Raw genomic sequence first — 111,259 nt, 5'->3', positions numbered from 1 at the left:
CAGCAAAGCCATACATAGTCATGTTCTCTACGGGGATTCTGACAGCCCAGTGGCCAGTGAGGGACCAGAGAGGAGACAGGAAACTCACTGACAAGACTGCTAGGAGTACGGAGTAGTCACGAAGTCTCTTACGATTATTAACTTTGTAAAACTTCCTTCTTCAAAATCCTTGGGAAAGTGCCTGGGGGTGGTAGGTCCTCAGTGACTGCTGATTGAACACGTTATTAGTGGAGCTGCGTCGTGTGGCCCTAAAGGTGCAAGGAGGACCTGGCTGTGGACACGGGGCAGGAGGTCAAAGGCCTCGATTCCAGCGCTGGCCCGGCCACCTGTGAGGCCCTGGCTCCGTCCGGTTCCACCGTTTAGTCTCCACAGGCTTCCGCTGTAGAAGGAAGGGGTCGGACTTCACGGGGGGCAAGCAGGTCTCCACCCGATGTAGCTGCAGTGGGCAGGGGTGCTGGACGTGGTGCCTCTGAGGGGTGGCCGGGCTCCGGGGAGGGTGCGCGGGGGTGGGGCACGCCATCTCCCGCGGACTGGCCACAGGGCACACGTCTGCCACCACCAGACTGACTCGTCTCAAGACCTGTAGTGCGAGGAACCCGTAACCAGCGAGGGGGCTTGGATTGAGCAGACGCTGAATTTCAGAATTAAGTCAGGCAGCGCTGTGTCATTTCTGTGTTTTATGTTGAAAAGCTTCTTTCCCCGTGGTTGTGAGAGGAAACAAAGACTCAGAGGACCGTGCCTCAGGGCAGAGCCAGGTTTGTGGGTTCAGACGGCTTCTGCGAGTTCTCTGACATCTCGGGGACGGAAGGGAGCACGTGTATTTGTTGTGTGTATAAGGAGAGGACTTGAGTCCCGGGGGCAGAATCGTCTGCCCCAGGGCATTTGCAGGTCTAGGCACATATATAGGTCACTTAACTCACTCATGCTCTCCTTCCCAGAAAAACGGGTTCTGGCTAATTCAGGGCACGCCCCGTCTCAGCACTGTGGGTCTGCTCACACCGCCTTCCCGGGGACCCTGCATCCCGGCTGCGGTGATGACCTGTGGCTGCTTCTGAGAAAAGCCTGGGTTCGTCCCTGCCACCACCCATGACTCCACCCCACCGCTCAGGGCTTTGGGGACAAACCCAACAACCTCCTAGCTCTCTCGGCTTTTCCTCCTTTTAGCCACAACCTAGGAAGGAACATTACTGAGTGTGTCATGAAAGCTAATTGGCCACTTTCAATTCTAGGGATGCTGGGTCCTCGGGGAGTGACTGTCGCTTGGACAGAACCACCGTCTAGAACGTGCAGAGACTAGGGTCACACTCCTGGAAGCAGCAGTGCCACCCAGAAGGGAAGTACGAGTGCGAGAGCTGCATTTCAACCTCGGCTTGCCTGTTCCTGGCTGTGTGACTGGGTTTCCTCGTGAGGAAAACGGGAATGAAAGGATGGTTCCTGTTACAGCATCTGAGCATCACAGGGCCGAGCAAGTCTGGGTCCTTCTCTGCTGCAACAGGACGATCGAGTTTCACAGCAACTTACACCAAAATGCCCCGAAGGGAAGAACGTTCGGTGGTTCCAGCAGGTTGGCAGTCAGCTGGCCAGGCGCCAGGCGAGGGCCAGGGGTGCTGGTGGAGGCGACCACTTAAGCAGCCCCCCGTCAGTGGGAACCAGTACCGTGAAGGGCAGGTGCGCCATGCAGGCGGGCGGGAGGGGAGCTGGGAGCTGTGTCACTTCAGCGGCCCGCTGAGGTGTCCTTGACGGAAGCTGAGAGCAGGACGCTCCGTTGGGGGAGCCCTCAGCAAGGGGACAGTTCTGAGGAGCCAGGCTGCCTTTCTGACGCAGGCCCGTCTGAGCTGGTCCAGGGACAGGCCCAGCTGTCCTGGGAGCAGGTCTGCTTGGCCTGAGAGGTCCGGCCGCCCAGGGCCTGGGGCTGAGGCCGAGCTCCCGCGAGGACAGGTGGGGAGAACGCTGGCCTCCGCCCAGGCTGCAGCCCGGCTCAGCCACCTTGCCCCTGTGCTGCTTCCTCCTCTGCAAAGGGACGGCTTGGTCTGGGTGACCTTGAAGACCTGTGTGAAGGCTCTGGCTCCCACCAGCCAACCAGCAGGCATTTAAGTTGTAGACGTGCCAGGGTGTGGCCATTGCTGGTGCAGGGTCGTGTGGGATTGTGTCATTTTCTTTATGCATCTTTATTTTTAAACATTTCTATCCTGCACTTATGTTGCTTTTATGACTCTGAGAAATTAAAATTTGCATTAGTCTTTCTCAACTACATATTGTTGACATCTTAAACCTGTATAAAATTTGTGTTTGAGAGAATGTATCTTTATTTTACTGAACTCTTTCCACAGGAAAGCTGACACAAGGTAAGACCTTTTACACGCCGGTGGTTTCTGCCCGACCCTGAACATAGATCACATTTTAGCGAGCACTGGGGCTACTGCGTGCAGAGTCGTCATTGCGTTATGTTAACTTTGTTAACTCAGATCATTAGTGATTGATTTCTTTGTTAACTCAGATCATTAGTGATTGATTTGTTCCAACAGCAACGCTTCCTCTGAAAAAGAAAACTGCCTCGGAGTCAGACACTTGAGTCTGAATCACAGCATTTTCACAAACAGCCATGAGACCGGATCCCTGTCACCTGACAATGTTTTATCAGTAAGCGTTAGACTGAGCGCTGGTGCCAGGATTTGTAAGGAAAAGTAAGTTGACATGAAATACTATGAAAATTATTTTTCTACACTGCCCACTTAAAATCTTTACTGAGTTCATTACACGCATGTTTCTAAATCTCTAAACTCCAGGAAAACAGGGGCACTGCGTGTTCAGGATGTAAATGTTGGCATCATAATTTGTACTGACTGAGTGAGCGTGGTCCTGGGTGCAGCCCCGGAGCCTTGCGGGCCCGGGGCACAGGTCTGCAGGGGGCACCACCCAGTGGCCGCGAAACTCAGAGGCAGCCCCGCCACCCTCCCGCCCCAAGCCTGCAGGTGACCTGTGCTCACCTGGGCACTGTGGCGGCAGGTGGTCTGGCCAGTCCCACCTGTGCTGGGAGGCAGCCACGGTGCAACTAGGAGGTTCGTGGTTTGGACTCCCTCTTCCTTTGGGAATCAGCGCATCCTGTGCAGCCAGAGAGGGTCTCTGCGCTCAGGGACTCAGAGCGTCAAGGTAGGAACAGAGTCTGGTAGCGCACCTGCGGGGACACGAGGATATGGAGGGCACCAGGGAGACATGATGGGGAGACAGGCGGGGTCCCCGAGACACGGCAGCCTGAGTGCAGGGGCGACAGGAGGACAGAGGGCAGCTGCGGCTCAGGCGTGTGGGCTCTGCCCCAGGACCCCTCCCCACAGACAGTCACAGGACACAGGCCCAGGGAGGAAGGAGAAAGCCACTCACTGCGCGGGTCCCCTGGGCACTCAGGGCGCAGAGTGGGAGGCTGGCCTTCAGCTTTCTCTCCTCCTCCTCCTTTTCAATGTGGTAAAACGCACCGTTTTAACCATCTTTTGATGGGCAATTAGGTTTGTTTGTGTTTATTTATTTGTTTCACCGGTACTGGGGTGGAACCCGGGACCTCGTGCATGCTAGGCTTGCCCTCTACCCCTCAGCTCTACCCGCCCCCTCGTTTTAACCATCTTCAGCGAACAGCGCAGGGGCACCGAGTACACACTCACTGTGGTGTAACTGTCCCCACCGGCCCCAGAATACTCACTGCTTCTATTTCTTCCTGTCCTGTCCTGCCTCCTTTCTAGGCACCCACGTGATCTTAGGGTTTGGGTAGACTGTATTGTGGGATGTCCTGCGTACGGTTCTTGGCAATCCTTCGTTTTGAAACCTTACCCCCAAAGCCCACGGTGAAGCCACTGTCCGTTGCTTTTCCCTTGCGTCTGGTCCTTGGTTGACTCTTTTTCTCCCCAGGGAGAAGGACCAGCCCCTCCCCAAATGTAAATTCAGCTGCTGGAAGCGGACCTGTGTCCGCTGTACCCCCTCCCTGTGCTCTCTCAGAAACACGCTCCCATGCAGATGGCACGTCCTCCTGGACCCGCGCAGGACCCTGCACGTGTTTACGGGCAGACAGGCGGTGGGCCGATACCCATGGGGCGGTTCCCTCCCTCCTACTCGCTGACGGCCCCAGCGAGGGAGACCAGCAAGGAGCTCCGGGACTGACTTGCAGACGCATCCCAGCGTGCGCTGAGAACCACTGGGCTTCACGCTGGCCAGGCCGCTGGGGGATTGTTTTCCAAATGACAAGTGAGTTGTTCTGACACCGCTTCCAGTGTAATCCATTGTAATAACTGAATGACCTGGTTTTGTTTGTAAATTTCCCCCTCAGGTCTGCTGATCCAGCTGTTTCCACATGAGCACCATCTAGTTTATTGTTACAGGTTTAATATATGATCAAAATGTGATTCTTCATTTAAGACTTCGATGGAATTCAAATCTAGATTCACAAGAGCATCCCATTGGGATTCTGAGTGGGATTACATGAAACATTTAGTTTAATTTGGAATGTTTCTGTTTTTGCAAGATTAAGTTTTTTTCATTTAGGACTGTGGAGTGTGTCTCTTCATTTATTCAAATCTTCTTAAGGCTTGAATTTGTTAAAGACTCTGCTCATTGATCAAATAGACGTGACTTTCTCCATCAGTGAGAAGACTGACAGTCTTAAGAATAACTTAGTAAGGTATGGTGAGCGTCCAAAGGGGAGTGTTCAGATGTCCACAGAACTGTGCAGGTGGGTGGCGGGTCCCTAGCGTGACCACAGACACATCACCGCACACGCGCTTACACCCCTCGCTGCTGTTCCCCGGCCTGTCCTGCTCCAGCACCTGGAGACGCCCTCACTCCCAGTCCTCTTCCCCGCTCCTGTGCAGCCCAGGGGGATTCTTGTCCTTTAAAGACCCCCACGTTCCCCCACGGTGCTCCCCCCACTTCCCTGCACCCAGTTCCCCTCCCTTGGGTCATTTCTGTGCTGGCTGCACCCCACCCCTGCACCGTGTGCTCCTGGGGTCCGGCTGTGCACGGGGGTCTTCCCTGGGCGGACCCCCTGCAGTCTGGGAACAGGGAGCTGCCTGACTCAGCACGGCCCTGCTGCCCACCCGAGCTTCCGCCCTGGGGGAGGCTTTGGAAGCACCGTGGAAGAGGCGACTGGACCAAGCGAGTTCTGCTCATTCCCCACCTTCTCCACCAGGGAGACGCCACGTGGTCCAGGCTCCGGGGGCAGCACGTGCTTCCTTTCCACCGGCCGGTGTTGTCCTTGGCCAGGCCCGGAGGAGTCAGCAGTTCTGGGGGCAAACGGGGGTGAGCGGAAGTGAAGGGCCGGTGACATGGGGTCTTGGGAGTGGACGGATGGCAGATACCCTGTGCTCTGCTTTACCTCCAGAACCACTCCCACGGGTTGGCCCTCCCCACCCCGAGCTGAGCTGCCCTCCCTACAGGGGCACAGCCAGGGCCCTTGGTCTCTGATGCTAGCGCCCAGGCCCCAGTGAGAGAGATGCCTGAGGGCCCATCCAAATATTAGCCGTGGATGCGTTCCTAGTTTGAAAGCACGAGTCGCTGTGCCTGGAGCCCTGCCTTCCAGAGAACACAACTGCTTCTGTTTTCCTTCCTCCAGGAAGCCGCCCGGCCACGACCTTCCCCTCCCTTCGCCCAGGGTTTGGAGGTCTGCGCTTCTCCCCGCCCGGGCCCAACGGCAGGAGTTCAGCTGAGAAACGAGGCCGCGCACAGTGTCCCTGGGGCTGACGAGGTCACCAGGTCCCTCGGAGACGTGCCCTCCCCGGGGCTGGTGGTCTTCCTGCGCGCACCTGGCGGGAAGATGGTCCAGGTGCAGCTGTCACCGGGAACCAAGCCAACACTCTCCATCTCACTCTCTGATCAGACTGTGAAGTGCGGTTTGTGAGGTCAGGGAAATGTTGCACTTGGGGTAATGCTGAGAAGGGCTTAAAAAGAAAAAAAAAGACCAGACCCGGTGGAAGCTCGACTGGCCATCGGGTCTGCTTTTCAGGGTGGATGTTAAAGCCAAGCCGACAAGTGTGTCAAGAAAGGCCGGGCCCGCACTCAGCCCAGGGTGCACCTCCTTGGACACGGTGCCCGATCGCGGCGGCAGGCCGAGGTCTCGGGGAGCCGGCGTGACGGCCCGACGTCATGCGCCGTGAGCTCAGCCTTGAACCCAGGTGAGGCTCGGGTGCCTTCTCCCGGGACGGCGGGTGGAGGAAATGCGTTTTGAGTGGTTTAAAACCTCTGTCATCTGAAAGTGAAAACAGCCCAAATGGCCATCAACTGACGAGCAAATACAGGCAACACGTCCAAACGGGACACTGACCGGGTGGGGGCTGCACGCTCCAGTGCGGGTGGACGCGGAAACCACGCTCGGGGCGAAGGAGGTCAGCGAAGGGGCCAGATGCTGTGCGATTCCGTCCGCGAAGCACCCAGGCCAGGCCGGTCCACAGAGACAGAAAGCAGACTAGGGTCCTGTGGGGGCGGGGGCGGGGGGGGGGGTTCCAGTGGCGGTGGGCTTTCCTCACGGGCCGAGAAGAATGTCTGAAAGGTATCGTGGCGATGGTCACCCAACTCTGCGCAGAGACTAAGAACCGCTGAACTTCACCCGTTAAATGCGCAAACTGTAAGGCGTGGGAACTGCATCTCGATAAAGCTACTTTTGAAAAACCTGTACAGCTTTTGCTGTTTATACAGAACTGTTTAAAACAACCCATTTGATGTGGCTGAGGGTAAATTTAAAAATAAGCTCTTCAAACAAACTCTTCTGTTTTCGGTTTGCGGGAAGGTAAGTGTCCAGCCTCGTGTCTCAGACGGACCACTTGGTCAGAGTGGAGGTGCTCGGCAGGGTCAGGGGCCTGGGGTCCCGGAATTCACACCGCTCCATCCCTTTCCTCGAGGCCAAAGGGACGTGAGAGAGGACGGCCGATGGCCTTTCCACCCGTGGGAAAGGTCCCCCTGAGTCCAGCCCACGCCCACTGGGGTCCCCGGGAGCAGGGGACGTTCTGGGCAGGCACGGGCTCTCGAGTGCCCTCAGCTCCTGCTCAGAGAAGCCAACATACCAAACACCATCCCTTCCCCAAGACCAGAGAATCTGGTGGGAGCAAAGAGCACCTCAATTTCATGATGAGAGCTCCTGAAAATCACCAACATTACCCACTGGCCGTCTCAGACCCACCTGTCCCTCTGCCCGGCCCTCCGACCCTGCCCCTGCTCCCGGCCACTGTCCGGAACTCCCTGTGTCTCCACCTTCAGTCTGTCGATCCCCCGAGTTTGCCCCACTTCACTCGTCCACTTACAGCGGGCTACGTCCCCACCCCAGTCCGAGAACCCCTCCCTCCCACTTGTCAAGCCCTGGCCCTGCCGGGCTGTCACTGGTGGGTTAGTCCTGACAACAGAGATGCGCTCTGGTGTGCAGCACTCCCCTGTCCTCGGCTGTATCTCCTGTGTCCCCGTCACAGAGTCCCTAGAGAGCTGTGTGCGGTCACTGTGTCCCCTCCCGTTCCTCACACCACCTCCTCGTCCCCACTTCACAGGACCTCCCCCAGTTGCCTCTGCCTCCAGCGGACACGCCCCTCCGTGTCCCTGTGACACGGCCCTCTCCCAGCTCTCCTCCTTCTTCCCCACTTCTGGCCTCCTCTGTCCTCTTCCCCTTCCCTCCTGACCTCTGCATGCTGGCACACCCCTGACTTTGGTCCCTAACCCCCCGTCCCCACCGGGCACCCCAGCTTCAGGACTCACATTCTCACTGCTGATGTGGTGGGGCTGGGAGGCGGGTGAAGTTTCTCGGTAATCTAGGGGCTCAAGTTTCAATATTCGTGTGGAGAAAGGCTAAGAGGCGGTGGCCCCATGAGACAGGATGCTAGATTCTTCTGTGGCCGCCGGCAGAGGAGTGGCTGGACTCACCGCAAGCAAGCTCTGAGAACCCACCGTGCCCGTGGGCCATGTTGGGGAGGCACCGGGAGACGCTGGGAGACAGCGCCCTGCTCCCCGCACTGCAGACAGTGTCTGAGGGCAAGTCCCTCGTCAGGCCCAATGCTCACACGTCCAGTAACTGGACGCGGGCGCACAGCCCACGGCAGGGCCGGGAAGACGCACTCCTGGCCCTCGGCTTCTCTGCTCTCCCCCTCGGGCTGGGGACGTCTGCTGGGCAACACGGAGGAAGGATGCCAGGCTCCCACGCTGTGTTCGGAGGTTGCCCCCCTGCTCAGTCCCGGGCGGATCAGCCCCCACTTTGGCAAGGAAGGGCGGGTGAACGTGCTCTCCTGGCAATTAAACTCCATTCAAAGATACGGTCAGTTACCAGCGGAGATCTGTTTCCCCTCTCTCCCAGGAAGCTGCCTTCTGGGAGGCACATGCTTGTCTTGGCACCAGACCAGCCTTGAGAAACCGCAAGTGGGAAGGCCACGGCGCCGACTCTCAGACGCTCCCAGGGACACGCAGGTGTCTGGGCTGCCGGGCTCTGCGCGCTGCCGGGCTCGGCTCCAGGGCGGATTCTGCTAGGAGCCATGTTCCTCAGACCCTCTCTTCTCCGAGGGGCACGGCGTCCTCCTGTGAGACCTCACGCACCCTCGACTGCTGTAAGTCCTCGTGGCCCACGGCGTGCGGGGTGGCTCCGTCCTGGGCAGTGGGGCCTCAGCCACCAGAGGCTGGTTTTAGCAGAAGAGTCACTGCAGGACAGTCAGCAGGTCACGGCAGGCGTAAGGCTGAGGAAGCAGACTCACGGGCAGCAACGATTCCCAAAGCCGCCCCTCAGAACAGGCCACTGCGGCCTGGACACAGGAGCTTCCAGCCCAGAAAGCCTCTCGGGCCCAGAAGCCACCACCTCCCTCCCAGCTCCAGCCCCGTCCTGCTGGTTGGGACCTGCAGCGGCACATGAGTGCCCCCAGCTGCTGGCTCGCCCCGGGCTCTTGCTGAGGGATCCCCCACAACCCAGCTGCTGGAATACAGATTTCCCCCCCAGCTCCAGTCCCCCCAAATCAGACCAGACCCCCAGCGGCAAATGGGCTGGAAAAGGAGACACTCGCGCTGGTTTTGTGCAGTGCAAGGACAGGAGGAAGAATGCCAGGAGCCTGGCCTTGTCTCCACCGAGGACCTGCCCCAACTCAGGAAGCAGGGGGACCACGATGCCTTCCTTGGTTTGGTCTGGGCAGGCTGGTGGTCCCTCTGTCCCCCACCCCAGGCTGTACGTGGGGCATCAGGACTCCCTCCCACTTCCCTCCACTTGTTGAAGTCCTGGCCATGCTTCAGATACCGCCCATGTCTTCCGCGTCTCTGTCCTCCCGAGGTCTCTCCCTGGGTCTGTGCCCCACCGTCTCCTCCAAGACACTTGGCAGCTGTGTCACCCGAGTGTCCGAGGACGTTGGGTGCCCTGTCCTTGCTCCCTGTGTCATGGTCTCAAGTCTCTGACTGGATCAAACTCCTTGAGGAGGACGGGGACCCAGTCGGTGCCCCTGTCTTCCTGACAGTCTGCAGCTCAGGGCTGAAGACCGAAAAGCTCCTCGAGTCCGAAGCTCAGGAGAGTCCGTGTCCTACCCCGTGTCGGGGTGACGACGCCAGCTTGCGTCTGTGCCAGTGCTCGGACCGCGACCGAGGCTGACTCACGGGAGAAGCCCCTGTGCCCTCCGCCCCTGCGCTGCCACGTGGGCCCGTGCCTCCCAGTCGCACTGCAGACAAGCCCGAGAACCTGGCCGTGGGTCTCCTCTCGGGCTCCCCGGCCACCTGGAGACACGGCCGGTCTGCCCATCTCGGGTGAAGTTGACGGGAGGCAGGTGAAGCAAAGCCTCAGACGGGAAACACCTGGCACATGGTTCGGGCTTTGCTGCAGGGATTAATTACAGTCGGTGCAAACGCCCACTTCTCCAAAACAAACCGTTGGGTAACAGGCCTCCCTCAAGGCTTGGAAGCCTAGCTCTCCCTTCTTGTCTCCTGGGAGGTCCCCCAGCAGCCTCAAGGTGGTCGTCTTGGCGGAAACCCCCTGCTCGCCCAGCAGAAGGGCCTGGTGGTCCCCTTCCAGGCACCTGCAGAGCCACGAGGGGGAGGCTGGGAGGGTTCATTCTGGGGAGGAGGGAGAACACAAGGAGGCTCCATGCTCCCCCGAGATCACTTTCCGCACCCTGGAGACAGGGCGGGGGGCAAGCTGAGTCCTGACGAGGTCTGCACATCCATCTCCAACACAAACCCAAGTTCATTCAAAACCCCCTAAATCTGCTTGACATTCTCAACATCAACTATTTTCCCAGAAGAGTGGACGTGGTGTTGCCTTAAAAAGTACGCCTGAAATAAGCAGAATGAAGTCACAGGTTCATCGGGAGCCTGTCCAAGATGGCGGAAGCCTGAGTTAACCGGCGTCTGCGTGGGGTTTGAGTGCAGACTCCGATGCGGACGAGGAACCAGAGCCCCGAGGCTATTCCCGTCCCTCCCACCCCAATTTGTACTTACTAGGACAAACCTGTGGTTCCTCGGGGATCAGAGCTCTGCGGCCAACTGTCCTGAAATCTGTCCCTTTCACTTGCTCATTCCTGCCTCTTCTGTGCGAGTTCTTATTTTCAGTAAACAGCACCTCCGTTTCCTGGCTCGTGTGCGATTGATGCAGCAAAAGGCCGTGTTAGTGGCTGTGAGCGAAAACCCAAAGGCAGGCAGAGACGGGGAGCAGCTGTCAACCATTTTCGGACAGCCATTCCCCAAAGCACCCCGGGCTCAGTAGACAACTGTTTTTAGAGAAACTCCTGTCCTCTCGGCGCTGGTGTCGGGTGTAAGTGATCCTCAAGGCTGCTGGCTTCCGGAAATGTTCAGCAGTGAACGCTGGCCTGTGGCTGCAGACAGAGCATCAGGACCCTCAGGGCCCAGCACAGGCAGCCCTCCCTGCTGGCTCGGGGCCTTGGGGTGGAGAAGGGACGGCCTCTGTCGCTGCGTGCTCATTTTCCGCCGGGGTCATTTCCTCTGCTGCCCCCGGTTAGCCACCTCCCCCCCAATAGTTTTCAGACTTTTGAAGGCTGGTAGTTGAAGGCAGTTGCAGTTAAGTCCAAGCCTTACCGCAAGGACTCGCTACGAATCTTCAGCTGCCTTCGCATGGGAAAGGCCTGGCCTGCACGTAATGAACCCTGTGTTGCCCTGATGACTTATTTAAAACATTAAAGAAAATTTTGGGGGGGATTTACAGTGTTGTGTTAGTTTCTGGTGTACAGCATAGTGATTCAGTTGTGTACATATATGTGTACACACACACACACACACACGTTTTCATAGCAGGTTACAAGAAGACATTGACCATAGTCCCCTGTGCTGTACGGTGGGACCCTTGCCCAGTGACTTCTTCTAAGTGACAAAGTGTGATGGAGGGAAGGCCGCAATCTCCTGAATCGTGTGTCTTCGTAGACAGAACAGCACCTCCTGGGAGCACCGCAGTTGCCACAGTCGACGAGCTTCAGCGAGTGCGTGTGCGGGGAGCCCTCCCGGGAGCATTAGGAGAGGAGGGAGCTCGCCGCAGGCGGGAGACAGTGTCTGCAGTACACGTGGTCGTCCAAAGGCTCCTGTCCGGACACGCAAGGACCCACCTACAGAGCAGAGACAGGCTCACAGACGTGGAAACACTCATGGTCACCAGGGGAAGGGGTGGGAAGGGACAACCTGGGAGTCGAGATCTGCAGACACACGCTGCTACATATAAAACAGGTAAGCAACAAGGTCCTTCCGCACAGCACAGGGAACTATATTCAATATCTTGTATTGAAAAAGAATATGAGAACGAATGTATGCATGTACGTGTATGACTGAAACATGCTGTACGCCAGAAACTGACACACTGTAACCAACTGTACTTCAGTTTTAAAAAATGAGTTTTGCTATTAAAAAAAAGTATGTAAGGAACTTGTACAAATGCATGATAACAAACCATCCATAAAAACAGGACGAATGACCGGAGCAGAACTTCACAGGAGATGCAGGTGTTGCCGAAGAGGACACGGACACATTGTCTGCACGCCACCAGAGAAGTTCAAGTGAAACCCGTCAAGGTGCCTTCACACCCGCTGGAACGGGCTGGGACATCAAGCACCGGCGGGGACGTGGAGCTGCTGGAAGGGACGTGAGCTGGAGCAGCCGCCCCGCGAAACACACCGGCCACTCCTTGTAAAGGTGAGCAGACTCACCACGTGATTCACCGATTCCACTTCTAGACAACAACACTGTCACAGAAGGACACACACAAACGTGCATGGGAACTTTATTCATCAAAGTCAAACCCTGGGGGGAGAAGAAGTCCTTTTTGTTGCTGTTGATGGACGAGCAGGTGCCCACCGACAGGGGAGTGGATGAGCAGTGGTGTGGCCAGAGGACGGAAGCCACGATGGAGAGAAGGAACGCTGGACACACACACCGCAGGACGACCCTCGAAGGCCTGTCCCGGGAGGAGGGAGCCGGACACACGAGGCCTCTGTCTGCCTGGCCTTCCCCGGAGCCCAGAGCCAGGAGCCAATCTCGAGGCAGAAGCCAGCGTGTGGTCGCCTGGGGCTGGGCTTGGGGGGGTTTAGAGGAGGACAGCAGGGCACGGGGACCTCTGTGTCACCGGAGGACGTTCTAAGTCTCAGCTGGGGCAGCAGGTACAAGGTGCACACACTCGTGAAGACCCACAGCTCCAGGCGCCAACATGTGCACTTTGCTGCTTCCGTGAAGCTGGGGAAACCACAGAGGTGCCTTCAGGCTCAGTCGTCTGGGGAGCCTCCGCCCCTTCCACGCTGGCAGGTTTCCACATAGACGTGACGGGAACTGGTTCTGAGTTTAGTGACCACTATGAAAGCACGCTGACCAGGACCCATTTTTACCCGGTTGCAGTGTCTGTTCCTCCTGGGAGTCAGGGAGATGCTCTGATTTTCCAGCAGAGTCCGGACATAACCTGAGAGGCACCTGGAGGCCTGGCTGTAACTCCTCCGCGCAGCACTGCTCTGCCTCGGAGGACCTGCTGAGTCTGGGTCCCAGCTCCAGAAGAGGGCACTTGGAGAAGGAAGACCAGGAGGAACGCTCAGGACGCTGCACTGCAGAGCTGTGTGTGGTGAAAGTTTCACCTCGATTTACATCATACTTTCTACTCAGCAGTGCTTTGAAAACATCTACAGACGCCGTGTTACTGCTCTGTCATCAACCTGCTTGTGACAGAGGAGGGACCGCGAGTACCAGTCGGCTCTGCCGATCACGCCTGGCCTCGTGGACCTGAGGGCACCTGCGCTGCTCTCCTGCCCTCTCCTTCTCTTTCACCACAAAACAAGGAGGGCGCAACATGGGGTTTTTTAATCTCATCACCCCATCAACCATCACAAATCACTCCAAGGATAAACATGGCCATGAATTCTGGAAAGGCGACTAAGGAAAGGTCACCGTGGCAGGGAAACTCGCAGGAGGCGTAAGGCGGCTGGCGGGGCCGCGCCCGCCTGACTGCAGGACAGGTGTGCTCGCCGTGGACGCGGGCACCCCCTCCACTGTCCTCGCGCCGTCGCTGTCCTTCCGGGGGGCCCACGCGTGTCCCGATGGACAGATGTGAGACTCGGTAGATGTAACGTCATCAAAAGAAGGACGTACTAGAAGTCAAATTTCCGAGCCCAGAAGGCTGGCTTAAAATAAAAACAGCCCCCTACTTATTTCCCAGTGAGAAATCTACCCACGGCTCTGGTGCCCCACATCCCGGACACTGAGGGGCATTGTCAGTGGGCACCAAGATTTTTCAACATTGCTGTCTTCTTACAACCTAGTTCCTCTTCTAACGACTTGCTCTCAGTCAACAACTCGAGCCTTACTTAGCATTAAGTACAGAATATTTTATGCAGTATAATTTATCATAGTTAAAAAGCTGACAACACCCTAACTATCCGACAATAGGGGAAATTCCAAAGTAAATTACGGCGACACGACAGAGCACTGTTCACTCAGAGTTAAACTTGCGGCGCCCCCTCCAAGCCGCCCTCCCCGAGCTCCGCAGGGAAGCGCGCTGCTGACCTGCAGGTCTGTGGTCAGACCGGCCCATCCTGGGCGAGCTGGCTTCGGCCCGTCCCGCGTGACCTTGGAACATTGGCTTACCTAACCCTTGGTTCCCCGTATGAAAATAACACGGCTGCCACAGAACCAAGAATAATTAATGAAAAGAGCTGATACAAGGTCTCAATAAACATTTCCAGTGACTGTGGCCACCCAGAAATCCCCGATGCTTGGGTTCCACACCCAGAAATTCCGATCTAGGTGGTCTGGGGTGTAGAGCCAACACCCTGATTTTTTCAAACCTCCCCTGGTGGGTTCTGATCCCAGTCGTGGGAGGGGAGCTCGTCCTGGACTAACCATCCTGATAACAAGACAAACGGGTCAGAGCAGCACCACCAGCAGTTTGCGGGCGCAGGACAGGGGCAGCCCCTCCCTCACCATCCCTTCCCTGGGGCCGCCGTCCAGGGCCAAATGCAGAGCAACAGAGGGGTCGGGCAGAACGAGGCCGTACTGGACTGAAGACGGAGGTGAAGGCTCGGAGCTGCCGCAGCCTCTGGAGGCGAAAGAGGGACGTCCCAGGAAGCAGGACGAGTAGAGGGAGAGCCACAGAAGCAGCGTGACCCCCCGCCGCTCATCCTCGGTGACGCGGACCCGGAGCACATGGCAGGGGTGGAGGGAGATGCCGGGAGCCCAGCGGGAAGCAGCGACGCGGAGGTCAGTCCGGGTCAAGTCCCAGCAGGCTGGCGAGTCAGGGCTCGGGGAACCCAACGGGCTTTTCCTGAAAGACCAGACAGACCGCAGCTCGGGAGGAAGACTGAAGTCTGTGGCTGGGACAGGGCCAACGACAAAACTCACAGGACGCAGGTGTCCGGTGGCTTAAGGGCCTTCCTGAACAAAACGCAACTCGTCTAGAGGATGATGACATGATTCAAAGCCGCTACAGCGTATCACTCGCAATTCTTAAAACAATAATAACTTCTGCAACTTGTTTCCTGCTGTTGCGTTAGTTTTTTATCCTGGGGTTTTTCTCTTGCTTTTTTTTTTTTTTTTAAATAGAGGCACTGGGGATTGAGCCCAGAACCTCACGGATGCTGAGCATTGCTTCACCACTGAGCTGTTTCCACCCACCCTCAACGAAAAGTAATTTTTAAAAAGGCACTAGACAAGCAAAATAAACCAGAAAATGTGGCCCATAATCAAGATAATAGAACTGCTCCTGTAGGTGACTTACATTTCGAATTCAGCAGATGAGTGGTTTGTTGACCAGCTATTATAAATACGTTCAAGGATTTGAAGAAAGATGGAAAGAAGCGGGCAGAGAGATAGATACAGCGTTGAGATTAACGACGCAGCAGCCGGGCTGCCGCAGGCGACAGAGCTGAGAAGGGGGGTCGCGAACTTGAAAACAAGGCAGCAGAAAGCATCCGCTTTCTGAACCACAAATGGGAGAGGCCCTGTGGAGGGACGGCAGACGGTCCGTCTCATGTACGCTCTGGAGCCCAGAAGGGACGGACAGACAGCACGGGGCTGAAGGGTATTTAAGGAGATAATGGCATTTCCCCCAAACTGACATAAGACAAGCCCACGGATCCAGGAAGTTAGCAACCCACACACGTGGCAAGTACGAAGCTTAGCCACACTTTTGAAGAATAAAGAGAAACATCTTTGAAAAAAAGACTAATAAGCAAAAAGGAGATACGCTACCTTCAGGAGAACAACAAGAGAAGGATGGCTGACATCTGAGCAGAAGGAGCAGAGGTGAAAAGACTATTGGAAGCATCTTCAAAGAGAAAAAGATGCCACCTAGAAGTCTGTGTGCAGCAACGTCTCCTTTGACAACGCAGGCAAGAGAAAGGCATTTTCAGACAAGCAAAAACTAAGAGTTAATTGCTAAAGGAGGTTCTTCATGTTGAAGGGCATAATCCCTGATCTAAACCAGAATCTGCAAGATAGAGTGAGAATCACCACAAATGGTAAATCTACGGGTACATAGAGAAAAAATATTTTTCTTCAGTTCTTTAAAAGCGTGTTGTCTGTCGTAAATGTCAGCAATGTGGAGAAAGGGGCCCTCCTACACTGCTGGTGGGAATGCAGTTTGGTGCAGCCACTGTGGAAACAGTACAGAGATTCCTTAAAAAACTAAAAATAGACTTACCGTACGATCCAGGAATCCCACCCCTGGGCATGTGTCCAGAGGAAACTCTAATTTGAGAAGATATGTGAGCCCCAAAGTTCACAGCAGCACGATTTACAACAGCCAAGACACGGAAGAGTCTAAATCTTAAAAAAGGACACAAATGAACTTATTTACAAACCAGAAACAGACTCACAGACATAGAACACAAACTTATGCCAAAGTTTTTAATAAATTAGTTCTTTGAGATTAACAGAGACACACTACTGTATATAAAATAGATAAACAACAAGGTCCTGCTGTGCAGCACAGGGAACTGTATTTAATACCTTGCAATAGCCTATAATGAAAAAGAACATATGTGTATATGCACAGAGTCACTATTCTTTATGCTGGAGACTAACAACACTGTAAACTGACTAGACTTCAGTAAACAAATAAATGAAATAAAAGAGGAACTGAGGTGCTATGTGGAAATAACGTAACAAGGACTACATAAAATTGCTAGATTAATGCACAGTTGGCTATTGACTTACAGGAGTATTAACTGTAACTTCTGGGTTATCTTTTCTACCAATTATCTTAAACTAAACCAGATGAAAATCTGTAACTTAACATGTAGAACCATCATGTTGGGGAACCTTAATAGTAAACAATGAGTCAAAATGTTCGCTCTCCTCAATAACCTTTAGGTGGAACTGTGACTCCTACGGTACTGAAAGGACATTAACCCTCCCCTCAACACACATCGAGGTTTTTCCTTTTTTCTTCTAATTTTGGAGAAATCACTCACACAAACACACACACACCAGATAAAATGTATGCCAAGTACCTTGCACAGCTTTAAAGCAGGAGTTGAAACAAGTATAAATGTGAAGTTATTTAATTTATATGAAAATGCAGTGTTTATAAATACAAAACAAATCTGTGGTAGGCAGAATTCTAGCATGGACTCTGAAATTCCCCCTCCCCTTGTACATGGTGGTACAGTCTCTCTATAACCCCTTCCACCGGAGTGTGTGTGCAGGCTCGGAAACACGATGAGAGTTCTCTCCTCGATCAGGTTACCTGGTATTACAAAGGTGCAGGGATTCTGCAGGTGTAATTAAGGCCCCTAACAAACTGTCTCTGAGTTAATCAAAAGTGAGATTACCCTGGCTGAGCTCGACTTCATCACAGAGCCCTTCAAAAGAGGATCAAGGTCCTTCCTGAAGAGAGGAATTCAGAGCCAGAGAGATTCAAAATGAGAGAGATTCTTCTACTGGTCTCCCCGCTTTCACGGGGTGGTTAATCAGGTTTGTTTATTTACTGACATTTTTAATGCAGGGACTGGGTTTTGAACTCAGGGCTTCGTGCATGCTGAGCACTGGGCTAGTCCTTCCCCTCCTGCTGGCTTAAATGAGCAAACACCATGTTGTGAGCAGACTGTGGTGATGGCCACATGGCCGCTCACTCTCCAGCGAGAAAACGGAGACTCTGTCCTCCAGCCACCTGGACCTGAGTTCTGCCGACAACCTGAGTGCGTTTGGAAGAGGATTCATCTTTAGTCACCTTTCCAGGTACTACTGCATTCCAGACCACACCTTCACTTCAGTCTTGTGAAACCCTGAGCGGTGCACCCAGTTACGATCTATCTAGACAAGTGACCTACATAAACTGTGAGATAATATAAGGATGCAGTTTTTTTTTAAAGTATGTTGCCTATAAGATGTAAAAATAATAAAAACGTGTTTATTGTATGATTTAATGTCAGTAGAAGTAAAATGTACGCCAATGTAGCATAAAGGACGGGAGCACAAAGGGAATTAAACTGTAATTAGGTTCTTGCATCGAGTGTAAAGTTCAAGTTTGCGGTAAATTGAGAAAGTTCCTGCAGCAACCACTAACACACGGCAAACTAAGAGAGTTAACTTCACAATCAGTTAAGGAGTTGGAACACTGAAGATTACTTTTCAAGGTAACCAAAAGGAGGCAGGAAAGGAAGAACAAACGGGGAACGAATGAAAGAAGGGAGACTCGACCCCACCGACTGAGGTGGGTGTGAACCCACTGGACCTGGTCCCAGCAGGACGGAGTGACTTCCAGCTCGTGTTCCGGTGCCGACAGTGAGCAAACTGGACAATCACACAACAACTGTTTTATACAGTGGGTGACAGACAGCACGTGACTGTCTCAGAAGAGAAGGGACCAGGATGCCGTAGCCTCCTGCCCGAAGCCTGTGTCAGAGTGTGGACCGGAGCGGCTGGGGCAGTGTGCTGGTTCTGCCGAGCTGGGAGGGAGGGGCCGGGCCCTCGGGGAAGGTCGGACATCCTCGGAGAGGAGGCCTCCCAAACACCAACTGGACACGCCCAGAGGAGACGCCACAGAGCCTTTGGGGGGAGTGAGGCCCCGTCGACGTCTTGCTCCTGGACTTCTGCCTCCAGATCTGCGAGAGAATAAATTTCTGAGCTTTAACGCTGCCTGGTTTGTAGTAACCTCTTCCAGCAGCCACCCTGGGAAACCAACACAGGTGGCAAAGCTCTGGGTTTAAACCCACCACCCTCTCCTCCTGACCCTGCATCCATCCAACCCGTCAGGGGTTCATTTGACACCCTGTGTCCTGAAACAAGTTATTCAGAACCAGAACACTCATGTTCTCATTCTACATAGCCACAGAACATCCGGCACCACACGTTCTCCCTGGAAGACCCAAATTTGGGGCGTGAACTGTCCGACTTAAGCCCAGCTCCTACCAAACTTCCACGTGGCTGAGCGCCAGTCACATGTAATTATGCCCAGGATCTGGTAAAGCACAGAATCGGCCAACTGAGGAACACGCTGCCGTTAGACAGTACCACCCACAAAGTCACACGTCCTTATAGTCACGATGCCCCACCCCTAAGGGGGCTCTGATCCGAGTTGTCTGAGGACGGACAGTGCCCCCCAGGCGGTAACCCACGACCTGATCCTTCCCACCTGTCACCCACATGGTGCTGAGCGTGGGCTTTTGAGTTACCTGTCGCTGCAGCTTCAGGTGCGGGGACCTACAGGGAGCAGCCTTCCTGGCGGGGACGTGGGCTCCACGGATGTTCATCCCTGATGTGGTTTTTCAGAAATTCTACAGCAAAGGCTCAAATCAATCAAAGAATCTCTGAAGTAGCCACTTTGGGACAAATCCTTTGCCACCTCCTTCAGCCTTTCTACCTCTTTCACTCAACGCGGCCTGATCTGGGCAACCTGGGCAAGCAAGTTGCACCTACAGCTAAAGAAGTGCCGAGTCCCTGAGAGCAATTCCTGGGAACTCAACTGGGAGGGCACCCGTCCCCGGAGAAGAATTCACTCACAAACGCACAGGCCTCGACTGACAGGAAGAGCAAACTGGACAATCACACAACAACTGTTTTATACAGTGGGTGACAGACAGCACGTGACTGTCTCAGAAGAGAAGGGACTGGGATGCTGTCCGCTGGCAGGTGGAAGGCAGCGAGGGAGCCGTGCGCACCCTCCGGGGCCACTCTCCCCAGGCTGCCTGGGTGTGCGTGATAGGGACATGTCTGCGCTTTTTCTGAAAGTAAAGAGCAGTGAAGGAGGGGAGAGAAGAGCCTTTGGAGCCAGGTAGACTTGGGTTCTGATCTCCTTTGCAAAATCAGCAATGAAGGTGCCTCTTTCCAGGGCTGCTGCGTTGGCCCAAGACGCTGTGTATGAAGTGCCCGTCACAGTGCTGGGAACGTCATCGGTGCTCAGCAAACTGGCAGATCCTGTCATTTGCGGCAGAGAAACCAGACACCAGACCCAACTCCACCACCTACTAGCTCTGTGATCCAGTATCTCAGTTCCATCTGCAAAACAGGAATAATAGCAGTGATGACAAATTAGGCCCCAGATGATAAAACAGTGAACACTGTACATCACAGGGTATTATCCTGACCTTTGAAGTTTCTTCTGACTCCAGCAGTCCATAATTTATGATCTGATAAAGGGGTGATCTTGGTGGCACCCTGGTTCCCAGTGAGATGAGAAGGTTTACCAACTAATGGAGCTCGGTTGCTATAGCAACTCAGGTATCATTTTCAAAGTAAGAACGTTAATGTTCAGATACACATCTTGTATGATGTCCCAGGGGGTTTTGAACTGTAGATAAAGACATAAAACAAAGCTGTATTTTAGGATCAAAGCCAGCACTGGAGGGGAACTGATACTCTGCTAAGCTGGGAAAACCAGTACTTGCCGTGGCTTTTGGTAACATGACGTAAAGACACTCATGTATTTTGAAAACCCCAAATTCTCTTGTAGAAAATGTCAAGCACTATCAAGCCATTGTGCTCTCGCCACCTGACAAACACCCTCTCATCACAAGCAAGCAACTTTTCCCCATTATGGATTAAAAATAAAGTAAATGGGATTAAAAATAAGGTGACGTGGTTCTATTGATCTAGTAACTTCTGAAGCTGTTGAGAAAGAGGATGTGATATGTTCACAGAGAGGAGAGAGGGAGAGAGAAAATGTGTTATATATAACGCCGTATATAGTGTGTAACGCCATATGTAGTGTGTAACTCCGTATATAGTGTGCAACGCCGTATATAGTGTGCAACGCCGTATATAGTGTGTAAAGCCGTATGTAGTGTGTAACGCATCATATAGCGTGTAACGCCATATATAGTGTATAATTTGGAGAGAAAATATGTTATGTATGTTATTTATAATGCCATATATAATATATAAGAAAAGCATTATATGTAGTCATATATGTAACATATGGGAGGGAGACAGCTGGATAGCGAACAGGTTACATACTGGCTGGAGATCTCCAGGTACCGGTAGAATGAATGCCACCACCCGCCTGGAAGAGTTAAGAAGCTCCCCGCGTGCTGAACAGGGCACAGTTCACTCAGCTGCGGAGGCGGTCTGAGTGGAATAAGCATTTTCTGAAGGATTTATTGCGTTAAGCACAGCGGGCTCCTACTGTTTGAAAGGGTGCCTGGTTCGGGTGGCTTGTGTTTTCCTACACTGTGTCAGGAACTGCTTTCCCAGGTCCTAGTCTCATAGAAGAATCACTGATTCACGTTTCCAGGGTGCTCTAAAACCAGAAGCTGCGCTTTTCTCGGGAAACGCGAACTTTCTCGCCCTGTTGAGAGCGTTTTCTTCGCGTGGCGTGGCGTGGGCACTGGTGTCCAGATCCGAGACCAGTGAAGACGAGCCTCTCTCACACGCTCTCCTTCCCAGGCCACGTCGCCAGGGGCAGCTCTCTGTGCCGGAAACGTCAGGCTTCGACCTGGATCCAGCCGGATACGGCGCCCAGGGCAAGCTGGGCTCAACAAAGAGCTCCCACATACTTACTAGCATCCCAGTAGTTTGGAGGACTCCCTTTTCTTCCTGACGGAAAGGACCATTTTCTGAAAATACAGCTGCCCTGCCAGTTGCTTAGGGAGAATCACGAGGTCGTGACAGAGGGCCCTCGAATCCGTTGTGGGGAGGGGTCCTGTCGGGGGCTGGGGCAGGGACGGAGGTGGCTCACCGACCGGGGACCAGCGGTAGAGGCCCCGGGAGGCAGCTCTGACTCAACGTAAGGAAGAACTTCTAAGTCAAGGTTCCCAAGGGTCCAACAGGCACCCTGGGAGGGGGCCTCTGCTGGGGTGTCACCTCCCCCCCAGCCTCCCTCCGTAGCTCCTCCGGAACCGCACGCTCCCTGGGGACAGCTTCCAGCCCAAGACTGCGTTCTGGCTCCGCGTGGGCAGGCGTGGCACTGGTTCTATGAGCCCCAGTGCCCGCCCACAGCAGACGATCAGTAATGTTTGAGAGATGACTCGACTAAGGGAGGAAAACGCATCTGGTTTAACCTCAGTCTTGCAAGACTGATCCATGAGAAAGGTGCCTGATAATCCCTCAGCTGCTCTCAGAAGCAGTTTCTGAACCTCCGGGCTGAGCGAGGATCAGAGGGACTGCAGGGACCCCTTCTCTAGCCCCCAGGGGCACCGTGTGTCACCTGTGTCTCACAGGAGAGGGGACCGCACAGGCACTGGGGACATGGGTGCAGCGCTGCCTGGGGAAGGAGCAGGCTGAGTCCGCCGCAGCTAAGACCCTCCAGTTGTCAGGAGGGACTTCTGACATCCTGAGCTGACCGGCCCCTCAGCCCCTCAGCCCGGTCAGGCCCCGTTTCTTCAGTGTGTTCTGACCACCGCTCGGCCCTGGGCCCCATCTGGATCCGGTCCCAGCTCCAGGCTCCCCAGAGGGCCCTCCTTCGGGCCCAGGGAACCACTCCCCCTGCCGGGAATGCTGCATCCGGCAAGGGCATCCCAGCCACCCCCGGGGGCGGCTGGTCGCACAGGATCCCAGGAGCAGCTCCCCCACTTTATTCTGACCCTGTGCTGTCCTTCCAGAGGGCTCCAAGGGCAGGGACCGGGTGCTTGATGCCAGGGCACCCCAGCTGTTCAGGTGGCTGGAGCGTAAATGAACCTGATGGAGGAACACGGCCAGAGCCATGACTCCTCCTCTGTTCCTAACGGGGTGCAGGTTCCCACACACCGCAGCCCTGGCCCGAGGAAAGGCGTCTCCCTCCCGCGTGAAGCCGGGGGCCGGTCACCTGAAGTGGAGCGGGCTACGGGGCATCAGTGATCAGCAGGACCGCGCGGTGCTGGCGTGCGGTGTGGGGGGCTGGGACGCTAGTTCCTGGAGCACATGCGGAACTGGCGCTGGACCAGACCCTGCGACGAGGGAAGTGCTGGGCTGAAGTCAGAAGGGTCTCTCCCCTGCAGAACCGTGCATGGGGCCTCGTGTTTCCCGCGTGAGCGCCAGGGTGGGGCTGAAACAGAGCCTCCCAGACACACCCGACCGCGGAGCCTGGGGCAGGTGGGAAACTGGCCCAAAGTGTGGGCTTTCGCTGGTGACAGACAAAGGCCGGGAGCAAAGGATCAGCCTAAGACTCAACCATTGCGGCCCCTGGAAACACACCTATCGTCAGGACCGCCGTCTTTCTCAGAAGGCACAGAAGACACAGGTGTCTCTATGGGATCAAAACCTTTTATTTGGAATAAACATCAACAAAATGAACGCGCTGGTCTCATAAATGCTGGGCCACAGGGACCAGCACGAGCTCAGGAGATGATTGCCAAGATCCGTCGCTTGATTGAGGTAACTTGAAACTATAATCACTGGCTTAAAATGTAGCCACATGTAATCACACTAAGAATAAATGGTCAGACCTTCAGCCACTTGTCCCCCTGGCTTGTCTGAGTGCAGGGAATCAAGCCCTCAGACCCGAGTGTCGCGGTGGCCCCGAGCCCGGGGCGTGCTGGGAAGTGACCGCGGCCCACCCTCCACCGCTGTGCCCGCCACCTGTGGGGAGCAAGTCGGACTCTGTCCACCAAGCACCCCGCGCCCTGCGCTCAGAGTGGTTGGACTAAATGCTCTTAATTCCAGCAAAAGGCCTCCAGTGAGGGGGTGGCGGGCGGCGGGCAGGCTTCACTGGGGCTGCACCTGGCTTTTCAGCTTGGCCAGTCTCATGAGGCACCCGTCCCTCCACTCCCTCCTGGCAGCTAAGTGCGCTGGGTCATCTGGGACTTTCACACACATGGCCTGGGAACAGGAAAAGAGAAAAAAAAGAGGAGAAAAGGAACGAGGCATGAAGAGGAACTGATTGAGCAGGAGGGTAACTGCTCCTATTTAGGAAAACTGAGAATCTGCTTTCAGAGACAAAAGAAGTAAGGCCAACATTCAATTAACTTTTGAAAAAACCTTCCAAATCCAGAGCCACTGTTCCTGGTCACACTGCTTGCAGGCCCCCCACGACCTGGACGGCTGTGGACGGGCAGGGACGCAGAACCTCAAAGTTGGGGCGAGGATCCTGGCTACAAAAAACAGCCCCCCACCCCGCCCCAGGCAGTGGGTCTGCACACCTGGTGCACTTTCTCAGCTGCGGCCCCGGAAAACTCTGGAATGGGTCCAAAAGTCTTCAGGACACGTCTCATGCCTTCGCTGTATCTGTCACAGTAGCTCAGCATTCCTGGGAGCACAAGAGAACAAGCCCACGCATCAGGGAACAGAGGCTGTGCGCCCAGCACCAGGGGAGTGTGCGGGTGTCCCCGGGCGGAGAGCAGGTGCCCCGGGCCGTGCACCTGGCCGCGGCTCCAGCCTCTCTGGGCAACTCAGTCCTGAAAGTCCTGAAAAGCGTCCGGGCCTGCCATCCCACCTCTCACGGCCTGTGTTCCTGCTTTGACTCGAGTGTCACATGAATCCTGTTTTAGCCCAAACGCCTCCTTCCACAAAGCACCTGCAAGGTGACTTCCGTACATGGCTTGAATGTATTTCCTAAGAACCAAAGGTGTCGAGCTCTTAAGTCCCACTTCACTCTCATCCATGAAGCCTAGTTACCGCTTTGCTGCGTGTCTACGGTTATTTATCCCAGAGGCAGGCAGTGGCCGGTGGGTTCGAGCCCCGCCAGCCCGCAGCCCCGGGCCCTGGGGAGCCCGGGGAAGGTGGAGCCCTGGGATTCTGGGGGAGGAGCACACGAAGGAGCGGCCTCTGCTGAAGGGGCTGGGGGAGCGCGGGGTGCGTGAGGCTGAGGCGGGTTCGGAGGGGACCGGCCGCTCTGCCCGCAGCCCCGTGCACCCCGCTCCCCGTTCCCGCCCCCCTGCCCCAGGCCCGCCCGCAGCCGAGGCGGGACCGGCTCCGGGCAGCCCCTTGGGAGCCGAGGACGGGCTGCCCGCCCTTTGCCCGCCTCTCTCAGCGCGGGGGCTCAGCAGCCGGCCAGCCAGGCTGAAAAGGGCACAAGGGACCGGGCAGGCCCCGCCGCGCCGCGCACGGCGGATGCGCGCGGTCACGGCGAAGCTGACCTGCGCCGGCCCCGCCGGGCGAGCCCGGGGCCGCCGAGCCCGGCGTGGTCCCGGCGTGCGCGCCCCGCGGCGCCGCCCGACCGCTTCCCTGCTCTAGCGCGGTGAGGTGACGCCCGCTGTGTCCGGGCAGAGAGGCCGTTCGGAGGGTGAAACATCCAAACACCAGCTCGTCTGACGTCACCGCTGCAGCTGAGCGGCGGCTGCTGCCTTCGGAGGCCGGGGCTTCCGCGTGGGTTCCGGGTGACACGGGGACGGGCCGGAGCGCGGGCCCCGGGATCGGACGGCTCAGCGCCGCTGGGCCGCAGAAGACACCCGGGTGCTCACCCACTCCTGGAAATGAACTGTTTTCTTCACTTTGCCTATTTATTTCTTCAAACTAAAGGTGATAAAATCTAGGCACAAATACACTTTATTCTTTTTTAAGGAGCAGAGATGCAGGATGGAACGTGTTGGAAATTTCTTAAATGAGAGGAGAGGGGGAGGGTTCCCTGCAGCCGTGAACTCACTCCCTTTTGGGGGAAACAGGCTGCGCTGCTCCCCCTCCCGTGAGCCCCAGGCGCCACTCAGGTACCGTATTTCACCTCGGGGTCACTTCACGTTTTGTGAACGAGTGTTCCTCTTTCACTGTCCCAGCGAAGTCATTTGAGGCTCCCAGGGGCTTTCTAGAACCTTTTATCCTCACTGCCTTTTAAAGAATTTGTAGTTTTAAAAGGGCATTTATTTCTTCAAAACAGAATAAAATATGGTGAAGCTTTACAATATAATTCATAATTTCCCCCCAACTTGTTCAGAAAACTAATTACAATTTCAGTCTTACTAACATAAAAACACTTTTTATAACACGCACTCAGCTCTCGGGAGAAACGCAGTTCCCGGAGGGGTTGGGAGCCTCCCTGCCAGACACAGGAGTCGGTGACTTACAGTCAGGATCCGCCTGATGCTCATTATTTACAACTTTCCAGGGAACGTATCGCTGTCACTGTTGCCAGCGACCTCTCCCCTTCCATTCAAGAGTGAAAAAGGAGGGTTTCAATTTGCTTTCAACAATAATTTTGGCTTCTCTACACCATGAAAGGAGAAATGAGTGGGAATTATTCTTTAATAACAATTTCTTTGGAAACAGAAAGAAAAAAAATCACTTTTCCTTTTATCCCACTGGTCTGTCCTCCCCCATGTCTTCTACATGTCCACGCCCTCTGCTCTTAATATCCACTCTGAAAACTTGTAGAGCTAAGCTTTTTAGAAGACTGAACTAACTTAAGAGATGCTTATATGGAATAAGAAAAGATGGCGGTAAAAACCAGATTCCCATGAGTTTAGATTTCTCTCCCCTCACTGGCTGCTACCTTGGTTCCTTATCCTGAGCCCTGTGGGAGGGGGAGGGGCAGGGGAAGCCCCGGGGTGGGGGGAGGCCTTCTGGACCCGCAGCACAGCCAGGGCAAGTGCATGCGTGGGGCCTCCCGGTCTGTGCACGTGCAGCGGCTGGGGCTCTCCGGCGCTCAGCTACTTGGGGAGCCCTCACTGTTGCTTACCCGGAGGGGCCTGGTTCTCACACAGCACAGGATCCCATCTACATAAACTCGCCCGCTTCTAAGAGACAGGAGTTCACACAACTTACCAAGGAAGGTCAAAAAGACCCCATAGCACAGAGCGACCCTATCCACTCCCACCTGAGCCAGGCCGCACCTGAGGTCAGGGCGGCAAGTGGAGACAGAAACCACCGGGGCCCCTCAAATCCCAGCCCCATCAGTTCACAGGCTCCACCGCAAATGCAAGCTCCACACACGTGAATAAAACCCAGGTAGGTGTCTCGATTCAGGAAAGAAAAAAAAAAAACAAGCAGAATCCACACACAGGAGGGAGCTTAGCGAGGTGGGTGGTAAACATTCACTTCATCCGGGGGCGACTTCCAGGGACTGTCAGGTCCTGAGACCCAGTCACCTCCCCGGTGGAGCCAGACTCGGAGCACCAGGCAGCCCTCTGCGACCTACAGTCTAAAAGCTTAGTGAAGAGACCAACCAGATGGTGGGACTCTGAGGACTTCACGATTCCACAGAAAAACATGTCCTCATCTGTCATTTATTCTCTCTCAAGCACTTGTGAATCCTTTTGGGAGAATAAAAAGAGTAGTGAACTCACAAACGAGACAAACTCTGTATTACTGTGACGTGAGCTACGGGCTTACACGTGTGGCCACCCAGCCAGCGTCTCCACCTGGTTTGCTCTCACACCGCCCTGGGGCGGGGTCACTGCTGCTACACCCACTTTACAGGCAGGGAAACCGAGGAGCAGTAAACGGATGGCACCAGACCACCAGCTGGCGAGTCAGCAGGGCCCCCGCGGCTGGTGCCTCCCGGCGCTGCCTCGACAAGCAGCTGAGGGCCGAGGGAGGGTGCCGGCCTCCTGCTCCTCAGGTGACATTTTATTAGACTAAAAACAAACCCTAAAATATCTTTACCACTTCTAGATAAACTGTAGCTTTTAAGAGTGATAACCAGCCTTAACCTGAGAGGCCGGCTTTATGAAAACTGTACCAGGAAGAAAAGAAGAATTCCGTATTGCAGTCCTGAGCTATTCGGGGTTACAGCGTCAGGGACGCCCACATCCCCGCTGGCCCCGAGCCAGACCTCCTAACTGTCCACCTCTGGGCTCTGGAATGCTCTGAAGTCGAAATCTACATCCGTCCTCCAGTATCACATGAAGCCAATTAGGTTTCCTTATCACATCTGCTTTGTTTAAAAAATTGTTGTGGGCCTCCTTCCTGTCGGCACACTATTTGATTCCTGAGTTTCTGGTTTCCTTGGCTTCTGTGTCTATTTGTTTGGGAGTTAGAGCTGTTCTCAGCCTCTCCCCATCAGTTTCTCGATACCTGAATTATCTTATTTTTCTCAAGGAAAAAAAAAAGGAACAGAGAAACATGGTGGTTACCAGGCAGTGTCTACATACATTTCAAATGCTTAAATATGTTCATCACTTTTAAGATGCTGGTTGAAAAGACATTTGAAATTACCCAGGGGCTCGTTTTCACGGACTTGGGAACTTCCGCTTCACTCCTACGAGGCCTGTTCCTTGCACACCCCCTGCTCAGGGCTGCCCCACCACAAAAGCCTGGCGCCCACGGGGAGAGCCGCGTCCTGGAGGGAGAACCAGCGGCGACGGGGCCGCTTCCGCAGACACACTGTAGCCCACTCGGAACCACACGAGTGCCCCCAGGGCGAGAGTGTGTCTAATAGCACTGCTTGACTTACTCACTGAAATTACCTCATTAATGACTGTGGTGAAAACTGACTGAACTGTGGAACCACACCAACTAAGCCCAGTGGCTCCCGGGGTCCCCCACTCCGACCCCAACCTCGCTGCAGGAGCCTCCCCGGACCTGAGCACCCTGCTCACCCCACGCAGCAGGGCCCCCTGCACAGCAGCACCAGGCTCTAGAAAGTTTCCCCTGCGGGGTCCAGTCTTCCAGCCTGGTTCTGCCCCACAAGGGACAGGGACAGACAGACATATACTACTTTGGTCACCTTCGGGAGAAGTTCCAGTTTCTTAACGTTTTTGTCAAATGTAGGCCATGGAGCTGAATATAAGATTTATTCTCCTTCTGCATGTTTTACACTTAATAATGTAATAGTTGAAACAATACATAATAATTGTAGAAATTTATGACAACACAAGAGCAAAAGGATGTTACTTATAATTTCAACACCAGGAGACAGCAACAGTAATAACATCTTGTGACATTGTCCCAGAGCTTTATGCATAGCTTTTTTGAATTATTTTGTTTTAATTTGTTGTAGGTTTTACTGCTTGTTTTTCAAATGATGTCTCCTTTTTGAATCGAGTAAAGTCTGGCTGAAGGCTTCATTCCTGGGAGATGCTAGCCCTTCTCAAGTTCTCTTTCTCTTAGAGTCTCAGGCTCACCTCTTTCCCGGGCCATGGAGGCCGGGCCGCCCTGCGCCCCTGCAGAAGCCCCTCCCCCAGCACCCCACCTCCGCGCCCCGCCCCCCGCAGAAGCCCCTCCCCAGCACCCCCTCCCACGGAAGGAGCCCCGCGACGCACCCAGGAGCCGCTCCTGCTCGGCAGATGCTCCAGCAGAGGTGCATGCGGTCCCTCCTCCAGCCCTGTCTGCTTCTCCTGCCTCTGCACAATCTCACCAGCTTCCTCAGGACACGCAGCTGTCTCCCCTGAGGCTGGGGCTCCGCGGCCACGTCTCCGCGTCACCCGCTCCACTCTCACGGGGGTGCTCTCCGCCGCCCGGAGGCGCGTGGTCTAGTGGCCCGGCATCTCAGCCGGCCGTCCCAGCCCCTCCCTGTGAATTACCAGGCTGGCCTGTCTCCTGCACGATACTGTTTCTATTCCGTTGTAAGAAAAGACCCAGATTGATGTTGGCAAAACCCACGAAAACACTAACCAGCACGGAACTCCCGCCGCAGCCCGAGGGAACCCCAGCATACCTTCCGCGTTGAGGTGCATGGTCTCCAGGGGCCCGATGAAGGCGTACCGCATGCCCAGGCCCTCTGACATGACGAGGTCGAGGTCACCCGGAGACACGACGCCCTCCTAGGCGAAGACAGGGCAGCGCGGGTGAGTTCGCTGGGAAGACCACTGCTTTACCACCCTTTCACCCTCACTTCTCTAGGGCGGGATCCCCATACACCCTCCAAAGCGCCATAACGGATAGTCATCAAAGTTTGTCCTCCGAGGGCTGCCCCGCGGGCCACAGGGAGGAGCCCCTGATCTGGGGTCTGGGCCAGGCCCTCCCGCTCCAGAGCTGGAGGACATCCCCCTTCCCCGGGGCCACAGGGACCCCCTCCAGACTCCGGGTCACCCTTGAGGTCTGCGCATCCCACGCCACCTGTCACCCAGCTGCCAAGGGGGAAGACGTGCCCTCAGGCCTCCATGGGTGTCTGGGCCACAGACATGATGGGGGGAGGGAGATGGGGGGGTCGGCGCCACCACACAGGGCAGGGCAACTCATGTGCGACTCAGAAACGTGGGATGAGAGGCCCCTCCCGCGTGGCTGTGTGCGCGTGTGTGACGTTTGGGTGCACACAGCCACGGAGGCTGGAGGACTCAACGGGCGGCCTGCAGCCACACCTGAGCCCGGCTTCCTGACTCATAAGTCTCCCTCCTCCAGGGAGGCTAACAACCTGGCTTTTGTAACAACCATTTCTCCACATTCCTGAGTAACAGAGTTTGCATTTAGCCTGTTTTCACCTTCCTGGAAATGGACTCAAGGCTTCTGTGCTTTTCAGATTCCCCACAACCTGGGCTGCTGCAGGGCCCCTCCTGGTTGGTGTGTAAAACTCAGTTCACGCATCCAGCCTACTGTCCACGACCGCCAGGAGCCTCACCGGGGCGATGGCAGGGCTGGTCCCAGGTCCCGAGGGGCTGAGTGTGGGAGCTGCGTTGGGGGACTGGGGAATCACGCACAGAAGGGCCGCGTGCTGCCCAGAACCACCACGAAACGCAGCAGGAAACGTGGCTTCTGGTCCTGGCCCCTGCGGCGGCGTCCCCACTCCCTGAGGCTTGGAATGTGGGGAAGGGCAGCCCCGCGGGGGCCTGCAGACCCTCCCTCAGCCCCGGTCCCGGGTCAACATTCCAGCGGCCTGAAGTTCTCGCTCCAGCTGAGAAGGGCGCAGGCCTGGAGGCCGCCTTCCGCCTGCAGTGCTGTTTGTCTTGGCTCTTTCCTTCCACAGCTGAGTTCAGTACTTTCAGAGCTGACTTCAAAAGGACTTCAAAATACCAAAAAGGGAGCCACCCAAGAGTAGTTAATTTTTGATCTGTAAGCATCACACGAGCTAACGGCGACCTGATGAGACAAAGCCTCAGAGGGGCCTCAGCACCCAACGCGGCCCCAGGTGGGCGGAGCCGCACTTCATCGGGCCCCAGGCGTCCCAGGTGTCCTGGCTTCACCTACTATGGCCGCCAGCTGTCATCAGGTGCTATTCAGCCATCGACAAGTTAGAAAAGGGGAAAGTTTTCAGATTTTCTCTTCCTCACTGCTCCCCCCGCTCTGGATTTTCTGAGGCAGGCTTCTCTAAGCTTGCGCTTTTAACCTAGAAGCTAAATCCAGGGAAGAGAAATGGTCATAATTCAGCCCAGATGCTCACTGAACAGGACCCCACACCCCTAGGGCAAACAGCCAGTTCACCCCGCAGCACTCAGCACTGAACTGAAGCTTCACTCACGTTCAGGGTATTCTGATGCTCGAGCTGCCTGGCTGTGCGGTGAGCTCCGCTCCAAAAGCCTGGTGGCACCTGCGGCCTCCGTGTGAGGATTACCAGTAACCGAATAAATCACCGCAGCGGCACCAAGGGCCAAGAGCCGGAGCTGAACGAATCTGGTGACACCTCTCAGAGTCAGGATGCCGTCCAGCAGTCTGAGGGCTGAGGCCCCACCTCACTGCTGTGTCTGTGGTCCAGTTAACATGTCAGTATGGCCATCGGTACTTCCGCCCTTTCATGGTAAAATTCTCAAGCCACACGTTCAAGGAAAAGCCCCAGGTGGTTAAAAGTTTCCCAAGTCCCAGAGCAACGAACACTGTGATCAGCGCTAGTCAGAAACTGGGCGAGGAGAGCCCAGCCAGAGTGGAAAGGAGCCCCCTTTACTCAACACCTTCCTGCTTCCACTTCTGTTAGCAACACACACTCAGGGCCTGGACACACACCCCACACCCGGCCTGCTCGGGCTGCCCCACGAGCAAGGTGCAGAGCTGACATGCTATGTGTCACAGCCCCCGCCAGGGAGACAGAACCAGTCAGTCACATACGTGCAGCAAGATTTCCGTCAAGGACTCGGCTTGTACAACTGCGGGCAGCGGGACCCTGAAATCTGGGGCAGGAGCTGCTGGTGGAAACCTCACTTCTGCTCTTAAGGCTGTTCAACTGACTGAAGTTCGCCCAGATTACTGGGAATAATCTCCTTAAAGTCAAGTGACAGTAGACACTACCACATCTATAAAATACCTTCTCAGAAACAGTAGTGACAGCAGCCTGTTTGACTGAGTGACGGGCACTCAGCCGATCTGTACAGGGGACTGGAGTTCAAAGCTTGGCGTCGAGGGTCTGGCACTTTGTGGGTGAGGACAGGAGGGGGAGACACATCCTAAGTAACAACCTTGGTGCTTGGCCTGGCCCTCTTAGGGGACGTGGGAGGAAGGGGTGGGGGTGGAGGTCTCGCACAGTTCAGGAAGGCAAAACCTGCTGAATGAAACCTGTAACTATTTCCTCTACTGATTATCAGCTACACAGAAATATTTTTCCTTTTCATCATCCCAGCCTCACATGGAAGCTCTTTATTCAGCGCACGGGTTTGCATGCCCTCGGTTCATCTGCCTTTCTCACGTTCTTCATGCCAACTTCCTTGGCTAATTTTTTAAACTGATTCCCAGCTTTTAATCTTCTGTTTTGCTCGCTTTTCACCACACCTGGTCCTGAGTTTTCAAGTTTTTCCTGTGCAACACTTCTTTTCTTCAGCCAGCACCAGCACCACCAGGAACACAGACAAACCTGCCCCCAGGAATCTGCAAGGGTACACACAAGTTCCCCACAACAGGAGCTGTCGAGGCTTCAATCCATTGTCTTAACTGAGAAACAGGAGCCAGAAAAGGTTCTGCTTGGTTACATATCAGGAGATGAAATGCAACATCCAAGGGCAGGGAGGAAGCCACACTGGTTCAGCATCACCCTGTCAGAGGCCAGGAGAAGGGGCTACAGAAAGGCCGCCTCAGTCTCCTTAGTAGGAGGTGGGAACGGGCTGGAACCCTGATCCCCAGAGACATTCAGTGGGGAGCCAGATGAGGACCACCCCCAAGCAGGAGTCAGTCAAGCATGGGTGAGGGTACCGGACCCTCCCTAGAAGGTCCACCCCTGCAGCCCTTACGAACAAATGGTACAGAGAGCAACGTAGTGACTGGTGGTGAAGCTGAAGCTAAGAACCACCATGATGAGTCACCGTCTTTCACGAGAAAGTAACTAAAGCAGGAGTCGGTCCCTCACACACTGACATGGCCTAGTTTTCTACGCTCCTCACTTCTGAAAGAAATGATCAAACAACTGCGTCTCCCACACACAACAGGAAACCAGTTCCCAAGCAAGAGTGAAAAAGACCCGATGTGCCCATCCACATGCACACCTCCTTCCGGGAAAAAGGTGAGGCAGACACAGCATTGTAACAGGTGAAAAAGACAAGACGGCCAGGTGCTGCCCGCTGTCACTCAGAGGCTGTGCCAGGTCTATGAGCTGCCGGGCACCACGTGCTTTCTTGGAAGTGGGGCACCAACATTCCTGCAGAATGACCCGGGCAGACATGTACGCTCGGGGAAGAGCTGACTGCACACGCTGAGCTGATGCAACAAGAGGCTGAATCACACCCATCACGCACGGTCCAGAGCCTCGGAGCGGACGCCGGGGGAGGAGATGAGGCTTGAGGTGGCGAGTCCCGGCCAGGCTGCTGGGAGGCAAGCCCAGCACCACCCAGGGCAGGGGACATGGCCAAGCCCTGGGACAGCAGCCAGCCTCCTGCTGCTCCTCCGACAGATGGCTCACAGGATCAGACCACGAGAGCCACCAGGGAGCAGATGTTCTGGAACTTTTGCTTGAGCCTCAGCTTCTCCTACTGGCCACCCTCCAGGTGAGCCACAGCCCGAGGCGGCCCTGCCGTTTTCAGCATCTTCCCTCTGAAGACAGACTTCTGAAACAGCCCCACCTTCCCCACCTGGAAGCACCACTTTGAACAAGCTTTCTCTTGTTGGGGCCTCAAGCACCAGGCTCCGCACCCCACCTGATCCCAAAGCCTGTGAAGCACGTCACTGGGCCTGACCCCACTCTCCTTCTCCCCCCTCACTGCCCGTCTGCACAGTCTGCCTTCTGGAGAGCACCTGGCAGGCACTCAGTCGCAGGGTCCCAATCAGGGAGACACTCCTGGAAAAGCCCCTCCCAGACCTGGGAGAGGATGGCCATGGAGGCAGCTCACCTTCTGACCCAGCTTCCTCCCCAGAACCTGCGTGTGTGAGAGGGAAACGTCCCAGGACTAACTCGGACTCTGAGTCCAGGGCCCACGCGTCCACCCGCTTCTGAAACAATCAAACAACTGCCTCCCTCCACGTGTGCACAGCCCACGGGAGAGACCTGAGGGGTCCCCAGAGCACCCAGTCGACATTAGGTCACCTCCCCCAACCCTGTCTGGACTCATCGGTCCCCTGTGTCACCTGCTGGGGTCGACGTGGGGCCCGCTCACCTGCCAGCAGTACCGGCCCGAGAGCCATCTGACTCCCAGCGGCCATAGGGGCCGGCCCTCAGGCAAAAGGAGGCCACCTGCTCGATCTGGCTGTTCTCTGGGAGGGACCCTGTGTTCACACAGGCCCACGACCAAGACGAGCAGAACCAGACTACAGTTTGCATCCCTGCTCCAGAAATCAAAGGTAGATGCGGAGGCCTGATGCCACGTGTGGCAGCACGACGAGGAAGCTGCCGGCTGGGCCCAGGGAGGCCAGCTTCGCTCTGCAGGAGCAGTGAAAACCTAGCATTCGTTCATTCTGATGTGTTCCTGTTTTAATTAAAAGTGAATGAAATCTTTTTTAAAAATTAATCTTCACATCTTTTTGGGGATAACCAGAGGTATTCAGTGTCATAAACCTAGGACTAGAAGTCACGTCTACCAAGGGACCACGTACGAGTCTTTCCACTAAGCAGAGCTGGTTGGAGCTGCATGTTTATCTGTTACGAGCCTTTGTCAGAGATAAAGAGGGTCAGAAACAAGAGACACAGAAAAACACAGGAGAAAAGACAAATAAAAAAGATGGTAGAATACACTATCTCACGGAAGTTAAGACTCCATCAACTGGAAGCTAAATTCGTATTTATTGTTCCATTTTGGAAGAAAAATGCTGCCAATAAAACTAAAATGTTAAAAATTTAAAAATGAAAGTGTATTTTAGAACAGCTGTAATTCGATCCATCAAGACTGAGGCCAAGGTCTCAGGGAGCAAGCCAGGACTTCTCTGCCTTTACTGCACAAGTGAATCCCCTGGGGGGCATGATAAAATGCAGAGTCCAATCCTGCAGGTGGTGCATTTCAAACAAGCTCCCAGCGAAGCCCAAGCTGCCATCCTGGGCCCAGGGCCTCACCTGTACAGCCAGAATGTGAGCATTTCAGCTCAGAGCACGTCCCCGGGTTCAGGGACTCCACAAACGTCACTGCCCCTGTCATCACTATAACCTGTAGCATTGACTAAACCATTACTGTATGCCAGCACTTAACATTCACAACCCCATCCAATCCTCATCAGACCCCAAAAAGGAACAGTCCATTGTCTTCTCCACTTACAAATGCAGACACTGCAGCACAGAGGGGGCACAGGTCTGAATCCCCACCAGACCATGCAATATGATCAAAGCATTAATTTGTAAAGGCAAAAATAACAGTAAGTCTCTTATTCGTGGTTTTAAGTTCAGATGATCTGAAAAAAATCTGAAAATCATGAAAAATGTAAAGGAAAGTACTTTGTAAACTTTAAAATACTGTCCAAGCTGAAGTTACTGGTGAGTAGACGAAGCTCAGAGGCTCGCTGGGCTGACTGTTAATTCCTGTGTCACACAGCTGGCCCTCAAACTCAGCCCATCGTGTATCGAACATATTCAGTTAAAAAAAATCCATAAAGTTCCAAACAGCACAACATGAATTTGCTATGAAAGCCAACTATTTACATAGTATTTTATATTGTATCTACAACTATCTACGCAGCACTGTCATGGTACTAGGACGGAAGCCCCTGAATGACTTTACCACAAAACGCCTTATCTGTGAATTTCACCACGTGATCTTTGAGATGCATTTTATTAGCTGAAACAAGTCCTTAAACAGCTGCATCCATGTCAGAATAAACCTCAAGGACAAAGGTCTGGAATCTCTCAGAGGGTCCTGTGCAGACCACGGACCATCCCTGACAAGACACCAGAGGGAATTTCTGCAGATCACGGCCCGAGGAGCAAAATCCAGCTTGGAGCTCACATTTCTCAGGAGGAACAAAACCCCAGGTAAGCAGTTTCCAAGCTCATCATCACCAGCACATTCCCAGCAGCTGAGAGTCTGCCGCCGGCGGCTCCGTGATTCACCGCTGCCGCCTCCGCCCACCTTCCCCCGACGGGGCAAGAATTTACCGGCAGCACAAGCTCGCTATTGTTCGGGAGGAAGTTACCATCACAGCACCGCCTCCCCTACTGTGCTCATTAATTCAAGAACATGGATTGCAGATCACCTTCCCGGCCAACAGGATCTCGTCACCCGGGTACCGGATCTCGGGCTCCGGGGCAACAGCCAGACTCATCGACCCGGCATTTCCAAGCCGACAAGCACTGGACTGACCCGATGCTGTGGCCAGACGGGCGTCCGGGAGCCCCGCGTCCCTCGGAGCGGGCAGAGCACATGGCTGGGGCAGCAACAAGACCGCGTGTGTCGTGCTGGGTGCAGGACAGACAAGGGGCTCCCCGCTTCCCCCCGCGCTCGGTTGCTCCCCAAACCACAGCCCCGCGTGGGGCCTCCCCATGCCCCCGCCTGTCCCCTCAGGCATCCCTCCCGCGCTCGGCTGCAGGTGATAAGGACCACCCTCCAAAGTTAGTGAGGCAAACTGAAACCAGGAAAACCAGAGAGAAAAGTCAACGAAACGAGAATCCTTTTGTTCAAGAAAGCGGTGAAACTGAGACACGTCCAGCAAGGCCGACAAGACAGAGGTCCCCCCTCGGGGATGAGCCCAGGGAGGTCGCTGTGGGCCCTGCAGCCCCTGCAAGGGTGAGAGCAGACGGCCGACAGCTTTATGCCCATACACTCAGCGACTCGTGGGAACCGGGCCCTTTTCTCAAAAACTGCAAACCACCCAAAGTCAGTCAAGACAAAACAGACAATCGGAATGGTTCTAGAACCATTGAAGCAGTTGGATTCGCAGTTATAACCTCCTAAGAAAGAGGTTCTGCAGGCTGAGGTGGTTTCCCTGGAGAATTCTACCCAACAGTTAAGGAAGTTAACAAGACTTGTCCAGCCTCTTCCAGAAAACAGAAGAGGAGGGGAAACTCCCCTACCCATTTTATGCGTTATTTCCATGACACCAAAGTCAAGAAAACATAGTTCAAATAGAGATCAACATGTCTTCCCAACTTAGACGCAAAACGGCCTAACAAAACTGGAGACATCGGATCCAGCAATGTCCAGGAGCCGTCACACCAAGTCCAAGTGGGGCTCACTCGGGTCCGCGAGGCTGGTCTGCATGGAAACCTCTGCCACCCGCCACCTCTGGGCACAGGGTCCCGCGTCCCCCGGCCCAGGCCGCCCCACAGGCCCCGCCGACCAGCCTGACCCGGCAGAGGGTGCGGGCCTCCCGCGGGCCTCCCGCGCTGGGACCCGGCCGGGCCGCGGAGCGGGAGGTCCAGGCCGCCCCAGGGGCTCCTGGAAAAGAGACTCGTAGGATGTGGCGGTCTCCGCTCCCCACGCGGCTGCTTTTACCCTAAGTGGCCCTTACACGTGCTGAGCTGAACTCGGGCCCCGACCCTGGATTGCGGGTCCTGGCTCGGGGCCCGAGTGTCGCGGCGCGCGCACGCACATGGTACACACACGCACACGCCCCACGTAGGCACGTGGGTGCACGCACGCACGCACAGACGCTGGTGCACGCAGATGCACACAGTACACATACGTAAGCACGCACGCACACGCCCCACGTAGGCACTCGGACGCGCACGACGAGGTGGGCTGTGCGCGGCGCAGGCCTCCCTGACCTCCGTACCTGAGGTGGGGGCGGAGCACCAGCGGCGCGGTTTTCTTCCAGGAGCCTGGCAGCGGGCGCCGGAGCGGTGAGTAGGGAGGCCGCCCTCAACGAGCGAGCCCGAGGGAAGCGGCCGGCGTCTGGGCCACCGCACCCTCTGCCCTCGCCCCGCCTGCGGGCCCAGCGTCCGCAGCTGAAGCGCCGTGCGGGCCGGGTCTGCGCGCATGGCGGGGTCGGGGACGCGGGGGCTCTGGTCCCCGCCACCCCCGCCCAGCCTGGGGACGGGGACCTGCCGCAACCCTGTCTGTACATAGTCTTTGTTTCTTAAGTGAATTATGTTCTCGACTTCCTCCAAAAGCGGCTTGGGGGTTCGGGGTTCTGGTCCCACTGTCTTAATCTCATTTCTGTAGCCTGTTCTGACTTTGTCACGTGCACACTGCACCTGGTGGACTTTAGGTCTGGGCTCCTGGTGGGGACTCCGCCAGGCGTGGGTCCCACAGTGGCCAGCGTCCTTGTTTTGTCTCGGGCTGGGATCGCTGGGCATGCTTGGGAGCCAAGACGGGAGCTGTGGGTCCATCCAGGCAAAGATGGTTTACCCTGGGCCCCCTTTTCCTCGCTCACTCTGGCCCGGTGGCGGCAGGATAGGTGCCGGCCGAACACCCTGCTCACCCGGGCAGAAGCCGGGAAGCATCAGAAAGTGGGTGGTGGAGACCTGGCCGGCTGAGCCTGGACCCTGGGCTCCACTCCCAGGCCTGGAGCTGCTCTGACGCCTACCTGCCAGGGACCAGGCCCCTCAACTGAACAATGCAGATGGCAGTGCACGCAGCCAGGCAATTGAAAATCGCGTGTAACATCTTTTAATTAAAAGTTGAGGATGTAAATAATCTTCTATTTATATGTAAGAGCATGTTACTAACAAGTTTAAGGTCATTCACTGTTTCTTTCTCAAGATCGTGAAATAAATTGGGTTCTTTAGAGGATACAAGGTTACTCAAAATATAATTTTTCTCCTGAAAAAGTATAACACTGTGGGGAAGAATCTGAGACTGGGAAAACGCAGCAAGTCACGGAGATAACTACTTGGTAATGACGAGAAAGGGCGAGAAGGAAGTCTGCCATCACACCTGAATAGCAGGTGACTTGCCGTGCAGAGGATTCTCTGAAGTGCTGAATTTGCTACCTGACATTTGACTGCTATTGCCTTTTGACTGAACCTGAGAGAGAAGTTTGCCTGTGGTCTCCAGAATAGAGCCAGTGGGATGGAGCCTGTATGCCTTTCCCACCCCAGCGGGGACCCCCAAGACGCCCGCCCCTTCTGCTCAGCTGCGGGGACAGAGGGCAGCCCACGCACCTCCACAAGCCTCCAGGCCTCGCTGATAATTGCGTATTGGAGGCGGTTCAGAGCGAAGCCGTCAATCTCCTTCATGATTCTGACCGGGGACTGTCCAATCTTCCGCATCAGGGCGTGAGTTCTGTCCACGGTCGCGGGGGCGGTCTCTGGGTGTGGGACCAGCTCAACCAATGGGACGTAATAGGGTGGGTTTACCTTAGGAGAGAGACAGAGGGGAGAGAATCAAGAGGATGGCTCTGGAGTTTGGGGTGTCATTCTGGCAGACCTGGCCCACCTTCCTGAATGGTCAGTGGGGGCGGGTTCAACTTTGGAATGAAGGCCCCTCGAGACTCAGCATCCAATGACAAGAAGCTTGAGAAATAAAGTAATTCACAAATGGGAGAAAAAAAAACGTGAGTACAGAACAGCATGGTTTTGTTAAAGAAAAATGACCAACATCGAGCTTGAAATTTGAAGGTGCAAATGACCGTCCTGTACAATTACAGTTGATCTCCAAACCCTTGACCTTCCATGGGGTTTCTATATCTACCAGATGTCCAGACCTCCTGGGCTACTGCCTGCCCTGCCCCCACGCCCCAGCCATCCTCTCCCAGCTAGTCATTGCCATTCTACTGTGTCAGTGTTAAAAATGATCCTTAATTTGTCCGTGTTGCGCCTCAAACATTTGCTTCCCCAATCACATCCTACCTAGAAATCACAAAATATCAGAAGCCCTCTATAGCCCTGATGTGACGGTGCAGTCTAAGACAGGAAGAGACTGTCCTCATTGGAAGGAAGCATTTGCCTGCCCAGCACTGAACCTTTGGCTCTGGTTTTCTTGGTTTACTTTGGGAAGCCGTTCTTGATTCTCAAAGAGAGTTCTACATGTGAAGAGGCTGCTGGTTAGCCGCACCAGTGAGCAGATGCACACTAGACTTCCCCAGATCATGCTTTTCTTTTTCTTCCACACGACTGAAAATTGGTAGATTCTCACATTTACCAAATACGACAAGAACCATCCACTTTAAAATGACTTCTACAGAACAGAGAAGAATTTCTCTGTCCTAGGGCTGCCTGGAACAGGCAGCTGGTCCACACACTTCAGACAAGCCTACTCTCAGCCCTCTCAGAAAGCAGGAGAGGATGGCTCCTGTTTCAGGTAAATTATAAATCAGTGCCTTAGTTGAATCACTTGTTGAATCCTGCCTGTAATCACTGAATTCTTACAGTAATGTTTGTTTAACTTCTGGCATTTTTAAAGATCAGAATTCTAAGAACTGGAAGCACGTGTGCCCTAGATGAACTTCTCTTTACTGTAAAGCAGGGATATTGGGCTTAGGGTCTCTTCGGTACTGAGCCTGGTGAGGAGCAAAAACAGATTAGGACAAACAGTTAAAGGGCATTTTTATGTACAGCTTGCTCACACATCCTTCCCGCACTGTCTGGTGCCCCCAGGCCGCCGCCGCTGGCCTCCCTCTGTGCCGCTCTCAGACTCGCCTGGGAGACTTCATCAGCACCGAGGGCGCTACTGCTAGCAGGATGCTGAGGTCTCACCGCCCGCTGCAGGCCCGTGTTTATAACTCTGCACTGGACGCTCTCCCCTGGGCACCCCACAGGCACACACTCCACCTGTCATGGGTTAAACTCAGGTCGGAGGGAGTCAGAGCACCTCAGTCCTGTGACAGAGAATCAGTCCCTGTTTCAGGCTCAGAGAGGGGTCCTGGAGATTACGGCAGGTGCTCCTAAGACGTGAGAGGAGGGAAGGGAGAGAAGACGAGGAAACCGAAGAGGCTCTATGGAAAAGGAGGGGAAAGGCCGTCTACTGACACGCTGTTCTCTCCGACGGGGCTGGTAGGTCGGGGCCTTCGCTGTGAGAAGCATGCTCTCAAGAACTGGGGGAAAACACGGAGAAGAGGAGACGGTTTCTGGACGGCTAGGGAGGTGGTCCCGGGGCTAGCGGAGAGCGGGACCGAGCGTTGCTGGAGGCACGGGGGTGGTGGCCTGTGAGGCTCAGCGCTCAGACAGCCGGGCAGCGGGAGGAGGGATTTTCCACTGACCAGGGTCTGGAGCGGAGCCTGCGGCACGTGATCAGGGTAGCCCCGCTGCCCAACAGAAGCTCCGCGTTCTGTGCAGCAGGTTAGCCAAGCAGGCTCTCAGGGAAGGAAGCCCGTCCCTTCTCCCAGGAAAAGGCGGCACCGGTTTGCGGTTCGTTCGCACATACGCGCGGCGGGCCTCCCCCTCGGGGGGCTCCTCTTCCTCACTCCCTCGGTGTTGTGACCATTCTCAGAGCACAGCCCTTTCATCAGCGACACCCCGCCTTCCTGACAGAGAAGCGGCGGGAGCTGGCAGCGCGCGGGGGACGCAAACACGGAACATTCGCGTCGCCACCAACACGAGCGCCCGTCGGAGGCGGCGTCGCGGGGCGAGGCCGGGCCGGCACTTGTGGGCGGGGCCCCGTTTCCCTCCGGGCGCGCGTCCGCTCTGCGGCTGCCGAGCAGGCAGCCACGCTGGAGCTGCGCGCCCCGGAGGTGCTGCCGCTCAGGGCCGTGGTCCCGGCCGCCTCGCCGCGGAGCACGCGTCGGAGGAGGGGCGGCGCAGAGAGCGCGTGGTGCGCTAGGGCCGCCCGCGCCGCCGGCTGAAGATGGAAGGAACGAGCGGGGCCTTTGTGAAGCGCGGCCAGAACTGCCCGTGGGGACCTGCGGCTCTGGCTGATGCCGCCATGGAGCCCGAGTGCCAGGAGCGACTGCGGCCAAACTCGGCTTTCAGTCGTCAGCAAAAACCTCCAGCCACCCGTGGCCACCCTGAGCCCCTCGCCCCTCACAGGCAGCCCAGAGGCGCTGGAGGGGAGGGCTGTCGGGGCATCACCCCTCTTCCTGAGCCCGGCCCTTCCTGGAACCGGTCTGTGAAACACCTGGGCGCCGGGAGGACCCGAGAGTCCCCACCCCACCCCACCCCCACCCGGAAAGGCACCGAGGGCGCGTGGGTGTGGCCGGTGGAGACGGCAGCCTTCGCCCAGCACCCACTGCCAGGTCCTTCAGAGGCGTGAGCAGGCTTCCTCCTCCTTTGTTTTGTTTCCTGTCGGGCAGAGAACCCCAGTGGCTGCGCACCAAGCAGAAGGCAGAGCGCCAGCCTCTCCCGCCTGTCTGGCCTGGAGGGGGACGGAAAACTCTGTGGCTCCTAAAAATCATAGATGGTTCTAGATTATCGAGGCACTTTTCCCCCAGAGGTCAGGAGATCCAGAAGTAGGCAGCGTGAGCCAGAAGGGGTAAAATTCCAAGGACAGTCAGTTTGAGTGATGTGATTTGCTTTGGTTAATGTCAGTTTTGGTTTAAAATTATTTATAAAAGTAATGAGAGATTAATTTTTAAATTAAGGCCTCACTCTGTGCTGTCTGTGTTTGATTAAGTAAACGCGAGCGAGGCCGGAAAGGTGTGAGGGAGACGAGCGCCACGCCGCACAGTTAGCGCGGGCGGCCGCCCCGCAGGGCTCGGGCTGCCTCGTGCAGCAGAGAAGGGCAGGTGGGGCCTGGCCCGGCCCAGCGGGGGATGAAATGAAGGGATGTGGAGAGAGTCTGGGCAGAGGACTTAGGAGGTGTTTTGGGGACAATCTGATTCAGTTGTTTTTTAAACTGACTTAGAAGTAAAAGCACTGGTTATAGATGGAAGCTCTTGGCCAAGAAGCTCACTTTTCACTGAAGCAACCAAGTGACAATCTAGTAAGTGGCTCATGCTTCCTGAGAGCCCTTTGGATGGACACAGACACGTCACAGAAGCGAAGACGTGACACGCCTCGTGGGATCTGGGGTTTGGAGGCTCCAGTTAAGGTCCCCTTGGTGCTGCTTTCCCCTGGACTGAGTGGTTAGGAAATGCTTGGTTTTCATCCCTGTTCTCTTTTTTTAAAATAATTGTTCTTTAGATTTTCTGTTAGACTTCAGCACAGGACGTCCAGAAGCAGTCAGGCATGTCAGTGGTGATCCAGGCTGTCCCTCTACTCAGCACAGAAGACCCGGCAGGAATCTGTGACTCCCCTTTGTTTTCACGCATGCTTGGAACACTGCCCTCAGGTTCTGTGAAGGAGCTGCCCGCCTCTCGGAGCCATCTTCACTGCAGAAAGGACCTTCGGCTTATCCTCCAAGGGCCCGTTTCCACCACACCACAGCGCTGCTCTGTGCCTGAGCAGTTCTGATTGTTCAGAGCAGCTCTCATGGTTCCCCAGCCCCAGTATCACCAAGCCTCCTGTCACCATCCTCCTGCTTCCCAAGTACGAGTGCCCTGCCAGTCACGCTGCTCTCCTGGCAACTCTGCATGCCCCATCCTGTGCTTGGCCAGCTCTCTGCTTATGCTCCTTCCAGCCTCTCACAGCAGCCCAACCAGGTCCGCCCCCATCGGGCAGCTCTCGGTGTTCTCAACCTTTAACCTCGGTGGCCGGTGGTGCAGAGGGTGTGGCATTGTCATACGCATCCTGTTGATTGTGGCTGGAGCCGTGTTCACTTTTCTGTCCTAGCAGGCTGTCCCGGCTCTCCACTCAGTCCTCAGATGCCCACCAAATGATCCCCCAACCCCCACTCTTAATTCCCCTTTCTTGACTTTTAACAGGTTAACCTCAAAAAGATTGAGTGCCTGCGTGCCAACACACCTCCTCCCAAGGCACTCCTAGTGAGTAAGCCGGCCAGTCAGTGACGAGGCCTGGTGGGAGGGACCACAGGAAGGAAGGTTTAAGTCAGAGCTGCTCCCCAGAGCCCCGGGTGGGGCCCATCAGCACAGATGACCCCACTCTGACCTGAGCTCAGGGAAGCACACAGTGCAGGTGGCCCGCCTGCAGAATCCCGCTTGGCCTGGACTGTGTGCTAGTGTAGCGCCCTTTCCTTGGCCGTGCAGTTACTTGTTTAGCAGCCTCTCTCCTCAGCTGGACCAGGAGTTACTTGAGTCTGCTCGTTCCACCCCGTGATGCACGAGATACAAGATAACAGCTCAAGGAATTTTTGGATAAAATTCCTTTAAAAAATGCTGATACTGTACACCTCTCTAAGTACACTAAAAACCACTGAATTGTACAAGTTGATTTATGTGATCTCCATAAAGTGGTTAAAACAAAGTCCTACTGTATATATAACACAGGGGGCTGTATTCAATATCCTGTAATTACCTATAATGAAAAAGAATATATATGTATAACTGAATCACTTTGCTGTACACCATAAACTCACACAACACTGTAAATTAACTATACTTCAATTTAAAAAAAAAACAGTTAAAAGTACTAGCAGATAGTCAAAATGTGTTGCTCCCCAAAACCCAAATGAGAGTCACTCAATCTCAGGTGAGCTCAATATACTCACGGGGTGCGCCACGAGGCACTGCTTCCTGTGCGCCAGGCCAGCGAACAGCTTGGAGGGCAGGAGGCAGGAGCTGGAGCTGCTCAAGACCACATCATCGTCCATGATTCCATCCAGCTGAGCAAACAGCTGCTGCTTCAGTTCTAGGTCTTCTGGAACACACTCCTGAAAAGGACACCTTCAGGTTACCCCTCAGGGTCACCACACTCAGACCCAAGCAAAGCGCCTCACATTTGACTCCTTCCTAAATGAACCAATTAGAAAACCATCAGCAACATTTAAGAACAGAACAAAAGCTGCCCGAAAATGACAGACCTTGGTACCTGGAAACTGGATGATGCATACGTAGGAATTGTACTTTCTGGTTTCGTGTCAGTTGTCAGTCTGAAAGTTCTCATAATAAAAAAATGCGTGGGGGTGGGGTCACAAAGAGAGCACACAACAGTGCTCCAGGCACCTCGCCGTAAGCCTCAGCAGTAGCCACGCCGCCTGCCTTCCCCGTCTTGCTCATCAGATCAGCTTATCTTCAAGGAAGAATCGTATCTTCATGAAATGAGCAAACGTTACATCCACAATTCCCAGAAGACTTTTTAAGAATTCATTTCTAATTGGAAATCATTTGAAAAAGCCCTCTATTTCTAAAATTAATAGGAGTAGGAGAGGAGGGTTGAGAAGCAAATTGGGATTAAAGACATAACAGCTGCTCTGAAGTTCTGATTATGTGTGGAGCTGGGGTGAGTGAGACGCCGTCCTCAGACACCCGCGTGCAGGCGCACAGGTGAGGCGTGTCCTGGGGACTGCGATACTCAGGGCGGGTGCTGCCCTGCTGCGGATGGGAGCGGAACAGAGCAGGACGTCACTGGACGTTCTGGGCGCCCTTCCCTCCTGCCACCACCCGGGAAATCACACCGGGGGTCACTCCTACCCAAGAGGGTCTGTGAACTCCCCTGTTCCCTGGTGAATTGGAAACAATGGTTCTCAGTAAGGTCTGACAACAGAATCACTTGTTAAAGATGCAGATTCCCAGACCTGCTGAATCAGACTCTGGGTGTGGGTCCGAGTATCTGCATTTTTAATCAGATGTTCTGATGATTTTTGCTCACTGAAGTTTGAGACCCAGTATTCTGAGTTGTGATCCAAAGTGTTGGCCCCACTCCCAGTGGTCTGAGACCAAATACATCCTCAGGGGCCTCCCACTCGCTTCCCCGCCGGACCCTGGCGGAGTGCGGCCTGGGTTGTTACCAGCTCTTGTAGTAGAAGTGGCACAAGCACCAGCAGGTAACCAGAAGGGCGCCAAGTCGGGGTGCAGTGCAGAAGCACTGCCACCAGCAGGGCCACCAGGGTTACCCTCAAAAGTAGTGTCTGCAAGTTTAACACCTAAGTTAGTATCTAATGTGGTGAAATCAGCTGTGTAAACATTGTGACATGAGTTCCATTTCTATACCATCTACGAGATTTTAAGTTTTCCTCTGAGGGTGAGGAGTCAATATTGAGTTTGTACTTTTAAAAAATGTAATCAAACCATGTGAAATTTTACTCAGAACAAAAGGTCACATAAGCACCACCTCTCAAAGACGGGGAAAAAATGGAGTCATTTAAGAACTGTGAAGCTCATTGTGTTAAACCCCTTATCAAAGGGGAAAAGCTACAGTAGCTGGCTGGTTGTATTGAGTGGTTCCTGGATCAGTTAAGTCTGCAAGATGGGTTAAGTTTAAATGGAGCCTTGTAGCAAAGCCAGAGACTACGCACGGTGCAGATACTGTGGAAGCCAATAAAGGAGCCCTGTGAATAGCCTCATTGTGAGCCTGTCCCGCAGATTCTCCCCTGAAATTCTACGCCTTTCTTCAGATTGTTTGATTATCAAAGAGGCAAGAACACTCGAACCTGAGGAAACCCAAACCTGCTACAATTATGTAAGGGTTTTAATGGTGAATTTGCTTAAAGTTCTACTGTTGTTAATAGTGACCCGGTTGTGTTCTGTGTGCTGGGCCAGGGTTGCAACGCCTCTGTCCATGTCAGGCCTTGAGTCCATCTCCCCGCTGTTCATGCTTGTCTGAGAAAGGGGGTCCACAGACTGTTACTTGGGACGGACACCCGTGCATGGATCACGGAGGTGGGAGAGGCTGCGGCCACCCTGCCTGTGGAGGCAGCGAGGAGACACGCAGGGAGACAGACACCTTGCTCTGTCTGGGCTGCAGTGGTACCCCCAGGTGAGAACCCCCGGGCTCATCCTGTCATTCCACGGCCTGGCTCAGGAAGGCCACCAGCTGTGAAGGGTTAGCGAAAACGCTCTCACGGCTGAAGGTAATTAGCTTGACTTTGCTTAATTAAACTCTGGCAGCATTTTCAAAGCAACGGCTGTTTGTCTGGAGGTGGAAGAGGTGCAGCCCATAAGAAGTGGTAAGCTCGTGCGCAACCACTGGCTCGGATTCTGAGCAGCAGAACAGAGCTCTGGGGACAAGGAAAGCACCGAGTACTTCCCAAATGTCACAGCTCCTGACGGCACGTCAAAGGAGGCGCTCAGTCATCAGAGCAGCGTCACACAAAGCAGGGGTTACATCTGACACCTCTTTCCCCTTCCACTCTTGAGACGGAGAAACTGAATGACGGTATTAGAGGCCTAATTTTTCACTCTCATTTACTTATATTTTAAAAAGTAAATCACGTATATCCTTTAGTGTTTATCATCAGTGAAAGTTACCAGCGACAGCACTCGGCCCAGCGGGACTGCTCTGGAAAAGCCGTATGAGCGCGAGTCAGTGTGCAGGGTGACTCGCCGCCAGAGGAAGCCCCGGCCGGGGGTGCCTTCTGAAGTTTACCCACTTGCTGGGCAACAGCGCGCATTTTCCAAGACAAATATTTTCATGGGGAAAATGAAATTTCGTTGATTTTTGAAAATCAGTTCAGGCATTTTAAGTAGGTGTCCTGTTGCTAGAAAATCTGTATTTGCTAATGCCAAATATCTGGATGTGATCTTCAGTGTGTTTTCCAGAAAGAAAGAAAAACTAAATTAGAAGATTTAGGTACTTAAGTAAGCCAGAAAGAGAAAAAAAAATACCATATGATATCACTCATATGTGGAATCTAAAAAAAAAAAAAAGACAAATGAACTTATTTACAAAACAGAAACAGACTCATAGACATAAAAAACAAACTTGTGGTTGTGGGGGGATAAATTGGGAGTTCTAGATCTGCAGATACTAACTCCTATATATAAAATAGATAAACAACAAGGTTCTACTGCATAGCACAGGGAACTGTATTCAATCTCTTGTAGTGACCTATTATGAAAAAGAATATGAAAAGGAATATATGTGTGTATATGTACGATCTATTGTGCTGTACACCAGAAATGGACACAACATTGTAAACTGACTACACCTCAGTGAAAAAAAAAAAAGATGACGCCTTTGGTACTTAAGGTATTTTACGTGCAGAGAAGTTCAGTTAGCCAGTTTTAGCAGGAAGACATGACAAGAAAAGAAATTTGAGCTAAAATCCTATTGCAGTCACGGCAGAAAGGAATTCATTCTCAGCTTGAAGATGAACGTGACCTACATTGTAAGTTCTGTCTCAGCACTAATTAAGTCTCTTGTCTCAACCTGTTTGATCATCACCACCAACTTCTTTTCACTGTTTCTTCCGAGAACATAATCTTTAAAATCTATGACATCAACAGACTGCTATGACTAAACTTCAAAAGATGGACATCATAATTACAAAAAAAAGACAAACCTTGCTTTAGAAGAAATAGGGCACGTGTTAATAAGAAACGAATATCGCAGACAATAAGTACAGTACACTATGCCCTAACCAGAGGCCCATATTTTTCCTTAAAAATCAAAAAGATTTTTTTAAGCATATTATAAATCCTAAGCAGAGTTCTGCAGTAATCTAGAACCTATTATACGCAATCAAGAGAGACCTTCCCAAGTAAAAGCCAGTGCAGACCGCACTGTGGAATGTGACTCCCTGGGGTGCAGACGTCAGAGTTGCCAGGGTTACTGCTGTTTGCTTGAATAGCAGCCCTTCCTCAGGTGACCATAGGGGTGAGAAGCAGGGGCACAGGCGTCAGCTGCTGTCCTGAGGATGTGTCGTTCCCACCCTCATTCCAGCAATTTTTTTGTATCTTTTATGAAATTATTTAGAATTGACTTAAAATGCTTGACACGAAAAAGCAATAAAATTTAAAGTACTCCACTTAAGCCTACAGTTAGCATATAGTTTTACAGCATTTCTAAATGATATGAGGATACGCTCCTGGGGTCATACCTGAATCACCGGGGTAGTGACGGTTGCCCTTCCTGTCCTACTAAACATTCAAAGCCACCAGCTGGTCTGCTTCTTGCCAAACACTGTACTAGAGCCACATCCTGTCACCCTGGTCCTTAAATGTGCGTCTTCCCCTCCCACACCGGAAGCGCTGGGGAGGGGATGGTGGGCTCACTTGCTCCCATAACCTGCAGTCCCAGGCCACATGGGACTCAGGCGCTTGGCTTGGCTCTGCTCCGCAGCAGCCCTTGTGTTTACCTCCCATTCAGAAAGGCCAGCAGATGCGTTTAGAAAGATAGTTCGTATAAATGTATATCTGCTTTTGTTTGTTTATTGGTTTGTCTGTGTGTTTGTTTCCTGAAAACTGACCTGTGGCTGACAATAGAATTTAATTAAAATAGGCCCTCATCAGATTTCTCCAGTTGGTACCACAAGAACTGTTAAAAACAGAAAATGTTTATAACCCTGAAGACAAAGGTGGATAGGCAAATTTATGCTAAATTTTTTGAAAGTTAAAGAGAGTATGTATGCTATTAAAAATTCTGCCCATAAACTGATGAAGATGCCTGGTTCCAGTCATGTGATGTGAGACCTGAAGTCCCCCCTCTGCAGCTGCGTTACTCCCTGCAGACAAGCCGGCCTCTCAGTGGGCAGCTGAGCTCTCGGGAGTGTGCGGTAAAGCACAGGCAGAGTGAATGAGGGAGCCGCAGACCGAGCAGCCAGCCCTGGAGTGACCTGTTCCTGTCGGGGCGGGGAAGGCACGCGGGCGAACTCAGGAGGGGCTGAGCCAGAGGCTGTGGGATCCAGGGCCCATCAGAAAGCTATATTTTCAGTGAACCGGTAGACTGGTTTACGCCAAAAAACAGCCCGTGTGCTGAGGGACAAGACAGGGAGGCCTGTCTGATCTGGGCTCCAGTGGGGAAGGTTACCCGGTGGAGGAAGAAATAAACTAATGCACTGAATTCATATTCATGGGCCTGGCTTTCACCAGGTCTGGGGTTCAAAATTACACTACACATGTGGTCCGGACATTCACAGACTGAGAAAGTTACATTAAAAATAGCTCCCACGGTGGTGATAACACCAGGAGACACACACTCGAGAAAACTCCGGAAGGATACCTGCTGAAGAGGCCTCACCTCTCCTTGGATTCACAAGTGAAGAGCCCCACTGAAGAGAACTCACCACCCAAATCACAAACATCTGAGACCCGTCTGGACAGACAAAGACCAGAGCCGCACATGCCTGCAAAATAGCAGAATCTAGTAAAGTAATCATGTTTCAACTGATTAACAGGATAAGGAATCAGACCCAGAAAGACCAGGACAACTTGGAAAAACATAGACTAGAATATCTAGAAACTGGAATTAAAGTTACCCAGTCAGTTAAGCAGTAGGATAAATGCAGCTGAAGAGAAAATTAATGAACTGCATGCAAGACAGAGCCAAGGGAAGGACCCAGAATGCCGTATGGAAAGGCAAGAACTGACAGGTCATCAAGGAGAGTCAGACAGACCTGCTGGGCCGTTTCCACACCCCTCTCTCAATTACTGTGAAAAAACGTTCAGAACTTCAGGAAGCATGGAAGCACCACAAGGAACAAGCTTGATCTGCTGGAGCCGACTGAGAGAGAGCCTGGCCTCCACTGCTGGAAACACACCCTTTCCAAACACAGAACACTCCCCAGCCCTGCCGATGCATCAGCTGCAGCGCAGGGTTTACTGGCCCAGAAGACTCGTTTTACATAAGCACTCTGCCTAGCAACAGCGCATTCAGGACAGAAATCACAAACCCAGAATTACCCAGTACACTTGAAAGATTGAAAATTAACTTCCAAATAGTTCATGGGTCAAAGTGAAATCCTAATGGAAGTGAAAAGATCCGGAAGACTGAGCAGTGCTGAAATGCTGCACCTCAGTATGAGTGCAACTATGACAGGTCTTAGAAATTTACTCTTGAAAGGTTTTTTAAGAAAACCCTAAAATATTAACAAGCCAAACATCCTGATTAAGAAATCAGACCTAGAAGGGAATAAATCTAAAGAAAATAGAAAAACTCTAATAGAGATAAGACCAGAAATCAATATTCAAATCAGTCCCGGAAAGTCCGGTGACAGTGACAAACCTCTGGAGAGGCCTCTCCTGCCCAGTCACGGAGCAGCAGCCCTCTCTTCACCCAGGAAATCCTGACCAGGCCCGTGGCTTAAAACACCTGCTGTGAACTCGACCCACATTTGTGTCTCCTCTGACCGTCTTCATTTGGAGGCTTCAGATTGACCTCGCCTGGCCCCTCGTCTAGTGCTAGCTGGTGAAGAAACAGCCTTGACTGCGCTGCCAGTCAAATGACCTCCAGAAAAGCAACATCATAATTACAGTCCCCTGCCTGCAAAATCTCTAGGTTTTCCCTACCATCTCACCGTTTTGCAGAATGTTTCTAAAACTTCAGGTTTATGTGATAAAACAGACTTATCATCAGCAATGTCGTCTAACAACAGTTTTTTACTAAATACCTGCCACATGTTTAGAGATGTCATAAAGCCATTTCCCCCAGAAGCCATCTGACCACATCTGGGCACAAGTAAACATGGTGCAAACTCCAGGACTGGGGACATTTTATAGTCCTATGCTCAGAAAGGTCGTCTTAGGAAATGCAGGAGAGAATAAAAGTATTAAGAGAACACTGTCCGTCTTTTGAATTGACATTTAAAAAATGGTTGTATTTAAACAAACATCAGTACTTGGAAACAGGCCTACGAGAGGAGTGCATGGGAGCAGGAATGGCTGTTTTTGTTACTGCCCCCCGCCCGGCTCGAGAACAGTACCTGACCCAGAGGAGGCCCTCGGTGCCCCTTTGTTGAGTGAATGGATGACACGTTCTGTGACGTAGCAGTCAACTTACAACACCCGCAGTGGCAGGTACTCACTCTCGTCTGTCCTCATGTTGCTCTAGAGTGACGTCTAAAGCTGGCTGAAGAACTGATACAGGACATCTGCTGCCCTCAGGCAGCCCAGGGACGATCCTAGCCATTCCTGGACCTAAATGTTCAGACTCCCGCCTACGGACCGGAAGTCTCTCCTCTCCCTAAGCATTTTCCCGACTTGAACTGACGCTGCGTTGAAGTCCAGGTGTTTGTCTGCAGGGCCTGAGGCTTGGGGCAGGCTGACTTCCCTGCTCCGGCTGCTGTGGCCGCCTCGAGAGCAGGACCCCTGCAGCTGCCGACGCCTCCCGTGCGCCCAGCTGCTAGGCACGCTGCTGCTCCCGCAGGAGGATCTCCACTGTGAGCACCGCCTCTGGGGTTTTCTAATAGAAGAAAATCTGCACCTGCATCCGGTGCAGATTCACGGTGTAAAGCAAAACACTGTGCCCTGTCCCAGCGCAGCCTCTCTGGGTACCTGTGTTTGTGTTCTGGTCTAGAGGATTTTGGAATCTTGAGGAAGCAGATCCGCTGAGGGAACTCTGGGAAGACGGGAGTCTGAAATGGACTGACAAGGCAGAAGACACGAGCGTTAACCTGTGCATTCGGACCCAAGTCTGCAGAGGAACCAGTCTACGCACGGAACTTCGCCAGGATGCAGAACAAGACACAGTCCTACTTTCCAAGAAGCACGAGTGCTGGGGGACCAACGCAGATGTGTGTGGCCATGACAGAGCAGGCAACGTAACAAAAGCAGGCAGAGTGACAGGACAGCCCTGCTCCAGCAGGCACGCCGTCCACTTAGCTTAGGACAGACACACTCACAGTGGGCTCTGGTCAAAGTCACAATACTAATGTAGCAGCACGAGCTGCTCTTAAGTGGAATTACTGGGAGAAAACACAAAACAGAAGGAACAGTAAAATGTCCCTGTTTGGTCTCCAGAAGGTCTCACTCACCACCACGCCCCAGGGCCCAGCACTGCACAGGAGGGGACAGACAAACACCCACTTGTACACAGCGTTCCGTTTGGCCACGGTAAACTAGATTGTTTGGACAAGCCCTCCTGCTGAGAACACCTGAAAAAGCTGAAAATACATTATTTTAAAAATCAGTTTGAAGTTACGAGAAGGCAACCAAAGCAGTGAGGAGTAGCAGGTCGAAGGGCAGCCAGAGATACAGGCCTAATGTTTGACTCCACTCTCATCCTCAGGACAACACCTTTTTCAGAATCACAGACGAAATGCCTGAAATGATGAGCGAGCTTCTGGCAGACTCAGAGCCACCAGGGAAGGTCGGCACTCAAGGCCAGTAACTGCCAGGGCTTGCAGTTCGGACCCTCAGGGGCTGTCCCCTAGGAGTGACGGTGACCAGTCTTCGCAAGCCTCAGCTCACCTCCATCCACAGTTGGTCAGGGGCACATGCCCCAGCCTGGCTTCCTCCCCGGGGAGCTTCTCTGGAGGAAGAGAGCGTCAACCAGAGCCTTAGCTTTTCCTAACAGTGTCTCACACTCAGACGAAACAGAGTAGGTAGAGGAGCCTGGAATAGAAGCCAGGAGAGAGAAAGAGTTGAGAAACAGACCCACAGGACAGCCAGATTGTGGTGTTAGCAAACATGAAGTTGGAAACAGCTAAAATTAATGTTTGAGGAACTAAAAGATATTAAATAATTTTAGCATGTAACTAGAAATATAAAAATAATCAAATGGAAATTCAACAACTGAACAATATAGTTAAAAACTTTAAAAGATTTAAAAGCAGATGAGACTTAGGCAAGTAAATAAAAATTTGGAAGATACATTAGGATCAAATATCCAGACTAACGCACTGAGAGACAAAGGAATGGAAAAGACAGAAAATAACATAAGAAAACCACATCTGCCCATTGTTTAATCCAACAACAGTGTCAGGAAAATTCCATGGTACTCCTGTGTTACTATTAAATATTAAAATAGTGCTTACTAAGAACTAAAAAGAAGGAAGTCCTCCTCTTCTGGCAAAACTATTTTACAATTTAGTTTTTAAATTTTTAGCAATCGTTTTTTTTACGTCTACATTTATGCCAAAACGATTTAACCTGCAACTGAATTTTTCTGTTCATGTTACAATAGCTTTTGGTGCTGAGAACAGATTGGCAGTATTACTCCCAGCGCACAAGGGCTTACACAGTCCCACAGGGACATGGTGAGGCCCACTAATTTTCCAGAATTTAGGGCTACTCTCAGACATCAAGTTCTCAAGGTTCAGATGTCAACAAGAAAAACCTAAGGAACAATTGTGGTTCAACATCTGACTCATTCAATATGTGATTGGAGGCAAAAGCACAAAAACCTTCCATTACCGAAAACCCATTGTAGGCAGGGGAAGGGAACTGGGGGAGGAACAGGAATGGATGCTAGCCCCACTGTACACCCAACACCCCCACCGGGAGAGCCGGGAGCACTGGGGAGGCCACATCCCGAGGCCCAGGGACACAGTACCTGCCTGAGACTAAAGCTTAGTCAGAACCCCAAGGAAAGACCCTTCACCAGGCCAGCAAGTATTAAGTAACCAGTAACAGAAGAACACTTCTGGGAAGGGACAGAGCCAGGAACGTGAGGGCAGTGCAAAGGGAGACTGAAGGCTGAGGGTGGAGAAGATATCGGGGGAAACCCTCTGGCCAGCCAGTCCGCATCTTACACACAAGGTATTGCTAAAGGAATCTGAAACCTGTATGCACCGAGGGTGACCCTAGCAATGTGCAAACCTTAAAGCTTGCCCAACTCCTAACTAGATTAACTCAAATCCCCACAATAAAAGCCTCTCAGAAGGAAAGGCGTGCCAAATCCCAGGCATAAATCTGCTGTCCTACTCAAGACGTCTGGCTTTCAGAAACAAAGAATTGAGGCATACGAAAAAGTACACACCCAGGAGACAGAGTGATCGTCAGGACCACGCTCAGGTGGTAGCACGACCTGACACTGAGTTTACAGTAACTGTGACTAATACATAAAGGGCTCTAATGAAGAATGTGGACATCATATGTGTAATTTCAGCAGAGAAATAGGAGCTATAAGAGAGTATCAAAGGGATTGCTAAAAATAAAAAATGAAGGAACAAAAGTGAAGAATGCCCTTGGCATCAGAAGACTCAACACAGTTGGGAAAGAATCAGTTAACTTAAGGATTAGTCGGTGGAAATTATCCAGAATGAAGAACAGAGAGCAGAAAAGACTAAGCAGAGCATATAGAGCATCCAGGACCTGTAGGAAAAATGCCAGATGACCTCACAGGTGTGTAATTGAGATCCCCAAACTGCTAGAGACGGGGAATGGAGCAGAAGAAAAACTTAAAGAAATAATGGCTGGGAATATTCCAGAGCAAATGAAAGTCATTAAATCACATAGGCGAGAAGCTCAGAGAATATAATGCAAGATAAATACCCCTCTTTACCCCTAAATCCACACACATCTAGATATATTATATTCAAATTGCTGAATATGGAGGACAGAGAAACACTGAAGGCAGTCAGAGAAGAGTCACATCGTATATACAAGAGCAAAAGTGAGAACTGCAGGACTTCTTGTCAGAGGTCGCAGAAGATGAAAAGTGATGGAGTGACATTTTAAACGCCGAAGGAGAAGAGCCTGTCAACTCAGAATTCCATAGCCAATAAAAAGATCTCTCAAGAATAAAGAAAAACTTCTGAGAAAAATAGCAACTTAGAGAGTCATTCCCAACCAACCTCATTAATCTATGAACAGGAACAAATTTTAAAGGAAAGTCTGTAAACAGAAGGAAAAAAGTAACCAGACAGCAAACTGTATCTGCACCAAGAAATGAAGAGCACTGGGCATGGGACAAACGGGCATAAAACAAATGAGCTGTTTTCAGTTGCCCAAAATGTAAGCAAATGTCCAAAGCAAAGACAGCAGCAGTGCACTGTAACAGGTGACCCCAGTTTATTTTCAGGTATTGAAACAGCCTTGCATACCTGGGTAAGTCCCACTTGGTCATGGTGTATAATTTTTTCTATATTTTTTGGATTTGATTTGCTGATATTCTGTTAAGGATTTTTACATCTATGTTAAGGAGAAAAAAGTCTTTCTTAGACCTCCTCCTCCTACCTAAAATGCGTTTTTGTCGGGGACGGTATAGCTCAGTGGTGGAGTGCATACCTGGCATGCATGAGGTCCTGGGTTCAAGCCCCAGCACTTCCAAAACAGATGAATAAACCTAATAACCTCCCCTCCAAAAAAGATTAATTTAAAAATTTTAAAAAATGTGTTTTTGTAATAAAGACCAGATATAAAACACTAACACTTTGTATAAGTCAGTGTGAAAACAGCAGCGTTGCATACACGTCCCCCAGCCCCGGAGAAACGTCTCTGAAGGAAGTAGAAGAGAAGTGGGCAACAAGAACGTACCCATGAGGTTCTCAAAGGGAACTGTGACGTCAGTCAGAGTTACTGTTTAACCAGATTGTAACCAGAGATCACACACGATCACAACGTGATTAAGAAAATTTGAGCCAAGATTTAAAAATCAGAAATAAAAACTCCAGTTTCTCACTTGCTTGGTTAATGTGAAAAATCAGAAGGTTCTGCCAATCCTAGGTGTCTTTCCTGGGCCTGAATGCCACCTGTCCCTGTTGGAAGGGATGTCAGTTCACTGCTGCCCACCTAACCGAGTCACTCTTCCTGTCACCAGCTGGACCCCTGCAGGATTTGAGTTTCGATTCTTGCTCTGAACAAACAGCCAATTAGCCGGCATCATCATGGAATCAGTTGCCAATTCTGAAGAGATTCCAAATTAATCTGTGATGTCACACGGCACATTCATGGACAGTTCACTCAAATATATCCCCAGAGGTTTGAAAACCAGGGTGCCGGCAGGACCACAGGGCACTGCCCTGGGCAGAGGGGGCAGCTGGGACCACAGCCGACTGGCCCAGCTCAGGAGGCCAGGAGGCCTCCTCACCCCCCAGCCCACGCGTCCAGAAACGCGTGAGTTACGTACACAGTTCTCAGGCTCCTAGTAGCCACATTAAGGAAGTACAAGCAACGGGTGAACTTAGTCTTACCGGTGTACTTTGTGTAACTCGCCATACCCGAATGTCAGCGTGTAACTGGCGCTGAAAACTGAGATATTTTACATTTCTTTCTTTTTTCCATAGTCTTTGAAATCCAGTGGGAGCTGTACACTATTTCAGTGCCAGCCAGCATGTCTCAGCGCCCCGGGGCCACAGGGGCGGGCAGCTCGGGGCCCAGTGGACACCTGGTGCCCAAGTGGCCGCCAGCATCCATCTGCCAGCAGCTACAGCGAGAAACCGCAGTGCACGTCTCTCCAAAACCAGTTTAAAAATGTGTTCGGTCTCTCCATTTTAAAAAATACATTAAAGAAACAGACACTGCAACCAAATCAGAAGTAGGAAGTAGAGGTCCACCTGCCTTTCCCCTCCTAATACAAGCTTCACTGTGAAAGCAGTTTAGTTAGGTTTTTTCCCCTAGTTTCTACGAACGTGCACACACGTGATTCTTCTCAGTATCTCACAAGCACCTTGAAGAACCCTTCCCACTCTGTCCGCAGACGCTGGGCAGCTTCCTCCTCTGTCCTCACTGGCCAGGCTGCGGCAAAGCTCCCTCAGGGCAGATTTAGGGGCTCAGGCTTCCCTAGGTGGTGCCCAGGGGCTGGTGGGCAGTGGCCCTGGTGCCACCTCTTCGTCTTGGCAGAGGTGACAGGCTGTGCTGTTTCTTTCCTCAGAGTCAGTAGTTAAATAGCCTGTTGAAGAGTAACTTACGGGTGTGTGTGTGTACACATCAGTGTGCAGCGAGTGACTTCATGGCATGAACACGCATGTGCCGGGTGTGCGAGTCCTCACAGCCCCCGGGCCCCCCCGGCCCGGCTGCAGGGTCCCCCGCGGGCAGCCACCAGCCACCATTCAAGTTGCGCCTGCCTGAACGGAACACGGTGCGCCGTCGTCCACCTGCTGCTGGTGGCCCGGTGGCCTCTGTGCGCTGCCCGTCTCCCTGCTGGGCTGCCTGCCTTCTCCGGGCGGGCTACGGACTTTCCGTGACCTGGGCGCCACGGGCGTGGCTCCGGCTGATGCCCGCCTCTGCGTTTCCTGCACAGCCCGTCTCGCCCCACAGGGACTTGGCTCCCCGGGTGCCCCGCGTGCGCCTCCCACTCTGTAAGGCCACCCGCTAGGTCAGCATCAGGACCCTCCTGCCTTCTAGAACATGACGTATATGCCCCAGCTCGTGTTTAATGGGGGCCTATTTCTAGTCCTTACTAATAACGTGGTGTCGCGGGTACCATCTTCCTTTAGATGTCCGGCCGGAGCGCCAGGCGGACACGGTCCTGCCCTCAAGCAGCTCATTTTCGGGTAGAGAAAACCAGATAAACCGACTCCCACAGTGCAGCCTGGTCCACCCAAGGCAGGACCCCGTGAGTGTGGCGGCAGCGGGGCGAAGCCTCGCTGGAGCAGGCGGGGAGCCTCAGGGAGGCCCCCCCGAAGCACAGGAGTGTTCACAGACCTTCCATGAGCTCGGGGGGCGGCGGGGAGAGCAGGGAGCAGAGACCACAGCCTGTGCCCAAGGACGTGACTGCGGGTCTGGATCGGGGTGGGGGGCAGTGCTGATAGCGTGGCCACTCAGAGAGTCTGAAGCAGCAGCAAACAGAACTGGCCTGAGAAGCAGGGCCACCACGGAACGCGGGGGCCTAGGTGGGAGGTCAGGTGAAGACACGTCTGGAGTCGGGATGTGGATGGCGCTCCCTGAGTAGGTGAGCCCCTCGGCTCTCCCACGGTGGGAGCCTGGAAGCAGCAACTAAGCAAACCGTGGTGGGTCTGGGCACCGCCTGAGGAGGGTTCTGGAGCCCCGCCAGCCCCCTCGGGGGCGGTGATGCGTCCGTCGACTTGCCAGTGGGAGCGTTTCCTTGGCAGCTCCGCGGGCTGGGAGGCCATTATGCGCACGGAAGCTGTCCTGCAGCCTGCATGTGAAGTCATCGCTGAGTGCTTGTTTCACTCTTGGCCGCGTTTGCGGGGCGAGAGCATGGTTTCACCCGCCCAGCTCTGTGCAGAGGAGGCTGGACGGAGCCTCGGGCTGGCCAGCTCACACAAGTCTGGACCACTTCCCGGAGGAGGCTACCGAATCCATTCCTTGCTGAAGCCAGAGACGTGGGGTGGTTTTTCTATACTTGTAGGAACCGCACATTCAGACAAACTTTGTAACCAGAAATACAGCCAAAGTTGCCTAACTTGAGCTGAAATATAAAAAAGCTTAAGAAAAACAGTTGGCAGCTGCTTTGCTGCAAACGTAATCGAGTTAAGACGAGGCCACGCTGGAGTGGAGTGGGCCCCAGCCCAGGGCCTGGGGTCTCCATGAAGGGCAGGAGAGCGGGGTGTGGGCACAGGGACACGGGAGGCACAGGGGAGAAGCCACATGGTGACAGAGGGACAGCCGCCACCAGGAGACGGACCTGGGGGAGGACACTCCCCGACGCCCTCCAAGGGAGCACGTCCCCGTGACACCGTGACCTCCGGCCTCTGGCCCCCAGTTACGGGAAGGTCACCAAGTGTGTGGTGTGTGTTACAGCGGCTGCAGGGCCTCCCCACTCGCCCCCCAGACCACCCAGAGTGGGCGCCCCTCACTGCACTGCTCTGTCAGCCTCCGACTTCCCAGCTTGGTGGGAAAAAAGACAGGTCTTCATACATTTTTTGCTTTTGTACGTACTTGTGAGTGACTCGGCAGTTCACAGCGTGGGACCACTTAACGCAGGCTTTCTTCTCGTCTCTCTGATTGGCTGCAGTTCTTTACACATCAGCCTTTTGAAAACATGTCCTTCCTTCCGTGACTGTCCCCCGCCCCCCCGCCTGCCACCTTCCATTCGCTGTGTTGCGAGTTTTAATCGAGCGTAGATGCCTTAGATTCCCGCTCTTGCTCAGGGAAGACGTCACAGCTTTCAAGGACATAAAAACCCTTCTTTGGGACAGAAACGTCCTGCACGGCCACCTTCACCGCAGCCCTGACAGAAAGTCTCTCATTGTCAGAGCAGCTCACACAGTGCTTCTGACTGTCCATCCCTCAACGGGGGCCCTTCAGTCAGCGGAGAAGGTTTCCGTGCTTGCTTCACAGTCAGTTTGCTCTCATTTTTAGGTGGTTTATGCGGAGGAGCAGTTTATTCAGCGTGTCCTTGATGAGCATTTTAAGGCTGGACATTATCTACAGCTTAAGGGACATCAGACTTCTAAACACTACAGCTATTCTCTAAACACACCAGGAAGGTCCTAGAGGCCAGATAAACACAGTTTCATGGCAGGAAACAGCTTGCAGTTAAGCCGAAAGCTAACCTGGGCGTCACAGAAACCCGCACGCACTGCCCCCAACCTGCCGCGTGGTCCCGGGCCCGTCACCTGAGCTCCCTCCACGCACCTCTGAACATTCGAGAAGCCAACAGTCACTTAAGCAACGAACCAGAGCACGGGATGTCAGAGGTTCCTCGGGCTGGACGTGGATGAAGGCTCCCAGGGCTCCTCAGGAGGGATGTGGAGGTCAGGCCCGCACGCTCCCCGTGAGGGGGGAGCCACAAGCCAACGGCTGGATGCACCACCGCGTCTCTCATCTCCAGTCCGGTCTCTGTTCTCCCAAGATACAAGAGGTAGTCCACTTCCCTCTCCGTTTTAAGAAAAACAGTGTAAAAACCATGGTATCAGGCAACGGCCCCCTGGCCTCAGTATTAGGGAAGCACAGGGAGTGACAGGAACAAAGTCTCACGGTTGCCAGGAGGCTGGATAATCGATTCTAAAGAAATGTGCACTGAGACTGGAAGTATCCTGGCTTTTAAACACCAGTCATTCAAAAAAAAAAACTTTTGTTTTTAAACTATATGTGGCCAGATTCAGCCTTTGGCACCCACCGGGGGCCTCTGTGCTGACCGCCCCTGTGACCCCGCAGGACTGGCCACACAGCCAGGGAACCATGCCCAGTCCCCAGGGCCCTGCCCGGGGCCCACACAGCCCGCCTCCCCAGCCACCACAGTGACACGGTCTCTTACAGAAGCAGGGATGTGACGGAGAACAAGACCCTCGGTTACCGTGGGGGTGTGGAAACATGTAAAATTTCACATAAAATTCCGTAAGGATCAAAAGAAAACAGGTTATCTGTGAGGGCAGCAGCACTCAAGACAACTCACTTTTCATTCTCATTTTTAGAACAGTGACTCTCACCTATGGTTACGCTGCGGGAATGCCGTCCTGGGAAGCACCAGAACACATCAAGGAAACTGAGAGTGAGCAGCAGGGAGAGCCGGTGGTCCGCACGACGCTGTGAGGAACGGGCCTCACTTCCCACCTCTTCATCTCTGAGGAAGGGGGTCCCCTGCTGGGTGTTGACCGCAGACTCGGGGTGCGCGTGGAGAAGCTCAGAAGGTGGACTTGAGCTCTGCCCAGAGCAGCACTTGGGCCTCCGCCGCAGCTACTGAGAGCTGCTCCACCTACGGGCGTCAGTCAGGGTTGTAAGATAGCTTCCACGTCTTTCTACACTTGCAGCCCTCGCAGCGGCTCTAGTGCATAATGACCGCATGGAGTGCCTCTCCTGTAGGTGACTGTCACTGCGACATTTTTCCACAGCCGAGCCACGTATTCCAAGGGTCAGCTTAGGAAGGACAGAGGAAGATTCAGGGGTAAGCACAGCCTCCTCCCCCCTCCGCCCCGCCCAGTGCTGGGCCCCACGTTGCTCAGGTCAGCTGTGCCCAGAGGGGGCTCTGAGGCTCTGCCTTCCCCCCCAGCCGAAACCCCAGCCCAGGAGGACGTCTGGAGGAGCCCCCCCCACCCCGGCCTCTCACCGCACACACCCCCCGCCTGGGCTGCCCCCAGCTCCTGGGAAGCAGGCAGCTAGGCGACCCCTTGCCCTTGGGCTTCTCTTATCTGATCCCAAAGGCGCGGGGAGGGGCCCACCCAGCCTCACGGTCAGGCCCACTCAGACCCCTGCTCTGCTGTCTTCTCCAGCTGCGGACAGCCCAGGTCCGGCCCCCTGCGCACACTGAGGCCCTGGGCACGCGGGGCTCGCTCGGTGTGAGGGGCCTCCTCTGGCAATGCTCGGAGTCGGGGGGCCCTTGGGGGGCGTCCCACCACCACCACCACACGTGGTAAGACAGGCAGTAGCTTGTTCAACTTGCAAACAAAGCGGGAAAGTGGAGAAGGCCCTGGACACACTGATTGGGAGCAGGAAGAGACGCTAAACAGGAGAGGCTGGTGTGGCCGTCCTCAGCCAGCGTGACAGGTGCGCCATCCAGGAAGGCCACCCACCCAGCCTGGCTGGGTCCCCGCCTGCACCCGCGCCCTGCGCTCCGCACACGCTACTGGTACCAAGACAGCAGGGACAGCCACTCAGGCCCCCATGACATGTCCCTGGTACAAACCTGCGATCAGAGTGCTCATGACCAGTGCCCTGAAGGACAGACCACAGCTCTGCCTGGGCCCCAGGCCCCACCCAGCACAGCCCAGCCTTGAAAGGTGACAGTCACTGATGTGAAAGAAACCTTTGGATTTTTTCCCCAGTTGTCCAAACAGATCTTTGACTATTGACTTTCAAATGAGAGTAACAGCTCGGCCTTCAGAGTAAGCAGATCTGAGCCCCAGGGCGCCCGGGCCAGGAGGGAGCAGCGGGAGCCGGAGGGCAGGAGGGACAGCAGACACCAGGCGCGGCTGTGCCCCCAGCGCTCGCCGCGGGACGCTGGGTGCCTTGGACGGACGGGCGCTCACCACCTGGGCTTCCGCCCCAGGTGTCTCTGCTTTCTCATTAATATTAAATGCCCTGACAGATTCCCTCCTGTGCCTCACAGAACACCTCTTAGAAAGGCAGGACCATACCATGTGCTGTGTGGTGGCGAAGGTTCTCGGTAAATAATGACCACCCACCACCAGTGGCAAAGAGGGAAAACAACCAGAGGCTGATGTAATTGTGAAAGTATTCACTGGTTCCCCGGCGTCAGCCATGCAGGCCCGCGCTGCTCTCCAGTGGGCTCGCCGTGATTCTAACTGAGCGATAAGATCAAAGAGTACTTCCCTCGGTGTTTACAGACTCATTTAACAGATTTCATAAAACAAAAATGCTTATGTTAGACACTTGCTTATTTTGTCTTTGGGCATTAATTTAACAACACGCAACGTCTAAGGCAGAGAGACAATTAAGTTTCTATCTATAGAGAGATATGTATAAAGATTTCGATCTACATTTATATTGTATACAATCAGTATTATGTCAGGTCTCCAGCTTTTGTTATAATGTTGTCATCCCATCTTTCTAAAAGGGCCTGCAGAGCCGAGCTTCTATTTTTTTTTTTCAAGTTTAGGAGGAAACATTCAGTTTCACCAGTTTCACAGTAATTTTAGAACCAAGTTGAGAACGTCAGTGTTGAAACAGTGACATGTTTGTTGTTACAGACTTGGACAAATTTGGGTAACAGAATGTCTGTTTTCATTCGCCAATTCAGTAAGCATCTGAAAGGGCAACACCGGCAGTTTAAAGCCCAGCCATCTTGGTGGGCTGTGCTCACTAAGGTGCCGGCCATTCGCAAGGCCGCTCAGCACAAGCACCAGGAGCCAGAAAGGGGCCCAGCCCTCGTGATTCCATTTTTGATGAACGTGCCCTTAAAAACGTAACTCAAAATACGGAAGAATGATACACAGATAATCACCCAAGTTTCATTTGTAAAACCAAAGTACTATAACAGCAGTAAGATCTTCATTTTCTAAATGGCATTTGATTTAGAGTCACTGAGTCCCACCAGGTCAGGAGCCTCGCAGAGAGTACGAGGGACAGACATGGACAGACGGGTGGGTCCCCTTAGAGCCCTGGCTCGGGGCGTCCTGACATCCAGACCTGGGCTCGGGACGCCCCGCTGTCTGGGTCTGTGCTCTTCTGCTATGAAACTCTTAGAGTGACATAATCAAGACGGTGGACGAGGCATTCCCAGACATTGTTTCTACAGACACAAAAATGGAGCAAGAACCTACGGCCCAGAAATCCTTTGTGAGAGCTCCAGGAGCCGGTCAGGAAGTGGCAGGACCAGGCGGGCACACAGCTGAGCACAGGCACGTTGAAGTGGGTCAGAACCGTGGCGTCCTTCCCCAAAGCTGGCGCAGCTCAGTGCCACCAGGAGAGAAGGCCAGCTCACAGCTCCTCCTCGGGCAGGACATCGGACATCCACGTCCCTGCTCCCGGGGGGCTGCCGAAGATGGGACCCGCGTACCTTGGATGCTTGGGGGCCACTGAGAACAAAGGGGCTCAAGCCAGCCTTTTGACGGGCCAGAGATCCTGCAGTGCCGCACACAGACACCAGAGGGGGCAAGAGGCAAGGTCCTGACAGACGCGGCAAACCTAACCGGGAAGGTAAGGGGGCACGTCCCCGGGAAAGGACTGAAAGCCCCCAGCCCCCAGCCAGGCTGACCGCTGAGCCTTGCCCTGGGGGGCCGGTCCACACTGGCGGGGGAGAGAGGCGGCCCGACCAGCACTCCGGGGCAGGGGCGGCAGACCACGACCCAGGTCCAGTTCAGCCCACGGCCTGCAGCTAAGAGTGACTTTCCCATTTCTGAAGGGCTGTAAATATGCAAGAGAGACTGGACGCAGCTCTCAAGGCCTGAAATGTTTAGTCTCTGGCCTTCCATCGAAAAAATGTGCTGACCCTGTAATAGAGTAAGCTTTACTAGCACACACGCCTTCAGAGGCCAATAAAATGCGATGGATACTGCCTGTATGTTCATTCTCAATCTTTAGACCATAAAGACTGTTTCAATGTGTTAAATAAAAGTTTTATTTCTAAACATTAATGTTCAACTGTGAAAACACATTATTTAGCTAATCCTTGAACAGTGCACAGGTAAATGGTTTCCCAGCCTACAGAAAATAGGTGGGTCTGTACGTGAGAACACAGAGAAAGCGGTCATAACGTGTCGTAAAGCATCAAGTCATGACAGGACGCCTCGTATTAAACGTGCGGTCTGTAGTGCACGACGACAAGGGTTCCAGAAGGATCAGCACACCCCAGACTCCGCACAGCGCTCCTCCCCAGGGGCTGGGGGCCGCGGGGATAAGGGAGTTCACTTTCTGCTTTATTTAATCTTTATGCTTCTTTTTCCCCAGCAAATGTGAACCACTTTTGAAATTTCTAGACAACAATAAAATGTTTGAATAAATGCTTTTCCTATTTTAAATATTAACATTATGTTCCAGTTTATAAAAATAAGGATAATGAAGAAACTATAGGGACGCAAAAGCAGAGAGCTTTGCTCCCACCCTAAAAACAAGAAAAAGCCAGATAAGTTACAAAATCGTAACTTTTCTTGAAGCTAGCTGGGATTACGGAACAACCAAATAGCCTGAAGCCCAAGGAAGGACCACCCCGCCCCTCGGAGGGGAGGCTAGAGGCAAGGTGCCTGGGGCAGAGCCCAGGAGCGAGACTCAGCAGGTGCCTCGAAAGCAGGTAGGAAGGCGGCTCCAACGGCCAGCCAACAGCTGAAGGCGGAGCGTGAGCTGGTGTGAGGGTGTAAACCGCCAGGAGGCGCCGACGCAGCGCGGTTCACACCCACCGGCAGGCTCTTCACTGCGCCCCGCGCCATGGGCCCCCGAGAGGGGCTGACGTGCACCCGTGAGGGAAGGGCACAAAGCTCAGCAGCCCCGATTCCCTCAGAGAACAAAAGTCAAGCCACCGTGCGAGGGGTAGCAAACCAAAGACCCACTGCCGCTGGGGTGGGGGCGGGGTGCAGGGAAAGCCCGGACGGCTGGCGGCGGGGACAGCAGCAGCTCGTTCCTGACCGCCCGACCCACTTCCGCAGACCTGCAGTTTAGCAGGAAGGGGCATGTCCACTTGCAGGCACGACACTGCTCACCCTCAGTCTCTCCTACATGATGTCAGCATCCAGGGAAGACTTCCGAGAAGCAGAAGAGCAAGGCAAACCACCTCTTGTCAAGAGACAAAGCAGGCAACAGAATGAGGCTCGCAGATAACTCACACACTAGAACCATCAGGGAGAGAATTTAAAATAACTGATTCAACAGGTTACACCCTCTAATGGCACAGAAAACAGATGCAGACTCTCGGCAGAGATGGAAACTACAAGACGGGGCCAAATGAAAACGACAGCGACACAGACAAAACCGCCTTCAGCAGTGTGGTAGCTAGCCTCAGGACAGCCCCCCGGTCGGGAGTCCCTGCCTCCTAGTGTGCCTGCCCTCGTGTGGGCCCCCCGCCAGGCTGCACAGGCCGTACAGGCCTGGCCTGGAAAATGACAGAATGTGGCTTCTGGGCCAGGTCACAGAAGATACTGCAGCTTTCAGCATGTGCTCTGTGACATCGCTTATCTGGGGGAAGCCAACTCCCGTGTCAGGACACTCTGGCAGATCTGGGGAGAGGTCTACATGGGGAGGGACCAGAGTTTCCTGCCAGTTAACTTGGCAGCCATGAGGATGAGCGATCCGTCTTCAGAATGAACCTCCAGCCCCATCAAGTCTCAGATGAGGACTGCCCTGGCCAACGTTGGAACTGAAACATCGAGAGACCCACGGCCAGAACCACAGAGCCAGGCACTCCCAAGGCAAAACATGCGTGTTGTTTTAAGCGACTCGGTTCTGGCGTAATTTGTTACACAGCAGCAGGTTACTAGCACAGTTTCGTTAGTAGACTCTACAGAGATGAAAAGTAAGGCAGGATCAGTAGACGTACCCCAACAGGAGCACAGAGAAAAAGACTCGGGGGAAAAAAAAACAACAGAGCCTCCAAGCGCTGTGGAACACGCTGGAACACTCTAACGCACAAGTGACGAGATCCCAGAAGAGAGGACGGGCCCAGAACAACTTGAAAAGACGACGGCCAAGGCATTTCCAATGTGAACTTGAAACTACACTTCCAAGAAGCTCAAAACCCAGGAGAAATTTGGGTTTACGAAAAAAAGCGGAGGAGGCTGGAGTGGCGGGAAAACACGAAGTTTAATTTTAATTGCTCCAAATGTCGGTTGAGCTCATGAAGGAAAAGCAGCGGCACCACATGCGGTGCTGCAGGGCGGGTGAAGTGAGCCACCACCACAGCGCAGGAGGTGAGACCCTGCAGCCTGAGGGCCGACCGCGCCTCGCTGAAGAAGGGCTCGCAAACCCTATGGTTATCACCAAAAAACATTTCAAGAGGTATAAATAATAAACAATCACGGAAGTAAAACGAAATGGAAAAATATTCTAAATTCAAAAGCCAGGCCAAAAGGAGGGTGGGGGAGAAGAAAAAACAAATGGAACAAATGGAAAACAATAAGCAAGACGGTGGATTAATCCAGCCATACTAACAGTTACGTTAAATTTAATGGACTAAACACGCAAATTAAAAGACAGAGTCTGTCAGGTGGGATAAAAGCGTCGACTCAGCTGTATGCCTGGTCTGCATTCACTGAGAAATGAGTCCACAGTTACAGCCGTCGACTCCAGTGCTTTCCCTCAACGATGGCAGAATAAGAAGACAGAACACCCCTGGGACAGAGAGACCTGAATACAACCGTCAAGCAGCCGGACTCGGTGGTGGTTACAGTCCACTCCCTCAGCAGCAGCAGGACAGAACGTTTTTCAACTGCACGTGAGTATCTACCAAAATAGACTATATCCCAGGCTTTAAAACATGCCTCAGCAAATTACAACTGAAATCATATAAAGTGCGTTTCTGGACTATAATGGAATTAAACTAGGAATCACTATCAGAAAGAGATATGGAAAATCCCCCCCAGTTTATAAATTAAACAACCCACTTCTAACTATAACTGTTATCGCTGTGTTCTAGCAGTGGACAACCTGAAGTTGAAAACTTTTGAAAACACCATTTGCAATAGCACTAAATCATGATATAGTTATGTATAAACCTAACGAAACGTGTGACCTCTGTTGAAAACTACAAAACATATGAGAGAAGAATTTTAAAGGCTAAATAAATGGAGAGATGCACAGTGTTCGTGGACTGGAAAACTCGGTTTTGTCAAGGCATCTGTTCTCCTCCACATTGATCTGCAAACTCACAAGTCTCAGCAGGACTTTTTTTTTTTTTTTAAGGAGTTGACAGGCTACTTCTAAAAAATAAAACCAAGGAATTAGACTAGCCAAAACAAGTTTGAAAAGAACTTGAGAAATCACACTGCCTGGTTTCAAGATTTCCTATAAACAAAGTGTCACAGACCCGTAGACCAGCAGAATCAAACAGAGTCCGTGGATACTCCCCCAAGTACACAGTCAGCTGATTTTTGACCAAAGTTCAGAAGCAACTCCGTGGAGAAATGGTAGTTTCTCAAAATGATATGAAAACAACTGAACGGTCTTTTAGCTTGTAGACTTAAAATACAAAACTGTGAAGCCTCTGGAAGGAAATAGGGGAGAAAAATCTTTGTGGCCTTGGCTTAAGCAAAGATGCCAAAGACAGAACAGAAAAAGTGTACTCCACAAAGGAGACGTTTGGAATTGAACTCCATCAAAATTGAAAACTGCTTCTCAAAAGTCACTGTCAATAAGATAAATACATCAGGAGAAAATTTGCAGAACACATCTGATAAATGATTTTTTCCCAAAATATATTCATAAAGAAATCTCAAAACTCAGTAATATGAAACAGAACAACCCTACCCCAGCTCCCTCCCACCAGCAGGATTATTCTGAGCCTCAGCGGACCAAGGCCAAGGTCCAGCAAGCTTCCATCCTTTAAGAAAACATACAGATTTTAAAATGGCACCCGTATGTACGAGCACTGCCTCCTGTAGCTACTGAGTCTGAAAGTCCTTATCGAAATGACTCACACTTGCTAAATTTTAAAGGTAACGTTCAGATGCAAATTCTCACCATCTACATGGATAAGCAGATTTTTACTTCTGGATTGCAGCTGTTGCCCTGGTTGGGTAAGGAAAGTCCATTTAAAGCATATAATCCTATGACTGGTCCCAAGGCTTGAATTCCAGAGATTAGATGAAGCCTCTGTGTCACAGATAATGGGCCTTGATGCTCCTCCAGTCAATACTTGAGACAGGCTTTTCAGAGTAAACTTACTTTTCCGGCTCAGTAGATTTTCTTGCCAGGCAAGGTTTGATTTCAAAATTGCACTAAGTTCTAGAACTTCAGGTTCCGTTTTTACACGCGCCCACAGTTCAGCAGCGCATTAGGAGACCTTCCGAGCCCTGCTCCACCCGCCGGGGCTTGGGCAGAAGGCAGTTCCCACACAGAGTCTCACACTCAGGTTTCTGCGCTGTGACCCTCGGGACTCGGCAAGTCCCGCCGCAGGTGGTGTGTGGTTGAAGGACTATTTGTGGTCAGTTCACAGGCTCTGCCCCCTGCTTTGAAGAATTCCCTGAAGTAACGGTGACCTTCTTTCAGTAAAAAGAAGTCCCCAAGTATCCTAGATTAATTTGTCTACGATGAGAATTTGCCCCTTATACACAGGAAAAGGGGCCACGGAGTGTTGTGAGAGACACAGGTCACGTGGATTAAGAAGAGCACCCGGCACACAGCCCGGAGGACAGCAGGGACAGAGACCTGCTCAGAAAAGGGACTCAGAGCGTCCCCCTGGTGAAGCAGCCCCTGGAGCCAGGCACCTGCCGGGAGCCTGAACAAGTGTGTTGAGCCGTGCAGTGGCACGTCCCAAGTCCACACATCAGGTCACACGATACGTGTCATTGCCAACTTTCATTTCCATCATGTAAATATTATGTGTGAAACTGAACCCGGAAAGAAAGCTCCCAGTCTTGTCCTTGGAGACAAGGGGACCTGGCCTTATGTCCCTGTCCCGTGATGTGACTGCCATCCAGTCACGGGTCACGCCTATAGCCAGACCAGGACTGGGACTCAGAGGCCAAGAGGCTGGAGAAAGCCCCTCAGCGGCTCAGTTCAGAGTCTGCACGGACCAGCCCCCGTCCCTCGCGCCCTTGTCCTTGGCCCCCGGCCCAGCCGGGAGTCCCTGCTAGTGCCCGGAGCAGCACAAGCCACGCTTCCTTCCTCCCCCAGCAGGATCGCAGACGAGCACACGCTTTCCTGAGGAGCCAACTGAACACGCGTGAAGAGCCTCCCCCGGGGCCGCGCCCTCCGCCGCGGGCGGGGAAGCAGGACCCAGGCGCCCTCCACCACGGCAGGAAAGAGAGCCAGATGCGCTCCACACGCCCCGCGTTCCCCAGCCCTCAGCGCACGAGAGGTGGAGACACTAGAGAGACAGAGAGCGGAAAACGGTCCGCTGCCTCCGTGCTGCCCGACGCACAGCTGCTGCACGAGCAGGACAGACATCAGGGCCTGGGCTTCCCGACCGCAGGGCGCTCTCAGTCCCCTCGGTTTGCCCCGCAGCCCCAGCTCCACCGTCGTCACAGGAACAAGAGAGCGTTAACACGGGCTGTACGGGCCGGGCGGCTCGGGGCCCCAGGCGGCAGGGGCGGGGGTCCAGAAATGGTGCCGCCTCCGTCCCGGGCAGAAGCGCTTAAGCCCTCGGCCGTGAGTGCGCCTTCAGGAGCCAGGGCTGCGCGGGGCCTTGAGTAGCGCGGGCGCTGTGCGTGGGCTCCAGGAGGCGTGGGTCCCGGGGGCGCTGCCCTCGCAGCCGCTCGGTTGTGGGAACAGCCCCCCCGAAGAGCCCTCTTTGTACGTGAATTTGTTGGAAAACCTGGATGCAGACACTGTGAGAAGTGAAACGGTTTCCTTTCAGTGGTTTCCTTAAGCTTTTACACAACCACATGCGAGAACAAGGATGTGATCTCTCGTCCAGCAGGAAGATAAAGTACGTGGTGGCTGTCGAGAATTTCTTCTTGCTCAGAACTCTCACCGCTCAGAGAGGACATCCCCAGGGGTGCAATGGGCTCGTCTAGGAGGCCCCCTAGGACGAGGATGCGGACGAGGTTTCCCGTCATGGAAGCTGATTTCTGACCTTCAGGTTCGCGACGTCCACACCTTCCAACTGCCTCTGACCCTCCCGTGTTCCTGAAGGACCTGGAGGACAAGCTCTCCAGGCCCTTGGCCGGCAGGTGTCCCCGACTCACCTGAATGTGCACGGCGCCCTCTACCGCCTCCCGGATGTCGGAACAACCCCCGATGAGAGACAGCTGCTCCTCCGCGCTCAGCGCGCCCTTCAGGGAGCCCGACTGTGCCAGCAACGTCATCTCTTTCCTAGGAAGAGGTGGGGAGCGATCGCTGTGAGTGTTCAGAAGCAATTCAGAATCAACAAAGGTCTGACGAGCAGGGAGATACAAATCAAACCCACTCCACATCCGTTAGGATGGCCATGACCCAAGGAAGAGGGACGAAACCACGGTGGGCGAGGGCGTGGAGCGGCCGGGGCGGGAGAGCAGCAGACGGCTGGGAGGCTCCTTGAAAAGTTACAAATGGGTCTGACCGCCCTGAGCCAGCAGTTCCTCCTCTGGGTATACACCCCAGAAATTAACAGCTGGGACTCAGGTATCTGTACCCCCATGTTCATAGCAGCATTGTTCACAGTGGCGGAAAGACGGAAGCCACCCAATGTCCACAGACAGGTGATGGAGACACCAAATGCGGTCCATCCCCACGACGGAAGTTACTCAGCCTGGAAGAGGAAGGGGGTCCTGACAGGCTCCTCCGTGGATGTGCCTGCAGGACCCCGTGCTGAGTGAGGTGCGTCAGTCACCGAAGGACAGGCACTGTGATTCCTCGTGAATGAGGGACTCGGACAATCACATGCACAGAGACAGACGGGGCAGTGCCGGGGGCGGGGGTGGGTTGTGAACTGGGACAGAGTGTGGTTCTGAGAGAGGAAGAGAGTTAAGGAGATGGACGTTTGTAGGACAGTATCACTGAAGTGGACGCTGAAAAATGACTAAGATAATGAACTTCGTGTTATGTGTAATTTACCACAAGCAAATCAAAAAAGTTTTAAAGGTGAAAGAAGCCCGTGGGAGGCCAAACCAGGAAGCAGTATTTCTTCGCCTTCGGGCTCAGCCCGTCCCAGGAAGAGGCTGAAGGGAGGCACCTCGTACCAGGACCTGGGCCCAGTGTCGTGGCCGTGCTGCTCAGCGCTCCAGACGCGTCTTAAACCCTGATGAGCCCCGAGCAGCGGCCACGCTTCCCTTCGTCTCAGCCCCGCAGACTGGGCGGTGGGTCCTGCTTGAAATCCACTTTGAGACCTCAAGCACCCACGGTGAGCATGCGTGCAAACGGTGCTTCCCAGCCTCCTCCGAACTGTCTCGCCAGTGAGCCGGTGACTGTCACATGGTTCCATGTCACAGCTTTATCTTCAGGCCGTCAGACGGAACCACAGCCAGGAGAACGCACCCCAGGCACGGGGTGGTGGGCAGGGTGGCGGGGAGACCCCGGGGGGCCAGGCTCAAGCGAGGCCACCCACCTGGAGGAAAGGGAGGCCCCAGGCAGACTGGCATCGCAGTGCCCGCGAGTGTGGACAGAGGGGAGGAAGGGCGGCGGGGGGAGCAGCAGCTTAGTCCGGGTGGGGGCAGGTGTCTGCAGGCTGCCAGGACCTGCTCCCTGCGAGCCCGTCCCGCCTGGTCCCGGAGCGGCCGTGCCTGTGACCCCAGGGCCGCGCGGAGCTCAGCTGCTCTCTCGTTCTGCTGCTTCTCTTCCTTCAAGCTGAGCATTTCTTATTTCATTTGAGCTGCAAATTGAGGAAGAGAAACTCTTTTGCTATTGCTGCCGTGAAAAAAATAGAAAGATATGCTGAAATGCAGATTTCTTCATCATCTTGAACAAAAAGCAGCTTCCTGGCAAGAACGAGTCCACGAGTTGCCAGAGGACGTGGCCTCTCCTGCTCTGACAGCTGGGTGCGGCGTGGGACTTGGCCGTAAGCTTTTTTTAAGGGAGACAGAATCTATGAGATTTCTGTCCTATAAATGATTTGGAAGATCCATAGTCTTATCAGCTAAAAAACAAAAAATCCACTTAAAGCAGGGCAGAGAATGGCTGCTATTTTGGAGAACATTAGGACAAACACACAGAACTGCCTCTCGATCTCACTGCACGAAACAGCTCAAGACACCCCCACCACCAGCCCCAGGAGCAGGCGTTTTACAGAGGTGCTTATTACACAGAGCAGGTTCTCGAACAGAGGCTTACAAAGTCAGCTCCTGGGAGTGTGCAAAACACAGTCTGTCTCTTAGCCAGTTCACCGAGGAGTTTATCCGAGCTGTGCCGACCACTGCTGGCGTCCTAGCAGCAGGTCAGAAAGTTAAGACACATAAGTGACAGCTAAGATCAAGAACTGACTTAGGTTAAGTGCCAGCAAATAGATATTTATACACCCTTGAAGGAAATAGAGCAAAAGAGTCACAGGAACAGCTTGACTTACTGAGATAGAAAGGAAAGGCAGGCGTTCGCTAGCCCGGGTCCCGTGGGCGGCGTCAGTGATGTCCAGCGACCCCGGACACAGCGTGCCTTCTTTATCTGAATTACCGCCGAATTATCCAGAGATCGTTTGTTTTTCATTTCACAACACGTTTCTGATCCATCTTTCAAAAATCATTAAGAGTCACACCACTCTGTAAATACACTAAAACCACTGACTTGCACACGTCACATGAGTCAAGCACGTGGCCCGTGAGTCTGTCTCGGCAAAGCGGTTGTGCTGGGCTCCTGCTGGCTCTGTAGGACGTCACCACTAACTGGGCGGCTTAAACAACAGAAACACATTGCCTTACCTGCCGGAGGCCAGAGGTCCCGGCCAGACTAACGGCAAAGCCTCGCGAGGCTGCCCTCCTGGGAGCTCTAGACCCAGGTCCCCGTCTGGCCTCTCCTGCCTTCCAGGGACCACAGCCGCCCTGGCTACATGGCCTCCCCTGTCCTCTCAGCCAGCACCCTGGTCACTCCGACCTCTGCTCCTGTCACCACACCTCCTGGGACTCGCCTGCCTCTGTTTCCCTTATAAGGACCCCCGTGATTACATCGGGCAAATTCGATAACCTCCCCGCTCTGATATCCTTAGCTTAGTCACATCTGCGGAGTCTCTTTGCCACGAAGGTAACAAGTCACAGGGTCCAGGGGTCAGGACTTGATGTCCTTGGGGAGCCATTAGCCTGCCTACCTCCCCTGTTAAAAGACTTCAGGAACAAACAGAACGTGTGATGTACACAGAACTCCTACAAAATTACTGTCCAGCCTTGCCGCTATCCCCAGGTCCCCTGCTGAGCTTGACCCTGGACCACGGCCCCGTGTGCCCAGCAAATCCACGGGCTCCTCTCAGGGTTTCCCTACCAACAGGCGCACAGGCTGGGCCATGGGAGCCCAATACTGTGACTCCCAGGGACCGACCTGGGGTGGGAACTGGACCCAGAGACGTGCAGGGGTGACCCTCAGCCCGGCCCAGCAGGAGCCGAGCTAAGTGTCCGCCCTGTGCGGCCTGAAACGCGGGCTGGAGGAGTAACAGGTGCACAGCCAGGGACAAGGCCGCCACCACGGCGAGACCAGACCCCGGGTCAGAGCAGCCAGGGCTGACGTCTGACCATCAGACTCGGGGAGCCCGCACAGTGTCCCCCGTGTCCCGGTTCTGCAGAGGCGGCTGCCTGCACCCCCTCCCCACAGACTCACAGCAAATCCCCAGCGGATATAACCCACTGTCCTTATGACCTGAAAGGCCCGTCCGCTGGGGGCAGAGGGAAATCACAGCACAGCTAAGCTGCTCGGTTGGAACCAGAGGACTTGTATGTTAGACCTGCAGCCGCGGCTGAGGCTGGGAGGCGGGGATACCAGTGATGGTGACCACGCTGCCCATAAATGCGACCGGGACAAAAGGGATCGTTTCTCCGAAGAGCTGCGTGTAGCCACCAGAGAGTCACTCCCGTTCTTCCAGAGTATCTGCTGTCACAGGAGTGGGGAAGGATTTAATATACTGCCCGTCCCTTTTCGAGAACTACTTTCTTCTCACAACTTATTTTGAGAAGGAAAAAAGGTAAAATGATAAACATCCTGACGTTTCTGCCATGAGAACAGCAACCGGTCCTAAAACATTTGCTGCTTGTCATTTTTCAATTGAAAAAGACACTGAGGTTCATGTTCCTTCCGCCACCGACCTCACACGACCACGGTCTGCCGAGCTCAGGCGGGTTCTCAGACGTCAGAGCCGGTAACACAAGGGAACTGTCTGTCCCGTTAGGGAGTCGGGTCGGCGCAGGGAGCTGGCACTGGCTCCAGCTGAAGCTCGGGGCCAAGGCTCACTCTGGACTTGCTCCCACACTTGCTGAGTCAGGAGATCAGATAAATGGGGGACAGAGGCCTCCTGTTCCTCAGAGGAGCTTCTGGTCCTGGCCTTCCGGGGACACCCCAACTCAGCAGGGAAGGAGGGACCCGTGGAGACACCACACCACGGCTCCAGCAGATCAGACTCAGGACCAGAATCCACGAGTCCCGGGCGGACACAGGCAGAAGGGACAGATGTGCACACGGTCACCTGCTGCGCAGAGACCCCGGGGGCTTTCAGATCCCTCACGTCCTCTGCAAGTCAGCAAGTCTCTGCCACAAGCCAAACCCAGCCATTGGGCACTTCTGTCCCAGTTACGGTAGATCCAACAGTTTCCGCTGAGTATTTTGGAAGAACTTCGGCCTCCCTTTGCAGAGGACATACATGAATACCTGGAAAAGACAAGCCTCTCCCAACCACTTCTCAGCAGCAGCACTGACGCTGCCCAGCCAAGAACCGGCCTCCAGGCGCCCTGGCAGGTGGCTGCAGTACACCAGCTTCACCTCTAGAGGTCAGCCTTGCACCGGGACTCGGAGTATTTGCATTCCAACCTCAGCAAAGTTAAATTTTTATTTTAAATTGAGAAAAGGAAAAGTTAACAATTACCATTACGGGGTACAATGTGGGGCTTTTTATATTTCTATTTTTGAGGCTTCATTCTAAAGGAGTATTTGTTAAGGAGATAAAAGACAACAGAGTAAGTGAAACCCTTGTGCACTGTTGAGGGGGCTGTAAATGGCACAGCTGCTGTGGAGCGTGTTGTGGAGGTTCCCAAAGAACTAGAAATGAAGCTCCCATAGGATCTAGCAATACATGCTTCCAGGTATACACCCAGAAGAGATAAAAGCAGGGGCTCGAAGAGATATGTGTACACCCACGTTAATAGCAGCATTATTCACAATAGCCAAAAGGTAGACGCAAGTCAAATGTCCATCACCGGGTGAGTGGATAAACATGTGGTGTAAACGTCAACACAATGTTACGCGGCCTTAAAAAGGAAGGAAATCCTGACGCACTACATGGATGAACCCTGAGCACATCAGGCTCAGTGAAATAAGCCAGCCACAAAAAGGCAAACACCATGTGACCCCACTTACGCGTGGCTCTTACAGCAGTCCAGCTCACAGAGACAGAAGGTAGGTGGTGGGGGCCGGGGGTGGGGGGCTGGGAGTCAGTACTCGGTGGGGACAGAGGTTCATTCTGGGAAGATGAAACAGTTCTGGAGACGATGTTGGGGACAGTGTGAATGTTCTTAACACCCCTGACCTGAACAGTTAAAAATGCTAAGGAAGTAAATTTTATGTCACGTGTTGTTCTTAACCACAATTAAAAATAGAAAAGATAAAGACAATATATTTTCTTTTTTAAAGGAGAAGCTGCTTCAACTGACATGTGAATTTTGTTTAAACTTAAATCTTCTTGAAGGTAAAAGAGGACAGAAGTCAAGCAAGAACAAAGCTCCATATGAATTGGAATTCAGAAATAAACTGATCTAGGGACCAGCTTTTAGATTTCATAGAACAACTTAGAGAATCATTTTACCTCCAAAGTATATTTTCAGTTAATTGATGTCATAATCTAGGCTTTGAACTTCCGATTACACATGGTGGATAAAACATATATTTATCTCTGTTCCATCCAAAACCTGACTAATGGGACCCTCTTAACCAGACTTACTGTGGTGATCACGTCAAGATATATACACAATTGGATCATCATATTGTAATGTGATGTGTCAGTTACACCTCAGTAAAGAAAATTTAAATGTAAATGTCTAGGCCCACAAAGTGAAAGGCACCTGGAGAAGATACAGTGGAAAGAGATCTGAGTTTTTGGAGACGGAGAGTGATGGAAAAGTGGCGAGTTGGTGAGGTCCGTGACTCCGGAGAGGAGAAAGCTGAGATTCAGCGTGGGGAAGGAAGACAGCTGTGCGAGTGTGAGCGCCCGGGGGGCCCGGCGAAGGTCAGAACCTGCGGACGGCAGACACAGCAGACGGACGGCAGGGCGAGGTGTGTGGGGAGGCAGTGAGGCTGTAGCTGAGGAATCCCGGGCCCCCCTCCTCCTCAGTCATCAGCCCCAGTCAGTCCCACCGTCTCCGCTGGACTGTCGGGCGTCAGTCCGGTTAGCAGGTGTCCTCTGACTTCCTGCCTGTCGTTGGGGGAAAGCCCACGGGGGATGTGACCAGACTCACAGGTCCCTGAGCCCACACCCTGAGCTGCCTCCGCGTGGGCCCTCACAGCCCCTCACTGCAGACCCGTGGTGCACGTGCGGGAAGCCAGCGGGATAGCGGTGTAGGACCCCCAGACCCGACGGCAGCCGCTCGGTCCTCGCGCCCAGAGGCAGTCAGAGTCTCCTGATTTCTCCCCAAGGGTTTAAACTTGCAGCTGGCAGGTGTAACTTTCATAAATCAGAGAGAGCAAAGCTGCTCCTGCTTGTGAAGAAGAGTAAATACCTGAGGTGAAGCAATCACCTGAACCGTCCCAGTGACAGCCAAGGGACAGACGGCCTGTGAACACACGGACACGCCAGGGTCAGCGACCGCTGAGCCACGGCCCCTCGGCGTCAGCTTCTGGCCTTCAGCCCTCGGGTCACTCCAGCTTCTCGGTCCAGGCAGGTTTTGTCACCCTGTCCTGCACCCTCCTTCCGGGGAAGCGGCCGCCAACACGGGGGACTGGCTCCTCCCGGGAACAGGGTACCCGTCCCCCCATTTAGTTAAGTCTTCTTTATTGGCCTTCAATACAACTGAAAAAACATTTCTCCATGAACGTCTTACTCATTTTTCTTGTATTTACACCTAGACTGCATACATTTTTCGGTAACTGTGGCTGACCCGGAGGGCCATGATCTGTGGCCGTTCTGTGATCTACCATCCTCCGTTATTCCAGCCAAACTGTGTGGTTTCGAACCAGGACAGACCAATGCAGGGGAATCCTGATCAAAACCGGGTTCGAGATTTTGAAGCAAGTGCAGAGATCTGGGTGGCAAGTTAAAGACCAGTCAGGGGCCCAGTCCTGGGGCAGGAAGTGCAGTCACTCAGAGAGCTGCTGTGTCTTCAGTCCACGTGGACGTAGAAAGCAGGTTCATTCGAGAGGACTCGAGTCCTGAAGGAGCATCGCACGTGGTGCAGAGGTGGTGGAGGGGAACTGAATGGAAGGGGCTTACCCAGAGACAGCAGGGTCACCCTGGGACTTCAGCCAGACCGTGGGGGGGGGGGTCGCTCAGATGTCACTGTGGCCCAGGCCAGGGTCCTGGTCCCCTGGGGCTAGAATGGCCCCGTCACCACGTGGAAATGAGACTGCATCCATCGTGAGATGGAAACACTCCTGTCCGTGGTCCACATTCCAACTCTGTTTACTTGATTTTTGTCTTTCTTCTTAAAATACATATATTCTCTTAGATTCCCACCTGAGGCCTGATACGTGCAGAGCATTGAGCCCGTGATGGAGAACAAACACCTGGCGTGACACACCTGCCGAGAGGGCTTTCCAAGCTGAGCTGCCTGTCTGTTAAGAGATCTGAATATGTGAAGTTGTAGGTTGCTCATTTTGCTGCCCTGTTAGAAGGAGGCTAGTCTTAGGTGACAGCTTTTCGATTTTTTTAATTCATCAAGATCTCTTGGCAGGATGAGTTGTGATAATAATTTCTTTAATCTTCTGATGTTTAAATATCTCAAAAATCATCTTTACCCAGTTTAAGTTCATTTTTACAAGTTCAGAATCAAAAGGTACTGTTTCAGCTCATTTGAGATCTGTGTTTAATAGGTCGCACACACAGAATTTTCATGCAGAAGTAGTGAGTTTCAACATTTTACTTCTTCTAGCGCAGAATGCTCAGAAGACTGAACACAGGGAGTCAGCCTGCAGGGGTGGGAGGGCTGGCAGAACGGTCCATACAGAACACGGCCAGAGACTCTAGAGAAGGTTCCCAGGACTCAGGTAACACGATTACTGAGCTGGTGCCCGTTACGTTCCAGGCCCTGGGGACAGGAATGGTGCCTGACGCTTCCTTCTGAGCCCGTCCTGGCCACCACATAACGTCTGAACGCCAAGGGAGGGAAGGGTACTGCGGAACCACGGCTCAGACCACATGGGGGCCACAGAGCGGGGGCCCCAGAAGGGCGCTCTGTGGGCACAGCTGTGACCCACCGGTCATTCCAGCCACATCAGGAAGATACTCTGTTTATGCTTCTTGACAGAAGGATGAAGTTGGTCCTTGCACCTCGAGCACAATCTGGGACATTTTATCTTGGGTCCTGAACGTCTCGGGAACACAGCCAGCACCCAGTGTTGCTGTTGCCATGAGAACCACCTGGCTGTTTGAGGGTTTCCTTACTGAATGAAGCAGTGGTAATTCTTCCCCGGCTGAAAACACTGTGAAACTCAGAACTCAGCTTACTGCCCCAAACTTTCACAGAAGTAAGGTTTGGATTCAGTCCTCTGAAGTTGGGCTCTCTGTACAGGACAGCACATCTGAAAACCTTGTGATTTAAGAGAGGGAAGCAGGCAGCTTTACATGAGCCACAAGACAAAAAATCCAGGGCATGCCCCCGAGGGCAGCGATGAGACAGGACTCAACCCAATTCTCCTGATACACCCCCAAATTTGAGACAAGGCGGGTCACGTTACACCCTGAAATCCCCACTTCCTGCCAAAGAGGGACAACCAGTTCTGCATATTTAAGTTAACTCAGCTTACACGTCTGTGGTTATAAAAATAAAGCCACTGTACGGAGGAAAGATCGGTGTGTATGCCTCAGTCTAAGATATGTAAGAATTCAGAACATTTGCTTTTTCTATAATAAGGCTGATAATAGCAATCAATGATTTGGATGGGTGTTTTTTTTTTCCTTTGGTTCAGAAATCTTACAGACCGATATCTAAAAATTCAGTCTAATTGGGCACCAGTAATATTAAGAAATATTAGCTCTCAATTAAGCAAAGTGGTGGAAAAATAGAAAAGACTTTAATCTGGCAAAAAAAAAAAAAAAAAAACACCTTATTTACAGTTTCTCCATGTTCTCCCTGAGGCCTGAAAAGACTTTAATGCCACACCCTAAAAATAAGGCTGATTAATACAAATACCCCAAGAAATAGAACAAAGAACTTTTCAATTAGGAATCTTAAAGAGTTTTCACCTGGTTACAGCTGAGTTGGATTTGGGTCTACAAAATACAAAATGAAAAGATTAAATAGTAATAGAATTGAAAAGCGCAGGACAGAGGTCAGCAAGCCATAGTCCACTGGTTCCACACAGCCTGAGATGCGGGTGAGTTTCACATTTTTAAAGGTTTGTGCTGCAGGGAAATTGCATGGCTCCAAAGCTAGCGTGATTCACTCAGTGTGCTGGGTCCCGGCGCCCCCGTCTCTGCAGCTTTCCCCCCCAAGGAGGAGCGGCTGCAGAAAGAGGACAAAAACCTCGACCGTCCAGCCCTGGTCTGGCGTCCACGCTGGGCTGGCTTGCGGCCTCCCCTCCAGGCTGCGCTCCCCTCCAACCCGAAATCTCAGCTCCAGCCCCTTGCCAACAGTCTCGCCAGAAAACCCATTAACAGCCCAGGGCTGGAAAGGTGGGCCTGGCCCCCAGCAGCTGAGGCCCAGCATCGCTGTCAACCGTCTGCAGGAGGGGCCCTTGTGCCCCACTGGGACTAGCCACTGTGGGGCGGGGGGAGCTTAACACAGCCGGTGTGCTTTCCCCTGCTTAGGGGTACTGCGCATGCCCGCGGGCTCCTGACAGCTGTGGCCTTAATGGTTCTTACTGTCAGCAGAGTACTTCCCGTTGCTCCCCACAGCCCCTTGAAGTAACTTCAGTTTATGTCAGCAATGCAGAGCAGGACCCTGCGGGGTCCTCCCTGTGCAAATTGTTCCGTGTCCCCCATTTCTTGTTGGTAGGAAACAGGCTTCATTCAGCCTCCTTGACCTGCCCTGAACTCCAAAGGGCAGATTTAACAGCTGCTCATCAGGGAAGGGAGGGGGTTCAGAAACGAGGGGAGCCAAGGAACAACAGGCAGCCTTGCTGCAGGTCCTGGTTCCTCCTCAGGGGACAGACAGAACAGTGTCTCTGAGCTCTTCTGGAGGAATATGGCCCCCTCGGGTGGAGGATGGCAGATGGCACGTCCAGGCTGAGCACAGGTTCCTGGAGCCCCGCCCTGCTCCCTCCCCACCAACCAGTGGGAAGAAAGTCACACACCCTGCAGCCCCCACCCCAAATTTTGCCTATAAAAACTTCTCCCCCAAACCGTCAGGGAGTTCGGGGTTTGGGGGGCACGAGCCACCCGTTCTCCTTGCTCGGCCCTGCAGTGAACCGCTCTCTGCTCCGAACTCCCACGTTCCCGTTTGTTTGCCTCCACGGTGCACCCGGCACACGGACTTGCCTTCGGTGATAGGGGGTTTTTAGGGCAGTAACTTTTCTGTGTGATGTTACAGTGGTGGATGCGCATCATTGCTCATTTGTCTGAACCCACAGAATGTGCAGCCCTCTTTAAGAGTGAGCTGTGGCATGAACCATGGGCTTCGGAGGATCACGACTGTTAATTGTGACAAACGTGCCGTCTGGGGGGGGTTGTTGATAATGGGGGCCGGGGGCTATCGTGTGGGCACGGGGGGTCCCTGGGAAATCCCTGTACCTCGCCCCCATTTTGCTGTGAACCTCAAACTGCTCTAAAAGATAAAATCTCTTTTAAAAAGAGGAACAGCAAGGCCCTGCTGTGCAGCCCGGAACGGAAGGAGCAGAAGGCGAACCTGGCGGCTCCTGAGTTGCTCAGGCCCGTTCTTCCAGCTGAACTGACCTTGTGACTGGCCCCTCCCCGCCCTGTGCTCTCTTTTCTTACAATAACTTATCCTTTTACCCAGAGGTCTTGAAAGAAGGTCGTGGGCTGAACCTCAAGAAAACGGGCGGCCCCTCCTCAGTTCCCCCACAACAACAGCGAGCTCCTGTCAAGGTGAGAGGAATGTCACACCCTGCGAAACGCCCTGACTGCTATCACCTGCTCTGTTCCGTGCAGTTTGTCTGTAAAACCCCAGGACCCCGACACCAGGACGGGCTCACAGGCTCTGAGGCCCAAGCCCGCTGTGACCCCCGCTGCCTGCAGAGCAGTAAAGCTGCTGCGTTCCATCCTCCCAGGCTCTGCCTGACTCTGGCTTCAGCTGTCGGGGACAGAGCTGTATCCAGTGTCTTGTGATAATGAAAATGAATATATGCATATGTGCATAACTGAATCACTGTGCTGTACATTTGAAACTAACACAACATTGTAATTGATACCACAATTTAAAAAGAGAGAACTTAGGAGTTAAAAAAAAGCTGTTTCATTAAACAATGTTTATCAGCTAAAAATGAAAGAACTGAGGGCGTCGGTAGAGCTCAGTGGTAAAGTGTGTGCTCAGCATGCACGAGGTCCTGGGTTCCATCCCCCGTGCTCCGACAACACAGAAAAAGAAAGAAGCCTAATCACCTGCCCCCTCCCCAAAAAGTACTGCTTTAAAAATAATCATAAATAAAGATAAAAGGACTGAAACGCACGAAAGGCAGGTTGACCTGCGGTAAGTGCCTGAGACTCCAGTCAGGATGCAGGGGACACATCAGGCCCCAGTCAGTCCCCAGACCCGGGAGGTGGCAGAGAAAACTCAGGGGGGAAAACCAGGTCCAGCGCAGGCCCAGAACTTCCACAGCTCGGGGCCGACCACGTTCCAGCTCAGGGGGTCACCAAACACACAAGGCAGGAAGGTTCCTTCACCCCAGAAGATCCACCTGGGCATCAGGGTGGTTCTGAGCTGAAGGCAGTCAGCGCCAGCAGGCTCAGGAAGGGGGCCTGGCCCAAGAAGGGACACACCCTCACAGCAGGGCGAGCGGGTCACTCCTCTCCTTCTGGGGAGGGGCCTGCCTTCCTCACGACCTGACCCCTGTCCCCGGGCGCGGCATTGCAGCAGCTGCCGCCTCCCAAGTCCTCAGGGCTCTGGGGGCTCGTGCACGTAGGTGATTACTTCCGTTTTCCTCCTGTTGACCTGCCTTACAGCAATTCAGTTCTGAGACCAGCTAAGGAGCCTAGAAGGGAAGAAGCGGACACTTTCCAGCCCCCGCGGCGATGCACCACCGCACAGTTCATCTCCTCTCGGCACCCATACTCCCGCGAGGGTGTGACTTGTGGATAAGAAATCCGGGCCTGGTCTTCACAGAGCTGCTGAAGCCACTGGAACTTCTGTGAGGAGGGCACTCAGGTGCCTTTTGTCATGTTAGGGGGACTGGTTCTTTTTTTGTTCTGTTACTTTTTTTAAAGTTTTTTTCTATGTTTGTCATACATACATGTACATTTATTCCTTTTCGTATTCTTTTTCATTACAGCTTACTACAAGACACTGAATATGGTTCCCTGTGCTATGCAGTAAATCCTTGTTGTTCATCTGTGTTATACGTAGTAGATCGCATCTGCAAATCTCGAACTCCCAGTTTATCCCTCCCCCCTCCTTTCCTCACTAGTAACCGTAAGTTTGTTTTCTATGTCTGAGTGTGTTTCTGTTCTGTAAATAAGTTCATTTGTGTCTTCTTTTAAGATTCCACATATCAGTGATTTCATGAGGTATTTTTCTTTCTCTTCCTGGCTTACTTTACTTAGAAAGACGATCTCCAGGTCCATCCATGTTGCTGCAAATGGTATTATTTCCTTCTTTTCTATGGCTGAGTTGTGTTCCATTGTATTAACGTAGCACAACTTCTTTATCCAGTCATCTGTGGATGGACATTCAGGTGCTTCCGTGTCTTGGCTGTTGTAAATAGTGCTGCTGTGAACATTGGGGTGCACAAATCTTTTTGAATTAGAGTTCCCTCCAGATATGTGCTCGGGGTGGAATTTCTGGATCATAGGGTAAGTCTATTTTCAGATTTTGAGGAATCTCCATTCTGCTTTCCATAATGACTGCACCAAACTACATTCTCACCAACAGTGTAGGAGGTTCCCGTTTCTCCACACCCTCTCCAGCATTTATTGTTCGTGGACTTTTTAATCATGGCCATTCTGACTGGTGTGAGGTGATACCTCATTGTAATTTTGATTTGCATTTCTCTGATAATTAGCAATATTGAGCATTTTTCATGTGCACATTGGCCATTTGCATGCTTCACTGGAGAACTGCCTGTTTAGGCTGTTCTGTGACTTCTGAAAGCACCTGAGGACAGGGGCTGGTTGCCTTTGAAGTCAACCAAGTAATGACAGGGTCGGACCTCTCAGTTCCCCCCTGATCCTGGGGAGGGAGAGAAGTCAAGGGCTGAGTTCAGTTGCCGCCCGCCGGCGACTTAATCCATCGCGCCTGAGTAACGAGGTGCCTTAAGACCCAAAGGATGGGCTCAGAGAGCCTCTGGGTTGAACAGGTGGAGACTCGGGGAGAGGGGTGCACCCAGAAGGTGCGAGAGCCCCAGGGCCCTCCCCGCACACCCCGCCCTGAGCGTCTCCAGCACCGTTTGCACTAAGCCAGTGATTAGTGAGCAAGCTGGCTTCCTGGGCCCTGTGAGCCCGAGGCGGGGTCTGGGAGCCTCTGATCTGCAGCCAGTGGGTCGGAAGCACGGGGGAAGATGGACTTGGAGCTGGGGCCTGAAGTGGAGGGTCGGTCTTGCGGTCTGAGCCCGTCCACTGCAGGACAGGACGCTGTCTCAGAGTGAGCCGAACGAAGGGTGCGGCTGCTGTCGGAGAGCTGCCTGGCCTGGGGAGACCTGAGCGTCAGAGCGGAGGTCGGAATCTCAACTGATCAGCGTGAGAGCCTAGAAACTTCTCCAGAGGGCCGCACAGGAGGTTTGTGGCCCCATGAGGTCTGTTCCACATCTGTCTTGTTTTAATGGGAGACCCTCAAGGTCGGGGAGCTCAGTCCGTTGTGTGTGCTGTTTAATCTCCAGCTAAAATGCGCCCAGCACGTAGGAGGCGCTCAGTCAGTATTTGCGAATGAATGAAAGTAGGAATAAGTCGTCAGGAAACAAATGCTTTTGCTTTGAGCTCCCCAGTGGTTTCTGAGGTGGAGGCATTGCTGCCCCGCCCCCAGCTGTGAATTCTCCGTTGCCCCCTCCCGGGGTGGGGGGGGCGCTGCCTGGATCCAGAGGCCTGGGAGTCGCCCCCAGTTAGGAGTGTGAAAGGCCAGCCCCTGTCCCAGGGGGTGAAAACTCTGCTGCAGGACCAGCTCAGTCCCGCTGAGCCCGGAGCGCCTCCCGAAGTCACACCTCCGTCTTCCCACCCTGACCCCAGCCCCTTGCCAGTTCCTCCTGGAAGCACCTTCTTAATAAACCACTGGAATCTTTATCTCAGGATCCGATTCTAAGGAACCTCAGCTAAGACGACGTCAGGGGTTGGAATTATCAGCTCTGTACCAGTATAAAGCAATTGTGTAACAAATGCTCAAAGATTTAACAAATGGAAGCACAAACAATGAGCAGGCAATGAGAAACTGCTAAAAATGAGCAGGCATATTTGGAAAAGAAGCAAATAGAACTTTTCAGATGAAATTTAATTACTGAAATAAACTCAGTCGATGGTTTAACTAACAGCTTAGAGTAGACACAGCTAAAACTAGAATTAATAAACTGGAAGAAAGACCCAAAGAACATATCCAGAGGGAAGGATACAAAGTATGAAAGAGGTTAAAAGATCTGAAGGCTCGGACGGGCTGGTTCAACGCACATACAGTCAGCCTCCGGGAGGAGACAGACCCAGCAGCCTCAGCCCTGGGCGTGTTCCCTGCAGACACTGTTCCAGGGACATGGGCGAGGGATTAACGGCAGCACTGTTCACAACTGCCCCCAACTGGAAACGGCTCCAGTGTTTGCCAGAACGGTAAAACACACATACATAACAGCACAGTCACACAGCAGGAATGACCTAGAGATGACCATACCAAGTGAAGCAAGTCAGACAGAAAAACACCATGTGATGTCACTGCTATGCAGAATCTTAAAAAAAAGAGACAAATGAACTTACTTACCAAACAGAAACAGACTCACAGACACAGAGAACAAACTCATGGTTACCAGGGGGAAAGGGGGGTGATAGAGGGATAAATTGGGAGTTTGGGATTAGCAGATACAAACTGCTGTAAACAAAATAGATAAACAAGGTCCTACTGTACAGCACAGGGATGCTCAATATCTTATAATGACCTATAATGAAAAAATATGAAAAAGGTGTGTGTGTATATATAAATAAAACTGAACCACTGCACTGTACACCAGAAACTAACACGTCATCGTAAATCAACTAAACTTCAATTAAAAAGAAAAGTCACACAGTAGGACCTTATGTAGCAGTGAACGCAGTTGCCCTACAGCTGTGAGCCGCAACGTGGATGAATCTCAAAAATGGTTTCATAAAGCACAAAAACAAGCAAAACTAAACCACGTATTGTTTAGGGAAACACTTACAAAACTTTTTTCGGCAAGGTAACAGTAAATGCAAAATACAGGATTCAGGCTGGTTCTACTGGGGAGTCGGCGCAGTCAGAGCCAAAAGGCGGACACCGGGCACTGACAAGACCGGAGCGAAGCTGGGCAGAAGGTTCACGGATGTTCGTTCTGTCATGTCCTTCACAAGCGACCATAAATGACCTGTTCTTCCATATATACTTACTTTTATATGAAAAGTCATCCTCGTGGCATCTTTACAGAACAGACAGTATGGACGCGCTGAAGATGCCTGGCTTGGCACATCCGATAAACCGGGGCTGGACTCTGCGCCCTGCTGTGTGTGTGAGCGGCCTCCTGACCACTCACAGACCGAAGTTCTCCTGAAACAGCAGCAGTGAGTCTGCCCCCGGGGCTCGCGGAGGGCAGCAGCACAGCGAGGCTTCCAGGCTACACGCTCCAGGCCGGAAGGAGCAGTCGTGTCTTGTTCGTCCGCGCACCCCCACCCCAGTGAGCAGTGCGCGCCTGGACACCACGTGTTCACGCCAGTTCCTCTTCCTTCCGTAACAGCACAGGGCAAAGCCGGCGGTGGGGGGGGACGCTGGTTTATGTGGCGGTTTTGTTTGGGGGGGCTTGTTTATGTTTTTCAGACGGTGTTTTCCCTCATCACTGGCTACCTGCCACTTGGGACCTCTCTGCGTTTTGGGTGCTTAGCGGTTAAACAACAAAACTGGGCAAAGCTGTAATTTCCTGATGCCTAGAGCCTGACATAATAATCTTTTCAACAAGTAAACAATAAAGCACACTTTGTTACACAGAAAGGCAAATCCAAGTTATGCCCCGAAGATGGAGACTGACCGCCTAAACGTGCCCCCGGAGGCGGTCAGAACTGCGGTCGGGATGGCATCTCGGGCCGAGTCATGAACTAGTCTGATTCTTGTGTCTCTGGCCTCCGTGTTTTGGCCTTTTTCCTTTGGTTCCTACTCTTCTCCTTCCTCTGATGGTTCCCAAAACTCAGCCCTCCGCGTGCTGAGCGCTGGGCGTTTGGTGAGTCCATCTACTCTCACGCCTTAGACCCTGCTATCACAGTCCATTCTGGTCCTGCCACCGTCGGGTCAAGGGTCAAGACAAACCTCAGGACGTCTGTTTCTAAAACGCACAGCCGGCACAGCTCCGGCCATGTGACACCGGAGAGCCGCTCACTGCCTCACTCAGCGGGACGCCAGGGACTTAACGCTCAGTTCTGCCACTGCCATCACCTCCCAAGTCCCCTTTCACAGTCTGAGTCCCTCCCTCGGTGTCAGTCCAGTCCCCGGCCACCCAGCCCTGGCCTTTACAGCCTCAGGGAGACTGAGATGCAGATTCGCAGCCTGGAGAACTCGGGAAAGGACCCCGCGGGCCCCGGGAGGGGCCACCTGACTCACCGGATGTTGTCCAGGGCGCCTGTCACCTGCCGCGGATCCACGTCATAGAGCCTCACGGGGATGCCCCCGGCCGCGAACAGCATGGCCCAGCTGCGCCCAATGAGTCCGCTGGGGAGAGAGCAGAGGGCCGTCAGCCTGGAGACCGGCCGCTCCCACGCCTGGCCACAGGAAGGTTGTCACAGCGTCCTGCTCTTAGAGCATCTGATCTGGTGAAATGACACACTTGGAGAGCTGTCTCTATTTAAAATGTTCCCATGCAGAGCTCCTGAGTCTCACTCCAGTGCCCGTGTGGCGCTCTGGCCACCGCGCGGGGCCCACGCAGGGCTAAGACAAACGCCACATGGGGGGGAGGGGGTGGCAGGGTGTCCAGGCAAAAGGGCCTCCAGGGACTTCCAGCTGGCACTGTCCTGGGCAAATCACTGAACCTGACCAACAGAGAACACCTGCCCTCTCCTCCAGTAAACCAGCTCGCTTCCACCACCAGCACTGGAGGATGGACTGGGTACCCGGCAACATTCCCACAGCGCACGCCTTACCCCGGCCGACCTCACAGCAGCCCTCTGAGGGAGGCGCTGTTACGAGATCCACTTTACACGTGGGAAAACAGGCATGAGGGGCCAGGAGGACGCAGGCTCTGGGCTTTGCAGGCACTAACTACTGTATGTGAAATAGACAACCCCGTCCCACTGCACAGCACAGGGACCTGTGTTCAGTACCCGGTGGTCGCCTATAGTGGAAAGAAGTATGGACAGGAATCGGTGTATGTACATGACTGAGTCACTGTGCTGGACACCAGAGACTAACAGCGTTGTAAACCGACTATACTTAAATTAAAATTAAAATAAATAAGATTTTTAAAAAGCCTACACAGGCTCCAAGCGCCATGAGATGGACGGAGCGGCCTGACGGCTGAATCGCACCTGGTGGCCCCCGCCCGCCACGTCAGACCTACCAGGAAAGGCAAAGATGAAAGAGATGCGGAGAATTCACACGCGGCTGCCGCAAGGTTAGACTTGCGGCGTGGGGAGCCCCTAGGGCCCCGAGCACACAAGACAAACCCAGAGCAATCTGCAGATCCAGGAAGTAAAGAAGTGCTGAAAACAACCGCCGGGACAACCCCCCCGCCTCCCTGGCTGCGTCCTCAGAGGATGCACGAATGCTCCCGAGGCCCAGGAGTAAAGCCTCCCTGGGCCGCAAACCAGCGTGAAGTGAACACCCACGAGCCCATCCATCAGAAATAAACGTTTGCAAAGTAAAGTGAAAAGAGAGAAGCCCACCTCCCTGCAGAATTGTCCCCGGACAATCTGTGTTTGCTCTGCCCGCGGGGACATGTGGCCCCCGACACGTGGGCCGGGTGGAGACTTCCTCCCAAAGAGGGCAGCACAGAAAAGAGACAGAGTGACTGCAGAGGAGACGCCGGACAGACATAGCCCCAGGCCGAGGGTGGAGGTCAGCAGCAACCTTAACAAATCAAGTCCTCCGTGTGTCCCCTGATCTGAGATGAGGAGGACTCGTGCCTCCTAGAGTCTTCCTCCCCACGCCGGCCACGCAGACTGATCGGGGCAGGAGCGTCACACAAGCCCCAACAGAGGAACGTCCCACAGACCGCAGACCAGCGCTCCCAAAGTGCCCAGACCACTGAAAACAAAGGGAGTCTGAGAAACCGTCAGAGTCGAGAGGAGCCCAGGAGGGTAAGAGGGCGAATAAACGTGCTTGGGGCCCTGAACACCGGAGGAAAGCTGAGTAAAGTGTGGATGTCCCCGAGCAGTAACACGTCGAGGTGGATTTGGATTCGTGACTTGTACTAGGCGTGCCCTGCTGGCCTGGATGCTAGTACTGGGTGAGCAGGTGTGGGAGCTTGTGTACTCTCTTCACAATTTTCCTGTAAATCTTAAAAAATAAAGTCTATTAAAAAAAAATGAATGTTTCTAGCAGCAGTTCCACTCCCAGGTTCTGCACCCAGCAGAAATAAAAATGCATGTCCCAGAGCCCCCCCCAGACAGTGCGTTTGTGTTGGCGTTACTCAGAGCAGCTCGGTGGAAACAACGCAGAAGTCCACCAACTAATGAGCAAATAACGTGTGGTTCACCAGCCACAGAGCTCCCCAGCCACACCAAGGGTGCAGGGCTGCCACGTGGCTGGCCTGGGAAAAGACGCTCAGGTAAAGAAGCCACCCAGGAGGGGCTACACGGCAGATGAATCCATGTACACGAAATGTCCGTACGGACAGAAAGTAGACCTGTGGCTGCCGGGCCCGGGGAGGAGGGAATGGGACTGTAAATATGCTATAAACCACCAAATTGTACATTTTAAATGGGTGGATGGAACGGCCTAGGAAATACATCTCAATAGAATCTGTTGTTAAAAAATGAATGTACGTGAAATGCTTTGAAAGCCAACTCCTGCCACACAAGTGAACGTAAAGCAGTCTTAGTCAGAAGTTCTTAGTTTTGTTGAGTAGAAGGGAGGCCCAAGAGGAAACAACGATCACGTCTAGTGGAAGGTAGGGTCCCCTCAGAGCAGGATGAGAATCGTCTCCCAGAAGTCCTTGTCTGATGAGTGTTCAGACTGACGCAGGGATGCGGACGCGTGTTCCCTCACCAGACGTCAATGGCCCAGATCTTTGAGGGATTTTTCCAGAGGCGGTGGCTACAGGAAGGCAGTTCCAGAGCCAGATGGGAACTAACCAATTTCGTTTCCAATCCCAAACGCCAGCAAGGGTCCCCAGCTGGCCCGCCTCAGGGGGGACAGACCTCAAGGCCCTCTTGGGGGACGATGGGCTAACAGACACGCTTAAACCTCAGCAGCCTGCTGAGCGATCCAGCTCCGGACACAAAGGGCAGTATCCACACTCAGCATCTCATGTTTTTAAAAATCAGCACTTACTCAGGCTTCTTTAAAAGGAAGGAAATGCTGACAGGAGCGACACACAGCACGGAGGAAATGCAGGAAGCCAGTCAGAAAAAGACAGGTACTGTGTGACCCCACCACTGGGCGGAATGCAGAGCCGTCAGATTCAGAGACAGAGCAGGATAGGGGTCGGGGCCGGGGGCTGGGAGTGGGCAGTGTTTCATGAGGACACAGTTTTAGTTTTGCAAGAGGAAAAAGTTCTGGCGGTGATGGTGGTGACGGCTGCACAACAGTGTGAATGTACTTACTGCCACTGAGCTGTGCACTTAAAAGTGCTAAGATGGCCAAAATGGTAAAATATTCATCTCACCACGGTTTTTTTGTTTTTTTTTCCTTTAATTTTAATGAACATTAACTTAACCTGTTGCTCCTGGGTTTGGATGAGGCTTGCCTGGCCCACCAGGGGGCAACTGGGCTCATCCTGCTGGCCTGGAAGAAAACAGACAACACTCTCCCAGTCTCAGCTCTGCGGTCCCCACCCCCAGCGGTGCCACCTGTCCCTTTGTTCTCCTGGGGACTGTGTCTCAAAAGGTCCCCTGGGCCCCCCTGCAGGTCTGCCTTCTCCAGACAGCACTTCTTGCTTGCAGGAATATGACCATGCTGGCCTTCCCCAGACAGGTCACAGCTTAGCACCATCTATGGGCTGAGAATCAGAGTAAACACAATGCGTGTCTGTATGAAAACAGAAGTCACACTTTATCCTCCGGAAACACTGTTCTGTAAAGAGAGCTGCAGGCTATGGGGAAGGGAGGCTGGGGACACCCCTCCTGGATACCTATCTTACTCCCAGGTTCCCAGGCTGCCTTTACCAGATTTTCCCGCAGCCCTGGACCCAAGGGAGTTTTCTCTCCTTTCTTAATTCTTCAAAAACACACTCTTACACTCTCAAGCCCACCACTCTGAGGGGCTCACCCTGGATGCCCTCAGGAAAGCTCAGGGCCTGAGGAAGAGTGGCCTTGATGGAAAGATGGGTGGAAATGAACAAAACAGAGGCAGAATTTCTAGCAAGCACTTTAAGAGCAGGTCTGGTCATTATTAAGGAAAAATTGGGAACACAATGGCCCAATATGTTTCTGAAATTTTGAAATATGTATATTTTGGTCTGCTGAAATCCAAGAATGAAACTCAATCAGGTTCTAGCCAATTAATTTACATTCCCCAGCCTCATCTTTTGAATGGATGTTTCTTGGAATCACCTAGGAGGCCAGTGGTGGGGAGAGAGAAGAGAGGGGACAAGAGGGGACAGAAAGGGGAGAGAGGGCACAGGAGGGGACAGAGGGAGGAGGGAGGCAGGGAGGGAAAGCAGGGCCACCCCAGAAGCAGAGATGGGTTTTTTTAGGTGCTAAAGGTGTGAGGGAGACAAGACTTTCCATCCTAATTCCTGCGGTCCTTAAAGTTTGCCAACCCTTGTCAGCCTCCGTTGAGGCATCAGAAATAAACGGACTCCACAACCGCAGCCCCTTCCTCAGCGAGCAGCTGACCCTGGAACGACTCGGGTTCGGACTCCACCGGTCCAGGGACACGCAGGGTTTAAAGCAGCAGCAGCGCTGCAGGACACAGGAGCTGCGGATGGTTACCTGAGGCGGAGGGACCGCGGGCACGGCGGACCACCGGGCATTAAACCGGACTTCCCACTGCGGTGGACGGTGGGCGCCCCCAGCCCGCGGGCTGTCCGAGAGTCGCCCGTACAATCAACTCCCAACTGCACCTGACCTTTGTGGCTGGCGGCAGAACACCAATCCTAGGCCGAGGCCGGGGTTCACATACAAAACTCCAGCCTTGACCCTGGACAACGCAGGCGCGGGGGAAGAAAGATCCCCAAGCCCGGCACAAAGTTCGCGTTCTTACATATTTTTATGTCCTTTCATTAGGTAGCGGCACACCCACGTGCTTGGAAAGGACAAAGGCGCAGATAATGCCAGTGCTCCGTGTAAAAGAAAGCTGTGTAAACACAGAGCATCCTGGCCTCCTCCTCAGATGCGCTCTAAGGAGACCCAGACTCAGGCCCGGGCCGTGACTGAGGGTCGGGCAGGCCAGCCCCTCGGCGGCGCAGCCGGACGCCGGACACCAAAAAGGCGCAGCAAACTACCACAGCAAGTCCGGACACGTCGGCAGGGTAACTTACCGGGTGAAGGTACACACGACCCCTCCCCTTAAAAAAAAAAAAGAAAGAAAACAGCAAGAGTTGTAAAAGTCGGATGGGAGCGCCAACCAGGAAGCCGTGGATGGAACTCAGGCCGCTACCCTGACACAGTCGTCCGGGCAAACTGGGATGCCCTCCGGGAAGGGGGCCCCCGCCACGAATCAGACGTCGATTCGGATCGCGCGGCCCGCCCCCCACAAGCGGTGGTCCCGCCACAGCCTCGGGCCGGAGCGCGCCCTGCGGCAGTCGGGTCCCGCGCGCGTCACCCTGCCGCCGGGCCGGCCCCGCCGCGCCCCCGGGCTCGCCCCTCCGACGGAACCGGGGCGCGACCCCACTGCATCCGCTCGCCGCGCCAACATGCCGCTGTCCCTGCTGGGCCCGCATCACCCAGCTCCGCCGAACCGCAGCGCACCGCAGCCTGGCCGCCGCTGGAGAGACACGGGGCCGCGCCCCCGCCGGCCCGATCCCTGTCGTCCTCCCGGGCGCACGGGCTCGAGCCTTACCTGCCGATCACCGCCACCCCGCCGGCCGCCGAGGACTCGGGAGACGCCATGGCCCGCGCGGTGCCCGAGCCGACAGCTGCAGCGCGCGCCACCCGGGCATTGGCTCCGCCCCCCCGGGAGCGGCTGCGGGGCGCGGCGCCCCGCCCAAGAGTGGGCGCGGGCGGAGCCTCCACCTCGCCACGCCCTGTCCACGCGCGCGCGCGCCGGGCTCGGGGCCGGGTGGCGGGGGTGGGGGCGCCGCCGGCCCGTCGGGGGCGCGCGCGGGCGGGGAGGAGCCCGGGGACCCGCGGGGTGGGCACCCCGGAGAGCAGCCACTTGAGACTCCAGTCATTCACTTTCTTTTGATCAATTTCCAGCCGCGCCCCGAAGTCAGTGCGCGGGGAAGGGACACCTCCAGGCCGGCACAAGGCACGACCTCTAAATGACCCAGAAATGATCACCAGAATCTCCTTCCCGGTTGCAGATGTTAGCGCCGCTTCCGTCCACACCAGCTCAGGCCATAAACAGCACGGCATTGCTGGGTTCACACTGGTTTCCAGGAAGACCTCGCCCTCCTCCGCAGAGGAGACTGAGGCCTTGGAAACAGGGCCTTGGGACCACGGACCGGGGACGCTGGGGTGGGCTGTGCGCCGGACCGGAGGGCCGCGGAGCCCCACGGCAAGGAGGCGAGAGCCGTGGTCGGTGCTTCCTCCTGCAAGAGGCCGCGCTGGCTTAGGTTCCCGAAAAAGGAAGTGCCCCCGCGCCGCCGCCCCGGGCTCTTTTCGGAAACAGACCGGAGGGAGGTCGTCGCACCTCCCGCGACAGCAGTGTCCGCACAGCACAGACTGGAGGGAGACACCGGTCGTCCAGGTCCAGACGATTAGGCAGCGCTCGAGCAGAGCCAGAGGTGGGCCTTCCAGAACAATTTCACACGTTATCAACAGACATTTGAAAAGGCACGCAACTCAAGAGAAAAGTAATACAACAAAGATGTCATCTTTCCCCCGTCAGACTGGCTGCAACTCCGAAGGCTGATGACATTCCCGTATTGGCATTGAAGTGCATCGGAGGCACAACTCTGTCCTGCACGATTGAAGACAAGCTTACATTGGCACCGCCTTTTCTGGCGAGAAAAGTTACAGCATGTCGTGGGGAGGGGTCAGCTTCTGCACCCGGTGCTGAGTGCACCAGACTGCAGGGCTCCCCAGCTCCTGACCTGAGCAGGTGCTGCGGCCGCACAGGCAGCTCGCCGGTGGAGGGGTGCACAGCGAGTGCCCGGCAGGGCTCCCTCCTGGGGTGGCAGGGGCTGGCCCGTGTGCCTCTTTGCAAAGAAGGGGCTGGTCCCTTGGCCCAGGGTGGTTACCTAATGGTACCTCTTAGGTAATGAGGTACCATTGGGATGGCTACTGTAAAAAGAAAACAAGTATTGGTGAGGATGTGCAGAAATTGGAATTTGTTTTGCTGCTTTGGTGCTCCTAATGTAAAATGGTGCAGCCACTATGGAAAATAGTATGGTGGCTCCTCAAAATTTTAAAGATAGAATTATCATATGATCTAGCAATCCCATTTCAGGGTTTATACACAAAAGAATAAAAAGTAAATTTTAAACAGATATTTGTACACCCATGTTCATGGCAACATTGTTCACAATAACCAAAAAGTAGAAGCAATACAGCGGTCATCAACAAATGAATGGCTGAACACAACGTGGTCCATCCATACAGTGGAATATTATTCAGCCTTAAAAAGGAAGGACATTCTGACACAGGCTACAACATGGGTGACCCTTGAAGACATTATGCTCAGTGAACTGAGCCCGTCACAAAAGAACAAATATAGTGTGATTCCAATTTTAGGCGGTCCCTAGAGTTATTAAATTCATATAGGCAGAAAGAATGGTGGATGCCAGGGGCTGCAGGGAGGGGGGAATGGGGACCTGTTGTTCAGTGGGAATGAAATTTCAGTTGGGAAGATGAGAAAGTTTTGGCAATGGATGGAGGTGATGGTTGCACAGCAACATAAATGTACTTAATGCTGCAGAAATGTAACTTTTAAATGGTATAGTAAATTTTATGTTGTGTATATTTTATGACAATAAAACTTTTTTTAAGTTTTTAAACTTTGTTGTTGTTTGTGAGAATAGAGTTTTAGCTGTGCAAGGTGAAAACAGTTCTGGAGATGAGTTGTACAACAATGTAAACATACGTAACACTACTGAATGTTCACTGAAAAGGGTTAAAATAATAAATTTTATGTTATGTACACTTTACCACATTTTTTAAAGGCCAAAAGATTTAAACAGACATTCTGTGAAAGAATATTTATAACTGGCAAATAAGCACATGAAAAGATACGAATATCGCTAGTCACTAGGGAAACGCTGGCCAAAACCATAATGAGATACCACCACATACCTAATAGAATGGTTAACATTAAAACAAAACAAAACAAAAACCTGACAATTCCAGGTGCTAGTGAGGATGTGGAGCCACAGGAACTCTCATTCATCACTGATGGGAATGCAAAATGGTACAGCCACCTTGGAAAACAGTCTTAACAATTTCTTATACACTTAAACATATAATGGTATATGTAAATTACTATGTAGGATTTCTGCCACCGTCCTCAAAATGCCAGAATTTTTATTCTGAGGTATTTACCCAAATGAAATGAAAACTTAGTAATACAAAAACCTGTAGGCAGTCATTTGTGTCTGCTTTGTTCATAATCCCCAAACTGGAAACAACCTAACAGCCCTTCAGTCGGCAAATGGGAAAACAGTCTGTGGTAAATCCATACAATGGACAATAAAAGACACAAACTTGGCAATAAAAAGGAATGAGCTACTGGCCTACACAATGTGGCTGAAGCCAAGTGAAATCCACTGATGAGAGAAGCCAGACTCAAAAGACTGTACACCATGTGATTACATCTGTATGAAATTCTAGAAGCGGCAACACGACCGGGGTAGAGAGTAAATCAGTGGTTGCCAGGAGCTGGGGTGTGGTGAGAGGTTGAACGCAAAGGAGCAGAAGGGGCGAACTGGGGGAGGAGCAACATGGAACCTTCTGTCTCTTGGTTAATCCGAAAAAGCTCTTAGAATTTTATGTATATTTTAAAATAAATTTACAAAATTACATCATGGTGGGGAAGGTACAGCTCAAGTGGTGGAGCTTGTGCTTGGCATGCATGAGGTCCTGGGTTCAATCCTCAGTGCCTCCTCTAACAATAAATAAGTGAATAAACAAACAAACAAACCTAATTACCTCCCCCCACCAAAAAATTAAAAATTTAAAAAAAATTTTTAAGTTGCTTTAAAAACTTACATTATGGGATGCAGCTGTATAGTTCCTAATACACCATGAAATGCCAATATCAGAAGATCTCAAACCTATGATCAAAACCATCCATCTTAAGAAACTAGAAAAAGAAAAACAAATTAATCTCAAAGTTATCAAAAAGGAAAGTACAGAAGTCTATGAAATAGAAAACTGAATAACAACAGAGAAAATTAATGAAAGCAAAAGCTGGTTCCTTGGAAAGATTGATAAAATGGGTACATTCTTAGCCAGATGGACAGAGAGCGCAATAGAACACAGACATCGCCAGTATCAGGAACGCAAACAGAAATAGCATTACACATCCTACAGAAAACAAGAGCAATAAGGGACACTTAAGAACAACTTTATATTAGTAAATAAGACATACTTATGAAATGGCCCAATTACCTGAAGGCTTGAAGGAAACAAACAACTAAGTCTTACTCACGAAGAAATGGATAACCCAAAAGGCCTCTCCGGGAGAGATTTAATTTGAGTTTAAAACCTCCCCAAAGGAAATTTCAGGTTCCGATGTCTTCACCGGTAAAGTCTCCCGAGCATTTAAAGATTAAATGATACCAAAAGCATGAAAACCCTTCTAGAAAGTGTAAGAGGGAGAGAATTTTCCAACTAAATTTATGAGGCCAGTATGACCCTAACATCAAAACCTGACAAAAACAGTAAAGGAAAAGGCTTATACCCCGCGTGGACATGATGTAAACGTTATTTTTAAAGTAGCAGCAGATTGTAAATCAACCATATTTCAATAAAAAGAAAATACTAGCAGACTGAGTCTAGTAATATATAAAAAGGATAAAACAGCATAACCAAATGGTGTTTATCGTAACAACATGAGGTTGTTCAAACATTCAAAATGTAATTCACTATATAAATAGACTGAAAAAGAAAACCTGTACGATTATCTCAAAAGATGTAGAACAAGCATATGACAAAATTCATTAACCATTCATGATAAGAACTATTTAAATCTAGAGTTAAAAGGGAACTTCCTCCACCTGATAAAGAGCATCTACAGAAAACCTATGGTTAATATCATCCTTAATAGTGAAACACCGGGAACTTTCTCCCCACTGCTGAGCACAAAGCAAAAATATTCACTCTCACCATTTCTGTTCAACGCTGTAGTAAAAATTCTGTGCAATGCAATAGGCAAGAAAGAGAAGTAGGAGGCGTAAAGATTGGGAAGGAAGAAGCACAACTCTGCTGATTTGCACATGACGTGATCATATACTTATAAACTCCTAGAGAATCTTAAAAAGCTGGTAGAACTCATAAGTTAAGCTTAATACATTCATAGATACAAAGTCAATACATCAAAATGAATTCTATTTATATATAAGAACAATGAGCAATTAGAAATCAAAATTTTAAAACAATGTCATTTGCAATAGCACAGGAAACATTAAAAGCTTACGAACAAATAACAAAATATAGGCAATACCTAACCCAAAACTACAAAACTGCTGAGAGAAGTTAAAGAAGATGTAAACAAATGAAGAGGTATAATCATCATGGATCGAGACCCAATATCAATATTTCAGTTCTCTGCAAAATGATTCATAAATTCAATGTATTCTCAAATTCTCATAAGGCTTTATTATAAAAGTTAAAACACTGATTTTGAAAATTATATGGGAATGCTAACGACCCATAATTTGGAAGATTTACTCTAAAGCTATAGATATTAAGACATTATGGCAGAAGGAGGAATCCGGAAACAGACCCATGAATACATGTCAATTGATTTTGATGAAGACGCCAGAGTAATTCAAAGAAAAAAGAAGAGTCTTTTCAAGAGTGTGCTGGAGCAGCCAGATATTCATATGAAAAAAATTCATTTCATGCCATATTTAAAATTAACTTGAAATTAATCTTAGATGTATATATGAGAGCTAAAATTATAAACCTTGTAGAACAAGAAAACAGAAGAAAGTTCACCTTTGTGACCTTTGATTAGGCAAACATTTTTTAGACAGGACACAAAAAAATGAATCATAAAAGCAAAAATTGTTAAAGTAGGCTCTGTCAAAACTAAAAACTGCTCTTCAAGAGACACTGTTAAGAAAATATAAAACACCAACCACACAGTAGGAGACACTGCTAGCAAAACACATATCCGGTTAAAAGCGTGTGTTCAGGATATAAGAGAATTCTTGCGACTCAGTAATAAGGAAGCTGTGAGGTGGCTTCATCCACCTACCCAGTCACCTGGCCAACAAGTACTTGTATTGCATTCCCAGCCACGCCAGACGCTTTGCTGGGCGAGGAGGATTAAGCGCACAGGGGCCTGCGCCCACGGAGCTCAGCCCTGGGGAGCCAGCAAGAAACGAGTAAACAGGTAAGATCATGGCAGAGAGTGGTCGCTGCCACTGAGGAAGGGAAAAGGACAGGACGGCGCTGCCCAGCAGGGTGCTGATTTAGGCTGGGCAGAAGTCCTCTCCCAGAGTGTGATCTTTAAGCGGAAGCCCGACTGGTGAGAAGGATCCAGGGATACAAGGGTCGGCAGCAAGCTCGCGGTGCCAGCGTGCGCAGCACGGTGAGAAGGGGTCCAGAACGCAATCCGAGAGGCAGGGGGCAGCTCATGGCGCTTGTCCTCATAAGGAGTCTGTATTTCGTTTTAAGTGCAATCAGTCAATCAGGAGAGGGACAACCCCATCTAAATGTGGGCAAAAGATTTGAAGAGACTGTTCACCAGAGAAGATATATTAATGGCTAGTAAGCAGTGAAAAGATACTGGCCATCAGGACCATGTGAGTTACACCGCAGTGAGATACCACCGCACACCCACGGGGGTGGCTAAAGTTAAAACCTCTGAAAGGACCTGCATGGGAAAGGATGTGAAGCACGCATCACTGCTCGGCAATAAAATAGAACTGCTGATGCCTCCAGCAACGCGTACGACCCCCAGACGTTAGACTGAGCCAGAGACGCCTTGACACGCCTTCGTTACATATTTCTGAGATTCTGATTAGTCTTTGGAAGTTCAATTTGTGTCGCCTGAGACTCAGGTATGAAAGTGGTTCTGTGGTTCAGAAAAGGAAGCTGCTAACTCGATGAAGTTAAAGTTGCATGCAGCACCTGAAAACATGGAGCTCCTAATACAATTAGAAATGGAATGTTACTGGGCAGAGTGGGTTTGCACAGCCAAAGTTACATTATTACAAATCTTGCACGTATGACCAAGTATTCAGCCACTGAAAACAGCTAAGTTAAACTTGGGACCAACTTCAGAGGCTGAATTTCTTGTGCATTTCCACTCATCTCATAAAGTCAGTCAGACTGGATTTCTATACTCCTTTAGCAATGCAATTTTACCAGCAAGAAAAGGTGACTAGTTAAAAGTTTGCCTCTGTCTGAATGCCAGCACTTCAAGCTGAAATGTTCTTATGTAACCACACAAAACAGCAATTACAGGAGACTCCAGACACCAAACCTACTGGAACATATTCTAAGGACAGGAAACACTACAAAGAAGATCTTGAACTTCATTTTGCAGTTTCATTTTTCATAGCCATATCATATTTTTATTTCAAATATTTTGTGTATTCTAGATAAATCAAGTAAATACGCTGATTTTGTTTAGCAAGAAGATTTCAGCATCAGAGAAATAAGGTATAATTAGAGAAACAAACAGTTTAAAGAGGAATGCTGTGATATTAGAATTGAATTGAAAATATCAGTAAGAACTCACACCTTAACGAAAGAAAGAAAGAAAGAAAGAAAGAAAGAAAGAAAGAAAGAAAGAAAGAAAGAGAGAGAGAGAAAGGAAAGGTATTTACCAGCTCTGCTCCCTGAAACAGCCTGGGCTCAGCAATACCCAGTGTCTCAAATCTGACCTGAACCCCTCATGCCCAAATCTTGGTCATTAAAGCCGTTTTCACTATAAGGAACCAAGACTCCATGGACAAATGGTTGACCCACGGTTGGAACAGGAAGGGTGCCAGGTTGGCTTGTGTCCCCAGAGGTAAGAAAGCTTTCAAATATCCAGGGGACAACATCTCGGGGACCTGGGGTTAACCTACAGGGCCATTAGCAATGAGAAGTTTCAATGGGGAGAGCTGGTCAAATGCTCTGCCCTTACCTGGCCTCAGTTTACTTTTTTTTCCTTTCTGGGGGGCAGGTAATTAGGTTTACTTGTATTTATTTATGTTTTTTTAAACAGAGGTCGTGGGAATTGAACCTACGATCTTGTGCATGGTAAGCACATGCTCTACCACTGAGCTATACCCTCCCCCATTAATTTACTTTTAAGAATTAGATTATTAAAATATTTCAAGGGGGCTCGTGAGAACCCAAGTGTGCTAAGTAGGCGAGGAAATAAGGGTCTTTCCTGTTTTCATAATCACACTTGTACCCACAGTTCGAGGCGCCCCGGGATGCTGAGTTACAACAATAATAATTTCCACCAGCGTCGTTCTTCCAGGGGAAGTAATTTTGCTTCGTCACCTCATTTGAGCCTCACAATCTTTCAGTTGTTCTCCGTTTACAGATGAGAAAACCGGAGGCTCTAACAGGCAAGTTCATCAACTTCCATTTACTTAAAGGATGCGTGACATGGCTGGCTTTTTGTTGTTATTTTTAATGGTGGTGCTGGGGATTGAACCCAGGACCTCATGCATGCTAAACACATGCTCCACCACTGAGCTACACCCTCCCCACAAGGCTAGCTTTCGTTTACTTAACCTCATTCACTCAGCATTTATCGGGCGCTTGCTGTGTGCGTCAGGGTTCTGCGCTGGCCCGTCCAGCAGAACTCTCTGAAGGGGAGGAGTGCTCCGTGTCTGCACAGCCACGCTGACACTCGGCTGACATCGCCGATGACATCAACCCTACTGTATTTCATTTCGGTTAATTCCAGTTTATGTTAAATAGCCACAGGTAGCTGGTGGGTACTGTATTAGACAGCCTGATTCTAGACACTGGAGACAGCGGTGAACATGACAAAGATATTCTAGCGAAAGACGCAGAACGTAACCAAGTAGACAAAAAAGTGAACGGTGTAATATATAAGGAAATAAAAATCCAGGTCACGGGGAGTGCTGCGCGGGAAGTAAAGCAGGGCAAGGAGGCTGAGAGTGGCGGCGGCGAGGGGGTGTCTTCTGAAGTCAGTGGTCAGGCAAGGCCTCTCCCAGGTGAGAAAAGCTTTTAATTACGTAACTGTACCGTCTGTGATGAACCTCCAGCTTCCGTGTGCTCTTCACCACAAATGACCCAAAAACGTCTCTTCTTTTAAACAGCCAGGCGCCACATCCTCTCTGGAGCTCCGCCTGCTGCGCCCGGGGATGGGTGACGCTCACTTCTCTGAGCGCCTGAGCTTGCCATAAGCCCTGCTTGGTACACTTAGTCATTCATTTACTCAGTTTTTATTGTGCCAGCCACTATGTTAAGAAGTGCTTAATTCTTAATTCAACTAAATTGTGAGCTTCTCCAGGTTAGGCCCGCGCCGCCCTTCTCCCTGCTGACACACGGCAGGCCTGCTCTTTGCCTCTCAAAGCTTTTCTCTTCTGCTTATTTCCAGAAGCGAGGGAAGGAGCACATCATCCTCCCCACTTCCTTGTGTGTGTGAGTTTTCTTCAGTTTGACGTGGACCTGGACAATACAGGACACAGATTCCAACTTCAGCTGAAAGCATTAGATTGTTTCCCCCACCCCCTGCACGCCCACCATAGAGGGCAAAACCAAACTGGGATATGGAAAAAGAGCAAAGGAAGTTGTTTTCCAACACAAGCTGAGAAGTCAGATTCAAAATAGTGAAAAATAACTTGTCTTTCAGAGCCCTTGCTTAGACACAGAGAGTGGAACTGCTTCTGAGGAGCAGTCTTAGAAATGATACAACACCATAAATATGATAGGGACAAAAAATTAGCAAAATACCATACTGCTTTCATGTGCCATAGAATTGTAAGTAAAACGGCCGGAAAAAGCTGTTCGCACTGGACACATTTTAGGTGTGGTGTATGTTATTGCAAAAGAAATTTCAAGATTTGTAAAATGTATCATTTTCATCATAATAAACACTTTTATTTAAGAAAGTAACCTGGAGAACCCATTCATAGAAATTAGCTGTTTAATGTGAAGCACTTGGCACAGCACAGATGAGGTTCACTGAGCGAGAACAACGCAGGGGTGGAATCGAGGCGCGACCTTATTTTTGTCCCCTCCCCCACTTTAGGTTCCCCGGGCAGGAGTCAAACATGAGCCCTTTCCCTACCGACCCTCACTTCTCTGAGCGGCCTGGTCACGTCCTCCCGTCCCTCTGGCTGCCCACAAGCCCCCGCAGGGTACAGAAGAGTCCACAACAGCTCTTCTGCAAATCTACGCACCTGCTGGTCTGAGTCCCAAATCTCCACCCCCTACCCCAATGCTGGGAAGAAGTCAAAGAGTTCTAAAACATTCCTGACAGCCTACTTTGAAAAATAATGGGACTTTGGTCTTGCAATTCCACTTTACATCTGATGCCTGGAGTCTTAAAGTATTGGCTGTAACCCCCAGTGTAACACCATGCCACGTGGGTAACAGGATCTCAGTCGGTGCCAGGAAGGCGGAGGAGCACCTGGGCTCCAGGCTCCAGTCTCAAATCCTCCTTTCGCTGTTGGTGTGATCTGGACGGGTTAATGAATGCCTTAAAACTTAGTTTCTTCCACAGTAGAATGGGCAGAACAATGGTTCTCTGTTAACGTGGTTACTGTAATGGCTGACATACGCATTTTAAAACGTGCCCGTGGTCACTATTTCCATAAATCACATTTATATCCACGGCCCCAGGAGGCCCAGGGGAGCGTGAATTACACTGTATTAGTCATACTATATGACGCAGATAATATATTGATATTATTTTAACAAAGAGTCAGCATTTTGGAAGCTAAAATTTCACAATATATCCTTGATAATTCTTTTTGCTTTCTTTACCTTAAACTGCGTTGGTTTATTTTCACTAATAAAAGAGGGTGGATTTAATACAGGACCTAGAGCAATGAAAACCATCCCACACCTTTGTGTAAATAAGAAAAAGTCACCTCTTCCTCAAGACACTGTATTCCCATCGGCAGAAAATCGTCATACTATTGATTTTTTAGAACAAGATACTTTACTGCCATCTTCTGGAAAATTGTTTTTATTATTATTATTAGCACCAGAGCTATGATATCTATTATGTGAATAGCACCACCTCAGGGTTAGGGTTGGGTGAGACAGAAACTTATCGTCTTCCCAAACCACTCCCACAACCCCCGGAATTAAGCAATCTCACCAAAACACAAACCAAATGAGTGGGACAGCACAGCGTGCCAGTGAAGTGACGTCTGGCTCTTCATGAGGGGAGTTCTGAGGAGCACGTGTGAAGGTAACATTCATTCATTTCTCAACATTGTATTGTATTACTATAGACATTTAGAAGAATGCATCTCATACATCTTAAAAAAGACACATTACCAGTCACTGGTGATTCTTTAGACCACGCTCTGGGGCTTACAAACAAACACAGTTTATTCAAATTGTCTCAGTGGTGCAGCCAGGTGCGTTTCATGCCCCCTGCACCCCCGAGCGTAGACTCTTCCACGACGATGGGAATGTTCTGTGCGTGTGCTCTGCAGAAACACCCTCTGCCTATCAAGCACTTGAAACATGGCTAATGAGACCAAGGAGCTAAATTTTATGTTTGATTTAAATGGAATTGGTTTAAATTTCATTTTAGGGGGAGAGTATAATAGCTCTGTGGTAGAGCACGTGCTTAGCATGCACGAGGTCCTGGGTTCCATCCCCAGCACCATCATTAAAAATAAATAAATAAATAATCCTAATTACCTCCCCCCAAAAGAAAACAAAAAATTAATAAATAATGAAAAAATTTTAATTCCATGTTAAATAATCACCTGTGGCGAATGGTTACCAAATCACACAGTGCAGCTTACACACGCTCTCCCGCCTGCCAGGGGCGCCTTATTTCTGACACCCACTGGGGAAGGTCCTGCGGACGAATGAGTGAATGAATGCGTGTTACTGTCAGACGCTGAGTGGAGCCTACACAGAGCAGTAAAACTATTTAATGCTGACGGTATAATGCGCCTCATTTCACTGTTTCATGTCATCAAATACCCTCGTGCAGTACCCTAAGGGAGTTTTGGTTATTTGAATGTACTTTTTTTGTGTGTGATTTTGGATGAAAGAGTGAGTTTACTTTGGACTGGATAAAATTTGTTTTTTTTCCAACCATACTCCAACCATCACTTTGGAGTTAAAAAGCTAAATCCACATCTGTTACTATGAAACTGATTTAATCACCGGTTCATGGACATAGAAAAAACCAACCTGTCAGACTAGGGAATAAAGCTTTTTACAGCAAACTCCTCCAAAGGCAGAAAAAGGAAAGCCAACGACGTGAAGGAAATGTACTGCGCACAAACTGCCCTTTCAGAACTCGGCCTTGGTGACGCATCAGAGCCCGGGCTGCAACAACGGCGCAGTGTGCGGGGCTCGCGGACGGGCCAGAGCGTGCTGCGTTCTGAACAGACCCTTTCATCCTGAGCACAAGCAGGACCACGCGGGCACGACTGGAGCGAACCTCAGTTCACCTTTAACTAGTTTCCATCCATAAAAGTTGTCTGAACATTTAGTAGTATTTTCCCACTTTTCTTTTTTCCACCTGCTCCACTCCCCTGCTTTAATCAACAATCTCCTTTCACGCTGAATACAGATTTATTACCTTAAATTGCGGGCATTCTACTGATTTCTAAAAAGAGAGATCTGTGTAAAGGGAAATCTTACTTTTGAACTTAAATATAAATTAATAATAAGGAAGTTGCCCTTAACAATAGTTACATAATTATATATAATTATAGTTTTCCATGTATTACTTTGTAAGAATTTGTAATTAATAAGGTCATGGGAACTGCTACTTCTCATGCTAGTAGACGTGGACTTGAATTGTTAAATGCACTTTGGACTCAGACAAACAAGCTTTATGGGTCAGATAAAAGAATATGCAGGTCCAAACATTTTACTGAAGCTGTCTGCAATCCCTTACAAGTAAAATTTTTGATCTGAGTATTTTTTTTAATTTCTGGTTTTCTTTTTATAGTTGGAAAGCTAAGACAAAAAAAAATTATTCCACACATCATGGAGGATGCCGAGAAGTACACGGCCTGGCCCCCGCTGACAAAAATAAGAAATAAACAAGCTTTGGTGGGAACAGAAGAGGGTTTTACTTGAGCCAGAGGACTGCAGCCCAGGATAGAGGCAAGAAGCACCTGCGTTGTGCTTCACCAGACTGCAAAATGCGGGAGACTTACAAAGGCAGAACCTGCAGAACGGCAAAGTTGTTTGTCAAGAATCATAATCAGAGGTGCAAGAAGTGAGGGTGACTGTTAAGTAAAGACTGGTTGGGGTCTGAGACAGATGCGTAGTTATGAGCAGAAATCTTGAGACCATGAAGCTGCAGCTGGCGGCCGCTGGCAGGTGTTCTGTGAACGGCTCGTGGTGTCCTTGAGTCCCATACAGTTCAGAAAATTTCAGTCCTCAGCTGCACGAATGTGTGTGAAACCATGTGCACAATGGCCACCCAGCTCCATTCCGGATGCCTGAACCACAGTTACTCCACTCTGGTTTTTAGAATTGTGCATTCTTTTCCTCAGTGATTAAAGCAGAGCCCGTGTGACAGGCCAGAAACAGGCTGTTCTGGCCAGCTTAAAGTTGAACTTAAATCATGCATAAGGCAGAACGACCTCCCCACACCTGCATATGTGAGTATTTCCTCTGTCACCCCATCTCCAGAAGCTTGCAGTGGTACTGTTAGTGATGATGGTGGTGACAACAGTGTCACCGGAGGGTGCCCAGGACGTTCCAGGACTCAGAGACCCAGCTTTCTCAGCAGACCCAGCTCCCAGAGCCTCATCCCTGAAGCCCAGCTTCTGACCGGGTCCAAGTTCCCCTCCTGATAGTAAACCTCTGCTCTCTTCTTCATCTTTGCTTCCAGAGTCTTTATTTTTCCTTAACAAAGAAAATGAGGCCAAAAAGCCAGGTGAGGCCCCGCGCAAGGACGGCTTTGAGTAAAAGCCTGAAAGATCGTGGCAAATCCGGGAGGAGTGGAAACTACACTGGAAAGTGGTCAACTCAACCCAACTGGCAGAAATCTCTGAAATCCCCAGTTAACTGAGGCTTTTTTTTTTTTTTTTGCCAAAAAAACTATTATTTTTGGATGGAAAATTAAAAAGAAAATTGAAGAATTATGATAAATCTGGACATTAACATAAATCAATTCAATTATTAGGCTCCTCTTTGTTGTACACATTGAGAATTTTTGGTAGTAATAAGGCTAGGAGTGTGATTGTGGCATTTTAAAACTGTATTTTTCAATTAAAAACAAAAGAACTACATACAAGTGGAAAGGTTTTTTGTTTGTTTGTTTGTTTTTGCCCAGGAAAAAGAGAGAGAGATTGATTCAAAAGAGAAAGAAGAGGCAGAATGCTCAGTACTGACCGCATGACTAGCACACCAGTGATTCTGTAGCCGATATCACGAGTCTTATTTTTATGTGCACCTTCACGCTGGGTTACTCTGCCATCAGAAGGCAAGAGGTTGCCTTTTTCATCCTTTAAAAGCTATGGTAATGCTTAGTCATTAGCTATCTTGACTGACTCCTCCCTGGCAAACAATGTGCTACAAAATCAGCAGCTGGACTTGAGTGAGCTCTCCCTGGTTAGAAGTTAGGGTTCCTTGGATCACACTGTGTGCTACCGGCGCAGGTGATGGTGCAGGTACAGCCTGCAACGCCCAACACCGTCTTGTATTTTCCACGTTGATTTTAGCTAGTTCATGACTGTGGCTTCGGTGGTGTGAATGGACAGAGGATAATTCACAGTCCGATGTCCATTTATTTTAGAACAGATTGAAATTATTGGCAGCTTCAAGTTAATTTGTAACTTGCAGGTAGGAAATCTTGCAAGCCTGAGCACAAACTGTGAGTGCACGGTCCACCCACAACTTAGGGTCTGAGGATCCTCCCCAAAGGCCATGAGGATGATTTCTCCGGACTCGGTTGCCAGCTGGAGAAACAGCAAGAATATGAATCTCACTTGGTGGCTGTGAGGGGAGACAGTACAGTGTACTTGGTGGACAATGTGCAAAATTAGGCAGACTCCCTCTTTTTCTTGCACCTTTCAGCCCAAAGAGAAGCCCTGATGAAACACCTGGTGGGGTGTAGTTTGTTGCTATGTCACACAGACAGTGACAGAGTGCAAAGAGGGTCTGGAATTTCACCGACTGTGTTTTCATGACACCGACTGGTGGTTGTCCTCCTCATAAGCAGCAAAAGGATTATAATTTTTACTGGTCTCATCATTAGCCTCAGGAAAGAACTGGTCTCAGTTACTTAAGACATGAGGGGGGAAATTTGCTTTTAGCTTTTAGAGTTAAATATTTAAAATCATCATGACATTTTTAAAAAAAAGTGATCACTGCACTTCATGGTACTTTTCTGGGCAGAGCAGGTGAAAGGTTTTCACAGTGCCTAATAAATTACTTATTAGATCAACCGAGTCCTGCCAAGCTGGGGTGGGATCCAGCAGTGACAACACCTGTGGTGTACTTGAGTACACTTTACGAATAAACAGTAACTGTAAAAGTGTGTTACAAGCTCTGGTGGTGGCGGATGGACACGGGTGGTAGGGGTGGAGTCGTGTCCCCCAGGTTCAAACGTGGAAGCCGTAGCCCTCAGCCCCCAGGACCTCAGAACAGGACAGTGTTTGGAGATGGCTCCTTTAAAGAGGGGTTAAGCTAAAAGGAGGCCTCAGGGTGAGTCTTAATCCAATCTGACTGGTGTTAAGAGAAGATTAACACACAGAAACGTAGCAGGGGTGCGTGCACAGAGACGACCACATGAAGGGGTGGCCAGAGAGCGGCCAGACCAAGGACAGCGGCCTCGGAAGCCAGCAAGCCCGCAGACACCTCGACCTGCAGCTTCCAGGCTTCAGAACCAGGAGCAATAAAGTCCGGCTGTTTAAGCCGCGCAGTGTGTGGTACTCCATCACTGCTGCCCCAGCAAGCTACCACGCAGGAGCCAAGGAAGGCCTCCTGGGGAGAGGGGTGGCCAGGCCGAGAGGATGCGGGGGAGCCCATTTTAGGAAGAGACCAGTGCGTTGTGAGTGCCTGGAGGTGAGAGAGAGCATGACACCTTCCAGGCTGGAAGGAAGTAGGGCTGGGGGGCCGTGTGCCGGGGGGAGGGCAGGGGGAGGGGGGCCGGCAGACATCGGTCGTTTCTGTGACATTCTGACGTTCTGACATGCCTAGTATTTTAGGAGAATCCCAAAGCTGGTGTGAGGAAGCTTAGGGAGCAGATGTCCTTCCTCCCAGCTCCCTGGAGGCCAGCACATGGCGTTTGACCTAATCGCAGGCAATGCCTGTTCTCATCTAGGCTGCGACCCGGGATGGTGGGAGATGAAGGGTAAGATGGTTAGAAATGGCTCACGGTGCCTGTGATGGAACCAGAGACCAGTGGCGGGGCAGAAGGTGCCAGAGCAGAGGACAGCCGTGTGACAGCAGGCACCCACTGGCAAGAAGGCGGGAAGCACGGCACTGAGCTGGCCGCAGCTGCACCGCAGGCCCAGTGGGCTGACCAGCTCGTCCTGGTCTGCTGGGATTCTGCTTTTACAACCAAAATCCCCTGTCCTGGGCACACAGGGAGGGTGTGTGTGCCCACAACACAGGCGGATTGCTCCTGTGGGACGGTCTTGGCCATGCCTTATCTCCCCGAGCTCCTGTTGTCTTTCCAAACCTTGTTCCCTAGCCTCTCTGACAATTCTGAGTTACTTGATATCTTTCCAAAAAATCTCCTTTTCTGCTTAAGTTAGCAAGAGTTGATTTTTCTTGGCTGCAGCAAAGAATCCTGAGTTCTGACCCCTGAAGGGCCTTATAAGGCACCACACGGAGTTTAGACTTTGTCCAGAAGTCAAGGCAGAGTCTGGAGAGAGGGCACCAAAAGGTTCTGAGCAGAGATGAACGTGATCAGACTTTCACTTAAGGATGATCACTGGCTACAGTGTGGAGACGAAACTGAGTGAGAGCAACACAGAAGGTGGAAGACGGATGAGGAAGCAGTGGGAAAAGTCAGGACAGGCAAACCAGAAACCAGGCAGGCAAGAGAGGACGACCGTCTGCCCTCCAGGTCAGGGGACGGACAGGCAGCACAGCTGGAGACACGTGGCACGCGGGACAGAGGGACTGACCAGCGACAGACAACCAGACCTGTGAGAACACTGAACCCGAGACAACTGGGGCATCAACCCAGCCTAGAAAACCAGACCACGAAGCCCTGCCCCATTGCCTTCCTCTGAATCAGCATCCACCAGCTGGTGCTCACTTGTTCCTGCAGCCAGCCACTGCTGCAACCTGTGGCTGCCACCAACCACTCCCAGGAACAAGGGCCAGCGGCATGGAAGGGCAGGATGCTGTTAGAACTACGTGCCCACCCCTCCAGAGATGGCAGTGCCCTCGCACCCTTCTTCCTTAGTCCCCACGCAGAGCACAGGTCACCCCGCGGGCAGCCGTGCCCTGGCCCAACCCTCTCCCCCCAACCCCAGCTCCCGAGGGCCACTTCTGGGCTCTCTTTTCTTGTCCCTGAAGCAATCTCACTCTGTCCCAGGCTTCAAGTTCATCAATCGTAGCAGCCAGTGCATCACAAACGTGTACCTCCAGGTACAGGTGTCTGAAACTCAGCATGTTCAGAACTAAACTATCCTCTTTCAAACCTGCTTCTCCTCTAGGGTTCTCACTGTCAGTGAATGGTGACAGCTGGCATCCTAACGCTTACGCCAAACTCAGGATTCAGGCTTGTTGCTGGTTTTCCATTCACCGCACCTGTATATGTGACTATTTATCCAATAGATTCAATAAATGATTACTGAATGCCAACTATTTCCAGATACTGGGATGTGGTAAAAAAAAATCTCTGTTCTGTCTGGGGTTTATATTTTAGAAATACAAGCTATGTGACCTCAACATTTTGTCTGGCAGTGTAGGCACGTGTTCAGTAAATCGTAGCTTCACTGCAATATTGTAAACGAAGTTGATGATCCACCACTCCCCAGGCAAGTCACTGTATCATGCTTAAGGGCAACCAAGTTTAAAAGAACTTGAACTTGTTTCCAATTAAAAAAAAAAAAAAACCTGAGGGAGCTGGAAATTCATACCCTCGAGACCTAAAGAGATAATGCAAACTGTTTCAGTATTTTGAAGTGCAGCGACTTGAAAGGACTCTACAGCGACTGCTAAGTAATTCACCAAATATGTAGCGGGCAGCTGCTCTGAGCTGGCCTCTGTGGCCAGCACCCTCAAGGACTGTGTAGGATTCTGCTCTACTTCCAAGTTTACGCGGTTTCAGGAATGCTGGCAGCAGGTTCCTGGTCAGAGACAGAGGATTTTACTGTTCTCGGCACAGGGAGCAGCCAGAGTTTCACGTTCACTTCCGCTGCCTGGCCTCCCGGTCCCATAAGCGCAGCCCAAGTGGGTGGAGGCTGCACACGCAGTGAGTTTGTGTCACAGCTGAGGAGCCTTAGCTTAGGAAGCCTCAGTCCCCTGCAGTGGACTGCAGGCCGGCGGGCTCAGCCTGTGCCCTGGAGACATTGCCTTTAACGTGCCCCACGGCACAAACCTGCCTTTTGCCATGATCTGGGTCTTCCAGCGTCCCCTATACCAGCATTTGCCAAAAAGTGGTCCTACTAGTCAGGATTCTCCAGAGAGGGAGAGAGGAAAATGATTTAAGGAACCAGCTCTGCAGTGGTGGTAGCAGGCTGGAGGCCCAGGGGAGAGCAGGTGTTGCAGCTGAGTTTGAAGCATCTGGAGGCAGTTAGGTCTTTCAACCGATTGGATGAGGCCCACCCACATAGAGGGTAATCCGTTTTACTCAGTCTACTGATTCAAATACTTCCACATCTAAAA

At 52.1% G+C, this 111,259-nt stretch overlaps 1 protein-coding gene and 1 long non-coding RNA gene across 6 annotated transcripts; one reads left to right on the top strand and one right to left on the bottom strand.

Annotated features, from left to right (window-relative positions):
* The first annotated feature begins 2,937 nt into the window (after window positions 1–2,937).
* On the top strand, window positions 2,938–6,441 carry LOC116157139 (uncharacterized). The gene is made up of 3 exons (XR_004141044.2): window positions 2,938–5,280; window positions 5,594–5,879; window positions 5,984–6,441. It is a non-coding gene; the product is annotated as an uncharacterized LOC116157139 (long non-coding RNA).
* Window positions 6,442–23,055: 16,614 nt separating this feature from the next.
* CRYL1 (crystallin lambda 1) lies at window positions 23,056–101,553 on the bottom strand. 5 transcript variants are annotated; one of them, XM_064493293.1, is made up of 8 exons: window positions 101,495–101,553; window positions 87,456–87,563; window positions 70,491–70,617; window positions 44,307–44,468; window positions 38,990–39,184; window positions 29,336–29,441; window positions 23,949–24,055; window positions 23,056–23,628 (listed from the first exon to the last, which is right to left on the bottom strand). In XM_064493293.1, exons 2-8 carry the CDS (start codon window positions 87,536–87,538, stop codon window positions 23,515–23,517), a joined length of 894 nt encoding a protein of 297 aa, XP_064349363.1. In that variant the 5' UTR covers window positions 87,539–87,563; window positions 101,495–101,553; the 3' UTR covers window positions 23,056–23,514. The 5 variants fall into 5 exon arrangements, with proteins under 5 accessions (XP_064349363.1, XP_031321560.1, XP_031321563.1 ...); XM_031465700.2 differs by lacking the exon at window positions 101,495–101,553 and adding an exon at window positions 93,012–93,131; XM_031465703.2 differs by lacking the exon at window positions 101,495–101,553 and adding an exon at window positions 91,943–92,096.
* Window positions 101,554–111,259: the final 9,706 nt, after the last annotated feature.

Source organism: Camelus dromedarius, chromosome 13 (assembly GCF_036321535.1).
Source record: "Camelus dromedarius isolate mCamDro1 chromosome 13, mCamDro1.pat, whole genome shotgun sequence".
Taxonomy (NCBI): domain Eukaryota; kingdom Metazoa; phylum Chordata; class Mammalia; order Artiodactyla; family Camelidae; genus Camelus; species Camelus dromedarius.
Note: the sequence above shows the minus strand (reverse complement) of the source record. Positions and strands in the feature narration are given on the sequence as shown.

Excerpts from the sequence above, each read along its gene's own strand:
- CRYL1 (XM_031465700.2), bottom strand. The coding sequence starts at position 93,061 with ATGGCGTCTCCCGAGTCCTCGGCGGCCGGCGGGGTGGCGGTGATCGGC. Across the intron at positions 44,469-70,490 it reads AGGGCGCCGTGCACATTCAG|GAGTGTGTTCCAGAAGACCT; the intron begins GTGAGTCGGGGA and ends TGTCCTTTTCAG. Across the intron at positions 23,629-23,948 it reads CAGCTGAGAAAGTGCACCAG|GCCATGTGTGTGAAAGTCCC; the intron begins GTGTGCAGACCC and ends TCCTGTTCCCAG.